General features: G+C 42.0%; 1 protein-coding gene across 1 annotated transcript; it reads right to left on the bottom strand.

Moving 5' to 3' along the window:
- Nucleotides 1-3260: 3260 nt before the first annotated feature.
- COLEC12 (collectin subfamily member 12) lies at nt 3261-108141 on the bottom strand. Its single transcript, XM_069853939.1, has 10 exons — nt 108016-108141; nt 96272-96322; nt 25199-25321; nt 17463-17561; nt 14106-15152; nt 11345-11833; nt 10763-10899; nt 9893-10002; nt 8052-8197; nt 3261-7026 (listed from the first exon to the last, which is right to left on the bottom strand). Exons 1-10 carry the CDS (start codon nt 108020-108022, stop codon nt 7007-7009), a joined length of 2229 nt encoding a protein of 742 aa, XP_069710040.1. The 5' UTR covers nt 108023-108141; the 3' UTR covers nt 3261-7006.
- Nucleotides 108142-121896: the final 13755 nt, after the last annotated feature.

The following is a 121896-nucleotide window of genomic DNA, read 5'->3' as shown; positions in this document are numbered from 1 at the left end:
CAGTAGGGTACTACAATGCTAAGGGATATTTTGTCCAATTTCCATTTCCAGGCTTTTATTCTGACATTAAAAAAAAGTGGACAAAAATACATTGTTGCCATTCAGAAAAATAATTCATCATCTGTTTTATATGAGTGTGGATAATAGAGCTGGAATTAAGGAAATGTTATCTTTGCAATATGCCCAGACTTCTGAATGAGAGGGATTCCCAAACAAACTTCTTCCGAAGTCACATTTCAGACTTGCAGATTCCACCGGGAGGACCTCTGGCAAGGCTGGCAAAAGCATGACTGCAGATGTGGGGAGTTTGGAAGCAATTCTTAGAGCCTGGAATCACACCGATATCTGAGCTGCAGATTTTGGTCGGCGAGACAGATAGATAAGAAAAAGCAGAAGTTGCATGCTAATCTCTGAACTAAAGATTTTAATCTCTTGAAGATCAAGGGCCTAACTCTGACCTGAACTTAGATTCTGCTCTGGTGTAAAGCCAGCATAAATGTGCTGAAGTTCAGACCTACAAACTAAATTCTTAAAAGCCTTGTAAAATGTGGCACTACCTTATAAAAAGCCAAGCATTTGAAACCTGCTCTAATTCCACAGGAAAACGTCTTCTATACCCATTTTCTTGCTCTAGCAGTACTAACAAGAACAGAATATGGAAACTTCTACCAGTCAGCTGGAAGGCTGGTGTGTCCTCAGATGATCCCTTATGGGGCTGGACAGTGGGACCAGAGCCAGGCTCTGTCGTCAGGGCTCCTGGGCTGGTCAGAGGGATGTGTTTGTTCTCAGCCATCCCTTACTGTGTCTCGAGATGAATGACTCCACACTGACCACTACAATTGCTTGATGGCCCCAGGAGAGCTGCCATTTAAGCTAAAGGACTGCATTGGAATGAGAATAAACATGTTTAAACTGGACATAATTGCATTCATGTTGTTTTTTAAAAGAAGGTTCCTAATAAAGTTTTGAGGAGCAGCCAAAATCATTAAAAAGACAAAGAAAACCCTAATTATTTTTAAAGAAGAACTTGGCAAATGTTTTGGAGGATTTATTGGTGTTGGGCTGCAGAGGAGTCAATAGGCTCAGCAGTCCTCTAACTGGTTTCCTCTGAGCAAAGGGTCTCCTGATAACTTCGTGCAATTTAAGTGTAAATTAACTCTTAACCACACAAGATGTTGCACTCTGCTGGGCTAGTGATGCTCTGGTTTGATCACGCTGAACTCTGCCCTCCAAAACATATGAGTGTTGATGTGGGAGAGACACCATTCTGTTTAATTTAGTGTTGAAAAGTCCACTCCCTTCACTGAGGTGTATGAAAACTAATTTGCTGTATGCCAGTGTTGGTTTCATTGGAAAAAAAATCACCTATAAAAATCACCTCCCCAACATATGAAAACAAAATCCCCCAAATTAAGGCATTTGAATGAATCAAATTCTTGAAAATCTCCTTTTACTTCCAGTCACAAAATGGGGCTGGCAATACTTACATGCCTCTGGGAAGCCCTCTGGGTAAGAAAATCCTCATGGCATGCAAGATCTTCTCTAAAAAGAGCATTGTTTGTCTAGTGATTTGCTTTTATTGTTCTGGTATTAAAAAAAAAAATCAGTACACAAATTTTGGAGTGTTACGCTGAGTTTATTTTGAAAGAGAAATCAAAGGATGATTTTTTCATCTCTGAGCCAGATGGAAAGAAAAAACAAACATATTTCAACCTAAGAAAGAAAACACATGGGAACGTAAAAAAAATTTTTAGCCAAGGTTTTTGGTTTCTTTTTCTTTTCTCTTCTCTTTTCACTAAACACCATGGAAAAAGTGAGGTGGAGATGGTGAATGAACAAATAGGCTCTGGTTTTAGGAAGGCCTGGTTTCTAGGGAACAAGGTTTTTCTCCATAAGGCACTGTGTTTTCCCATCTATAGATACCCCAACTACCTCTGAGTGAATGTGGGTGAGCACGAGTAGCCCTGCAGCTGCCTCCTCCTCCTCCTCCTGCCTGGCCCTGGGAGGAGGAGGGTGTCCCAGCATTGGGGGTCCCAGGCATAGGTGGCTGTCCTACTGCTGGTCCCTCACCAGTGTGGGCCCGCACATCACAGCACAGAGCCTGCTCGAGGGGCAGCTGGGCATTCACAGAGGAGCAAACATCTCCAGGGTGCACAGAGACATCCGCAGAAGTGAGGAGGAAAAAAGTAAAGCAAGTCTGGAGGCTGGAGCTGGAGATGTTTTGTTCCGTGTTCAGTTCTGGGCCCCTCACCATAAGAAGGATGTTGAGGCTCTGGAGAGAGTCCAGAGAAGAGCAATGAAGCTGGTGAGGGGGCTGGAGAACAGGCCTTATGAGGAATGGCTGAGAGAGCTGGGGTTGTTTAGCCTGGAGAAGAGGAGGCTGAGGGGAGACCTCATTGCTCTCTACAACTACCTGAAAGGACGTTGTAGAGAGGAGGGTGCTGGCCTCTTCTCCCAAGTGACAGGGGACAGGACAAGAGGGAATGGCCTCAAGCTCCGCCAGGGGAGGTTTAGGCTAGACGTTAGGAAAAAATTCTTTACAGAAAGGGTCATTGGGCACTGGAACAGGCTGCCCAGGGAGGTGGTTGAGTCACCTTCCCTGGAGGTGTTTAAGGCACGGGTGGATGAGGTGCTGAGGGATATGGTTTAGTGTTTGATGGGAACGGTTGGACTCGATGATCCGGTAGGTCTCTTCCAACCTGGTTATTCTGTGATTCTGTGATTCTGTGATTTGGATGCTGCATCTGTGAGCTGCTATGCTTTTAACCAAGGAAGCTGCACTGCGGAAAAGTGGTTTTGTTCTCTCACTCAGCCACCTTTCCCCTACTCACTGCAGCACATTTTCCTCTGACAGCCAGCGGCCGCCCTCCAACCACCTCCTCGCCCTGCCAGTGATCAGAGACAAGATCCTGGTACTTGCTAAAAACAGGGGAGTTACTCACCAGGAACAGAAAATTAAAAGAGATCAGCCATCTGAGAGACAGAGAGAATCAGCAAGATCAGACTAGCCATTATGAACAGCCAATTTAAGCTAGATGCAGTAATGGCTAATCTAGGGACTGCTCCTGCTCTATTTGAGTGACGGCATCATTCACTTGGAGGCCCAACTGATGTGCTTTGTGTGCTTCTGCTAGGACGGTGAACTGCAAGAGGGAATTCCTGCTCAGCTCAGGCCTTTAAAACCAAGGTTCTAGCACCTAGGTCCTGCAAGAACAATACACTAAAACTGCAATTAAGGGATAAAATAGCCACAGTCATGCTTAGAACTAGGACAGTGTAAGTGACAAGAAAGTCTTTAATGAAAATTGTTTTCATCAGTTTGACTTTAATACCTACAAACACTTCCATCTCCACATCTCTCCCATCTCCACATCTCTCTTGGTTATACAAGCACACACAGAGTAAACCACATTCACTTCCATGTCTCTGCTTAGTCCTTCCTTTATTGGAACATTGCAGGTGTTTTATATAGACATCAAAGGGGAGAAAACTTTGAGATTTATCTGCTCTAATCAGCTGAAGATGTTTCCAAATAAATTAATAAAAGAAGTCAGAAATGACATTAAGAAATCCAGCACTGGATGTAAATCACAACCTTGCACCCTCTCTGTCTTCCCTCCCTTCCTGCAATAGTCCCAGTGCTTGCCAGGGTATATAAACTTGCATTTAGTCTGATGTAAAACAAGAAAAAGGATGATGGACATGTATACTCAGTATGCCAAGTTACCATATTTGTACATGAGAGGAAAGCCAAAACTTGAGCTGGGACAAAATGATTTCCTATCTTCTAAAACTTTCCATTCAAACTGCATTATCACTCAAAACCATACAGAAAGCAGATTTAACGGGGATGTTTTCCAGACCCCATGTGGCAGCTCTGACTTTCTTGGCTCTGACAATTTCTTGGCCCTTTCTGGTGTCCTTCTTGCATCCCTGCCAATCTCTCTTTTCTCTGACAGGTTCCGGAACTGTCTTAACGCTCTCCCAATTCTCCCAATGACTTCAATCTTTGTTGGAAATTGACACCTCTGTTTCCCTCATGCACCAATACTGGATCAGAAGGATGGTCTGTTTCAGCCTCCCCGGCTGCTCAGGCCAGATTTTAAGGATGACAGAACATGCCAGGCACGCAACTGCAGCATCCCTCTCCAGCCAGTTTTTCCTAACAGCTACACTCTTTGCTTCAAACAGACAGCTTGAGCCCAGGCATGTTTCGCTTCTCAGTTAAGTGTGGATAATTAGTGTGATATTACAGATAATCAAAACCCAGCATTCAAATTCACTTTGAAATGAGTATTGAATTCATAAACAAGTTCTATCCTTAAACTGTCCTAGTTCAGTGGTCATTTCCATGCTAAAGCCACCCAACTGCCTGCAGTTTGGCATAGCTGCTCTGCTAGTTTGCAACAAGCTAAGCAGCTATTGCTAATAAACAGGCACTTCTGTAACTGTACGCAGGCATAACTGCAGCTACGGCTGTTGATCGCTCCTACACAGAAAACCTCTTTAGAGGGAGAGGAAGACACTAGATGACTCTTGGATCATCTCGTCTTGATATCCCATCACTGCCATTGCTGAAGGAAGAGAGGGATGAAATCAGAGTGAGGAAATAGTGTAGCTGGGGCTTATACAGAGGTTTCTCATGAACTTCTTTTGTGGACAGAAGTCTATCACATCAGCAAAAAGCAAGAAGAACTTCATTTAATGTGGCAGATGCTCAGAATGAGCTCACTTCACCAACATTCAAAACAAAGGTAGCAGTGCTTCTAACACAGTGTGGTTCTGCAAAGCACCACTCAGCAGGGTTTGTAAGGCTCTCTGGGCATAAAAAGTAATAGTTTTGTACCTTGTTATCCAAAAATAGCACTTTGACATTATCTTCACTGACACTGTCTAAATATACATGTAAACACTACAGTATGTATCTACACAAAACTCCCAAGTACAGCATGGCAGGATGCGTAACAGAAACATGTATTCAAAACCTGATGAAAAAGCCAAAAGGAAAGTCTCAGGAAATGCAGATTGTCTGAAGAAAAGCCCTGCCTCCAAGATGGGGACAGATGATTTCTGCAGCTGTAATACACACGTCTCACTTTTTATTAAACATATGCAATTTTCATGTTTCTTCTGTCTCCTATCTAATATGTACTACAGGACAGATTCCCAAATGTAACGTTTTGTGTATTTTCTTTAAGCAAACTATAAATAAAATCAGAAGCCTCCCTCCCTCCCTCAAAATGAACACTGGAGGAAGTGTGGGATGTAGGAAAGAAATGGTATTTAATTAGTTGGTCTTAGGAGCAATATTTGGAAATCTGAAGTACAAAATCTTGTGTCTTTCCAACAGAGCTGGAGTATTTCAAGGAACTTATCTGCATTCAGCCAAGGTAAACGGCAGGTCAGGAGGCAATGGAAAAACAACTCTTCTTCCCAAGAAGCCAAAACAAGTTCCTTCATGGTACAGCATGTGGCCATGCAGAGTATGAAAGACTGAGATCTGACACAGGCTTTCTGCTAATGAACTTGAACTAGTTGCTCATTTTTTTTTTTAATTCCTGATAAGCAGCACTGCTGCCTAGACCACAGCTCATGAGACCATGGAGGAAACTGGCTGGGTGATGATATGTTATTAGCCACACTGCTTTCTGATTTGCAGCATATTTTATTTTCTATTTTGTTTGAGAGAGAAGTACTAGTCCAGGAAAACAGACATTGATTTCCAAGTCCCTTTGGATAAATGCAAATTGATTGGACTTTTCAGAGTATGGCATATTTTTCTTACCAAATTTTGAAAAAGAAACATATTTCAGTGTGGGCAGCTCCTTCATTTCTGTTTTCATAAAATCCTTCATTTAGGCTTGACTTGCAATGTGGGTAGCGCCTGTTGAGGTAGAATTCCTCACAAGAAGGGAGAAGGAATGAAAACATTTCAAAATAATTCTAAAGATTCTGAGATTTACTTCTGTGGCATTTCTCATGAGGAGAAGGAGGGCAGGAAGACAGGGTGGCAGGAAAGCAGGCAGGATGGAAAGAAGAAAGGTAGGAAGGCAGGCAAAACAAGGCAGGCAGGAAAGAAGGCAGGCAGAAATGGCAGGCAGATAGGCTGGAAAGAAGGAAAGAAGGCAGGCAGGAAGGAAAAGCTTTTATTAATATGGTCTTTGCATAGTACCCCAGTGGAACTCTGGCTGTGATCAGAGCTATAATGAGTATTTACTCCTTAGTTAACTCAATTGTTACACATGCAGGCTAGACTGCATATAGTAAGGAAAACACTACCTAAAATCTGCTTTAAAAGTTATTGAACCAGAACAAATCATCTGGGAAAGTACAAGTATTTCTAACTGGAAAAATATTTCTCTATAGCTGAGCTAGGCCTGACAGCAAAACTTAATGAATTATTAGTACCTTTACTGTTTTCTTTGGCCCCTGTGCACTATATTTGTAAAAAAGTCAGTAAAAAAAGAGAACAATTGTAAAAAGCAATATTTTGTACAAAAATACAAAGTTTTAAAAAGCTCTTAAAAGTATATTCCATATTATTGATAAGAGTTGGACTATATATATATATTTATATAAAATCTATATATTCGTGTATTTGTATAATTTTCCTACATTTGGGATTTTAGCAAATGAAACATACTGTTTATACAGTTGGTATGTTTTTCTATACGAGTGACCAATAGTCTTTCTCAGATTGACAGAATGTCTTTTCTCAGAAGACAAAAGTTGCTTACATATATGGTTACTGGTTGGGAAGAAAATATATAACAGAATTAGTCCAACTGTATATCCTGATGCTGTGGGTCAAAAGGCCTCAAATAATTACAGGACGCTGGAGAAGAGTTGCTGCTGTATTCCTTTATGCTTTTAAACCAGTTTTCAGTGCTTGCTTTTGTTTTTTTCCCCCTCTCAATTTTGGTAGGCAATGTTGTTCTCTCTCAGGATTTTCTTCGTCTTTAAGTAAATTTCCATAATATGTAGGTATCTGTAAAGTCACAGCCTATTATGCTCCAAATATTTGCCCTACAGTAAGAGAGAAAAACAAAGAGAAAAAAAAAAAGAATGTAAAAAGCCCAGCAAGATTAAATATATTTCCAAAAAGAAAACTGACAGAGATCAAGGTATGAAAAAGATTTAGTTGGACTCATATTCCCATCCTGTAAGTTCTGGAGGATAAATATTTGCGAAGTATGAAGTTTTCCTGGAACAACAAACGCATGTAGGAAAACAAGGCCAAATTACATTGTTACTTACACACAATCCTGTGCTCTAGACACCCAAACAGAGTTGTACATTCATAAAGCTTATTCAAGACTTTGTTTTGTTTTTTAGGGGAGCATTTTTTGTGGATGGGATGTAATTTTGGCTCTAGCTGACATTTCCATCTGCCTTCACTGAAATTCAGTCTACATGTTTGCAACTGGAGCAGTCAGGCAACTCTTGGCAAAGCAATGTTTAAACAGATTGTATGGAGCAGATAAGGTCTTGGGCAGAGTTCCACCATGAACAGAAATATCACCTAGCCCTGTGCAGACAGGTCTAGGTTCTAGGTTCTAAACAGCCATGTGAACCATCTCCCCCTGCCATTGCAGAAATGCCTGTATAATCAGAATGAGATGTCCCATGGCAATCACCTGCCACATGGCCACTGAGCCTATAAAAACATCTGCCAGTGTTGCCAGGGTCTGGAGAACATGAGCTAAATCATTCTTGAAGTTTTAGGTGTGTTTGAAGTCTAGAGGTGATAATCAAGATGCAGAGTATGCTACGCCTCTGACCAGCTTGAAGGCTGTTCTTTTCTTGTAGTGAAAGAGCACAAGATTTATTGCAATAAATACTGTGTCTGTGTTGTGCAGAGTGCTAGAGAAGCCCACATTGGGCTGGATCTGAGCAGAAGTGCCCCAAATGACTCCCCTTCTTCCTCAAAAAGGCACTGCCATAGTGCCTAATCTTATGCCCGGATCTTTTCTCCTCTAGCTATCAAAAATTTACTTGAATTTGGCCTGGTAGAGGTAGGATGAAATAATCAAACCAAGCATCTTGCTTACCTTTGTCCATGTCTTTTTCGCAAATAAAATTGTTAACATCTTCACAGTAGAAGTCATTCCAGAGCCCAGCATAGATTAAGCCAGCGCAATCTTCCCCTGGCCCATGCCCATGGCTCCAGTTATCAGGTTGCCCAGTTTTCCAGTTCCTTTCAACCAAAAAGCAAGAGATATGATTGCACAACACAGCACATATGACTGTTTCTCACCACAAGAAATTAAAGAAAACATCACGAGATCTGTTTTGAAAGGGAAATACATGTTGAAACAAACAATACATGACTTGCTGAAAATGGAAAACAGATGTATTACAGAGAAGAGAATCTATTTGGCCTCAGGCTGCCAAAACTCAGACACCTAAAATTAGACTGACGAACTTTATTTCAGTTTCTGAATGTACAGGCACATATAGTGGGAGTGCTCCATGCCCCATGGGTATTATCCCAATCCTGCAAAACCTGTGCAGTGCATTCCTGGTAGCAGATGGGACTGAGAAAAGCTGGCAGGCTCACAAGTGCTACCCAGGATGGCAGCAACTTGTCATCACTCGTTGAAAAGGTGCTCAGCCCTCTAACTGCACTCAGATGGGCCTCTTGGGAAGCGCAGCCAAGACTCACCTGTTTTATGGACCCGTATTTGGATCAGAAGTGAATTTTTTGACTTGTAAGGAATATACTCCATATGTATCTTCTGAGATCATTAGCTTTGATGGTGAAACTTAATGCAGCATGTAAAAAAATTGCAGCAAGTGTTTCCTCATCCTGTTTTTGTTTAACAAGTGAGAAACACTTCCAACTTCAGGACTTAAAAGCTTCATTTTCCTGAAGAAACAGGTTGTTGAAGGGAGCTTGTGATTACTGGCTGATATGTTCCGTGTTCGGCTGAAAAACACGCCTGCCTGACACAGAGCATCTGACCAGGCACCTGGGAGGACACACGGCTTTCCAGAAGTAATGAAATACTTTGAAAATCACAAACTGTCAGCTCTGAGGTTACAACAGGGCACCTAAAACCACAGTGTGGTGGAAACCTATTGAAAGCAGTGGCTGAAGTGGGAGCCACTCACAGTGCTGCCATTAAGAGAAAGATAGTGGAAAACAGGGAGGGATTAAAAGGGAAAAATATTATGGCTGAATTTGAAACACATCTGACCTTTTCCATGTTTCTCATCAAAATGAACACCAATGAGATCACAGCTAATAATTTTGTAACATCTGACTGACTGTAGCCTGTTTTTCTGGAGCATAAACTCTTTAGTCCACTCCTCAGTATTATAAATCTGGGTGGTTGCAATCTGTTCCATTTAGGGTAAATTCAGTGTAGCCCTAGGATTCCTGGAGAGCTGCCAATTCAGTTCTCAACTGGCCAAAGCTTAGACACCTTCATTTAATGCATTTTCCTTATGTTTAATGCTTTCCACTTGGATTTGGACTTTATCTAAAGGCTGGTCACTTTTTATCAGAAAGAGCACTCTATTTTTAGCCAGTTGTAATGCAAATAAGGAAAATTCAAACCAAGACAGCAAAACTGCCTGTGCTTCCCATCTCAACTTTGTAATAAAAGTCAGAGCAAATGTTTTGGCAAGACAGACTGCGCTATGTAGTTCTGTGATTCTTTCATTCAACATTCAATTTTCTTCCTGGCAAGAAAAGAAAGCCTTGTGCATGGAGAAGAGAGAGAAAAAAAACCCAGTTCAACAGCATCTTCAATAACCGATTATTTAGTTGGCATCTACAGCCCTCTAGATCCATTGGATAATTTCTAGATGATGCTTTTAGAAGTGTCAGCAAGAGTGGTAGCATCTGCAGAAAATAAACACCATTTTTTTTTTTTTATTTACATACGTGTAAACTGGTAAGGATCCATCCAGCCATCTCCATTCATTTTCCTTCTCCGAATCTGTTAGTCCAATCCAGAAGCTGCCTTTCCCAGAAATCTGTCTTTTTATCCATTGCTGTGGAAGAAAGATCTTAGTCCATAGCAAACACACACAACTGTCTTGGAGTCAATAACATACTCTGGTTTCATGAGCATCTTTTTATCAGAATAGAAAGGGCCAGAGGAATTTTTCTAAGCTGAAGATGTTTCAGGAGTTGGCCTGGCGACCCCTTGCCCACACTAGAATCTGTCACAGTGTTTGCATGCAAGGTAGAGAGCTAGGCATGAAAATTAGGTTGACAAAGTCACAGCCAATGTTTTATAGATACAAACTGAAAAAACCCTAAGAGTAAGCAGTTGTATATTGACATCCCCCCTGTTATGTAGCCACGAAATAATTATGTTGAACAGTAGTGAATGTATAGCTAGATTTATAGCTAGATTAAAATTACTTTCTTTTTGGATACAGTAGTCTTAGGCTGCACGTTTAAATCACAGAATTTAAAATTAAATTATATTCATCACTGCAAAAAATACATTTTGGACAATATGCAAGGCAGAATGGACTCCCTCTTTAAAGGTTCAACACTCTCAGAATTTTTGCCAGCCTTTCTGCCTGCTCTGTGCCCACTGCCTTAAGGGTCAGCACAAGCTCTGCTCACACTGCTCTTCTGCACATGGAGAAGCTGCTGAGAAGGCAAAGGGTGGACAAAACACTAACTGGAGCCAATCACTGTGTCTACTTCACCACACGAATTAATCATGCTCTCAGCTCCCCATTTGCCTGCTAGTTAAATAACTTCAAACTCGCTCCTTGAAAAACAGAAAGTAATTACCTGCTCCTCTTTGTTGTTTATGATAACCAAGCGTGATGCCTTGTCTTCGCAGAATAACTTTGCCTCTTCAAAAATTTCTCTTTCAGTTGAAAAGTAGTAGCACTTTTCTGTATAGTTCTTCCAATGAGGAGAACAGCCTATGATGTGAATTTTTTTGTGTTAAACCAGTTACTGATAAGGGATCAGTGGTATCTTTCTGCATAGGGCCAATAATAAGCACAGAATCCCATACTTATCTACAGCAAGTTGCCACTTAAAGTACTTACATACAGTTTGGGAATTTACTTATTAGGATCCTAACTCTGTGAAATCAAGGCTAAACTGTGTGGTCAAGAGAATTATTTATTACTTTTACTACTGTGACCTTTTCTTTAGCCATAAACATTAAATTAAATCTGTTTCAGGCCATCAGAAGGAAGTCCAACAGGTATGGCTTCGTTTAACAAGACCCTTTGTGATAAATCCCAGAGATTTAGTCTAGGGCAGCAGAGATTATCTGAACCAGTAATTATGTGCTGAGCACCCTCCACTACATATATTTGTAGCTCAGTAAGAGATGCATGTGGTGTGTTGACAGCTTACCGTTAGCCTCAGGTACTGACGTAGGTTCACTTTGCAGTGCCATTAGCATCCCTGGACCTGGTGGACCTGGTGGACCAGGTGGGCCCTTTGGACCAGGCAGCCCAGGGATTCCAGGTAGCCCAGGTAGTCCTCGAGGTCCTGGTACCCCTGGCTCTCCCACAGTTCCTTGCAGACCTTGAAATCCTGGTGGGCCTTGAGGCCCAGGTGGCCCATCTTTGCCCTGTGGACCTGGTGGTCCTGGGTCTCCACTTGGTCCAGGCAGACCCGTCTTGCCTGGGGAACCTCTCTGACCTTTGGAGCCAGGCGATCCTCTTGAACCCTTCCCTCCTTTTTCTCCTGGTGGCCCAGCTGGCCCAGGTGGGCCCTTATCACCTGCAGGTCCTGGTGGTCCTGGTTCTCCTTTCTCTCCTTTTTGTCCTTTTAAGCCAGCAGGGCCAAGAGGACCTTGAGGGCCTCTGTCACCTTTAGGTCCCCTTGGACCAGGAGGGCCTGAAAAAATATAAGCATGTAAAGTGGGAATACGGACAGAAAACAAAACAATAAGTGTGTGCAGGGTCTTTGTTTAACATATTTCAGACCATCAATGCTGGACATTCAGCATTGTGAAAACCAGGCTTACAGTTGCTTTGAGCAGTGCTTGTAAAAGCACACCTCTGCTTCTCAGGCATTATAGACTCAGAATTATTTAGGTTGGAAGAGACCTTAAAGATCATGCAGTTCCAACTCCCCTACCATGGGCAGGGACAACTCTCACCAGACTAGGCTGTCCAAAGCCCCATCCAACCTGGCATTGAACACCTCCAGGAACGGGGCATCTTCCCTGGGCAACCTGTGCCAGTGCCTCACCACCCTCACGGTGAAAAATTTCTTCCTAATGTCTAATCTAAATCTTTCCCCCTCCAATTTAAAGCCATTCCCCTTCATCGTATCACTACGTGCCCTTGTAAAAATTCCCTCCCCAGCTTTCCTTCAGGCCTCCTTCAGGCACTGGAAGCTGCTATAAGGTATCCCCAGAGTCTTCTCTTCTCCAGGATGAACAACAGGGATTCCAGAACTGGGCACAACACTCCAGGTGGGGGTCTCACGAGAGCGGAGAGGGAGAATCACCTCCCTCAACCTGCTGGCCACTCTTCTTTTGATGTAGCCCAGGATACGGTTGGCCTTCTGGGCTGTAAGCTGACTCCTGTTGAGCTTCCCATCAACCAGCACCTCCAAGTCCTTCTCTGAAAGGCAGCCCTCAATCATGTTGTACCCCATCCTCTATTGGAACTGCGGACTGCCCTGACTGAGGTGTAGGACCTTGCACTTGGCCTTGTTGAACCTCATGAGGTCTGCACAGGCCCACTTCTGCAGCTTATCCAGGTCTCTCTGGATGACATCCAGAGACGTCCTTCTGATGTGACAACTGCACCACTCAACCTGGTGTCTTCTGCAAACTTCCTGCATGTGCACTCAGTCTTGCTGTTCATATCATCAATGAAAATATTAAACAGCACTGGTCCCAGTATGGACCAGTGGAACACTACTTGTCATGGATACCAATGCTCTTTCCTGAGCCTCCATGAAATACAGGATACAGAAGAAAATAACCTGATGCACTTTGTCTTGTGAACTGGACAGTGACACCATGAGCCAGGTGATCAGCTGAGGCTCCAGTCCCTGCAAGGCACACTTCACGCTGTTGATGCATGTGGTCCTGCATGTTGATGTTCCCATTCCCTCACTCTGCTATGATCCCTTTTCCTTCTAGTCCCATCTCTATCTACTCATGGACTACAGGAATCTCTCCTGCAATGATGCTGTTTGCTGCTCTGTCTATAAAGGATTGTCAAAAAGAGACAAAATGAAGGATACTGAACAACAGGTCAACTGTGGAAAGGCCAGAAATACTAGTCACTAACTGGCCAACTATAACAGGACAGAGAACAATACCCACGATAGGAAGTGGCAATATTGTGACAGCAATAAATAACAAAATCATTTCGGATTCTGACAATGGATGAGCAAACGCCTTGCCAATACACCCCACTCCCACCCCTAATTTAAACTCCTCCATAGATAAATTCCTAAACTGGAATAATTTTGGCCTGAATGAAATGAGAAAGGTTAAGGTTACTAACATGTAATCTTGGCTGTAATTCAGCCTTAGTTTATTTGGAGTGATGGATTTATATTTGTGATTAGAGTTTTGGGGCTGACTGGTTCACATCAGGTTGGAAATATGAGTGTTCTTTTCATTTGGGATAATACTTGGCTGGGAGAAACCTCCTAAACCTGATGCTATTTATTTCTGGAGAAAATAAAATACCCCAAGATTAAAAACTAAGCAAAGTAGGATGTTTTCTGGCAGACGAACAACTGGCTTAAAGTGAAATAGCAACTTGTTTTTCAGTAAGGGTGGACCTTTCTGGGAACAGGCCAATGTATATTTCTTAGCCATTTCCTCCTTAGCAGCGATTGGTTTCTTGAGGTCCCACACCTTCACTAGCTTATTTTAGAAACAAAATCAAAAGCAGATCAAGTTAGTCAGTCACTCAGAATAAAATTTTGCTAAGTCAGAACCTTCTTTCATAACATGTATGTAGAGGAGGCATAGGAAAAATAGTAATGAATATTCAAGCTACATGTATATTTCCGAAGTTTAGGATTAGACAATGGAAAACTCTGTATCAGCACGCACTACCTTTCACAAAACTAAAGAAATAATGCAAGCAGAAATTCAGCATAGACCATTATTGGCATCAACAGAGGAACTGCATACCTTGTAAGATAGTGAAGTTCTTGATGAGCTGGCCATGTTTGGAATCTACCAGCTTCATTTCTTCCATGATTACTGACAAATTGGCAACTTCAACATCTAACCTTGACCTCATCAAATCCTGTTGCACCTTGAGAGATGCAGAGTCTAAGCGAATATTGGCTAGTGAGCTGTTCATAAAAATCAGCTCATCTGAATGTTTACTTAAGGTGTCTGTACAAGTTGTCCTGACCTCATTGAGATTGCTAGTCAATGTCCGTAGATGATGAGCAGTGTAGCTAATGTTGCTAATGATATTGACTATATCGGTTTCGAAGACCTGGAATCTCTCTTCTAGCTGGTTGAATTTGGCAGAAGTTCTGTTTTCATATTCTTTATGCTGTTCCTGGAGATCCTTTAGGTTTTGTTCATTGGCTTGGGCAATTGTGGTGATATTCTCCATTTGCCCACTGAAGGAGCTGAGCTGATTGTTCATGTCTTCAAGTGTATCATTGTTAGCTTTTGCCAATGCCGAGTTGTTGGCGGCCAAAGTCTGTAAATTTTGTACTTTCTCCTTAAGCCAGTCAGTGTCCTTCCGAGCTTGAAGGACAACCTGCTGCAGATTTTGAAAGTCATTCTTAATTCTTAGAATAGCCAAGCTTGTATCTTCCATTGACTTCTGCAGGACACTTATAAGATTTCTTTGCTGTATTTGTGTCAGGTTTAAGTTGTTCAGGTTCATGATGACCACATTATGAGAATGCACTTGGTTTTGCAAGTCTGTTTGAATGTTACTCGTGTCTTGTTGAAGATTGTTGATATAGCCAGTATATGCCTGAAGAGTCTTATTGACACTGATGATCATGAAAGAGTTACTATCTAAGGCACTTCTTATTTGGCTCTGTCTATCATCTAATAAACTTCCAGACTCTTGCAGCTTTTCCAGTGTATCTTTGTTCCTGGTAGTTTTCTCTGCAATGTCATGGAGCTGTTGACGAAGAGCTAGAATGTCAGATCTGAAGCCAGACAGTTCAGTGTTGGTATTCATGGCTTTTTGTCCAGCTTGGTTATCTGTTGTACAGGAAAAAAATTGAAAGGCTTTAGGATGAATTTTTAAAAAAATGTGATAAAAAAGCAGAGTGTATTTTAATTGCACTCAGGTTGTCAAAACAGTCTGTCAATAGGACTTCTATGCTATCTATTCCAGAAAAGAGAAACCACTAAGGAAAGTTATGCCACTAGGCAGAAAGAGATGAAGACTTTCTGTCTTACTGAGAAGGACAAGATGCTGATTCCGTTATCATAAATAGGAAAAACTATCATTAGAAACTGATGTATATACGCAGACGTGTAGTGCCTGTGTTCTCAATGAAAACTGAACAGTAAGCAGAATTCAAAATATTAAAGAGGTATCAGTAACTTTATGTTTTGAGGTTACAACTGGCTATTGCTGAAAGCTCAGAGGTAAATTTTAGGTGTTTGTGTTTTCTTCCTCCTTTTCCTAGCAGGTGGAATATCTTAATTGTGATTTAGTACATATAGTTTCATTTTTAAAATCTTAGATTTAGTTTTAAAACAGTTCTAATATCTATTTTAAAACAATCTGGGTTAGAGGCAAGAGCTTCACCAGAAGGCTACTCCAGATATGACAGGATATGATGTATTTCTGTTTTTCTCTCTAACATACTACTATTGCTTGTAATGACATTTATTTTGCTGTTATCGTTTCCTCATGTTCTGAATTTCAGGCAAGCAAAACCTTTAATCTTAGAGGAACATGTCTGCTTTTGCTTACACTGCCTTACAGACTACTTCTGGGAGCTTGCCTGAGTATGATTATGCTTTTTGAGGCTGCAGAGCTCATCAGCCAGGATACAGAAACTGAGGAAATAAGCAGTCAACACTCAATTCCAGGGAAAAGCCCTTTTCTTGACCTCACTTTCATTTCCTACACATGGTCCATATATTTTTGTCCTCATCTAAGCATAGCTACATATATAAATTATGCAGTCTCAAGACCATATTTTCAGATGACTCCAAGAGAGGCAGAATAGTTTTCATACACTACAGTGAACACAGCTGTGGATGAAGCTTTCTTCTGTGGTGTCTGAATGAATCGTGATGGCGAACATCAAATAATGGTTTGTGAGACTTCAGTCTTAAATGTTTATGGAGTCTTTTGTGGATGGACATCTTCCCAAGCACAGCAGCTCTCCCTGCCACTTGTCTCACTCCAGGATCTTCTCAGTTCTGACTCTATGTTTACCTCTTGGTTACAGCTTAAATTGTATTGTGTTGCTCACACAGCTCTGACAACTGCCAGGTCCACATACAGCTAATCCCTGAAGGCCAGTCTTTCATTCACCACATGCTGTTATCCTTCTGGCCCTAGACTAGTTCTCTTACCTTTGTGACTCCCACACACATTGCCTCATAACTTTTCTTATTTCTGTGTATGTATCAGTAAAAGTGCATGTCACTGAGTTACCCCATGTTTTGAACTAAATGCAGTGTGCAAATACTTCAGAATCCAGCTATTTTTTGAGGGGGAGAAGTTGTAAAGACTTATGATTAAGCTGCAAGCAATTTTTTCCTAGAAATACATCTCAATATATGGTTTATGAAGCTAAACAAAATTTGTTTCAAGAAATATGTGCATGTATGTGTATATGAACATTTCTGTAAAAACTATATAAACTATAAGTCTATGTATATATAAACAGACAATAAACAGCTCTTCTTTCTTTCCAGACAAAGAAGAAAGGTAAAAATGTACAGTTAGTGGGTAGAATCCTTGTCCATGATCTTTTGCCTGCTAATCAAGAACTGTGATAGCACTTGGGAGACCTGAACTCATAACAACCTTGTGTCCTGTATTCTCTGAGATGATTAAGAAACATTTTATGGAAGTAATCAACTTGCTTCATACATAAGAGTTTGGAACAGTTCATTATTACCATACATCTTAAAATTAGTTCTGATTTTGAATCTTAATTGCTAAAACAGCATCAAACATGACTGGGTGACAGATTTTCATTTTAGAATCTCTTGTGCTGTGGAACAGCTTCTGCTACGTTTTATAGCTCTACCTCAGAGAGACTCTCTCCTGAGGACAACTTTTAAGTGTCTGTTTATTTTTGTATAAATGATTTCAGAGTGGCTTCAGTGGGAACTGTAAATATTGAAGCATGCTCAAAATGCTATCCTAAGTAAAGCTGATCTTAACTATTCTAAAGTGTCTTCCCAAGTACTTGAGAAATTGAAATCAAGTACTGTTTCTTGTCATATTCAGAGATTTTTCATACATATTTCTTGCCACTATCTGCCAAGAGAACACCCCAAAGCTGTAACACAAAGGGGCTTTGCTTGTGTGTAGATTACCTAATTTCTTCAGGTCACTCTCCACCTCTGTGAGCTTTTCTGTATATCTTCTGTGGGACGTTTCCAGGCCACCTGTCACATTGTCCATTTTTTCTACAACTAGGGGGAAGAGAACAGTATGTTACAGAAAGGAGAAAACTAAAATTACGAACAAGTCTGGTAAACTATAAAGCGAACCAAAAAAACACCACTGTCATCAAACAAACAAAAAAACCCCACTTTAAAATTTCCCTGCTTGCCACTATACTCTGCTGTTGCTCTGTAAAAGGCACTGGAACAGGTTGCCCATAGAAGTCATGGATGCTCCATTCCTGGAGGTGTTTAAGGCTAGGTTGGAAGAAGCTTTGAGCAACCTGATCTAGGGGGAGGTGTCCCTGTCCATGACAGGGGTGTTGGAGCTAGATGATCTTTAAGATTCCTTCCAATCCAAACCATTCTATAAGTCTATGAAATATTGGAAGGATGAGCTCCTATCTGCTAGTAGAATCCAGCATTCTTCCAGTTCTTCAGTCTCCCTACAGTCCCCAAACATTTCTTCACTCATGAGCAATCTTTCTCCTGAAGGAGGAAATCCCTCTTTGTGGATTTTCCTCATGAACCAAGTGCTTTTCTTTTAACAATATTTTCATGCTCCAAGCACAATGCTGTGTGGCAAAGGTAGGCTGATTGCTAAAGTCTCAGATGAAAGAGAGGAGACTTCCTTCTATTTTATTATGAGCCATTTCTCCTTAGAAATAACATTTTTTTTACCCTGTGCCTTTTAATCATTAAGAATTGCCACCTGGATAGCAAACTTCAGACTGAGATAACAGTTTGAAGACGCAATTCTAAATGTTTTGTGGATCCAATATAAACATCTTGATAATGGTGCATATCGCTCAAGATGGTCTTGAAAGTGTTCTATCTCATTAAGACTGAAAGGGTGGTCATTCAGAAAGTGCAGATCTTTGGCTGATGTACTTATTTTGTAATGTCTGAGTAATTTTCTTGTCACTGAGACAATCTGTTTATCTGATGGAATTGATACTGAAATGGAAAAAGCAGAGCAATGAATAAAGCACCTGGGGTGGCTTCCAGTGGCAAAAAAGTGAAGTGCTTGCAAGGCAAGAGGCAGCCTTCACCTTCCACCCCAAACCTTGTCTAATAGGCTTTTGCATTCAAGTAACAGCCAAAGGCAGAAAATTCTTCTAATCACAAGATTATTTAGCTCTTTTGCTACACTGGGAACAGAATGGATCTGAACCAACTCTGGGAGAGGCTTCATGAGTTATTTTGCCAGCACTCTCTTTCCCATATCTTGAGACAGTGAAGCCAATTCTGCAAACCTGTGTAGGGCGGGAGTTACTGCTAACTCTTTTTGTCTGTGAGATAAGCTGCCCCTAGGAAACAGTCTCATAGATGTTGCTGCTATGTAAAGATTTGGGTTTTTACTAGAAGTGTAAATCTAGGGTATCTTTTGCTGTTCATGAACAACCACAAAGATCTCATACCTTTAAAGTGCAGCCGATCAAGTGCTCCTTTATTAACTTTTGCCCTTGTTTTTCTCACTCAGGGTACCACAGTTACACAGCAGGCTTTTATTGCTTCCGCAAAACCAACAGAAGAAAAAGCAGACCAAGCTTATCTCTGGTACAACTGCACTGAGGTTAATGGAGTTAAAACTCAGAAAAAGTCTCAAGGTTTTCAGAGAGACCAGACACCCTTTCGTGAATTACATGCCTGCTCCTTTGTATATTGCTAATAAGCCAGTAAAATAAAGACCTGTGTGTGCAAAGGCAGAACCAGAACGTAGCTTTCTGTATTCAAGATGATGGCAGATTGCTTGCTAAATACCTTACCTAGGCTACAATAATGACTTTGCTTTTTCAGGAGGACCATTACTCATTACCTTCTGCTTTAGAAAGCATTCCCTCCCACAACATAGCACACATTTTTCACTGTTTCTTCTGCCCATTAAAGTTACTTGTCAAAATGCCATATGTCACTTTTCCTAAATGAAGCCAGAGTTGATTCTCTGTTTGTCCTGCCCAACTGCCTCCCAGGCTGGAGCCCAGGTCAACAAAGGTCCTTCAGTTGCTTCTAACACTCCACTGATGCACGTATGTACCTATGCATCACATGCAGCAAGCACGGGCACCATACTTGGCTTTTCCTTCCAGCTAGCTCTAGGCAGCTCATTGTTCAGTCTGTGGTGTTCTGCTTTGTTTCTGGACAATCACTGTAAAGGACATGGCTCACTCTGTGCACTTAAAGAGGACCTCGTGAAAGCATCTGGATTTAAAAAGCAGGTCTACTCCAAGTGTTTCTGCTGGATCTGTGCCTTGACTGGCAATGTCACATCACTTATGGGTCTTGTTAATTCAGATTTAGTGTAATATTCACCTATTTTCTCCAGTTATGCAATACACTTGGAGTCAGCAAATGAATACGTATTATCAATAATGAAAGGAAAACATAGTTATTTTCCTTTTGTTGTTCAGATGAATGCCAGTTTGTACTTCAGATCTGAAGTTTGCAAAACTGAGATTTCATACTGTCCTATAACAACAAGAATGTTTTCATAGTTGAATGAAATCTAACACTGGAAACTTGGATTAAAACATTCCCATGAAGAGTCCAAAGCAAATGAAAACAGTAGAAATTCTATCAATATGTAGTAGTCTATACTGGCAGTCAGATGAGATAGTATGGAATTAAAGATAACAATGGTGTATGGTGTTTTCATTGCAAAAAGTAAAAAAAAAAAATCCACCCCACACTAAAAAGACTGAATCTGGTCTGTAGCTATGGACATTCTTTATGTGAAACACCCCAAAAATTTGTTGAATTAGTATTTTAATCAGAAGCCTTGCTGGTATTATTGACAATTGGCCATGATATGTTGACAAGAGACTGCCTGCACTGTGTCTGAAAGATCACTAATGAGCACTGTTACAAGGTCTTTCAGTCCCCAGCATCTTGTCTCCACACAGAAAGGAAGTTTTTAATTCTAGTGTGCAACTGGATGCCACACAGCAGCCCTGGATCAGGAGCACAGACATGATGCTTGGCTGGAAGATACCATCAGATGCTGGAAAGAGAAGGTTGCTTTCAAATACACAAGGTATTGATTTTTGTCTCTTTGACACTAAACTGGTGAGGATTTACCCAGATTAACTGACACAAAGCCCAGAATAGGCTGTATCAGGCGAACTATTTCATTTGTTTTAATTGAGCTTCCCCTCAGAGAGCAAGTCAGTCCTGTTGTGTGAAGAGTAGAGGAGAGAGGCCAGAGACAAGTTTGAACCATCCAACTCCAGCAGCAGAAACAGTAGAGGTCTTTGCAAACGTGAACTGCAGTGTTAGCTTAAAGACTCCCATTGATGTGGGCTATGCTGAGTTTTATCATTCAACAGACAAATCAATGCATATATTTGACTTTCTGACAAGATCACTGTGGATAACGTAGTAAAGACCCTCCAAAAAAAGCCAAAATTTCAAGCAGTTGCTGACCAGAACAGTGAGGACCGTCTGCATCTGAGCCACTATTTCAGAGGCAGGGACAAAACGTGCCATCTCACCAGGGTGTGTTGGCTCTAGGTAATGGCAGACAAACTCTGGGAGACAGATAAAAGAAGTGGATGAAAGTCACAACGGGTATTAGTAAAGAAGCTTAAAAACAAGGACTGACCAGAGAATAAGAACTGCCAGAAATCTGAGATCATGCTAGCTTCCTTCACTGGAGTGAGTCACAAGAAGATCGTTTACCTTCAACAGGCCAATCCAACACTGGTTGGTGCCAGAAAAATTATAACTTTGTATTTTGCATTTAATTTAAGAAAGCATGCATAAAAATTGCAGATTGCTTTTTTAATGCATTTAAAAATAAGTTAACATGTCTTCCCAAAGGAAACTAATAGTAAACTCGGCTTGTTATTCCTTCATGATCTTGATGCTTAATTCGTGTTTTGGTTTCAGGTTTCTCCAACTTACTATGTAATTTTTACCACCAGTTTGGAGGTTTGTTCTGTGTTGACCTTGCCTCCCACTGAGTTATTTTTTGCCTGCCACATTTAATCCACAGATTAGTAGTTTTAACGTTTTAAATCACAAAGGATATCTAAATACCACGTAGGAAATGAAAGTTTTAAAAGTAGTTTTGAGCTTCGTAAACATAAGCGTGGGAGGCAAATTTAATTGAAACTTAGCTAAGAGACTGAAAGAATCCCTGATGCCAGCAGAATTCTTTCTTTCAGTGTAATATTGCAATAAAAAAGACAAGCCAAACTCTGATGCAGAGAGGAGAGTTCAAGAGCTCTGTAAAGTTTTAGACTTTTGTTCTTCCTTCAAGGTCTAACTCTTTCCCAATGATCAAAAATATTGCAATAATTCCTTTGAATATGTACTGTCAGCTGGGGTTTTGTTTAAGTCATGTTTTACCTGCAAACAAGTGTTTAGGCACTGTGGAGATGAAGCTCTGAAGCTGCATGTACAAAGTGCAGAGCTAATGCCTGACATATGACCATTTGCTGCCTGGATACTGCTGCATGCAGAATGGATATCTTGGAATAAACAGGACTTTTCTTCAGCATAGAACCATAGAATAGAATCACAGAATCACTAGGTTGGAAAAGACCTTTGAGATTGAGTCCAACCATTCCTACCTGCCATTAAATCATGTCCCTGAGCACCTCATCCACCCATCTTTTAAATACCTCCAGGGATGGTGACTCAACCACCTCCCTGGGAAGCCCATTCTAGTGCCCGATGACCCTTTCTGTGAAAAATTCTTTCCTGATATACAGTCTGAACCTTCCTTGGTGGAGCTTGAGGCCATTCCCCCTCACCCTGTCCCCTGTCACTTGGAAGAAGAGGCCAGCGCCCTCCTCTCCACAACCTCCTTTCAGGTAGTTGTAGACAGCAATAAGGTCTCCCCTCAGCCTCCTCTTCTCCAGGCTAAACAACCCCAGCTCTCTCAGCTGCCCCTTCACCAGCTTCGTTGCTCTTCTCTGGACATGCTCCAAAGCCTCAACATCCTTCTTGTAGCGAGGGGACCAAAATTGAGCATAGTATTCGCCTCTTTGCCTTGGCATTCAGTGGAGCAGTCACCAAGTTGGTGAGCACTCGAACAGTGGTGACCAAAATGTCTTAAGGTCTGTGAGCAAAATGTGTATTATCTATCCAACCTCCTATAATCTTACCACTTTTTCCCCCTATTTTTTCTGGTTTTTTTTTTTTTTTTTGTGGGAGAGGAAATTCTCTTGTCCTTGCCCTGGATAGATGTGGCTTGGCACTGCTAGGACAGAAAGATTAGTCCCAGGCACTAATGACTACTTAGTACAAGAAGGAGCTTTATAAATGATTCTATGAAAGCCTAGGGAAAAGACAGTGCTAGAAGCCTCCATGGAAAGAGAAGCTTGAAAACTGTGGACAGAAATGAGGAAGAGAAACTCCATTTTCCAAAGAGATCTTTTGGACGGTTTCCTTGTTGCTATTGCGTCCTAAACAAACATGAAAGAACATCTGCCAAAGCAAGATTTAGAGCACTGGTTCCTCCAGCTCTATACTCTGTTTCTGATGCCAAGTGAGCCCAAGAATCGACAGCCTTGTATAAAACTCTCTTGAGGAAAATTCTGCTAAATCCCAGGCACTTAGTGGCTGGATTATATCCCAGAAAGATCCCATTCTCATCTGCTGCAAGCTGATCTCTGCAGATTTGTATCTGAAAAAGGTCTACGTTTGTCCTCCCCTAGTCCATATAACCAAATGATTTTATCGTCATAGATCAAGAACAAGCTTTTGAATCCTGGAAAGTTCTCTTTTTTTCTTCAGTGTCTGACTTCCAGAGATCAGTAACACACTCTTCAGGAGAATGTCTGACCAATTATTTGTGTTGCATTTTTCTAAGTTTTATTTTAATTTGCCATATTACATCTGCTTTACCATGAAAAAGAAATAGCTATGTATCTCTATCTGTCCTTCACATTCTGTCATCTCCATGGCTAAATCTTCCATCTAAACCAAGCAGTTTTAATTTTCTTCCCGCTCAAAACTGTACCAAATCCTCTTAAATAAGTATTTATCTCTTTCTATTTCTACAATTTCCTTTTCTTTTGCTGGCAAAGGACCAGAGGTGATGTCAGCTCTGGTACAAGCACAGCTGTTGGCGGCACAGGATGCATGGCAGGCTAATCACATGACTATTTACTCAGCTTCTTGGAGGGGTATTGAGGCTACTCTCTGAGCGATACTCAAGCATCTAGTTTAAAGCTAGCTTGGTGTTCTCCACAACATGCTGCAATGTCCTGTTATAACATAGGGACGTTATTAATTTTCTTTTTCTTACTAGAAACTCATATATTATTTATTCAACTTATTATAGCTGAGGCTGCACAACAAGCAGTCATTCACATCAAAGCACTCATAAGAATGCATAAATGGCTACAGTTAATTAGTGCTGAAGATGTATGGGAATTTTAAGTTGTGCTTTCAAATGTGCCCTACTGATGACCTGCATTACCAGAATCTTTGAAATTATTGTTGAAAGTGTCTAAGTGTCTTTGTTCATCAAAATAACTGTAGATAATACATTGGCATTTCCTGGTTCAATCTTTCTTCCAGATATTTCAAAGTAATATTGTTCCTACACTTCACTCCTGAGATAAGTACTATTCTAGTAAGACTATTCCTGTCTCTCCTATTAAGTAGAATATTTATTCTGAAAAGTTGTGATATACGCCAAAGAGCTTAGTGAAATCAAGGTATAACATGTTAAAGAGCTTTGAGTCTTCCAGTTAGAACTCCTTCATGGTGGAAGCATGAGCATTTTCTAATTTTTTTTCTTTTCTTTCAAATGCCTAATCTAGTTTCAAAACTTCATAATTGCCTGAAATGGAAAATCTAAGGTTGCAGTTTGTTGTTACAAAGAATCATAGAATCATAGAATAACCAGGTTGGAAGAGACCCACCGGATCATCGAGTCCAACCATTCCTATCAAACACTAAACCATGCCCCTTAGCACCTCGTCCACCCCTGCCTTAAACACCTCCAGGGAAGGGGACTCAACCACCTCCCTGGGCAGCCTGTTCCAGTGCCCAATCACCCTTTCTGTGAAGAATTTTTTCCTGATGTCCAGCCTAAACCTCCCCTGGCGGAGCTTGAGGCCATTCCCTCTTGTCCTGTCCCCTGTCACTTGGGAGAAAAGGACAGCTCTCCTCTCCACAACCTCCTTTCAGGCAGTTATAGAGAGCAATGAGGTCTCCCCTCAGCCTCCTCTTCTCCAGGCTAAACAACCCCAGCTCTCTCAGCCGTTCCTCATAAGGCCTGTTCTCCAGCCCCTTCACCAGCTTCATTTCTCTTCTCTGGACTCGCTCCAGAGCCTCAACATCCTTCTTGTGGTGAGGGGCCCAGAACTGAACACAGGATTCGAGGAGCGGCCTCACCAGTGCCGAGTACAGAGGGAGAATAACCTCCCTGGACCTGCTGGTCACGCTGTTTCTGATACAAGCCAAGATGCCATTGGCCTTCTTGGCCACCTGGGCACACTGCTGGCTCATATTCATGCATATACATGGCTGGCTCATATACACGCATACACATGGCTGGCTCATATACATGCATACAAAAAGTCAGCATTGCCAAGGTATTGATGCTGAGGGTAAAAATTTCCTGTGATAAATTGTCTCTCTATCTAATATGTGGAAATGCGCTTGGAAACTTGGCTGAAAGTGAAATGTTTGGCTCAATGCATACATACCTTTGTATCCCAGAATGGCTACTGTGATCGTTAACAGGGCACATAAAATATATAAGAAGATGATGGAAAACTTCAGTGCCCAGTTACTTTTACATTTGGTACATTGAGTCCCCTCCTGAATACCTGCAAAACAAGATTTTAAGAATTTTAAAACAATGGCAAAGAATCCATTTTCTGAAGAACAAATTATTTATGTAAGCAAATGATATATGGGTGCCTATCTGCCTATTCTGCCAGGAGAGCCTCCCTGGTGGTTAAAGCATCAACTTAGAGACAGAATCACTTTGGGATTTTAGCATGTGGAAGAGAAGTACATTCTGCTTTGCTGAAAAACCTGTGACTTTCCTGAGAGTTGACAAGTTTCCAATTGTGCTAAAAGATTATGGTGAGCTTCGGAAGTCAAATGTTTATTAGCAACTCCTCTGTCAGACACCACACTGCAGTAGCTCTTTCTCAGCCTTCAGTCTCCCTACAGAAGCAAGAGCAGACAGTAAACACTCTGGCAGAAAGAAAAATACAGAAATAAAGTAGTGTTGTGAAAACCTGGGAGGAGTACTAGTCCTGCTTTATAACCATTACCAGAAATAGTTACCATGTGAACACTTTCCTTCCATAATGAGAGAGATCTTTTTCTTATATTTGGGGGGTGGGGTTTGGAGAACTCCCACAGAAGAGTAGGGCTGCTATACTAGTAAGGCTAGTGGTACATCTACACTAACAGAATAATGCTGGTGAATTTTGCCTTGTTGACAAGTTTAAGAAAAAGGGCCTCAAGCTGACGAGAGAAAACAGGCCTTTGCTTCTTTACATTTGAGCCTTTTGCAGAATGGTTTGATATCTTTGAGTCCATTAGGGAAGCAATATTCCTCATTTCTCTGTGTGCTCCTATGTGCAGCTTGAGAGTGTTGGAAGCACTGATTAAGTTACCAAGAAGTTAACTGGAAATCCAAACATGTAAAACCATGAAAACCGGACCACTGTGCTGAACGAATGTTTGGGATTTAACCCTCCTTCTGATGTGCATTAAATAGGATGGGATTAATGCAGCTTTCTGTGTCTGTCAGAAAATGCATTTCTTTGATATTTTATTCTATTTGTGTACTATTAGGGGAGTCTCACAGGAAAGCTTTAAGCTCTAATAAATTCTATGTACCAGATCAGTTAACTAATCAAAAATTGCTCCATAGCTTTTTATAAGTAACTTCTATTTCCCCCTAGGCTTAACCCACAGCTGATATTACTTTTCCTAACTCATGACCTTGCACAGAGTGTTTTTTTAATTTTTTATTTTTTAAGAGAAAATCATGGGACGCTTGCCCTGGGTTCATGGAGGACAGGTGACTGACACATCAAGTTAACTATTTCTCTCTCAAAGAACAGCATTTTCCAGTGGCTCCCTGAAGTCCAGGGTACTTAAGGAGAGATCATCATTTGGAACAACTCAGGAAGAGGATTTAAACAAAGTTTACTTGACAAGGCATTTTCCTCCATTCCCTCTGCACAAATACTCTTGTAGCTAAGACAGAAATGCTTCGCTCATATGTCAGCCCGCTTTCTACATTATGTCATCTCATGTCTTCTCTAAACTTTTCAGCTGTGACATCACATTTTATTGCCATGTGATGAAAGCAGTCATAGATTTGGGTTCCTTGGGGTTTAGGCTTAAGATCAGTTTGAAACATTTAGCCCTTTTTTCAGGAACAGGAACATTTTGGGGAAATGAAATAAAAATTTGTAAGCATAAGCCCAAGAAAAGAAACTCCAGAGTGGAAAGGCTTCTCTCCTGCCTATGTAGCTGGGAAGGAAGGGAGCGGCCACAGAGACGAGCAGTGGCATGGTCCATTTATTGGTGACTTGGATTTGGAAGGTTGATGGCTCCTGCATGACTAAAGAAAAAACGAAGGGTCTATAGTTCAATAGCCAAGTTTGCTTATGGATCCTGATGCATGTGCTGGTTTTCTTTGATTGGCTGCTGGTCTAAAGGAGTTCGCTAGTGGGGAAGCTCTGCTTGCTGATAAAGCTGCAAAGGGAAAGTGCAGTTTTCTAAAGATTTTCAGTAGGTATTTAGAGACTGAAATTATTTCACAGTGGGAATGTGTGATCTCTGGAGCACCATTTTGCTCTTTTCAGCTGGTACTAATAGGCTCATTGAGCCCAGATGCACTGAATCATAAAATCACAGAATCGTTTGTATAGGAAGAGACCTTAAAGATCATGCATTTCCAAGGCCCCTGCCATGGGCTGGGACACCTCCCACCAGACTAGGCTGCTCAAAGCCCCATCCAACATAGCCTTGAATACTTCTAGGGAGGCAGAATCCACAACTTCCCAGGGCAACCCCTTCCAGTGCCTCACCACCCTCATGGTGAAGAATTTCTTCCTAATGTCTAGTCTAAATCTTCCCCACTCCAATTTAAAGCCATCCCCCCTTGTCCTATCACTACGTGTCCTTGTAAACAGTCCCTCCCCAGCTTTCCTTTAGGCCTCCTTTAGGTACTGGAAGGCTGCAATAAGGTCTCCCAGAGCGTTCTCCTCTCTACGATGAACAACTCCAACTCTCTCAGCCTGTCCTCATAGCAGAGGTGCTCCAGTCCTCTGATCATCTTTATGGCCCTTGAATGCAAGGTTCCTCCTCTGAAAGGTTTCAGTTCAGATTCCAGTCTTTGAACATCCCACATATCAAAAAACATGAGAAGCCTGGGGCAAAAAGCACATCACATTCACCTTCCAAACACACAGATAATAGAAAGCTTGATCCTCTCTATTTTGATGTTAATGGAAGCAGGACCAGATCCGTAACTGGAAAGACTGATAGACTGCAGAGGTACAAAGCACAGAGAGAGGCAGAAATAAAACCAAAACTTTTGACAGCACTTGCACATAGAAATGTTTCACTTGATTACAGTCTCATGTTAAGATTACTCATTTTATGACATGACCTGCTTTCTGTCACCATACACCAGCTTCCTGTGTAGTGTAATGAGCTGCAACTTCACTGATGTCACTGGATGTATTGCAGTTCAGCATCTAGCATCATGTATGCTCCAGCACTTCATAAGGATCTTGTTTCACTTGTCTCAGTCCTCTCTGTTGCTGGTTCAATAAAACAGCACTTTGGCTTTTTGGAACTTTTACTTTCAGTATATTTCAAACTGACATTCGAACAGCACCCCAACAAAAGCCAGGCCTTTCCATCCTTTAACAGTTCAGTGCTGTTGGTATCAATAACATAAACACAGCATACTAAAGCAATCATACAGGCAGGACATTCCATTAACTAAGTTGGGCTGGAACTGCATACTGCATCGCCTCCTAGTGCTTTCTGCCTGTCAGCTTAAAGCTGCATCTGATGGCCATAGAATCCCCACTACCCTCATCTAACATGCCTCACGTCCAGGGCTGGAGTAAAAAAGCCAGGGACCTCTAACAGTCTCCTTTGCTTTCCTTTACCGAGAGACGGACACCGTAAGTCTTTCAGAGCTGTTAAATTTACTCTTTTTTTTGCAAATACAAAGCTTTTAATTCTGCTGCTAGTAACAGCTGACTTTCTAGTTTAGTAAACACATAAAAATTACTAAAGATAGAAGTACCTTGAAGAAAAGATCTGGAAGACTCATTTCAATGTCTTTTTGTGCAGTTAAAATAATCCACGCTATATGCAAAGGTAAAAGCCAGGATTGCAAACCTCTCTGTATAGGGATGAATTACAGTGTAACCAGGGCTCCAAAAGCTTCTTAAGCGCAGGGCCTGCCTTCAACTTATCCTATTACTCTTCCTTACTACCTTGTTTAAGGATGAAGCCCCAATAAGATGGTCTGATACAGGAGATGCATTTAGTCCAAGCTATGAGGACAGCTATTTTTATTGAAGAGTTGCTCTGAAAAGATGTGATAGTCCAAACATTGAGCAACAACAGATGGGAGACTATTGCAAGTGTTCATTATGATTAAACAAAACCCAGCAGGTTGGCCTAAAATTAGACAGGTTTATCACAAAAGTTGAGAGTCAAGGCTCATAGCAGCCCATATTTGGGCTTAATTTGCCAAAACTTCTCCACTTTTACTCACTCGACTGCTTGCTTTCAATGCTTACAAAAAAATGCAGTGTTCTTCCAGGAGACAGATAACCTCTCATCTAAAAAGCTGCAAGAAAATGTACAGGGGAAGACTCTACATATCCATTCTGCTGACAGAACATATGCAAAACCTGCAAGAGGGGTTTCTCAGCTGAAGTCAGCTCTTCTCCATTTGTTATTGCTGCTCCTAGTGCAGCACACTCCTCTCTGTGTCCTGTACACGTGTTTTCAATGTTGGTCTGCTCCCAGACATTTGTCACTAACTTCCAAACCCAGGGAGTCAGGGTCACTTCCGCATGATGTGCATTTCTCACTGCTGATTTGATCAACATTTAATAAATATCAGATGGGACACAATGTGCCCTGTTTCGCTGGACACATGCTTTTTTCCATTCCTTTCCCCAACTTATTTTAATAAGAGCTCTGGTTTTTCTATCTCACTGTTGGGAAGACATCTGGCCAAACAGAGAGCAACCTAGTACAAAGAGATCCTGCTGGCTCACATGCTTTGGGGACCCCCTTCTCTGCAAACCAAGGTGGTCACAAAAAAATATGCAAGTGAGACATCCCCCGGTTACCAGGCTTTGTAGTATTTGTTTTTATAGCGTTGCATTCCAGTGACTGAAGACTTTGTTCTCATGCAGGGGGTATACATCTGCAGATTCCTTTTGGGGTCTAGATAAGGAGGGGTTTTGCTGGGGGAGGAGCTGGGTTTTTGGTTGGTTTTTTTTGTTGTTGTTCCTTGTTTTTTAGTGGGAGACTAAATATTTTTGCTCTTTGACATGGAGTAGCCATCTTACAAAATGCCTGATTCCTCAACTGCATTGCACTTCAGGAGTACGTCTTTGAACACTTAAATATGATATGCACACTTTTTTTTTCTGAATAATTCTTTCAGAAGTATTTGCCTCTGTGTCCTTTTCTTGGCTTCTGCTGCAGGATCTTAGGTGGCCTAATAACATTTCTGCTAGCAGATCAATTTTGACAAAGATGTAGGGTTCCCTTTGGAAGCCTTACAAAAAATGTACTGGTAAGATGATTGAAGAAATGTAGTGCAGGAAATGAAAATACATACATCAGTTAGGAGGGGTTTTCCCCAGTGCCATTCATTTAAAAGAGATAACATCCCTTGAATTTTGGAAGGAAGACAGCAAGCCTAGTTTGCAGCCTTCAAATGATAAATTTCTCAAGGCTAATGCTTTCAAAACTGATGAGCATTATATCTAATAGCTATCCTTAAGGGGTTCTGAGCAAACTATGCATATTGAACACGTAGGTAGGAATCAAACACTGAGAGGTACTTAAGCCAGCAGATTTGTAACAGGCTTCCAGCGGGTGCTTATCTTACTAGCAAAAGTAGCTGATCCCATGAGGAATCCCTCTCTAGTTTTAATTAAGTAAATGACTCAAAGAAAACTGGCTATAAGTGACTAGCTTCAGGCATCCAAGTGTGAAGTGGTAGTTTCTTACTAATACACAAGACTAAGCACAAGGAAAGTAAGTCTATCTCTTAGGACAGAAAGGATTTAAAAGTTCAGGCATATAAGCATGTAAATATATGCACACATACTTACATAAACACGTTTATGTTCAAATATATAAAATCATGTATCCGTACATACTTTTTTTTAGAAGAAGCTTTTGCACTGACACAAATCCAGCACATTACATTAGCACACTCAAATCAAAAGCAAACACATCTTTGTCAACAATAAATGTTGTATAGCTTTGAAATTATTGGATCCATCCAGACACAAAATTCAAAGTGAGATTTTTGTCTTCTCTTCTGATTGGTGATACAGGTTATTAAGCCACCCTTCAAGAAAACAATTCCTGTGATCCTCCATGAATGGTTTAGATGCAAACAGCAAAACTGATGATTTGATGGCTCCACATGACCAACCTGCCTCAGAAAGCAATCCTTCTTTATAATGGTTATACATGTCAAAAACTGAGACTGGTTTGTTTTCTTTTCATAATTATTTTGAGAGAAATTTTGAAGTGCCTGGTTTGGTAGAGCCATGCTGCTATCATAATTCAAACTGTTCCTCATGCCACACCTCCCTCACATGCGCATATCCATCCCCTGGGCTTTGTTGGGAAGAGCTATCAACCAGGTAAACCAAGGCCTTTTATTGCACATCATAAAACAAGGTGATACTACTGAACTGTGCCTGCTGTCACCCGCTTCTTCACTTCATTATTTCCCCTGTGCTTGGCTCTGGGGAATACATGAGTGCCAGCCTTCCTTCCACATCCACAGTCTTTGTAATCCCTGTCTCTGCAATGGCAACAGTCCTGCTCACCCAGGTGGTGCTGTCCTGGCTTGTGGGCAGGTGGAGTGCAACAGCCTGCTTAACTTCATTGTCAGATTTTTACAATGCCATTGGAAAAAATATTTAGCACAAACATGATGTCATTTGTTCCAGAATTTACTAGTTTTGCATCTGGTTTTGTAATCAAATAGGGATAAATGCAAGCTATGCTTGTTTTGAAAAGGTTTCTGGTTATTTACTAGGAAGCAATTAAAGTAGCGAAACTTGAATTCTAAGCGGTGGGTATGTACTCTCCTAACTTGTGCCAGTTTTCCTATGCAAGGTGGAAAATCATGAAACACGGTAGCAAGACAGAGGCCAAAAGAGCCACTCTGTATTTCAAGTAAACACTGCAAGATACAGAGCTTCTTTCTTCATAAATTAATAAATAAATGGACCAACCCCTAACCACTCTATCCTCACAGGTTTCTGTGTGTCTTGCATAACCTGATCACTCTGTTACACAGCTGGTGGCTTGTACGAATAACCTCTGGAGAGGAAAAAACATACCTCAAAAGTCTGTTCTGTGAATTTATCCCTTAAAAGAGCTGTGCAGCTCCTGACAGGGCCAGTGATGTCAGTTCCTGTGATTTTATCCTGAAATTCACACTGTTGAATTTCTTTTTCACCCTGTTACCCATTTCTTTCCAACTGCAAGGTCCTACACCTAGGTCAGGGAAACCCCTCATATCAATACAGGCTGGGGGATGAAGGGATTGAGAGCAGACCCGTAGAGAAGGACATGGGGGTACTGGTGGATGAGAAGCTCAGCATGAGCTGGCAATGTGTGCTCACAGCCCAGAAAGCCAAGCGTATCCTAGGCTGCAGCAAAAGAAGCGTGGTCATCAAGTTAAGGGAGGTGATTCTCCCTCTCTACTCTTCTTTGGTGAGATCCCACCGGGAGTACTGCATCCAGCTCTGAAGTGCCGAGCACTAGAATACATGGACCTGTTGGAGAGGGTCCAGAGGAAGGCCACAAAAATGATCAGAGGGATGGAACAACTCTCCTATGAGGACAGGCTGAGAAAGCTGGGGTTGTTCAGCCTCGAGACTGAAAGACTCCAAGGAGACCTTATTGCAGCCTTTCAGTATTTTAAGGCGGATTATGAGAAAGATGGGGACAAACTTTTTATCAGAGCCTGTTGTGACAGGACAAGGGGTAGTGGTTTTAAACTAAAAGTAGATAGATTTAGACTAGATATAAGGAAGAATATTTTTACAGTGAGGGTAGTGAAACTGGAACAGGTTACCCTGAGAGGTGATAGATGCCTTATCCCTGGAAACATACAAGGCCAGATTGGACAGGGCTCTGAGTGACCTGATCTAGATGAGGACGATCCTTCTTATTGCAGGGGTGGTGGACTACATGACCTTTAAAGGTCCCTTCCAACCTAAGCCCTTCTATGATTCTATGTTTTTTACAACTATATAATTACGTTAGACTTTCAGCTTGCATTTTATAAGAACAGCATATTCCAAGACTGTTAAAAACATCAAAGTGGGGAGGAGTTGTTCATTATTGTTTAAGACAATAGAATAATCCATCATTTACAGGATTTTTCATAATCCTACCCCATAAGGAGCTGCTCTTACCACCGAGGAAGCAATGCTGGGGCTGGCAGGGTTTACTATGTCCCTCATACCCTGAAGCTGGAGCAAGACAGTTTGTCCCAAGAGCTCAGTACATTTCAGTGGAAAGGGGGGTTTTCCTTCTCTGGGATGTCTTGGAAAAAAACCACCCTTGATGATGTGCAGGTTGCAGCCTGAAGCTCTGCATGCAGGAGGGGCTGGGCAAATTTCCCTCCTTGAGATTGAGTCTGTCAGCGACAGCGGCCGCTTCCCATAAATCCAAATCCCACATCTGACATAATAAAGAGCCTCAGAGGGCCAACACTATTATCTCTGGAAAGCTTTCAGTCTAAGAAATACTTTATTCTATGCAATGTACACAAACCCTTTCATTAAATGAGGGGAGAACCCTCATTTTCAGCCTGACCATCATCTCTCACTTATTTATATAACCCAGCCAGCATTCTCTCTCTGGCTTTGTTCTTCTTCACAGTAGACCAGAGATTCACAATGAATTGTCAGAAATTCTAATTATACACTTCACCAACCATCACCATTTAATTATATAGTATTACTAAACAATGTCCTACTGTGATTAAACACTAAATATCTTAATTGAAAGGATACAAAAAGCCCAACCACAACACAGGCGAAGCAAAGACTGCTGAGTATCTGAATTGTATGTTAGGCAAATATTATGAGCAGAACTGAAGGACTACCATGGTAAATTTTAAGAAAAATCGTGGATTTGCAACAGTTTAAGGTCCAGCCATAGCAATGTGGTAAGAATATCACACCACCAGAAGGTCCAACATCCCATAGACTATTAAATTTAAAGACATGTCTGGAGCTTAACTCAAACCAGAACAAAACCCAGTAAGTGCTGGTGCTTTTAAATAACTGTCTGGAACAAGAGAGTTGTGTCTGTCCTTAGTTACTGAAAAACAAGCAAGAGATTACTCAGTTCACATCTCTGGAACTAAACCCAAAAATCTAATTAGGCTATTCAGATGATGAGAGAAAGACTAGAACAGTTAAAAGAAGATAAAAATAATGTATGAATTAAAAAGTCGTTTAACAACAGGCAAGACAGCCACAATACATCACAGCAATGAGCCTCTCTCAAACTGTATCCCAATAGAGAAGGATTTAGACTGACTTGCAAGAAGACATATAGACAGATCTATATGGAGATCAAAGCTAGATCTTTGGTTTGTGCAACAGTCTCCTAAGGCAACCTGAGGATATTCCATCCAATGAATTAATTAAAAGTAAAGTAAACAAAGCTTTAGCAAAGTCACAGAAGGGATCCGTCCTTCAAAGTGAAGGCATTTAGCCAGAGGGCAAAGTAATGACATTTCTGTCTAACTACAGGCCCTCCGTTCTTAAATAAATAAGCTTCCTAATGAAACATAGCTCCTAATTAAGATAGTATAATTTGATGACTAATGTAACATGATTTTTAGTCTTAATAATTAACTGCATTTGACTGAAAGGAGGACAAAAGTTTAACACCATCAAAGTGTATATTTCCCTTAGCATTCCCTATTTTTACAACACAGATTTAGGTGTTAGTGACACTACTAATGGTGTTATATTGACTGGTAGGTAGAAAAAATAATAACTCTGTGCTTTGTGGCTTTTGAGATACATTTCTTTAAGAGGGCAACAGGATCTCGTCTGGGGCTGTGAGTGTGGTAGGTGCTGATACCACCAGCAGTGACACCTGTACTGCAGAGCGACTGACTGGGGACATGCGAAGTTGTCCAGAGCACAGGTGGAAAAAGCATTCTCTTCACAGGAAACTTCCATCCTTTGTTTTAATAACTTCTTCTGTAACTTTTAACATTATGTTAAGGACAATGTTCAAAACATTGGATCACTGTTTTACAGACCAAAGGAAAGTTCACCCTCGCCAGATGAAGACTCCAGCCACGCACATACCTCTTTGTACTCACCGATGCTGCCAAAAAATGCTATTCCAGCTATCTACAGAAATTAAACATTTTTATGTGCCTGCACAAGTCAAACAGGAGCACTTGGAGACCATCTGTTCCATGGCTGTTTCTGTGCAGGTGCATATGTGCACATGTGCACCTCTAACACAATTGGGGCAGATTGTTCATTTAAGTCCATTATAAAGTCCCATATGACTCTGCACAATGTGCTTTCAAACTCTTGTAACTCATATAAGTCTAAAACTATTTTCACCAGGTAGTTGGAAACACACTGAATGCCCTTCTCATTTGTAATTTTTTCTTTTCTCCTCCCCTACCTCCTGCAACAGAACAAAATCAACTTTCAACCACATTCAATGGCATAAAAAGTGTATTTCTCCTTTTCCATTACAAAAAAATAGAGAGCTGCTTTTGATGGAGAGTTCAGTAGGAAAAAAAATTACCTTCAAGCTATGAATAAGCATGGCCAACTTTATGTGGAAAAGCAAAAGTCTGAGAAAGTTACAGAGACTGTGATTCGTTAGCATTAAAATGCAGATGTATCTCTACTACAGACTTTGTTACATGTTCCAGCTGGAATGCTGTGATGAAAAGCTGACATTAACAAAATTGAAAAAAATTAATCAAGATTTGATGCCTCAAATTAATATACAGAACTTTATCTATCCTTTGCTGAACTTGGTGGTAAGGTTTCTGTTGCTCTCATTAAGAAGCATTCTAACATTAAAAAATTGCCTCTTTTCCAATGGAAAAGTCTATCTGAGGACGTTATTTGGGATTTAAAACGCTTATGTGCACATAAAACAAGAGGTGAAGGTGTTTCTGTTAGCGCTGGTTACTTAACAGCAGGCACCTTATTTGGAACACAACCATGAGACTGGACCTACACCCCAAAAATGAAGAGAGCCACGAAGAAGAACACAGTAGAACTTCACACAAGAAAACACAGTATGTCTATGGAAGCTTGCTCTACTAATTTTTTAATTATGGCTGTAAGTGCTAATTGTCATTTCTGACTAGCCTTGTCCATGATGATATTGAGACTGCCTGGCTGAGATACCATCACTGAACAGAGAAGAAAGTCTGCCTGCAGGCACTGCATCAAATGTAGCTCACGGTCACAAACCCACTGGCTGTAAATTCACTCCTAATCTCCTGAGGCTACACGTTCAACTACAGGAGAGAAATTATGCCCAGGTATAAACACTGCTCCTTCGGAAGTGTGCTGCCATACTCCCTTTGGTCAAATCGAGACATGGCATTAAATCACCTCCAAAGGACAGGGGCTGGCAGGGCTTTATTTTTCACCTCACTGCCCTTCTAAAACCACTTTCTAAAGGTAGGGCTTTTTCTTCAGAAATATTGCAGGCCTGATGGCAGACACAATAAATCCTGTTTCCATCCTCCAACCAAGCCACCCTCCCCGAATCCACCTCAGTCTCTGCTTCCTTTTCCTGAATCTTTCTTTTCAAAATAAATGCTTTTCTCTGTGAGGCTGGATCTATAGGCTGAGAGGAAGGACTGTGACCCAATGCAGCTGCCATCCTCTAGTATTCTTACTCTGTTTCCTCCTTTTCTTCTCGTCCTCTCTGTATCCTGCAATATGCCCATCTCCAGCACTCTCCCAGGATCCTGGCCAGTATACACCTCACTAGTATCCAATTTCCTGGATAAAAAGCAGACTTAGAATGAATTCCTCAGGCAATCAGAACATTTTTTACACAGTTGTGACAATGTGCAATGGCTGTACATTGTAAGGAGTAAACAACCCTGATAAATGGATCTTTCCCACCTAATACCATCAAAATTTCTGTGATTTTTTTTTCCCCCATTTAATATTCACCAGTACCTAGAGAGGAAATTTTTCTTTCATAGATTACTACAAAAAGTGTTCTGTACAGAGGTGGGAGTGTGATTGATGAATGCAGTTCACGTTTTCCCTCCTAATAAAGCAATATACAAATATACATTGTCTTGACAAGCATGGAAAACTGCTGAATTAAATCTGCTTATTACAAGTGAGGAGAAGCTAAGTAGAAGGGCATCCAGAGCACCGTAGTCACAGATAACATAAACGACTAGCCAGGAGTACAATAAACACACTACCTACCTACATAGCACCTACTCGATGTCTTCCTAATGTCAATGCAATCACTGTACTAAGCAGGTGAAATCTCTGCTGCAATCATGGAAACATGTTAGTTGATAAAACCATTAAAAGCATTAACCTACTAAATCTGTATGGTGTACCTAAGCCTTGCAACAACTTGCCATTTTTTTTTCTATTGTATTTTTAACTATCTGAAGAATGTTGAAGTTCTCAAGTCACGGCTGCTAACAATTAGGTTTTCCTATGTTGGTACGATATACCACTGAAAATATGAGAAAATGGTCCTTTTCTGTACTTATTGTAAAATATGACAAATCTTAGAAAGTCAATACAATTCCATGCATTTGTGTCAAGCCTGAATTTGTTTTTTAATTTATATTTTTTGCCAAATACCAAGATTTATTGGTCCTTGAAGCAAAATAATGACTGAAGCAAATCTGAGGTCATTATTTAACTTTGAGGTCAATACATCTTGCTTTTTCACTCCCAAAGAAGTCAATATTGGCCTTTATTTATGCCATACTTTGCAGCTGCTCTTTTGAACTCCAGCAGAGAAATACATCACACCCTTGACCCACAGTCTTTCAACCTGGGAGTGGAGACACTATAATTTACTTGCTCAATACGAGTGTCAAGTGTTTTCAGCGCTTAACTGCACTAAACACTCTTGTTCCTTATCACAAATCCAGCCACACAAATGCAACCTCTCTGGCTTCTGCAGTGTTACATGCAGTTTATATCGCTGTAGGTGTATCATTCAACCAGGGAGCTGGTAAACATATTTTCTTCCACGTCAAGCTAAAAGCATAGACTAGAAGAGCAGGTGAAGCAGATAAAGTGGCAGTTTAGTGGAAACTTCAGATTTAAAAAACCCCACACATGCTATAACCTATTTAACGAAAAATCCAATAAACTTCAAAATAACTTTTTTTTGTGTCTTCAAGAGTCCACAGGCACTGAGTCCCTAAGTGTCCTCAGACTTTGAAATAACAGCCTGACAAATAATTTTCACGTATTAAGAGTAAGAACATTTTCTAAAAATGTCTGTTTCTCAGCAGTTTTATTTTACTTAGAACATTTACTTCTTGGCTGGATGCTTACATGCCAAATTTCAGCCCAGTATGAATTTTTCCATGGCTGAAATATATAATCCTGAAAAGCAAAGTTGGAAATGTTGAAAACTATAAACTACAGCTAAAGGCACACATCACAAATGGGACTGTGAAGAGCAGAGCTTTCAGTGCAAGCAGGACATCTTTAATGGAAGATAAATTTTGTTCATTAAGTGTACTTCATACATCACCTTCTGGAACTCTTACTGAATCTGACTAAAGCCTCTACAAGGAAGAAATGTTTTGACACATAAGATGTAGCCTTTTCACGTAACAGACTAATGGCTTTCAGTATTTTGCATGCTCTTTTTGTTCTTCACTTCTTGCCCAATCCAAAGGAAAAGTAGCATCCTATTTCCTCGTTTGAATGATGCATTACTCTATTTAAATGGCTTTGGTAAGACTTTCTTTAATGCTTTGAAAAAAAACACAACCTTTCAAAAAAATTTTTAGGGTGAATGAATGGATTCAGCTCCTTCATATCCTATTACATGAGCACTATTTTTACTGGCAAGATCAATGTCTGTAGAATTTTTGGTGTTGTTGCACAGTTATGCACATGATACTAATGCAACCCTAAAACAGGTTAAACCCTTTGATAAACGTCTTGGTAGCTCTTTATCAAAAGATAAGAGAGACTATGTCCCCTTGTGTTACACTCCTGCAGAAATTGTAAGGGTAGTCCATTTTGTTATGCAGGTTCTTCTCTCTTCCACTCTTTATTTTGTTAAGAGCTTTGTTAAAGAAAAGTTAAAGGCACTTATGGAAACTTTCTTTAAGTGTTCTGCCAAGGTGCATGAGCAAACTCAGGTCAAAATTTTGCTGCATGTGGACAGAAGCCAGAGGAGAGAAGAGCACTTAATTTTTAACCGTTATTTCATTAGTCATTAAACTGCTTAGCTGCTCCGTAATATTTTGGACTGTCTGAAAATGGCATCCAGCTTTGTGGGAGATCCTTCATTGGCCTCTCTCAGCCATTTACACAAAATTTGTAAGGTTTCCAAACTAACATAAAACTTAATGCACAACTAATGAAGAGTACAGGGCAGCCGTTCAAGCAAACTGAATTACAGGATAAGCTGGGACCACTTACAGAAAGTGAATATCAATGTAACTACGAGTATGGTGAGAAACAAAACCCATAAATGCTGTGCGCTGTCCTCAAAGCAGTGGCTCCAAAAAGGGTAACAGGGCAGATGACAAGCAGGCTAACTAAAGAATTTCCACCATGATGTTAGGGCCAAAAGGGCAGATCCAGCTTCCCAGCTTGCTGCAATGAGTTGACAGTTGGACAGGTCTTGGCCATCATGGCATTGATGAGCGCCTGACTCAACACAGGGACCCCAAAAGCTCAACCCACTGCCGTGGATCTCCAGCCTTCCCATAATAGCAACAGTCTTTGGAGCCTAGACAATCTTGGACAAGCTCAGCAGCTCAGGGTCAGGCTAGTCATGCAGAGATCAAGAGAAAGGATCTCCTGGGGCTGGTGACCAAGGGCAGTTCTTGGTGGGGTCAGGAGCTTCGAGGCCACTGTCCAAGGCAGCACATGTGGGAGGGAGCTGCTCTTGAGCTAACAGTCCTCACACCCATAGTGGGAAGGCTGCAAGTCTTAACAGGCATTTCCCCCACTATGAGTCTTACTAGGGGATGGGGGCTCACAGTGAGAGGCTTAAATTGAACCAAATGCTTTCCTTATTTGGAAGAAAACAACAACAACAACAAAAAAAAGAAAAACAGAAGACTTGGTTGCAGACCCTAGGCACTCTAATGGAGCACTGGCAGTAAAGGACACTTATATCGAGAGGCAGAAGGAGTAACATACGACCCTGACTATAAGTTGGAGGCAGAAAGATGCCTCTTGGAAATGAAGCAAAACTGTAACCAGTGGGAGTGTTTACAACTGGAACAAATTACCATCACAGGGGATTCCCTGTATTTTAATGTCTTTAGATCAAGCCTGACTCTTCATTTAAAAGATATGCTTTAGCCAAAATACAAAGTCATTTGACTCCGTATGGGAGTAACTGGATATAATTGTACAGCCTATCATACACAAGAGGTCAGAGTAGCTAAGCACTTTGGCTCTGATCCCTGCAAATGGAAATACGTTTCTCAGCTGTGGCCTGCTGCACAGAAAATATATGTCTTTAGGGGAAATTAATGGTGATGACAAGGCGTCTCACTGCCCTGAGGGGGACATGCCGTTCGAATCCAGCTGAGCCCAGAATTAAAATAAGGAGTGCGCAGATAACCCTCCCAGATGTTTTATGGCACTGGATGGAGACAACATATGATAAGGGTCAGCATAGTTCTGTATGCTGGAATACAAGAGAGGGTTTTTTTTCTTATAAAGGATGTAGTAAGGCTGTTTGTTAAAGGAAAAAAAAGGAATAAAGGCTGGAGGCTAATTAAAAGCCTGTTTCTACTAATACGATGGGAGAAACCACTCAGGAACAGTCCATTATGTTGAATCATGGCCCTGACAGAACAACACCTGCCAGAAAATGCTAAGAGCTTTGGTGAGTTATCTTCAGCCCTTACTAAATACATCTGCAGAGAAATCAGTCTGTGGGCTTTCCCTGAGAGCAGGTACCATATCCAGTGTTCGGGTATCCATTTGAGAGACAACAACCAAAGCAAGTGCATGTCTTTTACCTAGGGCTGAAAGGATACTTTTCTCATCTGGCCCTTCTTTTTTTTAACTTTTTTGTTCTTTAAATAAAAGTAGTGAGTAGAAGTCCTAAAGCTGTCTCTTCCAGTCTTCAGGACCTTCTCCAGAGCTGCCCACCAAATTCTAGAGAGGAGTTATTTTCGCCAAAGTGCAATTTTTAACTTGAAGAGTATACAAAGCATATGGTAAAGTATAAGGGAAGAATGTTTTAGTCAATTAATACAGATTGGGGAAAGTACTAAGCTACATGTGTCATGACTCCATTACAACGACCTAACAGGAGGTTGTAGCAAGGTGTGTGTTGGTCTCTTCTCTCACATGACAAGTAATAGGACAAGAGGAAATGGCCTCAACTTGTGCCAGGGGAGGTTTAGATTGGATATTAGGAAAAATTTATTTACTGGAAGGTTATTCAAGCATTGGAACAGGCTGCCCAGGGAAGTGGTGGAGTCTCCATCCCTGGAGGTGTTCAAAATGTGAGTAGATCACAGAATCACCAGTTTGGAAAAGACCCACCGTATCATCGAGTCCAACCATTCCTATCAATCACTAAACCAGACCCCTGAGCATCTTGTCCACCCGTCCCTTAAAAACCTCCAGGGAAGGTGACTCAACCACCTCCCTGGGCAGCCTGTTCCAGTGCCCAATGACCCTTTCCATGAAAATTTTTTTCCTAATGTCCAGCCTAAACCTCCCCTGGCGGAGCTTGAGGCCATTCCCTCTTGTCCTGTCCCCTGTCACTTGGGAGAAGAGACCAGCTCCCTCCTCTCCACAACCTCCTTTCAGGTAGTTGTAGAAAGCAATGAGGTCTCCCCTCAGACTCCTCCTCTCCAGGCTAAACAGCCCCAGCTCTCTCAGCCATTCCTCATAAGACTTGTTCTCCAGCACTTTGGGACATGGTTTAGTAGGCATGGTGGGGTTGGGCTGGTGGCTGGACTGGATGATCTTAGAGGTCTTTTCCAACCTTAATGACTCTACGATTCTACAAAAATTCATGCACATTTGCTGATAATGCTAGTGACTACTAAATAACACAGTATTGAATGTAAATATTTAGGACCAGGATGTGAAACAGAATCACTCTCTAGAAAACTGTAAAGATCTAACTTTGACAGGCTTGTGGAAGCTATTACTGACATACTATTTAAAACAGAGCTCACTTGACATTCACAGAAAACTTCTGAGATCCAACTAGTCTCTGCAGTCTGTATTCTGGACATACTTCCTGTTGTATTTGCACCCCTTACTTGTGGCAATCAAATTGAATGCTGCATTTCAGGACAATTTGGTTACAAACAGAATGACATAATGAATGATACAGTGAACCAAATACTGGAGGATTGCTAGAAGTACTGCACAACTGTGGATGAAGCCTTAAGCAATGAAGATTGTTTTCTTGCAAACTTTCTTTTATCCACATCTTCTGGGAAGGCTCCTGCAACTTGCAAGGTAACAGAGACAGAAATAGGGTTTTTTTGTCAGCTTTTCATGGCATAATGGGTAACCAGCACATCAGCCTTTTACAGCCAGGAAACCTGCTTCCCTCTGAGCTGTAACTTGAATCATACACCACATTAGTCACAGCCAGGACTGGCTATGCTCTGCTTCCAGCCATAACTCTGCCCCAGTGGGAGAAGGGGTAAGGGTGCTTTTGGGAATCTGCAGCATGGTAGTGACTCCTGTCATTGATGGGGGACAGTCACTGCAGGGAGTGTGTGGCCACCTCCACTTCAGGGTGATGTGCTTGAGGGATGTTCACACTCACACTGAGTTTTTCCGCTGCCTGTAGGTCTATTACTGCTTTTTTCATCTTCTTTCATCTAATAGGCAGCAAAATGTGGCAGGCTGAGAGCTCAGACATACTGTATTATCCACTCTGACACCTATTAACAGATAAAATACCATTGTAGTACTGAGGGTGCTTCTTAACAGTGTTGCCTTTCAGCAAGGACGCTTAATGTGCTGCAGAAAGAAAGACTAAGGGCCTGTGTCTTCTTAACTCATCTGAATAGTACCTGGCAATCTTACAAACTGAAAAGCATTGGCTTGCATTTTCATTAAGACTCAGTGTGCAGATTCAGTGCCAGTTCCCATTGACTCACTCCACCTTCAAGATAAGCTACAAATGAATCCATTTTACTTTCTGCAGTAGCGAGGTCAAATTATCCTTGTATCTGCTCCAGTGGAGCCTCACAGAGCTAATGTCACCAGACTGATAAAACTTGGACCAAAATTTGCTGTGCTGACTGCTGCCCAGTCTCTGCTTTTCCGTTCTTTTTATAAAAAGCTCATCCTTCTGTTGTGCAGCACAACTGCTAAAGCCACCACTTCTAAAATTCATATCTTTAGTTTGCTTGATCAAGACTTGCTTTGGTGAACGTACTCTTCTTTAAACAGATTGAATTTGCTTAGTAACTCTTAAAAACTGAAACTCACCCCTAAAGGTTTATCAAAGTAAATTAAGACAATTTTCTGCAGTGTGAATTCACTTCACAAATCAAGTCTGGTATTCATGTGGCCGTGCAGATGCACCGACTCAACTGCAGCTGCAGATACTTGGAAATGAGCAGAATTTGTCCCTAAATCTGCGATTGTTTGATGACACAATTAATGTACTATGACCTTCAAATGAAGAGATTACTTAAAGATACAGAGTTTCAGTACATCTAGCATAGAACACCACTGCTGGTAAAAATGTGGAGAAAGTGAAAATTAGGGTTTTTTTCTAGTTCTGCCCTCATTGCAGTTTTTCAAATGTATCTGTCTCTGACATGTTGGTCAGCAGAGCAAGCATTTCTCCAGTATTGACACACCATTCAGCTCTATGTGGAATATGAAAAAGATGCTCTTGTGCCACAAGAATGTAAAGCACTTCCAGGTTCAGGGAAGTTACTAAAATAAACAGTCTACATTTCAAAATTACCTGGCAACCCCTATTGAATTTGGGACCATTCATCAAAGAAACAGTTTAACACTAAATACATGAGTAGGAGGTTAACAGAAGTTGCTGGTGGTTCAGCTCTTTTGAAATTTGGTCTATTATCACTATTTAGCAAGTGCCCCCAGAGCCAAAGTCCCTGTTTTGAAGACTCTGGACTAACCCCACTTCCTTACTTATTTGTGTCAATCAAAAAGTGACTGGAGTTCCTGATTTTGGCAGAGGAGACAGAGTGAAATAAAAGCTCTAGAAAAAGAAACCTACATGTTTGGGACAAATACTGAATTAATGAGAAAAACATCTATGATTTGGCAACCACAAAAGAAATAAAAAGAAATTATTTTTTCCTATAATTTTGACATTTTCCAACAGAAAGTTCTTTACTTTCTTCACAAAAATTCTGACTCAAATTTAGATTATTAGCATAATCCATTTTCAGCCCTAAAATATGCCACGTTCACCAGATCTGCAGTACTCTGTTAGATTTGCTGGAGAAATTTTGACTATGCTTTTCTGTACTTACATGTTTATCCTTTAAATACAGTCCACCAGTCATTCTCACCACCTTAAACAGCACAGAAACAAAATTTAACTCCCAACAGGTAGAAATGTGAAATTTCTGGTCCCTCTACTGCTGGCATACAGTAAGCAAAGTCATAATCACAGATTTTCCATGGAATCTGCTGCCTTCCTCAGTAATGTTTTTTTCTCTGAATCAAATTTTCAAATCTTACATCAATGCAAATCTAGGACAACTCCAGCGTAGTAACTCTGAATTAAAACTGGTAGAAGTGAAAACAGAACAGCACCTGAAGCATTTAAAATATTACTTGCTGAAACAAACTTTAGAAGCCATATCCAAAAGCTCTAGCTTTTTTTCTTTTAAGATATTTTGTGGGATATCCAATGGGACTCCCAAGAGAGGTCACCAATTCAGAACTAAAATTATGTTCAAAATCAGCTTATATCTTCCCAGGATCAAACCTTGTCACAGTCCTTTCTGGTTTCCTGTCTAGGCAGTGCTTCCAGGAACATCCTCAGAGACCCTGAAAACATGCAGTATAAAGACTGGCCGGTAGGGAGTAACATCATTAGGAGAAATTAATGCACTATAGTTTTCAGTTGTTGCTAAGAAATCAAGGACTTTTTCAGATTTCCATGTTCTGCTAGTGAGAATCACAGAATCACAGAATCACCAGGTTGGAAGAGACCCACCGGATCATCGAGTCCAACCGTTCCTATCAAACACTAAAGCATATCCCTCAGCACCTCATCCACCCGTGCCTTAAACACCTCCAGGGAAGGTGACTCAACCACCTCCCTGGGCAGCCTGTTCCAGTGCCCAATCACCCTTTCTGTAAAGAATTTTTTCTTAACGTCTAGCCTAAACCTCCCCTGGCGGAGCTTGAGGCCATTCCCTCTTGTCCTGTCCCCTGTCACTTGGAAGAAGAGGCCAGCACCCTCCTCTCTACAACCTCCTTTCAGGTAGTTGTAGAGAGCACTGAGGTCTCCCCTCAGCCTCCTCTTCTCCAGGCTAAACAACCCCAGCTCTCTCAGCCGCTCCTCATAAGGCCTGTTCTCCAGCCCCTTCACCAGCTTTGTTGCTCTTCTCTGGACACAAGAAACTGGGAGGAGCACAGTCAGGCAGCTGGCCCAAGCTGGGCAAAGAGATATTCAATACCATTTAAAGTCATGCTCAATATATAAATGGGAAGTTGACTGGGGGCCAGGGTTCACTGCCTGGGGATGGTATGGGTATTGGTCATTGGGCACTGGGCAATTCATTGTGCATTACTTGCTTCGTATGTTCTACAATTATTATCCTCATCCTTGTTTTCTTTGTTGTCCTGTTAAACTGTCTTTATCCCAGCCCACAAGGCTTCTGGGGTGGGGGCAGGGGCGGGGAGAGAGAGAGAGAGATTGGCTGTGTGGTCTTAGCTGATGGCTGGGGTTAAAACCACGACAAGTCCCTCGATCCGGACCTAGCTTCCCTGCTACTTCTATTCCAGGCCTCTCTTCTAATTTAGCTAGTCAGTTTGGTAAATATCAGAGACATAGGGAGCAGGCTGGGATAAATAAGCCCTCTGAAACCAAACTTTGAATTTTAGCCAGATGAGGTAAAAATTGAGTGACTCCCATGTGGTGCAATAGCTCACAATTCAGTTATCATCAGTCTTCTTCATATGTCCCTATCTCCCTCCTCATAAACACCCTGACAGCCCTCCACCTCTGACACTTTACCTGCAGTACCTATTATACAGCTAATTTCCTCTGTACAGACACATATATAACTAGGTATTATATCCCATTTCTACTGTCATCCTGCCTGTCTGTGCAGGATGCTTCTCATCTGCTCAGCAATCCCAGCTCTCCCTGTGATACCTAAAGCCTTGTGCAATGTGAGATCAAAACTGTCAGAAATCCTTCCTTTAGGTATTTACCACTAGGTGTTAATTTTCCATGTTGTTTCAAAGGGGTGTATTCCTTGCTGGTTTATGAGTAAATCTCAGTTTTTAATTCAGGCTGAAGCTGTCATTAAGACTTACAAGTTCTTTATTTAAAGGCTTCTACAATGAGCTTTCTCCACATTCTTTCTGCTAAAATATTGGACCCTAGGTTGGCCACCCGTTGCCACCAGATTCCTTACATTTCTTGCTGACCTCCTCCAGAAGAGCCCCGAGGCAGCTGCTACCTCCTTTCTCAACCCCATCTGACTTCACAGTATTTCCTGCATGCCCTCTGCTGTCCCCTTTTCCCATCTCCACAAGACACACATGGGCCTACTGATCACTCTGAAAATCCTTTGGAGTTATCCTCCCAGTCCTAACGTCTCTCTTCTCACATCCCAGTCTTCCCCCCTCCTTTCACTTGTAAAACTTCTAATGTACAAGGGAAGCTGGGTCCACTCTCTGTCTCCCATGAGCTGAGCAGCACCCGGTCCTTGTGCACAGAGCCCCAGTCCTGCTCCATTACATTCTCCTCCCTCCAACTCCTCTGCAGAAGTCCTCAATGCCCTCAAGACTCAGCAGCTGTGCTGCACATGCGTCTGCCACCTGGTCACCTTCTGGTTTTGCTTGTGCCACGAATGTCCCCATCCTTAACCTGTTAATAATTCTGGGCAGGGAATCTACTGAAATGCTACAGTTTGAATGGTGCAACCTAAAGTATATTAGAAATGATTTAGGGAATGTAGAATTATAGCTACTCTCCTGTAGTGGAGACACCACAGAACAAAATTTGTTACCCACCTCCCAGCAACCCCCCAGCCCCCAAAAGAACAGGAAACACAGCAATACCACTTCAACAAAGACTCAGAGGCTTCCCCTGAAATCACATCACGTCATGGAAGAAGGTTGTAAAAGAAACAGATGTTGACAGTATATCAAAAGACAGTTGCCATTGTGCTGATAACTTGTTATCTGAGTGCGGCAGTTGTCAGAAAGGCTTTTGTAACAGATCTCAAGCCCACCTGGCTGTTGAAAGAGGACACATCAAAGAGGTGCTGAGACAGAAACAGTCTCCCGTGAAACCTGTATTCCTTTCAAATGGCAATATAATTGCCAACAAGATGCATGAGGATATGGAGAACATGTCCGTACAGCATAAAATATCTGGCAACGGTGGTGGGTACTTAGCAGGGTTCACCAGTCTGTGGGGTCATAGCTGAAAACATCACCATACGACATAAACTTTGGAAAAAACAGATGAGTCAGATTGTCAGAGCAGCTCGATTATGAGGCAGTTGACTTCACACAGCCAGTATTGTCTTTCTCTATTAATAAAAATATTTTTTTATTTCTTTATTTAATTTTATTTCTTTCTTTATTTAATAAAAATATTGCCAACTAAATACAAAAAGGAAGAGCCCACTCATGTAGGAGGGATAGGTGTCTATGTGAAGCAAGCAGTGAAGGCAGTGCAGGTAACCACCAGACCCTAACAGTAGGACACCCTGTAACTAAAGAGAGAGGAAATAAAATTGCTAGGTGTACACTCAAGATTAGAGATATGGTATAGCTGTGTCTTGGCATGCTGCTGGAATACTGTATGTCATTTTTGCATCTGTTCTTTAAAAAACTGAAATGTAGCCATGGCTTGGATGGTACAGATGAAAGGATGATAAAAACCTGCCTTAAAATGAGGGGCTAAAACTAAATTTTCCTGAGCTTATCAAAGATGAGGCTAGACTTATTCATGTTTTGTTCATAAATTGAGCACTTTCTGATAATGCAGGGCTTTCAAGTAAACAAAGTCATGATAAAAGCAAATGTAGTGGACAGTGAGGTTAAACATATTCCTGAAAGACATGAGCTGCTGATTTTTATTAGAGAAGATGATTAAAAGTGGGAAACAGTGGAAAAGACATTTAATGGATTTTCTGTCAAATGAAGTTTTAAAATTAAGACTGGATGTCTTTTTAAAAGATATATCTTACCTCCAGGAAAAAAAAAAGTTCATCATTCAGCAATTACTCTGTCTTGCATTATGCAAAAGGTCAGGTTACATGATCATAATGGTCCCCTCTAGTTGTAAAGTTATGAGCCTATGCATTTTTAAAGCATTCTACGCTCTTGAAAATAGTTAATTGCATCAAACTATACGATTATAAAAATGAGTCACTGCCAAGATGGATAGGCTGAAGAGGGAATTATACAACAGCTAGTAACCAGCTGCTGTGCATATAGAAATGGACTCAACTGCAAAAAGCAAATATATAGATACCACATGGATGTCTCTGCAAAAGACTCCCTGAGGGTACAGAGACTGCCTGAGGTATGCTAGATACTTCTTTAGATGGAAGACCAGAAAGGAAAATATTAATAATACAGCATATTTGTTCCCTTTGTGCATTTGAAGAGATTTTTTTATCTGAACTCAGTTTTTCTGTTGCACCAGTAGCCACCTCAGCTACCTCTCACTTGCATCTAGTCACTGTGCTTGAGCTGGGACTTGTGTTTACAAAGCCAGGCCGGTCATGTTCTGACTGGCCGGGTAAGCAGGACTTGAGGGCCGCCAGAGCCCCACTATGCCAGAGCCTCCCAGCCTCAAGACTTGGCTAGCTGCTTCCACCCTCAAACCAGAGGTGAGCTCCCACGTAGGCAGCGTTTGTCACCAGGGCATTGGGGTGGGGGGAGAATTTCAGCCTTGAAATAGGGAACTAATGTCAAAGTACAGACCAGCAGGCATTGCTCAGGTGGAATGAGTGCATTTCTGTCAGGAAATCTATGATAAAGCAGAAACTGAAGAGGCACAAGACACATATGGCAATTGATGAGCCCCATTATGGTTTGGTGATGTCTTTTCTTTTCTCTTCCACTCCGGCCTCTCAAAAAAGGATCAGAAACTTTTTTTCTTCCTTTCCTGTTTTAGGAAGAAGGTTTTTTAAGTATTGTGAGGCATCAGGGTAAGCTATTTAAAGGGGAACTTCTAAACAACATACAAAACAAATTGCTTTAAAAAAAATCCATCCCCACAACTATTCCAGCATTTCAGAGGACTTACTGTGAATAAGTGATGTCTGCAGTCCCTTTTCTTAATAAATAGTTCACTCTGTCCTTGAATACCAAAACAGCTTTCACCTTACCTTTCAGTCTTCTGGGAACTCATAATTGAGAAAAAACACTGACATGTTCTTTGGCTTTTTAATTAATGCAAACAGATGCAGTTTTTATTTTACTCCACTTGTGCAGTATTAGTGAAACTCCAAACCTCCCTGAGAAAGACCTGTTGGTAACAGCCTTCAACTTAAAAGACTAATAGATTTCTTTTGAGATCTCACAAATGCACCACTCTACAGGGTGTGCTTTTGTATCTATCCTGCAAATGTGAAACACAGAGCCCCAAGTTGACACTGATCCTGTCCCTGGACTCAAAGGACCAGTGTGGGCACATTAGCTCAACGCCTTTGTTTTGCATCCTGCTTCATGGTACAGTGAAACACATCTTTCAACACCTAGGCATCATTTAAATGTTAAAGGACTTATGCATACACAAATGTTGAGAAAGCTTTTGGAAAGATACCTGCATAATGTAAAATGTATTTTGAAATTATACAGCTTTCCTAATCTTGCAAAGTAAGGTTTTGCTTTTGTCTCAGGTTTAAACTCACAGAAAGCTTTGTCTATGGTATCTCACTAGCCCTCACAAGAACTGGTTTAAAACAGCATAAGCTTCATCAGATACAACTGAGTTCCTCCCCTGAAAAAAAAAAGCTTTAATGATCTTCAAACACCAAGCTTTCTGAGATGACCATAAGCCAAAACCTACTTGACTTTCCCCCTCAGACTCCCTGTCTTGAAAAGCAAACTTCACATCTGCTTGTTATCAGTAGTTATCTCACAGCACGCCTCTGAATCATTTAGAAAACTCAAAGCACATGTTTATCCCTGCTGAGGAACCAGTCATTATGATGCTATTTACAGGCCCTTGGTGACCCAAGCTCACTACACGGTGTAGAAAACTGCCAAAGATTTTGTCTCAGGGGTTCTGACTGCTGCTAGGTTTAATTACTTACCATCAGCTTTTCAGCCATGAGGCTACACTCCCTCCTTTCAAGCTGCATTGAGGCATGCCTGTGTAAGGACATGTGGGAAAGCTAAGATAAATCAATTAGACATATGAAGCACGTTGCCTCAGACTTAAAGCAAATTAAGCCTTCATGTGGTTATTCTTATTCAGGAGAATAAAAAAAGCTTTCACTTTCCTGTGTAGACAACTTCAAAGTTGCACCATCTTACAATTGCAGTACGTAGTGAAAAACAATGAGGGGCCAGGAAGAGATGCCAATAGTCTTGGGCAAATGCATTCACATCTAAAAATGAAATATGCTGATTGATTAGCAATGTGGAAGGACGATATATCCTCCCAACACTGAAGTATGCCTCTCACAAAACACTGTGCACATCAACTCCTTCGGGGCCTTTCTGGCCACATGAGCCTTATATTCCTCTTAGCATAAGGATGAATAACGACATTACCACAAGATGCTCAAAGTAAGTCTGCTTGTTGTGGGACAGGAAGTCTGATGTAGGACTACGCTTCCACTGACTGTACAGAGTCAGCAGCTTTGCTCAGTATTTTTGATATTCAGGAAAACCGTGTAGAGGTCTGACCTCGTAGGCAGTATCCAGCTTGCAACTGCTCATTAGTATACTATAGCAAAAATTCCCAGCATTAAATCCAAACCTTTGTCATTCTAGAGGTGAGGATATTGGTCTCTCCTTGTGCAAAAAGCGGAAATCTCTTCAGATAATTCTTCATAATCCTCTTGAAAATCTGTGCAGGGCTAGCCCCACTTTATTTTTCATGATTTTGAGTAAAAATAGAGCCCTATATTTTTGCTATCCAATGAGCACTTGCAGCAGTAATCCATCTCTTGCTTTTTTTCAACTAATTTTTTTTCAACAAGTTAAAAAGGTTTTTCTAAACTTTTAGTGAGACTTCAAGAAACAGCAAGAATCCCAAGCCTGCCTCCTTGCCTCATTTTGCTAAACAATATTTTGGAAAGGTAACAGCAACAGACAGGGGTGTTGCAGCTTTCACTGCTTTCGGAGAATGATTCTGTGAGGGGATTTACAGAGAAGGGACTTAACAATGCCAAACTCCAAGTCCTGCAGTGCGCATATGAAAACTTGCCAGAAGCTACTTACTGTAGCATGTCCGTGTGAGGTACCAATTACAAACAGAGGTACCTACTACGAATTCCATAGAGAAGTTATAAGGTGTCTGTCATCTTCTCAATTAAACTAAAACCCAAAAATAATTTTTAAAAAAGGCCCAAACCAAAATACTTCAGCAGATTGAAAACAGCTGAATGTCACTAGGATTTCCATTTCTTCATGTGGAGAAGTATGTGTAGTCGACAACTTCAACCACACGTTCTGCATGCCGCCTCTGTGGAGAGGATGTTTATATATCCACTCACAGGCATTATGTTCTTTAATAACATAATCTAGGGAACTGAAAAAGCTTAAAGAGAAAGCAATAGGCTACAGATAGTTCAAACCCAAAGCTAAGTATAACTTAACTACGCCTCAATTCTCATGTTCCTGTTTCCAAACTAGTAGAAAATTTGACTACAGTTAACATTTCTGGTTTTATCTTGAGAAAATGATGGAAACTTGGGGTTGGATTGAAAAAATGCTTCAACTGCATTGCAATGTGACACTGAAAAAGTCTAAAAGCAATAAGTATATACAAAATACCTGTTCTGCCACATAAACAGATACTAAAAGTTTAGCTGACATTCCACAGTGGCTTAACAGAATAGACTTTGAAGAAATCAAATTAGAAATGAGAAATGTGTATGCAATTTATTTTTTATCCTAGTGCCACTGGTCCAGTTCACTAAGTGCTAGGAGGCTGCTGCATTTTTTGGAGGTGAAATGTATAGTTCCAGTCTGCCTTCATTAAAGCAATGCAGTACAGCTTTTCTTTTCTCTTTTTTTACTTCTTCAGTTTCTGGCTGTCCCAGGGACTGGACTGATCCTTTTCACTGAGGTTCAGCTTGACCTGGGATGAAACTCCAGAGGTGTACATCACTGACATACAGGAGGGGAAGACAGTGATAGATTGGGAGGGGTTGTTTCTGCTGCTGTTGAAGACTGTCTTTCTCGTCTCACGCAAAAAGCTCATGATTTTGAAGAAACATCACTGTCCTGGTTAGGTCCACACATAGTATTTGCTTCACTGAAGGCTTTACAAGCTTTTCTTCACACCCAGGTCCTGCCATAGTTAACCAAGGCTTTTCACTTCCATTTAATTTTTCTTTGAGATGTAATTACTGCCATACAGTCAAGCTTGGAGTTACCCCTGAAGACCACTCGGAGGCAACAGCTGGCACATGCTGTGGCTTCCCACTTGCTAGGAATTGCTCACCACGGGTGACATGTCACAACAGCTCTTTCAACACACTACAGATTTGCATCTCTCATGTTCAAAGTTGCATTCATCTAGACTAGCTGAGACACAGGGAAGCTGGCATCTTTGCTCTAGCTTGCTGAGGCTGGAAAACCAAGGGTTTGATCCACACACTGCTAAGGCAGCATCTCGTTTTTGGATACAGTGCATTCCTAAGTCTTTCAGAGCACGACCTCACTATTTCTGCCATCTCCTTTGCTGCTTCTTTATTCCAGGATCTTCCTGGTGCCTCCTTCTGCACAGACCTCATCAGCAGGATCCTCCAGTGCCCCTCTGCCTTTCTGCTGTCTCCCCTTGCTGGCCGCCTGCCACATGAGGAGGGAATGCAAGCAACCACCCTTGAGCTGCACTCTGCTCGGTGTTGTGCCTCATTGGACTGAGCAGTAGCTGGTGATTTGTAACTCAGGCGATGTGTATTTTCTCACCTTGTGAAATCAGATTACAACTCAGAGATGGTACCAGGGTGAGCAGGGATGCAGGTGTGATTGTTTTAAGATACCACCTTAAAAAGTGGAAGGTCTGTACCAGGCGGTGGTTATCTGGGAGGTGGTGTGCTGGACACTGGAGAGTGAAAGTTGAGACACAGTTTCTCAGGGCTGTACTCTAACCTCCAGTTCACCTAACTGCAGCTTTTAACAGTAAACATCATAATGGAAAGCCTGGCCTATCTAAGCAGGGATAGGGTCTTTCAGGCAACACATCAACCTCTTTTGCATAAGAATCAAAACTATGTGAATTTAGCTAGCCCTTGTTTTGATCTGGACCAGCTTGTTTATACTGCCTAATTGTGGTCATTCCTGTGGCTTTGTTTGTTTGTTTACAACACTACTCGGGAGTTTGGGAAAATGTTGCAAAAGATTAAAAAAGAAAAACCGGCAGTAATTCTTTAACCTAATGTTTATAGTTTACAGGAGGGCTTTAACATGCTACAATATTGCAAAACTCCAGAATGTCTTTGCATAGTTTGTTAGTATAAATCAGGGACAATTTACACAGTGCTTAAGAAACAGCTATTTCTGGTAGAGTTGTGAGCTCCTGCAGTATCAGGCACACAAGATAAGTCACATATTCAAAAATGATGGAAACACAACCAAGAGATTCAATCAAGTTTACTATTAACTAACTTCTATCATCACAAAAAAAGCTGCATAAGAAGTTCTGAGATGAAGAAAAAGAGAGTGAGATGGCACTACCTTCCGGTTATGTCCCCACACAGTATTTGCATCACTGAAGGATTTACAGCAGTATTACTAATTTCCTTTCTCCCCTAGACTCAAATGGGCTTTCTGAAGATGACCTGAGCTGAGTTTGTATGCTACATTTCCTATACTTTAGTTCATATATTCCAAAATTGTCCCTTTTCCGGGAGCTGTCAATCTTACTGATACATCAAGATAAAGTATTTCAATGTTCTCATAGTCTGATTGGAGATAGTATGGTTCACCTGAAGAAGCAAAGGTAAAGTCTGGTATTTTATTTAGTGAGAATCAATGGGACAGTTCAGGAAGAGGAACTTTGAAGAGCTCTGAGACAGTTAAGAGCTGCAGTCCAGTGGACTTTAAAAAAGGGTATTTTACTTCTACATTCATTAGATATGTGCAATTGAAAATTTTCCTTGCCTTTCAATGCAGAAACCCTAAAACCTACAGTTCTGATACCATGAGACTGAAACAGTTCTGGAAGTGGGACATCAACAACCTCCTATCTTTTAAAGCAGAGGAGCTTTCTAACTAACCTCCTTGTGGACACTTCCCGGAGAAATGCTCTCTCCACATCCTTTGCTCCTCCTCCAGCCTACATTTAAATTGCCAGATGGCGACCAATGATAGGACCCAAGAAGCTATGCCAGGGGAGGTTTAGGTTTGATATTAGGAAAAAGTTCTTCAACCAGAGGGTGGTGAAGCACTGCAACAGGCTCCCCAGGAAAGCAGTCATGGTGCCAAGCCCGATAATATTCAAGAAACATTTGGACAATGCCGTCAGACAAATGGGGTGAATGTTGGGGTTGTCCTACACAGGAGACAGGAGACGGACTCAATGACCCTTGTAGGTCCCTTCCAACACAGGACATTCTATGAGTCTATGATTCTACGAACTTTTTGTTGTGACACTGATGACATGAACTTAATCATGCACAGCGTATTTTCTAGAAGTCATGAATTTAAGATGTCCGTTCTCTGTTGCCTGAATTAGAAATTTTCACTCAGAATTGCCCAGGGTTTTGCTTTGCTCCCTCTTGTCCTTTATTTTGTTGAACTTCAGTGTATTGAGATTTGCAGCTTCACGTTCCCCCTTAGTATTGAGGATTACTCTGCTTGTGGTGAAATATCCATCTTACACTTTCTTTCCTCTTTGTTCACATCTGGAGACAGGCATGATGTCATCAGTATGGTATGTCATCTGCCTCATCTCCCCTGGTAAAAATGAGGAAATTTGCTTGATGCTCAGCATTCATTCAAGAGTCCTAATGCAACATGAAGCTGCTCAGAGCAGCTTACCCGCTCTGGCTGATCTGATTTATCTGTGCCATCACACAGCAATTTGGGAGGATTTTAACAGCCATTGCCTTGCTCTCAGGAAAAAATAACTCGTCTTATTCATAAACTCTCATTTTTCTCTGCCCTTCCCCCAGCCTTGAATCCCATTTCTGTGCTTTTAAAGGTGAATTATTTTTTTGTTCCCCTTTCATTCCAGCAGAGAGATGGCCCCTTTTCTGTTTCAATGGGATCTGGGCCTTCCTGCCGCAGCTGCTCCCTCCTGGCTGGCAGCCGACTCTCTCATCCGAGTTCACTCTTAATGTAGTTTATTTTTCTCTGTCTTACTTGTTTCATTCTTTGCCTTTTTTTTTTTTTTCAGCCTGGACCTCTCTTAATCAATCTCAGTCTTAGCTCTTTTCCTTTTCAATTCAGCCTTTTCTGCTCTGCTAGGTTTAGGGGTAAAGGAAACAAGGCTTCCTTGAAGTGACTTGCCTACTCCCTTTTTTTCCCATTTCCTTACTCTTCTCTTCCTCTGCCAGGGAGGTCAGGCGAGCTCTGACCTTGGGTAACAGTGCAAACTGGAACATTTGTGGTTGCAACAGAAACAATGCTTTAATTAGCAGAATGAAGCCAGCAGAGCTCTCCTGCCCAGTGAGACCTGATGCATCGCATTTTACACCACCTTCCAGGCTGAAGCTCCCTCTCAGGGAATAAAGTCGTGACTCTAATACCATCCCTCCTTATCATTCAGAGGCAATACAAGTCGAACATATTTATGTATGTTTATTTTTACATATAAAAAAATAATCAAAATTAACCTTTAAATCTCAAGTTGTGTTGCTGTGAACCCTTATTTTGTTTCATGTGGCTTTCAGTTATGCGACTAAAGAGTCACAATGTCAATCAACTTGAAATACCTGAAGGATCCTGTAAGAATTGATGACATGAGATCTTTATTGGAAAGAAATAGTGTCTTCGCGTGCACCTATGGATGGCAGCAGGCATGTACAACTGAATCCCATAGGAACAGAATGTGGCCCTACAGTTTCCATCTGAAATGTTTTAAAACCATATTGGCCTGAATGGGGTCTGAGAATTGGTCCTAGATGTAAAAGAAATACTCTTTATGAGACCTCTTGTCTGCTTAACACGTGTTCGTAGAGAGCAAGCCACACTCTCTAGGAGTGCTGGGGTCACTGAACCAAGTAAATGATTTAGGGAAAATACCAGGCAATGTCAAAACACTGTTTTCTTCCATGGTGGAGGGTCATCTCAGCAGCTCGCAAGCATCTAAGCCAGCTCTTTTAGCAATGTCAGCAGGCATAAAATTGAAGGCTGACCATTCTGATATAAAACCATAGTGACTGGAAATCATGAATAATCCATGGAGAAACTGTCCTTAATTAATTATTACATTTCTTTGGAGCCCCAAGTTTGCCATGTAATGTTCAGTAGCCTCCTTTTATTAGTAGCCACGCTTTACTTATGCCATCTGCAGAAGAAAATGACTGCATTTAACAGAAGCCTCTTTTTATTTAGAGCTGCAGGGGGAACTAATTAAAGGTAACTGAAACCACAGCTGCTAAAATAATTATGTGGCATCTAAACTATTTTGGAAAGGTCTCATTGTTTCTTTATGTGATATATGCAGCATGTGATTGGAAACCTACCATCACCTTAAAGAACATAATTGTGGCAAATGACATACCTAGAACTCTACAGGATGCTACTTAACATAGATCTGTGTAACACTCATACATGTTTTATATGTACGTACACACAAACACACACACATTGCATACATGGACCTTTTTTTTAGTACTCTTACTAGCTGCATATAGTTTTCAAGACTTATGAGAGTGAAAGAAGCATTATAAAACTATAATAAAAATGCCCACTTTTTGGCAAAGCATTTTATAATCACGCATGGAACTGACTGTTTGGAATTAAATACATAAAACATTATTCAACCAGTCTTCAGTTAAGAAAAATTTTCTTTCAATCATTTTCATGTAACAAAAAGGCTTGCACTTAACGTACATACAAAAAAAGGGCAGTACTGAAGCTTGAATAAGAGTTCCGGATGAGGTTTGAATTATTCCAGATTCAGGTCTCAGTGGGGAGCTCAGATTTTAACATTTGCACAGGGATGCAGCTATCAAAAAGAGGTAAAATCAATTGACAAAAAGACACAGAAAACTAAACTGATTTTGTCATTTGGACCTTATTCAAAATTAGTTCTTTAAAATGAATAAGAGGAAGGATGTGCTTTTGAACTCCCTTCTACTTTAACTGTTTCTGTCCTAATGATGTTCATCATCATGGTATTTCAGTCTCTTTTAAAACTGATTAATACAATCAGGTCTGCAAAATGCAGGCATTATCACAGACTGATCCAAAGTTGGATCTGGCTTTAATTTTACAGGCACGTTCTTCTCCTTACATCCAATCCAATGTTTGTTATTATGCATATTAAATGTTTTAGGGTAACAGTGGTTCCCCAATAAAGCCACGACAAACTTGTGCAGGAGCACAGGGCACTTGCCTGAGGGCCCATACCCTCCCTAACCTGCTCAAGCCCAGCATCTTGGTTTTTTCCACAGTAATATCCTCATATTCATCTCCATTACTCAACTTGCAGTTCAGTCTCAGGGAAAGAGAAGAATGGTGGCATATAATAGTTATCACAAAGTTTACCCATAGTAAACTTGATTTTGCTGATAGTCTTTCTCTTCTAAGTGACAGCCCAGCCAACATGCAAATATCTAAGTAGCATTCAGCATCACAAACCCAAAGCTTTGCTACTTTGTTATAAAAAAAAGTAATGAGAACATTGATGATGTATCAGTACAACTATTACTTGGAAATAAGAACTAATACTAGAAATCAAATCAGTTCCGCACACTGGAAACAACATACTGTCCCTCCTGGAGATGGGAGAAAAGGAGATGAGGCCACAAACTGGCAGGATGACAGCTGCATTTACCACTTTAAGCAATATATGGTCAGCAAGCATCTATTGCTAAAAGATCAAAGAACAAATTTCCAACTCAGATATTACTTTTGTCATCATTTGTGGATGTAAAAGATTAGGCAGAGTCTGAATGCTTTTGGAAGTAAACACATGGTAAAAATACTAGGCACTAAACAGACTTCAGGGATAATACATACCAAGACATACCAGAACATCCAAAAACTCCTTATGCCTAACATAAACTAGAAAAACACCCTAATGGGCAATGACAGGCAAACGGTGAAGAAATATGTAAAGAATGAAGCTGATTTGTTTGCTATAACAGGCATTGAATAGGGCAGTGCAAAAAACCCTCAGAAGGCCTGACTAAAAGGTTTCCCTCCTTCCAGTCTGCTGGGAGGAGGAAAGAGATAGCACTTAACAACATGCTCAGCTTAAAAGCTGGAGTTCCAGTTAGTCTGGGACTGCAATGACTCTTCAGTGCCCTAGGAAATGCTTGATGGCTTAAGGAAGAATTCAGACACAGATGTGACAGTTTTCACAAAGTCATTTGCCTGATTAATTTTTTTTTGTAAATAGTTTAATTTAAATTTTCCCCATTGCCCTCTTGCACAGCCCAGGAAAACCAGCCTAGGAGCCACAATGTTGGCTTGTAATGGACCGTGTCCTTCTATTGTTTTCTACTGAGGCCAGAGCCAGTCATGCAGGCACAGTTTCTTAAAAGCACTGTATCATCTAAATATGAAGATGCAAACCTTCTGCGACTTTAAAAGGTGCCTTAACAACTAAACCCTGCTGAAATCAAAGAAGCTTTAAAAGACAATCAAAAACCATTCCTTTGCAACACTGAAAGCAGGCATGAGTTAAAAATGTAAAATTTCTTCAGGATCGTCTAGTCAATTGTCTAATAAAGCAAAATATTTTCTGTACAGTTTCTAATTTTTTTCCCCTGAAGTTGTTTCTTACTGCTGTTCTAATGGCTGCTGTATGAAACCAGGCTTAAAAGAGGTATATGGAAGCTACAGATGGGCTGCATGAGGCCTGCTCGCAATTACAGCAGAGCTGGAAGGAGTGCAAATGAAAACCAGACTGACGGTTTGGGTCTTTTATGTCCCAATGAAACCTGCACATTTAGATAGTTTCAAGAATATCACATATGAAGTTTGATTGATAAAAGGCTCAGAGACTGGATGGTCTCAGCTTCTGGCAATCTTCATTTCAACTTGATTGAAAACATCATTCCCCACCTTGGATGGTATGTGGGTCACATCAGTGGAAGGAGATAAAGTTCACCCTGTTGGTGCCCTTTCAGATCAAATGTGTTAAGAATGACCCTGACATGCCAGAAGTGTTGACTGACAGTCTCCTTCCCTCAGATGCTGGAGAGGTTATGCAAATCATGGTGTTTATGAGCTGCTACAGAAGATCCGAGCCAAGTCTGGTAGAAACCACCCCACCAATTCACTGGCTCATGAGCCCACCCAGAGAAGCTGAAAACCTCAGACAATGTTTTCTTCTTACGGAATGAGAAAATGCCACATTGAATTTGCAAAACTAAAAGTCAGATTGACTTGGACTCCTGTGCCAAGATATTTATGTTTCAATTGCCTTTTTAAAGTAACAGCAGATAGTAGTTTCCATTTTCCTTGAAGCCATTTTCAAACAGGCAAAAGGGTCTGAAGAGTGAGTTACAGCCTCTGCCAGAATGGAGGATTAAGGCTGTCAAGACACTATGATAAGAATTATGGTACTTTCACATTAGGATTTGGGATTGGAAGTATTGAAAGAAGGCCCTTACAGAGAAACTTGGAGGCTGTCCTCATTTTCCCTGCTACACACTCATAGCTGCCCCTTTTCATACTATAATAATCATTACAACAGAGAAGCTGCTGATTTTAGTTTGGAAACCAGCTTTAAGGCAAGCAAATATTGACAAAATACCAAGACATAGTTGAACACATTCTCTGAATTCCTAGATCTGGAGAAAAATTTCCAATAGAGTGATAGCACTAGAATGAACGCATGCTCCCTTCTGCATAGATAAGGGCTGATACTGCTCAGAAAATGGCTGGCAGGAGACACACATTTGTCATACAAAATAAAGTAATATTTCATCACTCAGCTCTGCACTCCCTCCACCTCCTCTCCTCTTTCCTTGTATTTCAGCTGCAGCCATACCAACGCTGATCAGTATAAAGTCTGACTCCAAGAGACAGAGTGACAGCCAACAGTCCTATTCGTATGTCCCCAAGTGAGACTGAGGCAGTTGACTACAACACTGTAGAAAAGTCTGGGCATCCTCCATGTTACATTAGCCAAGGAAGGATCAATCTCTACACCGGGCTCAGGGCAGCACACTATGAAGAGCAATGTTCTTTCTTATTCTGGAAGTTCTGACCCATGAGCTCCCATGCATCTGCTAACAAATATATAACCACAAAGAGGAGGTAAGAGGAAGACAAACCACACTTAGATTATCAGAGCTGCACGTTTACAGCAAAGAAAAATGGGCATGAATAAGACAGGCAGAACTTGCCTCCATATAAGCAGTCTGTCGGTTGCTTGTAGGCTCTACATGAAGAGTGTATTGGTCAGTACCTAGCTGGCTCCATGAACTGAGAGACTACAATGAGTTTTGGCCTCAACAGACCTCAAATTCCATGAATTACTGTAGGCAAGGATGATGCTCCAAAATTTTCATCTACATGAACAAAACAAGATTCTTGGTCTTCAGGAAATTGTCCACAAACAGAAGGATGTTCTCCTGTGGTATGTCAAACTACGAAACTTAGACCGTGCATGTGTGTGTAAATTATTAAAACAATCAAAAGAATTCAACAATTTAATTATAAAGTCAGTACTCAGCTGACTGGTTGAGTAATGAACACATTCAGAGAAAAATATTTCTGAATAAAGACCAAAAATATTGCCAATATTAAAGGAAAAAGCAAAGAATTTCTAATGACTAACTTGCCCTGCAAATTAATTCCATTTAAAAAAAAAAGTGATTTGGATAAGCTTAGATGTAAAAGAAGCATGCAAAGGTTTGGCATTTAAACAGATTTGTAAATAGAAGATGTGTCGCTGTAGATATATAAAAACTCCTTTAGCATGCCGATTTCCTAAAGACACAGTAGCTGCAGATATTTTTGATTGTTTTAGGACAGGCCACTGTGAATTACGGAATAGTTTGGGTTGGAAGGGACCTTAAAGATCATCGAGTTCTAATCCCTCACCATAGACAAGTACACCTTCCACTAGATCAAGTTGCTTAAAGCCTCATCCAACCTGGTCTTGAACACCTCCCTGCTATGGTTAGGGTCTTGATTTTTGCAATGCAAAAGAAAAGGAAGACCGTGTCTAAAAGCACAGCATTATGCAGATAAAGCAGATTTAAGAGTGAAAATTCCCCTTGCTATTGAAATTATATGTGCATATGCACTGAAGAGAGTAGTCTTGAAAAGCATAACTTCCCTGCAATGCACAAAGTCCAAAACAGCTGGCAGGATGGCCCTGGCTTATTTGCCCTGTCCTGTCTCCCCTAGGCCCCCCACCCTGCACTCTCAGCCATGGGCCCAAAGTATCAATAAGTTGAGTCCCAGGACCCCCATCATCACCAGACCTATGGCATCACCTTGCAGCCAGCCTGCACCAATGACCTACAGGCCAGCCACTCCCACCAGCTGGTTCGTAGCCACTGGCTTGCTGGAGGGCACAGAGTCAGTATATACGCTCCCCACGTGTGTGCTGCACCTCATGGGCATGAGAAAGCGGGGTCTAGAAAGGGTCTCTTGAAAAACTTGTCCCTTCCCATCTTAAATACGAATACTAAAAAAGAAAGCAACAGAGACTAATATATGATACTAATTAAAACATATTCAGATAGTGACAAATGAAAGGGATGTTGAAGGTTAGAGAAGAAGCATAGTTGTAGCTGAGCTTCCGCTTCTTACAGAAACAAGAGAGACACTATGAGGGATGCCATACTGCACTTGGCTCCTGTCCTAAAATAATTCCACATTATAAATATTTGACGCAGCACTTAAGACTATTGCCTTCACAGGATTTAAATGCAGTATAATGTAACACATCTGTTTGTTACCCACATGGTCTGAAGAATGGGTAAGATATAGAATCAGAGAATCACCAGGTTGGAAAAGACCCACCGGATCATCGAGTCCAACCATTCTGATCAATCACTAAACCATGCCCCTTAGCACCTCGTCCACCCATGCCTTAAACACCTCCAGGGAAGGTGACTCAACCACCTCCCTGGGCAGCCTGTTCCAGTGCCCAACGACCCCTTCCATGAAAAATCTTTTCCTAATGTCCAGTCTAAACCTCCCCTGGCGGAGCTTGAGGCCATTCCCTCTTGTCCTGTCCCCTGTCACTTGGGAGAAGAGGCCAGCTCTGCAAACCCATATTGTATACTGTTACTCCTGTGCTAATCATGCTGCTCTCATTTCCTATTGAATTATTATAATGCAAAATGTTTCATAATACCTGAACAGCATAATCTTGTTCATTGTTTTTTGATCTACGAGACATCAACCTTGCTCCTACCTTGACTTCCTGTACTCATGAAGAGTATCATGAGAAGTTGTGACTTGCATGGGCACTGTGTTTACTGCATTTAAGGTGAAAAGTTGAAGTACTTTATGAAAATGTAGCAGCATAAGAGAGGTACAGTCATGTACCTTAAGGAAATATGCTTACTTTTTTTTGTCTTTAATTTAAGTACTAAAAATCTATCATCACCAGCTTACACTACTTTAAAAATTGTATATTGAAGACAGACGTGTTAACCAAGTTAATAAACCTTCCCATCAACTATATTGCAGCTAAACGACATTTTCTTACTCTGCTTTGAAGAGCTGCAGCATTGCCCTACTTTGACAGTTACCTCCTATGCCAGTTCCTCTGCTCAGCATCCTTCCTGCTTGTAGGGGGAATCCTTCTTAAGGGCATCTTTCTTAAAAGAGAATCTTATTTACTTAAGAGAATCTTTCTTAAATTGTAAGTGCTATAGCCAAAGAAAAATGTTAAAAGCCACGCACAGTCTGGGAAGGGACACAACTTCATGCACCTGCATTCCAGCACTATCAGCCTGGGGCAGCCAGAAACCAGGAGGTGGCCAAGAGATACAGTTCAGCCAGGAGCTACATCTGTACCAGGCTCCTCCATCCCACCAACAATGATGGATCGTTACTGGGGGTTCTGGGAATTCATTACAACGGATGCGCTTTGGTAAGTTCAGTATCCCTGTGACAATCTTCCTGTGTCTAAACTAGAACATTTTGTTTTCTCTGAAAGCTGTCAATGAAGCAAACATTATTTTTGGGGGGAAATTGCTTTGGCATCTCTTGGAATATCAAAATTAGTAAAACTTTTAGCAGAGAAAACCAGATTTAGGCACAGTTTGTCATGCTATTATCTTGACTCTTTTACTACACAACTTTTACTACACAACTTTTCATAACTGTGCTTCATCTGGGAAAAGACACAAATCTGTCCTTTGTGGTAAGCTAGAAAATTAGTCACTTTAAATAACAACTTATGAACTCCAGCTGAAAACTAACCAGACTGGTAAACAGGAATTGCAAGACCGCGATTTTTGCTTATGCCCCCAGAATTTCACACAGATGAAATAAATGCTTCATTCAGCCCTTCTTTAGGAGCCGTTCACAAACCAGGGGTGGTTCATGAAACCACACAGCTTGCTCATGGAGCCATATTAAATCATAATATTTCTCATTTCCATTTGCCTGCACTGGTCATCCCCGCCGAAGTTGGTATTTATGGGTTCATTGGTCCACAGCTGGGAGATCTACAGATTTGAGCCAGGTTAGCCTAATGACCAGCAATGTAGCCAGTTGTTCATAAACAATTACCCACTCAAATGCACCAGAGCCTGATTTGGCAGCCCCTTAAACCAAGAGCACTCTTCCTGCAAGAGCCAGGAAACCAAGGTAACAGCATTTTGAAAGAAGTATTATTATTTTTTTTTTACACTGTACAATGTTTACATTTTTTCCTCAGCAAATAAACCATCCATATGTACTTGGTTATGGACAACTTTCTGATTTCACGCACACTGTGGGCAAACACTGTGGTCAGAGGTTCCTAGGAGTATATGTGTGTATAGCTGTTAGTCATCATGTTTTCCTGTCTTTGTAGAGAACATAATTAAGAGTATATCATTCACCTCTTTTGTTTGCATTATGGATGGACCTGGCTGAGATCAGCAGGAATGAACTTGAAACCTGGGTCATGGATGTGGACGATTACAAGAAGGATCTCAGCTAGCATATTTGATCCCTTGAGCCTGGAGGACAATTAGAGCAAAACTGAACAGTTTAAGTTTTTCTTTAATTAGCCTCCAGTCTGCAATGTATGGGAGGTTCAGAGCTTAAATCAATTCTTACATAACTCACGGTCCTCTTTTCTTTTTCCATCAATATTACTATTTCCATTGGAAAAATATTTAGTTTTTAGAAAGGAGGGAAATGTGATAGTCATTTATTGCCCCCACACTGCTAAGAAATTCCATGCTTTTATGTGCAGGAAGCATTGTGTTGATTTTGGCTTCCCCATGAGTTAAAAATCTTGTTTAAATGTTGCAGAATCTAAATGCTCTTTGAGGTTTTTCTGTGTTGTTTTATGGAAAGGCTTCTGCCTGATTATTTACAGATGCTGTCTCTGAGAAAGCCAAAAATAGTCCTTTACTAATTCAAAATTTAAACTAGCATTTTTATTATTTTATTGTGTAACCAAGAAATTCTGCTCTGGGGTCCTCAGTACAAAGAGGAAAAGAGAGCCCTTTGGCACACTCTTGGCATCACAGGGAGCAACATTCCCATTTAGCTAATAGCAGCGCCAAGCCTTGGCAGACCATAGGGTCCTTTCCAGCACAAGTGCAGCCTCCAAAGCATCTTGCAGCACAGACTCCCCTGGTTACATGACCATGAAGGACTCACATTATTTCAAAAGTTACTTCTCCCACAGTAGTGCAGGGTGTTTAAAACAATTTTAGGAATTACCACAGCCCTTCACGCCATGCTGCTTTTCTATGGTCATCTTGGCTGAGCATCAGCAAGGGATTTTTTTCAACAGTTCATGAAGTGGTAAGATATATCTTGATCTCAACAAGCAAGATAAGTCGCTCAGCCAGCAAGCTTTCAATCACATGACACACACCTCCAAAGTTTTGCTTCACTTCTCCAAAGTTAAGATACTAACTACAAGGGGGACTACCCCTGTCAAAGGGGAGCTAAAAGCTTGGATCTCATCCTTGCCAGTCGAAAGACAGATTTTATTCTCTCAGCAACCAGCAGCAGAAGAGTTGTACTTTCCTTGCTGCCTCAAGCGACTGCTTTTCTATCCTAGGCCCTATAGATACCTGGATGGGGAGACCCAGTCACTGATCTGGAAACCACGTGTTAGATCATTCCCATTCTACATATATGGCAGCTCCAGCAAACCCAAGAAGGGGCTGGGGAACAGCACAAACCAGCAAACTGGGTGGTGGGTTACTAGACATTGCTCCTGCCTCACCAGTAGATACAGTAAGTGCATGGTTCATAAAAAAACACTTTCTGACCCTGGTGAACTCATCAGCCTCTCCAAATCCCAACAATGTATCAAAAAACTCTGCATTGCAACAAACAACAGGATACATTACTGTTATTATAAAAAGTTCTGCATAAAATACTGTTGATAAAACATTTGCAAAAGTAATTTTCTGCCTGTCGACAGGTACTAATTCCAGCTGAAAGCTGTTCCTAAGTCAGCCTGCACACTTACTTGCCTACTACAATGTGGCTTGGAAACAAAACAGAAGCTGCTTGTAGACCACCAGTTGTCTTAAACCCACAAGTGAAGTAACACACAGGTACAAGACAAAGTCTGCAGGCCTACATGGTAGATCAAATTTTCTTCTCACACACTGGCCTACAATCTGGATAATATCTTTCAAACGTAGGGCTTGGAGGTTGTTTTTATGTCCTACAGTCTAACTCCTTATCTGAAAAGTCTTACAGATTTTCTGAAAGTAATAGCAAACCCCTCTCAGGCGATTTCTTCACAGATTTTAGTTGGTATAGAATTTGTAGTTGTTCTGCAGTTTAATTTGGGGGTGGGGAAGAACACTGGGCTACTTCCCACAGCTGAAAATTTCCATTACCTCAGAAGGACACTGCTACCAGAGATGATCAGAGAAGTTGCTACATTGACAAATAAATAAGGTCCTTCTTTGGATGCAACAAAACACTGTCACTTCTTTTGAATGGCAGAAACCGCGCTAGAACAGTTAGCATTTTAAAGATTTAACATTTTCAAAACTATAGATTTCTCCTATATAAGAAACCACTTGAAAACCAAGATCACAAAGACAATTTTGATCTAAAATAAGCTATGATCTTTACTTCCTGAAACACAATGGAGCTTGGATTCCTACAGGTTCTGGCTGGGTGCAACTCATCTCTATTAGCACTGGTATGACTAGCAACTGCGCCTTCTGAATGTGCCATCAGCTGAGACATGGGGCTGAGTTTACGGATTAAATACAATATGGTGGAGAGGGAAGAATTCTTAAAGGATGTAGTCCAGAGAAGCTGTTACATATTTTATTAAAATACACTGTTCTGCATGATATAATTAAAGTACAACCAAGAAATTCTGCTCTGAGGCCTAGGGCTTTCTGGGGAGTCTTACTAAGGATGATAAACTGGAAAGACCTTTATACATTTAGTCCTGTGAAGTTTCTTATCCACAGTGCAAGCTGGCCATGTAATTACCTCTCTTATTTCTTGTAACTACATTTTGAAAGATAATGTACATGAAAGAGAATTTGCACTGCTACGCCACTTTTCATCCAAGGATTTTACAAGCTTTAGAAATATCTATAAATTTCTCTCACAGAGCCATTGCTCATAATTGCTGCAATTTAAGAACCTCCCTCAGTAACACTAAACTTTCAGTCCCAAAACTCACGGCTTTTATCTCTTGGGTTACAAGTTGTAACTCTTGCTCAGCCTTGAGAAGAGAAGGCTCTGAGGAGATCTTAGAGCAGCCTTCCAGTACTTAAAGGGGGCCTGGAGGAAAGTTGAAAATGGGCTCTTTATCAAGGAGTGCAGGGATAGGACAAAGGGTAACAGTTTTAGGCTTAAAGAGTAGAGATTTAGTTTAGATATTAGGAAAAAGTTTTTTACTGTGAGGCTGGTGAGGCACTGGAATGCGTTGCCTGGAGAGGCTGTGGATGCCTCATCCCTGGAGGTGTTCAAGACCAGGTTGGATGAGACTTTAAGGGACCTGATCTAGTGGAAGGTGTCCTTGTCTATGGCGGGGGGTTGGAAACGGATCTTAAAGGTCCCTTCTAATGCAAACCATTCTGTGATTCGAAGTTCTTGCTCAATGTGCTTTGTGTTTTATTTCCATGCTGGGATCATGGATCTGAGATATATTTGGGTAAAGTTAACTGGATGCCCTCCACCAGCCTTTCTTTGTCTCCAGCTCCCTCACTTTCCCCTAAGCTCTGTGGTCTGCTGTTCTCAGAGGTGGTGAACCACGCAAACCTGTAAAGTGTGTTTTCTCCTCAATACATTTTAAGATGAACATTAAATTAATTTCCTAGAATGAGACAGTATCAGAGCTCAAATTGATTTCTAATTCCTCCCCAGGTTACTCAAGGATACCGATATGCTGTGACTGCAAGCAACTTCCATGCCTCAGCTTCAGTCTCCCCTTCAGTACCAAAAGGTTGAAAACACATATTAGCCTTGTTGAAAAGACAAGTGATCAATGTGAGACAACCAGTGAATACTGTTGTTGAGGAAAAGATTGTTATAAGAACTCTTCATCTCTCCTCAACTTGCTGATGGATATGCAGTTTATCAATGACATGACACATGAGAACCTGAAAGATTTGTCAGAGGACTGGCTAGCAAAAATTTTCTTTGGCTTCACATGTCTTTAGTAAATCAAATGGATATGCAAGATATAACTGAGCATCTTGCTTTGTAAGTATATGCTGTTAGAATGGCATTTTCTGAAATGTGACTGTGTAAAAAGAATGCCTTAATCAATTTTGAAATCCAGTTCTGAAGGTAAAATTGTAGGATAATGGCTTCTAATGAAGTTATAAAAAATTAATAATCAAGATATTTTTCTGATTCTACTAGAATTATTTGCAACATCATTGCATTCAGCACTTGTGACTGCTGGCCCTGAATCGTACGTTGTTTCACTGTGCTGGAGCATGTGGAGTATAAACTAAACTCTACAGGTACTTTGTTTCTTGCTTATAAAAAAAATCAGAAAGCTTCTTTTAACAGCCATACGGACAAGGAAACCTTGCACGATTGATTGAAATTTGTATCTTTTTTATCAATTTTATGGTAGAATAAGAACTGCAACAGCTGGCAAACGGTATTGCATGGATATCAAGACCATTAAATGGCAAATCAAGTGCTTTGCTTTTGAATGATTTTCTCCTCTAACCTTTCAACTTATACGTTTATAGGTCTCCAAGTGCTAAGAGGAAATCCACCCAACATTAAGTACTTGAGCACAATTACACTGGCAAGACTCACATCTAGCCAGAGTCTAAATCTGATCCCTTATAAGAGCACCTCAGCAGACTGCATTTATTAGCAATCTGAGCCTGGGTGCAAACAGCACATTGGATGTAAGTCAGTCAGAAAACAGGCTTGGTGCCTGGTAGGGTCGTGGATTAGCCAGCTTGCTTTGGACGTTACAGCAGAAACTGAAAGGCACTACCCTGGATGCTGCTGGTACTAATGAATGTGTAGATGTGAAGGGGAGGGGGGACAACATCAAGCTAGTCTATAACAAGCAGTGGGAGAACAGGTGTCAGGGGTCAGGTGTCAGGGAAGATACTTCTCTAAAACACCTTATAGGTAATAAAGGGTCCACTGGGAAGGTGATGCAACTGGCAGCCCATCTGCAGTGTCCTTACACAAACGCATGAAGCTTGGGTAACAAGCAGGAGGAGCTGGAAGCTACCGTGCCATTAGAAAGATATGATCTAGTTGCCATCACAGAAACGTGGTGGGACAAATCCCACCACAGCTACCCAAGCAGACTTCTGAGTGCAGTGATAGCCATCTGCATGATGAGAAGTCTCTGTTGGGGTCTGCTGACAGCAGTCTGGCTGGCTCCTACTGTTTTGTTAAATAGGGCCAGAGGACTCCTCAGGGCCTTCACACCATTCCTGACAAAGCGGAGGCACCAGCCTGAAGTATTTTCTGTCTTCTCTTATTTTGGGCATTTGCTTACTACAGATGACAAAAGTCACCATTCTCCTGTGCCAAGCCAGGTTTTTATTTGTCACCAGGCAACTCCTTTGTAACCTCACTGTTTCTGTCTCATAGCTGCAGAGAATGTTAAGCCAAAATTAGTGATTGCATGGCTAACATGCATCACGGCTAATGTGTCATCAGAACTGTATCTCTGCAAGCAGCTATCTCTGCTGAGCATCAGCCCTTGTCTTCCTGACTCTGCCGTACTCCTCTGTGTAGCTTACTAACCTGGATTACATTTAACATCTTTTGTTGTTTAACACTAATAGGATTCAGTTCAACTATGCATAATTACATCCAGGTCTCCTTCAACGGATGGCTTGTTCCCTCTGTCAATGATCTAATAAGTAAAGAGACATACCATAAAATGGAGAATGAGTAATGCACACAGAGGTGATTATTATGCTGTGGTGTTCATGCGAACAGCTGGAAGAGATCATGGATTACTGAAGCTGCATGGACTTTGGGACGGCCTCTACAAAACACACTCAAGAATCCAGAATTTCTTTCAGTGGGCAGGTTAACATATTTTCCCAGGCTGCTTTATCCTGCTTGAGAAGATTACTTCCACTGGCCTGGAGTGGCATATACTTTGCTGGGTAAAAACCTGGCTGGATGACTGGGCCCAAAGAATTGCGGTAAATGGAATTAAATCCAGCTGGAGGCCAGTCACAAGTGATGTCCCCCAGGGCTCAGTGCTGGGTCCAGCCCTGTTCAATGTCTTTATCAATGACCTGGATGAAGGCACCGAGTGCACCCTTAGTAAGTTTGCGGATGACACTAAGCTGGGTGGAAGTGTTGATCTGCTGGAGGGTAGGGAGGCTCTGCAAAGGGATCTGAACAGGCTGGACTGCTGGGCTGAGACCAATGGGATGAGGTTTAACAAGGCCAAATGCCGGGTCCTGCACTTGAGGCACAACAACCCTGTGCAGTGCTACAGACTAGGAGAAGTCTGGCTGGAAAGCTGCCTGGAGGAGAAGGACCTGGGGGTGTTGGTTGACAGATGACTGAACATGAGCCAGCAGTGTGCCCAGTGGCCAAATATGCCAATAAGATCTTGGCTTGTATCAGAAATAGCGTGGCTAGCAGGATCAGGGAAGTGATTCTGCCCTTGTACTCAGCACTTGTGAGGCTGCACCTCAAATACTGTGTTCAGTTTTGGGCCCCTCACTACAAGAAAGACATTGACATCTTGAATCGTGTCCAGAGAAGAGCAATGAAGCTGGTGAAGGGGCTGGAGACCAAGTCTTATGAGGAGCAGCTAAGGGAACTGGGGTTGTTTAGCCTAGTGAAGAGGAGACTGAAGAGAGATCTTAATCACTGTCTACAACTACCTGAAAGGATGTTGTAGAGAGGTGGGTTGTTGGTCTCTTCACCCAAGTGACAGGTGATAGGACGAGAGAGGATGGCCTCAAGCTGTGGCAGGGGAGGTTCAGATGGGACATTAGGAAAACATCTTCAACGAAAAGATTATCAAGCACTGGAACAGGCTGCCCAGGGAGGTGACTGAGTCACCTTCCCTGGAGGTGTTTAAAAGACAGGTAGATGAAGTGCTTAGGGATATGATTTAGTAGTGGACAGGTATGGTTCGGCTTGATGAACTCAAAAGTCTCTTCCAGCCTAGGGACTCTATGATTCTATTCCATGTTTCTATAACCCTTCTTCCAAATGACTGTTTCCTTCATCTCGTTTCGCACATCCTGAAGAAGGATATTCAATCTCATAATGGAGATATCCTTGCGAAAATTAGGAAGGAGAAAAGTGGAAGTAGTCTGCAGCTCACAATCATCCTTAAATAATAGCTAATGGAGGATCCAGGACACAAAATTCTCTCTCATCAACACCATCTGTGTTCAGTTAGCCACTATAAAAGTCATCAATAGGCATAAGCATCTGAGACTGGGGAAGTTAGATCAGTGAGATGGATTAAGTGGAAATTCCCCAGTTTGAGAAGGCTGGAGGTCAAACACAGGGGCAGACCCACAAGTGTGCCTCCAGGACCCCTGCTACTGACTGGACGCATGCAGAGGAAGTAAGCTGGAGGTCATCAGTTTGCCACTCACCCCGTCAGCACACTCTCCAGAGCTGGAGACGGAGGATCGAAGTAGAGGTCCATGGGCTGAATGGTGACTGGGATATACACTGTGCAAATCTTACCCCAAAGTGCTCCAAATAGAAAAGGGCACATGCCAAAACACACCCCCTCCACATGCGTAGACAATAAGGGTTCAGTTTACATGGCATTGGCCTGTGACCTAAATAAACTCACTATTACCCCTCCGAAAGAGAGGGAGCCATCACAGGAACTGGGCCACTTGAGATGCATTCGGTCAGCCACGGAAGCTAGAAAATTTTGTTTTCATGAAAAATCCTGTTGCAGCTTGGGGAGATAAGGAAAGGGAGTGAGAGGAGTGAGTCTCAAGGCTAGAGAGAGCTGTGAATGGTCATGCCCACTGGCACAAGCCTGCAGCATGTTTGCTGGCAGAAACCAAGGTGCAAAGTCTCAAGCAGCCCTGTCATCCCAGGGTATCTCTTGTCCCTTGAAGAACTCCATCCCCTCAAGTAATCCAAGGGTGAATCACTCCTCCTTTACTACCATATGGTTAGCAAAGGACAGCTATACTTCATTGGCCCTCAGCCGTGAGCACACCCTAAACTGGCTATATAAACCTTTCTTGCAATCTAATTCCTAACCCCCCTGGCCATTTCCTAGCTCCTCTGAGTCATCCAAAAACTTTTGGAAAGGAACAGAGCAGGTCAGCCAGACTCCTTCCAGACTTCACCAGAAAAAGTAAAATAATCATCCTGTTCACATTACACGTTTTGGGAGCTGGGGCACACAACATCTCAGCCGTAATGCTGCACCTCATTGAAGATTCGTAACTGGACTGGACTGCTCTGTAACATTCCATGGGAGCTCTTGATGCTGACCTCCCACTGCAGAGCTGAAGTTCACACAGCAGCCTCTCCAAGAAAGCAAATGCAGTCAGCATCCACCTACAAACATCCAGCAGGATGTGCTGCAAGTCTCAAAAAAAACTATTGAATATCAGTATAATAAATTATGTGTTCTACAGAAGCACAATGTGTCTGGCTTGCTTTACTGAACCTGGCTATATCACATTCAACCTAACCCAGAAAAAAAATCAGCAGAGCTGATGGACTCATCCGCTTGAATAATCAAAGGGAATACACCAATCAGGTTCAGATTAATGCCTCTTTGCATAGTTGCAGGATGGATTTCTGTTCAGGAAGAAGTGCATGCAGGTCAGATCTCACTTGCTGCTCTCTTAATTCATAATAAAATTAATTTTGTTTATTTCTGCTGAAAACAGGCTAACCACATGAAACTTGGTTCTTCAATGTGAACGCATACTACAGTAATAAAAAGTGGCCCATGCAATCATTTCACATGACAAACAGAATGAGAGAATAACAGAAAAGGCAGTAACTTCACAGCTGTTGTTTCATCAGAGTAAAAATGTGTTTACAGCAGGTTCCATCTTCTCTGCTTTTAGAGCCTTTCATGAAAAACACTACCTTTCTGTTCTGGACAGGACACACTCCTGCTTTGCCACAGCTGTGAGCACTGGTACCACCCCTGGAATTTGTACAACCCAAATTGGTTTATTTATATTTGCTTTTAAGGAGCCGAGTTAGGTCTCACAAACACTGATGTGGAAGTGCAGTGTTACCACAGAAGCCTCAAATTTGCCAAACCCCTGCCAGAGGCACATCAAATTAGCTGTAATACCTTCCATGATGCTACTGCAGCAAGAAGTCTATCAACAAGTTCTCCTGCAGCACACAACTCTCAGGGCAAATACAGTCACGACCTGTGTAGGCAGCTGAGCAGTTCGGTAGCCACAACCACATCACTTGATGCTAAACATTTGCTGAACTGATCAGAAGAAATGGAATGCTACATCCCTCCCTTCCTCTGTCCCCAGGCCCTGTTCTTCAAGTTTTAGAGAGTTATTGGTTCTCCAAGGTATATCTCGGATGTATCTAGAAACCGTACTGTGAGCTCTACCATGTATTCTCTGCTGATTTTCTGACTGTGCACAATAAACACACATTGTATTCTGATACTCAAACTGTCAAAATAAAGAAATTAAGTAACGTGAAACCTCTCATTAAAATGTTATTACGGAGCTTAAACGAGATAAAGACTATCAACACATAAAGAGCCTCTTTGTCCTGCACCAACAGACCTAAATGTGTTAGATGAAACAACTGAAACAAGTAAAGAAACCTTTATGAATTTGCTTGGATAATCTGTCGACTTTCCCATTATTAGCTGTTTACAAACAGGTCTAGAAGCAACTGCCTGTTAAAATACTTTTTCTGGAAAGTAATATAGATGAAAATATAAAATCATAGAATCATGGAATGGTTTAAGTTGGAAGGGACCCTAAAGATTATCTAATTCCAACCCCCCTGCCTTGGGCAGGGACATATCCCACTACATCGGTCTGCCCAAGGCCCCATCCAACCTGGCCTTGAACACCTCCGGGGATGGGGCAGCCACAGCTTCCCTGGGCAACCTGTGCCAGAGTCTCATCACCCTCATTGTGAAGAAATCTCTCCTCATGTCTCGTCTAAATTTGCCCCTCTCCAATTTATAGCCAGAACGTTTACATATGATGGCTAACAGAAATACTAATTTATTTATTGCTCATAAAGACTTGAGGACTCAGTCACTCAGTGTGGAGGCTCTTCTGGAATAATGGATGCTCCCAAAACATTACTTCAGTTTTCATTGAACTCAGCTGCTCTTTATTTCTACCACTCAGTTTATGCCTTCAGCCTTGAAGCTGGCAGAGCAGACTTGCTGACTGATACTGTCACATAATTTCCTTGGCCTACATTTTATTACCTACCCTTTGCTTGTCTCAACTGGTGAGACCACATGCTCTTTGGTACCTGCATAGTTCTTAGCATGAATTTTGGTTAGCAGCAGACGATATCGAAATAAGTACCATGCATAAGTGCAACACCCCGTCATTTAGACGCTGGAAAGGGAATAGTTGTTCACTGCAAGCATGAAACATTTTAGGGAATTCTCACCTTTTCTGCAAATTTGAAATCTACTGTTTCTATAAATGGAGGGGCAGTCTGTAATATTTTTTTAGAGCAGTGTGCTGCTGATTAAACCACAGTGAAGAACATGACACATTTTTGGAAATTAAACCCAGTGGAAGTTTTCACTACACTGTTGGGTCTATGGAATAAGGAATTTCCATTTGGAAGAGCTAATTTTACAAACATTTCAGATTTTTCTTTAAGGAAAGCTAAAATAACCTCTGGATAGCACTGAGATTCTGGGCAAAGTAATTATAATGAACAAGCATCAAAACAATCCATAAAACTGAAATATTACATTACTCAATTGAAATGCATTTATTTGAGGTAACAAACAGAGGAAACAACTGGAGAGTATTTCTAAACAAATTACTGTGTTACCCCCAGCATATCTGGCTAGAAAACCCATCCTCAAGGGTTCATACTGGGACCAATACTATTTAATATCTTCATCAATGACATAGTGGGATTGAGTGCACCCTCAACAAGTCTTTAGATGACACCAACCTGAGTGGTGTGATTGACATGCCTGAGGGATGGGACGTCATCCAGAGGTACCTGTCCAAGCTTGAGAAATGGGTCCATGTGACCCTTATGAGGTTTAGCAATGCCAAGTGCAAGGTCCTGCACATGGGTTAGGACAAGCCCTGGTATCAGTATAGGCTGGGGGAATGAAGGGATTGAGAGTAGCTCTGTGGAGAAGGACTTGGGGATACAGGTGGATGAGAAGCTCAGCATGAGCTGGCAATGGGTACTTGCAGCCCTGAAAGCCGAGCATATCCTGGGCTGCAGCAAAAGAAGCGTGGCCGGCAAGTTGAGGGAGGCGATTCTCCCCATCGACTATGCTCTCACGGGACTCCACTCGGAATACTGCATCCAGTTCTGAATGTACATTCAGTGGCCACAGTATAAAAAAACATGGACTTGTTGCCGTGGGTCCAGAGGAGGTGCACGAAAAATGATGAGAAGGCTGGAACACGTCTCCTGTTAAGAAAGGCTGAGAGAGTTGGGGTTGTTCAGCCTGGAGAAGAGAAGGCTCAGGGAGGACCTTATTTTGGTCTTCCAATACTTAACAGGGGCTTACGAGAAAGATGGAGGGAGCTTTTTTACCTGGACCTGTAGTGACAGAACAAGGGGCAATGGTTTTAAACTGAAAGAGGGAAGATTTAGACTAAGATTTTTTTATTTTATGACGAGGATGGTGAGACACTAGGACAGGCTGCAGAGAGAAGCTGTGGATGTGTTCAAAGTCAGGTTGGATGGAGTTTTGAGCAACCTGACCTTGCTGAAGATGTCGCTGCTTTTGGCATAGGTGTTAAACTATATGATCTTTAAGTTCCCTGCCAACCCAATCCATTCCGTGTTTCTTTGTTTCTATTATTTTACATACCCAGGAAGGTACCCAAGCAACAAGAGAGTGAGGATCCAGTGAGGCTCCTGTTACTTCGATGTTCTGTGCCATCATGGCTGTAGGTTTAGCTTTTGGACACAGACTTGCTATTAACCCTCAATTACTGTCCAGTTAAAGCTTTTCTCATGCATTTGATGTCAGCCAAGGTGAATTTCTCATTTTTCCAGTTTTATAGGGAGCCACAGGGTCGATTTAATCAGGCTTTGAGACACCAGACTCAGAGTATGTAATGAATGTGTACCCAAAGATGAAGGTTACTGCACAGATGACAGGAATAATGCACACCAATTTCTGTGTAAAGCAGGTGGTGCATAAGAAGGAAGATCATGACAGTTTATTATTTAAACACGAAAGCTGCATTTTGAGAAAGTATTTTCAAAGTAGTAGCTAATCAGAAGTGAAGACCTTTCATGCTATTTGCTTCCTCCAGGAGATGCGATAAGTTACATACATATTATGTTTATGAATAGACCAAGAGTATACAGACCCTCTAAAACAATACTTGAGCTGCTTGAAGGGTACCCAGTGAATACACCAGTCTACAAGCCTTTAATTGTGAAGTCTTGATGTCAAGAAAGTGTAAAATTCAAATCTTCTAGGAGAAACTGTGGTAAACTAGAAGAATTTATGAGCAGCTGCCTCCTTCCTGTATCTGAAAAATGTATGCATTTTCTAGTACAATTTCACCAATGATTTTACCCTGTGTTACGGTGCTCTCTACCACAGCTCATCACTGACCCCAAGTTATGTTAGAATGGCTTGATTGTGAAAAATGTTTGGTGTTTAAGAGGAGAACTTGGTAGAGGATCCACCATTTTAGTTCTGCTTTATGAATAGGCACCCAGTTCGTAGGTATGCATGAATATGAAGATCTGCCCACAGGTATGGTGTGGCAAGGACATCCTCAGACCAGTGGGCTCTCTGCTATGTAGGCAGCAGGATGAGCAGCTGACATGGACCCTTCTCCTTCCTCTCTCAACAACCATTTACAGTTTTTGCTCTGGGGTCCTGAATTTAGGCCAAAACAAATGGAGAGGGGGAAAAAAAAAATCCACATTTTGGGACAGTGGCATAAGAGAGAAAAAAATCTCTAGACATTTTTTCTTTTCATTGGCAGCCACCACTCCCTGGTCACAGGTTTGGTATGTTTGGTATGTATGCGACTGCCCAACATACATGCAGGTGAGGCAGCTGTTCAGCAAAGGCTGCCACCACCATAAACTTGTTTCACCTCTGCAATCTATTTGGTATTTATTTGTCCTCACAACAATACACACAGCCAACAGTATAAAACAAACAAGCAAACAAACAAACAAACATATTATTAATATGTTTTCCAAAGCCCATGATTTCTTGTGACCAGAAGTCTGTGACAAGGATCCCGTCTGGCCAGTCCTGCCTTCGCAGTTCCTTTAATTGCTGTATCATAAGAGGAAAATATATCACACTTCCTATTATCTTGACTTCTTACATAACAGAGGAAAACAAGCTTGGGCTCAAAACAATCCAAGAACCCCGTACCAAGAAAGAAAAAAATACTGAAAAATTAACATTCCACATGTTTAAAGAATGTAAACAAACATGTCATCACACAGACATGCAGAAAACCGGTATTTCTCAAACTGCATGCTGCCAATTGTCCATCTAATGAGTTGTTGAATCCCAAGACAATCAGAAACGGCTTGTGAGAGCTTAGAGAACAACAGCATTTGTTTTCCTTTCTGATTTCTCCTTATTAAAAGCTACAGGGAAATCACTGAGATAGAAAGGCTACTTCAATTACTTTTAATTGCTGTCAGTTCTGATTAGCCTAGACCATGGTGATCTTGCAGTGAGCAGCACAGGGGACAACACAGGTTCTGTCTCTCCACAGCACACTCTCTCCACTTGCCATCAAAATGCCATTGAGGAAAGGGTTGAAAGCATGAGCTCATCATTCACAGAGGCTAGCGATATTCATAACAATATTACTTGTTAGAAGAAAGAATTAGCCTTCGTGTTTTGCTCAACTATCCATGTATTTTGGTCAATGCTCCAAGTAATCTTACAAATGAAACCCCAACTCCACCATGCGGTGCTCGTGGAGAGCAAGAGGGGTGCTACTGCTCAGATGGGAGTGTGAATGCGGCCACAGCAGCTCATCTACCAAGCAGGGACATGCACTGGCTCAGCGGGCCGGCTAAATAAAAGCAGCAACAAGCTTTTTTCTAAAATAAAGACGAGGACAGAAGATTGCCTCAGGGGAACTGAGTGAACATTGATGTTTTTCTGAGCAAAACAGAGGAAGTAAAATAAGACTGGTCATTGCTATTTCTCCTTACATATATATCTGCAAGTCAGTTGAGGCATAACAAGAAGTGACTAACCATGACCAACATGGTTCCTTGACATATAGCAAGAAGCAAAGATTGTGGGAGAACAGAGCTGCAAAGTGGCAAACTCTGAATTAGGAGGCTGGTTTCTTTTAACCTTTTCTCCAATAAAGGAAACATACATAGCGGGATAATACATATATTATCAAATAGAGATAAAGTTGGTTATAGTTTCGAAGCATAAAATATAAAATAAAATTTATCTATTATCATTTTTGTTGCCCAGTCATCTAGGACCACATACAACATTGTTTTCCTTCATTAAAAATTAATAATATAGCAATGAGAATGTAAGAATTTCCACCTCTAATCATCTTTCAGTAGATATCAAATTACTAGGTAACCGAAGGGAATCAGACTCTCTTAATACTATTGCTCAGTGAGAAGATCCAGCAATAGATTTTAAGCAAAACATTATTTATTTTTATAAATCCCATACTGATGTAATGCAAAACTCCATGACAGGATTAACTTTGCTATTTCAAGATTTTTAAAGCATTCACAGTGAGATACAATAATACTTTGACACTATTGAGGTCTTAGTAATATCCTTTATATTATGCTCTTGAACTAAGGGTTGGGGAGAGAGGACCCTCCGTGACTTGCTAGATACGATAGCATAGTAATGTAAACTATCCTAACTTTTGCAATATGTAGAACAAAATACTAGGGTGCAAAATTAAAATGCCCAGGTATGGATCCACAAAGGTATTAAGATCTTAAATCATACTTTGATGCCTTAGTTTCTATAGGAGGCTCCCTGAGCTCCTCTGACGGGTGTTAATGGATGGCACCTCATGTGCGATTACAGAGAAAACTAGTCCTGAGAGCCTGGCTCCAATTCAATAAAATGGAAATAAAATATGTGTCTTACTGTGATTTAAAGCAATGTACTTATGCAGGCCTTTCAGCTGGCCGCACAAGTATTCTTTAACTCCAAGTCTTCCAACACAGAGATGACACAAATCTAGTCAAGTCAAAAATACTTCAATACCAGCAGGGAAAACGCTGCTTTAATCAGTGGAGTTGTACCTATTTACAACAGATTTGTTTGTGACCTAGGAATGTAACTGGTGAGAATAGTCAGAAATTTCTCTGCTCTCCTCAGATTTCTAAAAGCCATTTAAAATTATTATGACAAAATTATGTTATAGAGAGCTCCCGTGAATTTGAAGAGCCTGAAGCAAGAAAATCAAGGAAAAAAAATCTTAGCATACTGTAGCACAGCTGAAAGGTATAGCCAGTATTTTAAGACTTGGGAAATCAGCACGGAAAATTCCAAATCCTCATAACAAAGACTAATGTGAAGAGAATGCTGTGGGTATCTCATCTGCACCAGGCAGAGCTGCAGAAAACTTACAGATTGTCCTCCTCCCACCTCTATCTTTCACCAAAACCTTCCTCACACCACTGTTCAGATATTTCAAGGAAGCCACTGACTTAAATGTCTAGTTTACTGGAAATCTGTTGGCAACATCCTTATGAGTTGGTTGAAAAACAAGCAATGTAATTTGCGAAGCTTTAAACCAGGGCATTTGTAAATGGAGAAGATTGCTGACTGCTTTTTCTCTCTCTTAGTAGTGGTCAGCTCTGGCAGCAAAATGCTTTAAAAAACACATAAGCCATGCTAGAAAAAGATCAAAGTCAGATCAGATGGCAGGGCCAGTTCACACCAGTCTCACAAGAAAGAGTAGAAAACAAACAAAGTGAGAAGATAAGTTTTTCTTGCCATGCATCACCTCACGCTACCCATCTGTGTGTGCAGGCTCCTGGGCAGAGTGGAACATCTCTGCCATGGGGCCCAGACCCACAGTGTGAGGGGGACCACACTGTTCACCTCTGCCTCATCTCTCTCCCCAGATCAGTTAATGGGAATTATTCTGGCAGCAGCCAGGCTTTTCCTCATAGCACTCCTCCTTGCTGGGCTGCCGTTCCTGGGAAGGAGAGCAAGCCTGGGCACTGGCTGAATTGACTGTTGAACAGTGATAGGGTTCAGGCCTCCCCAGTTCAAGAAAGACAAAGAACCACCAGAGAGAGTCCAGCAGAGGGCCACAAAGAAGGTTAGGGGAATGGAGCACCTCTCTAATGCGGAGAGGCTGAGAGACCTGATTCTGTTCAGTCTGGCGAAGACACGACTAAGAAGGGATCTTATCAATGCCTATAAATATTTAAGGGACAGGTGTCAAAAGGATGGGGCCAGACTCTTCTCAATAGTGGCCTGCAACAGAACAAGGGGCAATGGGTACAAACTGGAATACAGGAGGTTCCATCTGAACATGAGGAGAAACTTCTTGACTTTGAGGGTGACACAGCACTGGAACAGGCTGTCCAGGGAGGCTGTGGGATCTCCTTCTCTGGAGATATTCACAATCCACCTGGACATGATTCTGTGCAACCTGCTCTAGGTAAACCTGCTTTAGCAGGGAGGTTGGACTAGATGATCTCCAGAGGTCTCTTCCAACCCTGATCATTCTGTGATTGCCGTCTTTCTTGCAGGTAGGTAACTGATGCACACGTAGTCTGTGGCTGTCTCCAAGGGTAGGACAAGCCATGTCAAGAGTGAGCATTGGCTGGTCACAGCACAACTCTTCCTTCTGGCTCTTGCTGCACCACATGCCACTTATTTATTTGCATTTGCAAGACTATACAGACTGTGCTGTGCTAAAAATGTGTGAAAGCATGTGGCTAATCCCCTTCTTTCTTTAAGACTGTGAAGCCTTTTAAAAGCCTTGGAGGTCAACAAAGAAAAATAGTCCCCACGCAGAGTCTTAAATGCCATACACATTTTCTGTGGGATATTCCTAAAGGGCTGTGTGGGGACCTATATAGAAAGCAACGAGTTATGTTTATTGTCCTGTATACTCTTTCTAGATAGGCACACAACTGCGGCTTCACCACCCACTTTCCTCCACGTTTTCCTGGGCACACAGCAAAGGCAGCAAGCGCCCACCAATTTTGAGGCAGACCCAGCATGACCTAACCTGCAAACTACCAAACCCGGCGGCTGGCCATGCCCACGTGAACTGCAGCAGCAGCAGTCCATGCCCTGCTGATGCAGCTGGGCTGGGCTCAGGCTGGTTCACGGGCAAGATTGGGTTACAGGGCAGAAATCATAACAAAGGCAGGAAACAGATCAGCACACCCTGGGTTTAACACCCTCTCCAGGGACCCCGCTGGTTTCCAGACTGCAGGTGTTTTTAACTCTGTTCTGAAACATGCCTGTTTGGCATGCTCCATTCTGATGAAGTCTAGGCTGGTACATAAAATAAACACAATTCAGGGCAGTGCAGGAACAGCCCCAAGAGAAGTCGGTCGGAGTACTTTGAAGGTTTTTACTTCACTTTCTATGAATGGGCTCAGAAATATGAACCCTTCTGAACAGCGTCCAGACAATACCAACCAAAGTCACAATGGAGTCCCTCAGCTGAGCTTTGGGACAACCCTCTCCCTGTTGTTCTCTGCCATCTTTGTGTGGTTTCACCGCTCTACCACTGGGGCTCAAGCCTCCCTGCAGCCGCAGAGCATCTCCTTGCAGCCTGGCTCTCCACTTTTTGCTGCCCTCAGCACTGTGCTCCCAGCACAGGGCATGAACAAAACCCCAGCCTGACTTCATGAAGATTTATTAACTCCAGTGCTAAAAGAACAGTTGCACCCTCAACCGCTTAGTTTTCATGGCTGAGTTCATGTAATGCATCCATCAGGGAGGCGATGTCTTTCATAAAGCAGATCAGCTCTGCAGGACTGGAACAGGCTGCCCAGGGAGGTGGTTGAATCACCTTCCCTGAAGGTGTTTAAAAGATGAGTGGATGAGGTGCTGAGGGGAATGGTTTAGTGATTGATAGGAATGGTTGGACTCAATGATCCTCTAGGTCTTTTCCAACCTAGTGATTCTGCGAGTATTTTGTTTAAAATAATTTGAATGAGATTGTGTGAACAATCATAAATTCCCTCAAGTACTGACCTGCTTTCAGGTGTTTGGGTTTTCACTTTGTGGCAGAATGATTTAGGAATAAGTCCTACCTGTGACATAAAGTGTTGCTCGGTGTGGGGGAGAAGGGGAGCAAGCTATGCAATCTCCAGACTTGTGTTCGGGGAAAAGAGGACATTCCTCATGAGACTATAATGAGCACAGGGCTATCCTTGGTCCCTGTTGGGAACGCTGACATTCTGGAAATAGCAGTCTCAAAAGGTGAAACAGTTACTTAGACGTTAGGAATCCATTTCATATATAAATACAGTAGCAAAAGGAGAGACAAATGCTTGCTAAAAAATCCTTGCTGTGAATTTCTCCAAGTGAGGGATCCAGAACTAGAGTGGCAATCATAGCTTTCTTCCAGCAGGACTGTCCAAAGGGTATATCTGCAAACGTGGTGATAGTCCTGTAACACATCACCCTGCAAAGCTCCCATAACTGGTGGAATAAGGAGGAGTTTCTTAATTCAGTTTCCACTGTATTAAAAACATATGAAAACCATTAAAAAAAAAAAGACATAGGAGTAGAGTACTATAAAAACCCAAACAAACCTCAAAACACACCCACCCTGGAAATGTCTTCCATTCACAGCTTCACTAAGTATTTTCTTTTCAATCACCACAAGTCTTCCCAGAAGAGCAACTGAAAAGACATTAGGCATTATTTATTTTTCTTTCTAAAATACTGTTTTAGAAACCTCCCAGAAGGGAGAAAAATAAAACAAAATTATTATAGTGCCACAACAGTGCAATCAGCAAGCTCAAAATGAAGAGGACTATAGTGATGTAAGTATTCCTTTGATGGAAGATGCTTTTCATTTCGCAGTCAGCTCTTCTGCTTCCTTTTACAAGGACACTTCTACTTAATCTCTTCTAGGCCACCTTGAACATTCACTGGACATATACAGATTCTTGGTAGCTCTTTTGGTTATTTTGTAGGTTTTTTTTTTAGTAATCTGGTTTCATGCACGTGATAATTCACTCTTTGCAGTAAATGAAAGGCTTTCATAAGGGGTCTTCTTCCCATTGGAGTCTTGCTTAGAGGCTCAGTTGCTATTCAAGCCAAGCGTAATAAAAAGGGCTTGTTGTGGAGAACACAGCTCCATTTCTCTTTATTAAAGCACAGAACCACTCACAGCAATCTCTTGCATTGATGACTGAGAATAAAAACAGCTCCATCATGCTGTATCTGACAAAGCAGCTTGCCAAGAATACGAGTTTCTCAGGAGGCAGAGTTGCAGCAGAGGAGCAGATGTGGCTCTTGCTGCAAAGGTGGGCCCCAGCCAACACCCTCTCATCCTGTGTGTCAGCATGCACAGCGGTAACACACTGCGCAAACGGGTTAAAGCTCGTGCTGTCTCTTCATCGGTTCTTGGCCCAAAGTCAAGGTTAGCTGAAGCAAGAGGTGAGCTGTGAAGTTTATGGGGTTTATGGGGTGCCAATTGCCCTCTGACAATGGCAGGCATTTCCTACAGCTACTAAACTTCCCTGATGCATCCTCTTGGTGGGCTCAGTACTGAGCCTGAGGCTGAGATCTGCTTTTTGCCTTCTGCTAGACAACTCCAGATCTAACCCATATGGACAGAGTGAATGAGTGGAATAAGGGACAGACTTCCAGCTAAACGGAAGGACAGAAGCCACCTCTACTTGGCTTCTGCTTCCTCTTGAAAACAAAAAGCAGAACATGAGGTTTCCTTACAGACCAGCATTTCCACAAAACATTGTTTTCTGCTCCTTGATGAACTAAAATTTGAACTGTGAACCCCACACAAAGCAGAGGGATCTTCCATGGATGTGGTTTAATGCACTGTTTTGGAACCTGTAGAAAGGATGTACCTGATCCAGGACCAGCAGGGATGGAACAAAGAAGGGCTGAATCTCTTAAAAATGATCTTTACTTCGGTTCAGTTTGATGACCCAAGAGATAGACAACAAAATGTTTACTCCACCTTCCGCACTATTTCAGCTAATTCAGACACACACCAAACTTATTACTTTGACACCCCAAAGTCTTCTCCTAATTCTAGCTAACCTTGACCAACTATTTCAAAAGGCACCAGTTTTAAGTTTTCAGTATTTTGGAGGGCCCTTTCAGCTTCTCTGCAATGAGCAGAAGAACCAGATGTTGGTTTGTTTACTTCCCCTTAAAACTGAGTCCTGCTCTATTTCCCAGTCCTTGCCTCTGCTGCTTGTTGCAAGGCACTTAGTAAAGAAATTTTGCATAACTCTGAAATACACATATGGTCATTTTTATAAATTTGTGAAAGAGGTTTAACATGTTGTATCGTAAATCAAGTGAAACCTATTTTCTTACAGTGACAATTAATGTTACTGAGCAATAATTAGTTGGCCTGTTTGAGGCAGCAAGAGGACTTATGAGTGGGGACTTGGAACAGAGGACAAGAACCACCTCTCAGTTTGCTGGCTTTCCACACGCAGGGAATGATACACCCAGGAACACATCTGCAGCACAAATTTCCAGATGGAACATGCATACAATCTAGTGCACGGGTCTGTTTTTTGTATATTTGAAGTCATGCTGTTAGGTACTACAACACCCTGACCCAAATCCAGATTGGATTTATACATATGAAACAGAGCATATAGGCTTAAATATAAACATCTGCAGACATAAGCAGTGCCATGCAATAACTTCTGGTGACAAGTGAATTTAGTTGTGCACAGATGCTATGTTGAAACCTTGACAGCAGGTGTTCGGATTCTGGCTTCAGGCTGTTGAAAAATGTTAATTAAGGACAACAGCTCCAAACTTGAGTCTTACAGGTCAGATTTAAAATTAAATAATCAGTTACATGGGGCATTACAGGCCATAGTTCCACCTGAAGCAATTAACTTCTAAGGAGAAGGAAGGAAAGAAGAAAAATATCCCTTGGCTCTATGTATTACTATTTTTTGCAGCCAGATTGTCCTCCATTATAGGATAAGGCAGAAAGGTACGTAATCTTTCAGTTACCCGTTGTCACTACATACACAGATGGTTTAAAATCATACCTTAATCTCTTAGCAAAATAGAAAAAACAAGCATTTTTCTGCCATTGAGTACTACTAAATGTAGGGTATATTGAGAAGTCTTGCAAATAAAAGCATCCATGCCCATTCCTGGGCTAATTCAAAATATGAAACTCATTAGATTTTTCCACGTTCCTGGCCAGGACTTTGGTAACAAGCACACAGATAAATGTTACATAAGGCAAATCAATAAGCATGTTTCAAACTTTTAAAATTTTAAGTTTTGAAAAATACGTGGTGAAACTCTTTCAGGCAGACCCTAGTGCCCAGGAATCCGTAAAAGGAAACCAGGTCTGCCCTGCATCTTCATAGCATTATGAAATGGCTGTCAGCTAAGATACTACAAAATCCTGTTACACTAGGTTTGAATGTCTGCACAAGACTTTTAAAACAAAGTCTCCTTATGAGCTTTAGCTGGGCTAAAGAGAATTTGATCCCTGTGTCTTGCACTCCATCACCTACAAAACCTCCAGCTGCCTCTGTTCACAAGCTGAACCATGAAAAAATCCATTAATGTTTTATTTATTTAAGGCATAGATCTTTCTCTCTGGATGGGTGGATATTCCAGATGCATTCCTGACCAAGCTGAAGAGTATTTGCAGGACACAAACCTCACCAAGCACCCATTGCACAACACTTGTGTGTGCCGGCTCCCAGCACTGAGCAGGACTTCTTCCCGCTCACACCTCCCACTGCTTTCCAGAATCTCAGCCCACTCACTTAACGCAAGCTGAAACAGGACAAACGGAAATGTCTTGGCTCTGGGCTGCTTCGCTTAGCTTTACTCATACACAGAAGGTTAATCACAAATGGACAAAATTTTATTCCAGTCTTCTTTTGGCTAATCTGTTGTACTGTAGCACAGTGGCGTTTGAATTGGTTTTGAATTAGCAAAGCAACATGCTGTTTCTTGTTAGTGTCTGCAACATGCAAAACCAGGTTAAAATACTCACAGAATCTTTATTTGCACTATCCCCACTACCATCATCTCTCACAGGCTTCTTTTGGCATTTATATGCTTTCCCTAGTGCTTATATAGGACATAATACAGAGATCTGGAGTTGGAGATCCCTATGTATCAACTCAAAATGACCAAGAAGAACACAATGCTTTTGATTAGCATGGAAGTCCCTATACGCAGCATTAGCCTCTCATCGTTATTGCCATTTTAAGGAAGTGTGTCTTTAAATAGGTAGATGTCTAGGCTTGCTAAAAATAGGTCAAGTGACTTCCATCCTAAGCCCTACATTCAGATTTTGTATGGAAGTCAATCTTCAGACATAAAATTTTGTCTCTGAAAATCATCGAGAAACTGAAAAGTACAACAACATGATGTACTGCATTCATGGTGTCTCCTGTCCCACAACACTGGTTGGGGGACGGCAGAGAAGACTGGGTCTAGGACAGTGTTTAGGTCTGGATCTGGGTTCGAATTTGGGCCAAGCTAGTGAGGTTTCACATTTCCCTTGCAATGGCTCCCCTGGGAGCATAGGAAACCAGGTACCAGCTACGCAGCAGCAGCAAGGAAGCTTGATGGAACAGTAAGCGACATCTTCTTTTGGTGGCACTTTCGTTCTAGTGCTTCTGAGAGATAAGCAGACAAAACACCAAACTAACCATTTAATCTGATCTTTCTCCTTCCCTGTCATACTGCTGAAGTAGGCAGCAGGAGATATGATTGCTCCTTTAGCTGTAGCATGCAGAAATGACTACAGGAGCTTTTGAGCAAGGCAACCAAAGGCAGAGAGGCTTCCTGATCCGACAGGTAGGGGCTGTATACAACAGTGCATGTGGCTGTTAACTTATCTGTCAAGCCAACTTGCACCAACCGTTTGTCTTGGCAGTCGCTAATTGAAACAGATAACTCTTCACTGTTACCATATTTGTTCATAAATTGCCGATAAAGTAAGAGCAGCATCACCATTTGACACAGACAGCATGTTTAGGGTCTGACTCAATGGGATGTTGAGCAGCATTTGCAAAGGCCTCAGTGCCCTGCAGAATCACGTGCGGGGATTGTCACTTCTGCCATGTCACTTAATGTGGGTGTTAGAGCTGTAGGACATTTTGAGGAAATTCTCAAGAAATAAAAGCAATCTAGGACACCAATTATCATGGTTTAGCCCCAGCTGACAGCTAAGTATCACATAGCTGCTCACTCACTGCCTCTGCCTCTGGTGGGATGGGGAGGAGAATGAGGAAGTAAAGTAAAATTTGTGAGTTGAGATAAAGGCAATTTAACAGGACAACAAAGGAAGAAAGAATACTACTACAGAATATACACAACCAGCAATACTCAATTCAATGCAATATCTCACCAGATGATGACCAGATGACTGACTGGAGCCACTCCCGAGCAGCGATCGTGGAACAGCCAGCTCTGGCCCCTGACCAACTTCCTGTTTATAGACCGAGCATGATGTTGTATGGTACCAAATATCTCTTTGGACAGCTTGGGTCACCTGCCTGGCTATGCTCCTCCCAGCTTCTTGTGCACCTGTAAACTTGTAAAATATGGGAAGCTGAAAAAGTCCTTGATTTCTTGGTAACAACTAAATGCATCAGTTTATTACTAACATTCTTCTCATACTAAATCCAAAACACAGCAGTGACTGGGAATAAAATTAACTTTATCTCAGCCAAAACCAGGACACCAATGCAAGCAACACCTGATCGGTATGTGTTTTGTTTGCACGTGCTATTAGATATAGCTAACAACATATTCTTGAGGGAAAATAGTACAACCCTTCTCACGAGACACCAGTGTGTCTGTGTTTCTGGCAATAAGCGCAGCATGTTTGTGATGGACAATAACTCTGAAGTAGGTACAGAAAAGCCAAAGATCAATTAGATGCATTTGAGCACTTGTAACCTCATAGTTAACAGCATCCAGTAAAAAGCACGGCATAGTATCAGCTGGCTACAGATGCAGACTTGTATTTTGAATAAACCTTAAGACGAGCTCAGGAGTAATGCTGGCATGTGCTATAATCCCACAGCAATGCTGGGAGAGTCCACTAACAGGTATTTCCAACTATTTTTTCTTCCTTCTTTTGATGGCTTCCTATCTGAAATTTTCATTTCTCCCACAGTTTTCCTGTGTTACCACTTTGCATGGAAAGGGGTAACACAGGAAATCTGTGGGAGAAATGAAAATTCAACATGAGCTGGCAATGCGCATTTGCAGCCCAGAAAGCCAACAGTATCCTGGGCTGAATCAAAAGAAGTGTGACCGGCAGGTCGAGGGAGGGGATTCTGCCCATTTACCCAGCTCTCGTGACACCTCACCTGGAGTCCTGCAGGAAATGCATGGATCCAGAAAAGGGCTGTGAAGATGATCAGAGGGCTGGAGCATCTCCCATATGACGGCAGGATGAGAGAGTTGGGCTTTTTCAGCCTAGAGAAGAGAAGGCTCTGGGGAGACTTTTATCAGGGAGTAAAGAGATAGGACGAGGGGTAAGAGTTTTAAGCTGTAGGAGTGGAGCTTTAGGTTAGATGTTATTAGATGTTATCTTCACAGATAGTTTTGTTATGAAGTTGAACAGCCAATAATGCAGCCTGGGTGTTTTGGCAGCAAGCGGATGTTACCAAACACCATTAGTTGTCCAGCTACTTATCAGGGAAAGAAATACAAAATCCCCCAGGTGTTGCTTAACAGTGTATCCAATTTTTTTCATTCCATTCATAAAAACAACATGCTGTTCTGCCCACACCTATTTTATAGCTTGGATGAAAAATAGAGAGCAAAATTCACACATAATGGTGACCACACTGCCTTTCAACGCACCTGTGTAAAAGACAGAGGCTGATCAAACAGGTATTTCTCCAAGCATGCAAATGCAATATATGAAGAAACATGTCAGGAATTCTAATTGTACTAGATAGGAAAAACCCATAACTAAGAGAAAATAGACTGCCTACATAAGAGACACAGCTGGAATGACTTTAGTCCCCACAGCACTGTTAAGAGGCCTCTTTACGGGTTTGGATTAGGAGAAATGCCTTTAGCCAGGCACAGCAGAACAGGTTGGAGAAGAGCAGCTCCAAACACATAGACATGAGTGGCTCTTACAGCTGCTGAGTAAGTTAGCACAGGACACAAAGATCAGATAACTTTTTACATCTCACTATTACTGCCTGACACTGATGGATTTATCAGGGTGCACCAACTATTTTCCATCTTTAGGGAGGCTGGAGATTTTAAATTCATTGTTTGGCTATATCAGCAATAACCCAGTTCTCACCCATGGCTTTTACATTGCAAGAGACAGAAGGTACTGATGGAGGTGAGACACGTCTGCAGCACGCAGGCATCTTGACAGCTCATGAGCACCTTGGTGTTCCTCTCCAATGGCAATCCTGCACACATCAGTGTTTATTTATTTATTTATTGAGACATCAATACCCTGCCAACTATTCCAGTACTCTGAGTACATACTGGAAAAGAAAAGAACGGCAAAAGGATCCTTACACAGGTGGTCTCTCTGCATGCCCCTGATGCAAGGAGCGAAGCCGCAACACAAACCCAGGACCCCTGAGGGTGCCGAGCTCTCTCCAGCACTGAGGATTCGTCAGAAGAGAGGGCAGACTCAGCCCCCTTCAACCTTATTGCTCATTGCAATTAAAAAGGTCACTTCAAATGAAATTTCTTGGCCTGAAATGAACAGCCACATGGGCACCACCATTCAGTGGAGATTTAATTACCCCACGACACATGCAGGCAAAATCCTCATCTGATAAATACGGTCAGAGCAGTGAACTGGAAGCAATGTGCACAACTTTCCTCTGGCTTTGTGAGTATTGGTGACCCTGTGACTTTTTATTAAGCCATATGATTACATGCTGCAGGCATGCATGTGAAAGAATGCCCAGGGAGGGCAGTGGCTTGTGGCACCTGAAATCCCTCACTAGTCATTTACAAACCATAAAGAAAAGCTGACAAATTCCTAAAGCTTAGAATTTTTTTTTTTTCTTGTTAGGGGCTTAAGGTTTGTGTGGATATAGCACATCCCCAGACTGATGCCTGACATTTTTTTTTTCTACATTACTTTAGATATGAACAATGGCCTGGATTTCTCCAGAGATAAGGACTAACATTCCATTTGTACAGTGTTAACAAGTAAATGCTGTTCCTGAACTATCACAAAATTCCAAGCCATGAGTTTTGCTTATCACAACCATGTTTGAACTGTTATTTATAGGCAGAAAAACTTGGTATTTTTAAAACCCTTTTCTTAAAAAGTTTTCTATTAGAAAGTTTTCATTTTTTTGCTGTAAACCATTCATAAGGCTTTTAGCAACTGTTGCACTGCTAAAACTCCCCAGTTGTATCCTTTCAAAGGTGGATAAATAATATCTAGCTTCTCACTGTATAAAATGCTATAAACAATATGTACTGAGAAAAGAGTTATTAAATGGATCTAGGTCAGTTGCTCCCACGCTATTCATAAGGGGAAAAAAATCTTATTCTGCAATAAACCAGAGATTAATTTCTTCTTACCTCTTTTTCGTATAGCAGATTTCATCACTGTGTGGCAGGAAGATTCACTCATTTCTGGTCCAAAAATTACTAGATTTAAGTCTTATACCAGGAATGATGCCCAGGAGCTAGGCTGTCATAAGTGCACAGAAGGGATATCCTGAATCAGTCGTCTCTTGCATACCCCATGGAAGGTACCTAAAAACGTACCTAACTTACTCGAGGGGACCCTGAAGTACTTTTTATCCCTTCCCTCCTGTCAGCTGTTGACCTACAAAGGGTGGAGAAGGACAGAGAAACAGTGCCTTGGGCACACACTGGAGATAACCTGGGGATATGATGGACTGTCCCCTAACATTGGCTCAGCCCCGTGGCCAGGGAGTGGGAATGTGAAGGTGGAGGGGAACCTGACTCAAGATCCAGAGCATGTGGGTGACCATGATGGGTCCTACTACGGAGGACAGGCTTACAGCCTCCAATTCTGGCTGGGTTTGCCAAGGGTAAAGAGTAATTATCTTACACAAGCTGTTTAGTCTTCTACTTATCTATAGTGTACTGGCTCTATCTTTTGATTCCTTAGGAGGTTTCTCTCTATCAGCAGGGTTCGCAGCTAATTTCTTTGAAGCTTGTTTTCTAAAGCATTAAAAATGTGCTTCACAGCAGTTCACACACCACCTCCTCTGCTTTCAGCTGTTCCATATTGTGTTATAGCATCAAACTACGCAATAAATAACTTCATACTGAAATTTCTCTCTATTCAATAAAGTACAGGTTTAAGTTCTAAAACATTAAAACAAAGAAACAAAATTCCCAATGATCTCTATATCTATTATGTGGGAAAGCTGCAAGTTAGGAAGATGAGATCTGCCACTTCGGAATCTATTATTTCCCTTCAATTTCCTTGCCTGTGGCTACGCCCAGAGCCCAAACCTCAGAGGAAAAGATCAAAACACATTGTAAAGAGATCTCATCCTGTATCTACCATCTAAAACTAGTATGAGCTCTCAAGCCTAAGATTTAGCATCCCTGAAGTGTAGAATATTGAAAAGTAAGTTTAGCCCTTTCCTCATTCTTTCCCAAAGCAGGGTGTTGGAGAGGGGTACAAATGAATGACACCGACTGGCAACTTATTTAACATTGGTGGCAATAGGGTAGCGGAAAACCAGTGGAGAGCTTGTTATCTGGAGCACATAACTGCAATGCAGCCTGAACGGTGACTGATGATGAAGCAATGGTGATGATAAAAATGCTTCCTAATGTGCTTTCCCCCTGTAGAAATCTAGAAGCATTGCAGCTGAGCATTGCGCTTCTGGCAGCATCCCTGCACGTCTGTAGCATCCATTGAGAAGAAGCAGCATCAGTCAGACGGAAAGAGCACGTTCCTCAACTTTCCTGATCCCCTGCAGCAAATTTGTTGAAAAATACTGATGTGCATTTTCCTACCATCTTGGACTAGTCTGCATCTGTATTCATTGTCATTTAACATGTTAGTGTGTTATGCTAAGTATGTCTGGCTTAATATCATCAGATAGTGTTCTGCTGACTTAAAAATGAAGTAGCATGATAGATTCTCTAAAATTAACTTATTTGAGAAGGAGGGACAGAAAGATTCAGAAAAACAGGAAGCAGTGCAGGATAGTGTGCATTCAGTCCTCCTTTCAAAAGCTTCTTCCCCAAAATGAGAATTGTCAGAGAATGCCTCTCTGTCTCTCTCCCTTCACAGATCTCTTCCTTCCTTGAACCAAACTACAGGCTCCACTAACAAGGCAGCTAATAATAAACTGTTCAGCTGAACTCTAGGAAAGCAGTTTGGTCAAGGCTTTGCCTGCCAACACGTGTTCCCAGCTGCCAGCAGTGACTCGCTGCAAGCTGTTTTTTACAAACTAGTCATGCTTTAGCCATCTCCCACTCGGAGCACGTTTTGCTCCAAACAAGGCCTCGCACTTCCAAACGATGGAGTCAAAAGCACCGGAGTCATGTTCTTCCTCCCATACCTCACGTCAACAGGGTATACAGGGACTAATCGGGTCACCGTATATTAGAATCATAGAATTATTTACATTGGAAAAGACCTTTAAAATCATCAGGTCCAACCATAAACCTAACACTGCCAAGTCCACCACTAAACCATGTCCCTAAGTGCTACATCTACACATCTTTATATACCTCCAGGGATGGTGACTCAACCACTTCCCTGGGCAACTTTGACAACCCATTTGATGAAGAAATTTTTCCTAATATTCAATCCAAACCTCCCTCGGTGCAACTTGAGGCCACTTCCTCTTGTCCTGTTGCTTTTTATTTGGGAAAAGAGACCAATGCCCACCTCGCTACAAGCTCTTTTGGGTAGTTGTAGAGGGTGATAAGGTCTCTCCTTGGCCTCGTTTTCTCCAGATCAGACAATTCCAGTTTACCCAGCTTCTCATAAGGCTTGTGCTCTAGATCCTTCAACAGTTTCATTGCCCTCCTCTGGAAACGCTCCAGCACATCAATGTCTTTCTTTTAGGGAGGCATCCCAAACTGAACACTATTCAAGCTGCGCCCCCACTAGCACTTCATCAGTAGGGATGATCACTTCCCTACTCCCGCTGGCCACATTATTTCTGATACAAACTGGGATACTATTGGCTTTCTTGGCCACCTGGGCACACTGCTGGCCTATATTCATCCAGCTATTGACCAACATGCCCAGGTCCTTTTCTGCTGAGCAGCTTTTATTAGCACAACTGCTCTTACACCATGGCTCCTGAAACAAAAAAATCCACTGCTGCTTTTATTGCTGCCCACTACAGCAAGCTGTACGTGAACAGTGTTGGGATTTCTACAGCTCCAGCCAGCAGACAGGACAGGACTTCTTTCAAAATTACCTTTTATCAAGTATCTGTATATCAAATCTTGGTCCTTGCTGTGGCCTTTCCGCATATTGCCTTCTCTTACCAACAAGGGCACAGTCGAGACAGCAGGCATAACATTTCCTACTGGTCAGGCAGGAGCTTGAACTATTCAGCTGCACTTCAACTGCAAGAGCAACCTCTGGTGCTCCACAGCTAACCTAGCTGGCCAGTGGATTCAAAGTTTTAAAAAGATGTGTATGTCACTTTCTGGAGAAGTCTGGTGTCAGCTGAAGCAGGTAGCACTGCTGAAGGGACATGACTCCCACTCCCTCCAGATGTTGCCCAGAGGCTGCTTGAAAATGCAGCAAGAACTGTAGAATTGGGAACACACCAGTTTTATGAAGGAGAAGAAATAACCCCTTTTGGAGGCCACAAAAGCATAAAAGTTTGCAGGCAAAACCCACGCATGCTGGTGCAGGGGCGTATGGACACCAGGTCAGCCTAGCTCCTCCCTGTGCTGCCCCATGATGCTGGGAAAGATGATGAAGGGAGTATGGGAGGAAGTTTGGGCTCAAAAATAGTATGCACTAAGAAGGCTTCTTGGATCAGGACATCGCTGAATTACACACCTCTCACCAGTGTCATTACAATAGCCTCATAATCCTATCCTCCCTTTAGTCAGAGCTCTTCTGTGCTGCAGACACCTTGGGACACCTCTCTAACCACAGTGATTTTGTTTTCGTGAAGGGGATTACAGACGTTCCCCAAGAGTGGAGCTACCCTGTACCCTTCTTTAGTGGCGAAATCCCCTCCTCCTGCTAGCACTAGACTCTTGGTCCTCTCCTCCCTCCCTGCTGCCCCACCAAGCACAACAACACAAGAATTTCTGGAAATGCTCAGATAAAACTTGCATTTCTAAGGGGAGAAATAACTCACACTGGTAGTAACACACTACTGGGAGAAAGAAAGAAATGAAAGCAAGTTAACATACAAAAATCCCACCATGTCACAACAGTGCAGTTACTATTGGGATAGTAAGGATAGTGGGGTACACACTCCTTGCTAAAACCCTTGCAGTTCACTGTAAAAGCATGCTGACCAGGGACAGCTAGGTAGTGGGCAATGTGGAGTGAAATTATTTTTACAGGTATTAATGAATCCTAGTATTTTTTTTACTTGCTGGAGTTGACAGAAAAGAACAGTTAACATTTCTTCCCATTTCTCAAGATTTTTTCTTTTTTTTGCCATTCCAGGGAACTAATCCAGAAAAAAAAAAAAGGGGGGGGTGTAGGAAAAAACCCTGTGTGCAGCCTTGTGGCAGGACTTTCCAAGCCACAGATGCCGGCTCTGTGGTTGGCTGACCTATCCAAAATAAAGCACAACAGCAGGGAGCAGTGGAGTAGTTCAGGGGGTAGAAGAGGTCATGTGAATGTGATCCCCACCTCCTGAATGCTGCATCTCCCTACGCTGCCTCCTGCTCCTTTTGGGATGGAGGGTATTGTTGACTTATTTTTTATTTTTTATTTTCAGCCTGCTTTTCTTATCCATTTGCCAAGTAGAGTAAATGAAAACAACTCTTTGCAGCCACTTTCCCACAAGAGGAAAAGTAAGGTGAACTTTTATCCTGATGGCTTACAGTTGAAAAGGTGGCTAGCAACTTGGACGATGAGCCCCTCTAGCTGCTCTAAGTTGGAATTGATGCTCTAGGAGCTCAGAGTCCACCATGTCATCTCCCAGCAATCAGCCTGCTCCAGGTGAAGCTGATGGCTGCAGAGACTGAAACTTTTCCACAAGCAAAAGAGAGCACAAGAGCATTGAAAAGAGAAGACTCAGAGACTGCTGACCCTTGCACAGAGACGCATGGCACTGCCTTCTTCACACGAGAAGACCATTTTCAGTGAATAAACACCAAAAAATGGAAAGAAAGTGGAAAAAGAATGAAAGTGATCAATGTAATTTTAATAATTTTTGATATCTGAATGCATTCATACCACATACTTCTTCTTTGAGAGCAGTGCATAGCACATGTCCTAGCTCTGCTGGCAGTACCACTTCTGTGAGACTACAGGAGGTCCCACGCTGCTGCTCTTGGGAACTACAATTCCTGCTGCACCTTGGTCTTTGGGCTGAAGGAAAGCCAAGCTGGGCAGAGGACATGTAAGAGGCAGACCTTTTTTTGGAGCACATTCATTTTTGTTACCTAATGCTAATGATCAAATAATGAAACCATCCTCTTCTTGTTTCTGATCAAGGCTGTTTCTCAGGCATATTTTACCAAGTAAATAAAACAAGTCTAAAAATCATGGCTTGTTCTGGGCAAATACTAGGCTGAAGTGAATAACGGGACTGTACCTGAATGTTTTGATGCCGCCAGCAAGGGAAGTTTTCATAGCAAGTGTTTGACTTACCCTAAGCACCATGCAAGAATGAGCTGAAAGGCCTCCTGCCACTTACCAAACCTCTTGTAGCCAAAGGACTGCACCTCCTCCTCCTCTGCAAAATCGTCTAGAGAAAGAAAGACACAGCAACAGATTATTTCTACTACCACTGGAAAAAGATGGGAAGAAGTTTTTACAGCTGCATGTTTGTAAATCCATGTACTTGAAAGTATGATCAACTTGTAAGGTGTGTTACCAATCTTCCCCCCATTGCTCATATCCCACCTCTGTTGCTAGGTAGAAAAGGCAGTTCAGAGCCTTTCCCCCAAACCAGTACCATCAGCAGAAATCCAGACTACAAATGCTTTATCAGCTGGCAGCTAACCTGACACCTGTTCAGCCACTTAAGTGTAGACCAGAGCAGACATGTCCCTCATCACGATGACAGCCACAATTGCCACCAACGAACCACCTAGGCCAGCTCACCCAGACCACGCAGTCCAGCCTTCTGCCTGTGCCGTCCAGGCAATTGGTCTCAGATTATACATGCACCAGCTAGGCCATTTGCACAAAGTGCTACATGTACCTGTGCCAAGTAATAAGAGAGGAGTCAGAGGGGATGGCTGTCCATTTGTCCACTCACCACCTCACACAGGCACTAGCTAGCCCTGAAGGGGCAAGATTCAAGAAAAAAATGGGAAACAGAACTGACAAATTCAAACAGATCAGAAAAATAAAACCCATTCAAGCCGTTTTGTTCTCAACTTCACCAGCTAGTGAGCAGCAAAATGCTAATAATCAGAATTTTATTTTGTCAGAAGCTTAATTTCTCTCCACTTCCTTCCAGCAGCAAAGGAAAAGTCAGGCATCAGCAGAAGAAATACACCCACGACTTCTTTAAAAAAAAAGTCATATGTTTTTGTTCATGTGTTCAGCCTCCTTTTACCAACACAACACCTCTTTCTGCTGAGTTAGAAAGGCAAGAGCCCTGCCTCACCACCAGCACCAGACTCTGCACCAGGCAACCAACTGCCAGGAAGGGCAGCACAGCCCAGGCTTCTCATTTCCCACTTCCCTGTTTCTAGTGGGGAGCAGAGTAGATCCATTTCCCCTCACACAGGCACCATTTAACATGAGAGGAAGCCTGCATGGGGCTTTCTTTAAAGAGGACCTAGGGCACAGCTTTCCAAGTGATGGCTAGCAGTTCACAGCCCACCGCTGGGCTGGGGAAACACTGCTGTTGCCACATTTCCGAGCAGAATCGTGGAGGCAAGTCTTCTTCCGTGCTGTGAAAAACATGGCCAAGGATTGATGGCAATCCCCAGTCTCCAAAACCTGGGTAGTCCAGGACTTTCACGAACAAAACAGTGGTTGGGGAGGCAGACTGAGCACCCTGGTGAGTTTCAGCAGCTGCTTACACCACTTTGTGCCACCCCTCCAGCACAGGAACCTGAGGAACCCTACTCACTTGCTACCTCTCCATCCAGACCCTTCTCTGACATGAGGTGAGAAGGAAATGGAAGCTCCAAGGCCAGTCAAGGAATTCACAAGAAGGGAACATTTAATGAGTGGCAGTGGAAAAGTAGGCTCAAAGATGTGATGGAGTAAGAGATCTGTGCATGGTTAGGCCGTTGCTGTCCACAGACTTGCTGCACACAAACAGGCTGCTCTGCATCATGAGACTGGGCTAACTGGTGTCACAACTAACTCGGGCCACGACAGAGCGTTGAGAGGATGAATTCAAAGCTGAAGTAAAGACATGGTCTACATACAGGCTCAATAAACTGTAAATCGTTTGAGTGTACATCCAGCAATAAATGTGACCTTCCTTTCCTTGCAACCTGAAAGGTGCCATTGAAGTCTGAAGGCAATGTTGCCTGCAGCAGCAAAAGAGTCCGTGAAATGTACTACTTTGCAGAGCATCACCCTTTACTCAGACAGCACTTTGATAAAATAGCTCAAAACTCATATTCCTCATGAGGTGACACATATTTTGTTCCCTGCCAGAGATGCTACTGTCTGTATCTCAGGCTAGACTCCCAATTCAGAGGAGCATTTAAGAAATGGAAGAACCAGTAGACACTCCTTAGGCAAAACAAACACATCTTGGTTTTGAAAGCAGAAAGAATCCTTTAAAAAAACAAACTCAGCAAACCCTCACAATTGTACCAAATGTTATCTAAAAACGAGGTCAGCTGACAAAACATGACAAATACTAATAAAGCACAAACAGTTGACAACCAGGCTTCTCATCTCAGCAGAGAACTACTCAGGAAAAATCTTCCCCTCTTGCACAACAGATAAATGCTACATGAAAAAAAAACTATCAGCTCCAGAGACCCTAGCTTCCTGCCCTCTCCTGCTATCAGGGCTGTAACACAATCACCTCCTTTGTTTTTCAGAAGTGTAACCTGACTTACCCGATCCATATCTGATGTATGCAGCCAGGCTGTCTTTAGAATCCTGCGGCTTTATCCTACACCACATAACCAAGTCCTTCCTCCTGGGTTGCTAGCCTCTTCCCTAGTTGTTTCATTTTTCATGCTTAGCCCAACGGCATTGCCTCTGTCCATGCATTTATAATCATATTTTTGTTTCTCTGGACTTCTTTATATTTGCAACATATGTGTTTTATATACATATATTGGAGATCTATAAAACACATAATACACATCTATATACATTTAAAATGTATTTATTTTCAATATTTGCAACACTGCATGCTGTGCTTGCCACTAATGATTATTTTTTTCAAGCTTTGAATACTTTGTAATTATTCATTAATCTCCTCATTTTGAAGAGCATTTGAAAAAAAAAGAAGTGGACACAGGCAAGGACAGTTTTGTCAACAGGTGACTTGGTTCCCTGCTTACTGAAATCTAAAACATCAGATGAAACTTCTTTAAACTCCTGTAAGCCGATCTAGAGACAGGCAGCAATGTATTTTAGGTGAAGTCTATTAAAATTCTTTAATGGACTAAGCTCAGTGGTCTTTCAGTCACAACTGCCACTAGGCACTTTGCCCAAATCATGTGAAAATATAATATTTTACAATATTAAGTGTACTATAGCAAGGTCAGAGAAAATAAAGATAGGAGGGATAAATGAATAAAACAAAGTTAGACTAAATGTTCAGAAAGGAACAGCACCGCATCCTTTGGAAAAACAGACTAGGATGGGTTGAACGACCTACTTCAAAAGAAATCTAAGTTTGTAATATTAAACATGAAGTTGACAAACAAGCCTATAAATTTAAGTCCCGAGGCAAAGCCATGTGTCCCAGCTTGCTCCCCCCGTGCCTTTGGGGCAGTATTGCACTCACTGGAGGTGGCAGAAACTCAGCCCTCGCATCCTTGTTCCACTGCTGAAAACGTTAAAGTTTTGTCACAAGTTTTACAAAAATCTTAAAGCTTCATGGTGTTTTTTTGAATCAGGGAAATAGAAGAGAACTCAAGTTTTCACTGAAAAGGCAATAGCTTTTCTAGAGAAAGCTATGAAAATGTGATCTGTGATGAATTACAGAGGTTAAGAAAACACACGCCAAGTAGGAAAGCAAATAGTAAGAAAACTTCCAGCATGGTTTTGTGCCTTAAGCTTTTAAAGGCAGTTACCAGAAACTGGAGTAGAAGAAATTCATGTGTTTTGAGCACTGATGGCTGATACTATGAAAGGAAATTTTGTGTTTTTACATCACTGGTGCCAATGTACTTAACTGGGGCTACACCTGGTGTAAAAAGGTTTTATTTGACATCGTGAAAGACATAAGTTTAAAATATTTTACTTCAGTTTAAATCCAACCCTTCTCAGTTACATAGAGGACTAGAATGAACGCAACATTTCTGCTACATACATATACATTCTTATATAGGCAAAGCTTATTTTCCTGGGTGAAAAATATGAATGACATACTTCTCCTTGAAGCTGACGATAAAGCAGATTCCATTGTTATGTCCCAGCCAGAAGAATTAACTCTTTAGTGCCAGAAAGACCGGCCATAATTTAGTTATGAGCTCTCAGCTGTGAGCTGAAGGAGAGGGAATCTAGTCTAGAATAAGAAAGGTAAAGAAACACAAAAAGCTGGGGAAAGGTGATTTCTTATTCCACTGATTTCTACTGAGCTCTGGCAGAGGGAAAGTCAATAAAAAAAAAGGTGAACTTTGGGCAGAACAGAAACACACGTGAGCAACTAATTATATTTAACCATGTAGGGGAAGGACCACCGCAGAGCTCCTGTTTCATCAGGGTTACAAGTGTCTCCTTGGACCCTACAACAGACTGTCCCTTGGAGCTTGCAACAAACCGCTCAGTATAAGTGGCTCACTGTAGCTGAGCAGCATTACATCAAATATTTTAGGGAGACAGTACAAAACGAGAGCTCTGGCCTAAATTAAAAAGAGGCTTTGAGATATTTTGGCAATATCCACACCTCACTGTGTACCGATGCCAAATTCTGCTTGCCTTCCAGCTACAAATTATTACTACAACACCTCTAATAAATACAGTTGTAGAGTTAAATAAGTTACAGTATAATGCTTCAAGGGAGTGGAAACTATAAAAAGGGAGTTCAGCTGGGGATTAACACAGCAAACAGAGGGAATTCATTTAATCTAAAACAAATTAGACTCTCATTTGATTAATTTGCTAGAGGCAAAGCAAAAATCTGTGGAGTAGAACTGTGTAATTTCTAGTTCTTGTTCTTAAATCTTAAATAAATTAATTATGGACCACTTACAAGTCACTTTGAGGTCAAGAAAGAAAGAGCTGGCCTGGAGCCAAAAAGGATGCCAAATCTGCCCTGGGACTATACAGGGCCTGTAACCACTGCACTGCTCAGTCCCTTTGCTGGAACAGGACCAGGTCTGAGAAGCCTTTGGTGCAAGGTGATTTTAAGAAAATTGTTTCCATTTTCTCCCCTTCCTTTTGTAGGTGCCATTGTTGGCATATGGAAAGTGTCACAGAAAGCTGCTAATGTACAGGTCTAGCTTTCAACTTTTAACAGTATGATCTATTCAGGCATTTAAATGTAATTAACTAATGATGCAAACTAGACCTCAGACGCTGGGTTGTATGGTGGCTGCAGACATGTGGTATCCAATCGTTTCTAGAACTTTAAGGTGCAATAAACATGGGTTTAAACAAAGTCTTGAAGTAAGCAAACATATCAATATCCTATGCTGCGCTTCAAAATCCAGGGAAATCTATTTCAGGAGAGAATGAGGTATCTGGGCTGAAAATTGTCATGCTGACTTTGAACTCTGATTTTAGAAGCTACTTTATAATCCCATGAAAACTGAATTTATGGCACTTGAGAATTTACCCCTAAAGCACCACACCAGCAACTAAGGACTATAAGACTAATTGTAGTAACCGTGACATCCAGGGTAAGAGTTTCCTTTAAAATAAATCTCTCAAAGAACTTTAAAGGTTAGGGCTCTGCCTTTCCCACTGACTTTATGGGAACTGTATAGTTACATCCCAGAGCAACATTGTAAAGTTCATTTTCATATTATCAAGACGACTTTTTTTTTGGTACCATTTGGAAGGATGCTGTGTCCGTTAGTTGAAAATGATTATACTCCTCTATTATATTCCTCTCCTTAACCCATAAACCAGCATGGAAGCAGAACTCTGCTCAGAGCCATGTAACAAGTGTACTCAGGATCAGGCCAGAGGGATCACCTGCAGTGTCAAAAAGCTCCTTCTGCCCGCTCTCTCCATCCCAGCCTTCTCAGGGTAAGGCAATACTTGTCCACTTGTGAGGTTTCTGTAATATTAACAACTGTTCAGACAGATGAGAACAGTGAACACCAATATATTTCTTATATCGCATTTCAAAAGCTTTTTGAGCAGCCATCAGATTTATATGCATTTCTGGTCACTGTTAACCAGATCTACATTCAAAGTGCTGACCTAGAGGTGAAACTGAGCCAGCAGAAGCACAGCCAGCAGCTGCAGTCTTCAGATGTCGATGACTTCATCAGTCTCTAATTGGTTTCCACTGGATTTCATAGCTTTCATTCTGGACAGTCTCCTGCTTGTGCTAACGGGCTTCTCATTCTCCTCTCTCTTCACAGATGCTTCGTTTCACTTTGCCTCTTCTGCCTTTCTCCACTAGTTTCTAGCCCCTTTTCATATTCAAGTCTTTCTCTCTTTGCTTCTACTTTGGTAAGACCTCCCTCATAAAAACCTATCCCACACTTAAACCCCTCCCCTACTGACAAGGTCCCAAACTGACCTGGCACGTTCACGATGTCACTGTTATCATTTCCGCATGTATCATGCCCATCTTTTTGACCTGGTCCTTTGTTCAACTTGTCATGCAGTGAGCTCCTTCAGACAGGGATTACACAGATTCTGCATTTGTAGAGTACCTGGTCTCTACCTGGCAGAGGTTCAGCTGAGGCAGTCCTGGAAGTGAGCCCACCTTCCTGCATCCCAAAACATCCTTTGGCATGTTGTTTGAGCCTGGATTCTGGCAATGAGATTGAGGCTTTTCCCCACCTTCAGGCTGCCAATTGGCAAATTCATCTACTTTCAGTATTGCAAGAAACCAAGAGGCAAGGTCCCAGACCACAGATTCTCTCTTGACACTTATAATCTAAGACTAGGATTGCATCAAAAACAGAACAAAAGAAAGAAACATGACAAATGGGTGCATTTTAATGTTCCGGTCTCAATCAACTCTTGCACTGCTATGCCCCAAAAATGTGAGCTCACATTAAGAATGCAGAAAAGGACAAGAGATTAAGAAATCCAGAGGTGTAAGAATGATGGCTCTAGTTTTCAGACACAAAATGAAGACAGTAAATAGGAATGTTTCTTGAACAAAACTCATTAGCCTGCAAATGCCACAGAGTGCTGCTACAGTACCGGGGTCAGGACCAGCTGCACGGTGCGGAGGGTTGACCTTAGAAGTTAAAAGTTTAAATTATATCGTATTTCAGCATAATGATTTAAGAGCAAACAGACCTGTTCTCATTAGTACACTGAAATATTGTGCCTTCCTGTCTATATGTTAAAGGAGGCAATTAACAACAGCATTAAAATGGCATACACATTCCTAACAACACACATTTCCATTACCTCCCATAATTCATCCACTTTGTTTCCAAGCAATGTCCCAGTCTTCACCTCAAATTTATGCACCAAAAGGGATTGCAGTTTTAGGTGGAAGCAGTCAAACTCCCAAGACAATTCATCTTAGGTTGATCCTTCCCTTGTACAGACCACGTTCACATTATTAGGAGGATCAGGTTCACTTTCTGTGTCTGGTAAAAGGCATCTTTATTTTGCTTTCCAAAAGGGAGGGCTGAAAGAGGGGAATCTCTGTTCTGACACACAGGACCTCAGGATAAGGAACGTTTTGTGAAGCTGAAGATAACTGGGCACACATCCTTCGCAACACTGAATTGCCTTCAGCCTTGACGTTTCTTCTGGATCTCTTTATTTTACTGTGGTTCTACTCTGCAAGGCCTGATCAGCTCTATCTTTCTGCAAGATTATCTTTCCCTCCTTATCCTAGCAGGCAAAGGTCTTTGAACCTCTGGGCTCAACGGTCTTTGAGTGTGGATCTAAGCAAACTGTTCAATGGTCGTGACAAAAAAGGGCTCTGTTCAGCTCTCAGCTGTAGCAAAATCAGCCTAGAATACATTTATGTTATCCAAAGTAGAAGAAGACACAAGAGATTTTAAACAACTTCTTTCTTCACAGAGATAGGCTCACTGGAACTACTTGTAGTCCTATGTGGTTGGGAAAAGTGCAATATGGAAAGCGAAGATGAACAACTACAACCATTTACTGAAAATACTCCTACCATTTATAGCTTCTAACACTCTGCCTTCTTCTATAACATTAATAAGAATATTCTCTGACACATGCATACATGACCATCTTTCTCATCTATAGGTTTAAAATCCTCAGTGCTACCAACCCATACACACTGATTATACAGTACTATACACACTCATTGTATAGTAGCGTTGCTCAGGATTTGTTCTGCATTGTATCACTGCCCATGCCTTTGAACTTCTGCGGTAGCGTCCTGTGACATGTCCAACACACACCACCCAGAGCTCCTGTATGTTTCATGTTTACGTCACTATATTCACATAAGCTCTGTTATAAGTGGACTAAGTAAAGCCTACTACATCACTCCATTTCTAATCCTTGGTTTTCAGATACCTTCTGGTTTCTGCAGAATGCTCTGGAGTGGATTTTTTTTAAATTTGCAGTTTGAAGTCTCTATCCAAGAAAGACCTATTTGCAGATGACTATTAATTTGATTTTGTGCACATGAAGATTAAAGAGAGCACTACATACTTATCCAATATTAGAAAATTAAAACACATACCTTTATTCTTTAAAAACAGTGGTGGCATCAAAACAGTTAAAGAGAAAGACAAAATCTGTCAAGAAGGCATAAATCATATAAATACAGTATTTATGTTAAGACTTGTCAATGCAGCCAAGAAAGGGCAACTGAATATGCACGCAGGCTCAGCTGTTGCATATGAAGACTTTACCTGCACACTACATCCAGGCTCCAAGTTAAAACACAGAAGGGATGACTTCATCAATATGGGCTGGAAAGTTGTTGTCTGTTACAGTGCGCACTGTATAAGGGAAACTATAAATGGAACTAGCATATCCCATGAAAGCTCAATGTACTCTATATACAGAAAATTCTGTTCATGAAGCACATAGAGCTTCCTTTGAGGCAAACTGGTCAATGTCAAGAAAGCTGGACATTCAGACTAGACCAATTCTGAGGCAGTGCCGGCTTCACTGATTTCAGTAGAGCACATCAAGGATGAACCTGTCCTGCCATTTCACTCCATGTACCTTTTTTTTTTTTTTTTTTTTTTCAAATGAGAGGAGCTGCATGGGACATGGCATTTGGTCTCACTGGAGTTCCCAAGTACAAGACAACAGACATTTCGTTCTCCATCACCATCACTTTACAAGTGGTAGATCGCAAGGTGCCTCTGACAGCAGAAAGAAAGGAGAAGGAGGGGGATCAGTAGAAAGAAGCAGCTGAACTACCTTGGGTATCATGATGCAGAGCTCCTCATTCACCCTGGAGCAAAAGTCCCAAAGTGACCATCTTGGCTTTCTCATAGCCTGATTTAGTGCATTATTATTAGTTGTTATCAAAACAACACCCACATTTCTGGCAAAAAAAACCTTTGCACCAAAACTGACATGACGGTAGTGATTACAGACAGAGTTTAAGGTAATAACTACAAAATATAACACAGATACATTGAAAGAAGTTCTTAGTTTCAACAACACTTGTCCCTGTCTTAAGTTAGGGCCAATGTTTTTGAACATGTGGTGGTGTTTGACTATGAGGAAGCTATTTTCATTTGTTTCCTAGGCAACAAACACTCCTTCATACCCCAATAAATAACTACAACTTAGACATATCATTTGATAAAGATACATCTGACCCTAAAACAGCCAAGTCCTTTTATAAATCACATGAATTATTACTAAAAAGTACCACCAAAGTTTGTGAACTCACTGTAGTTTACTGGAAATAAAACTGCCCGCATCTTAAATATAAACTTCAATTTGTTTTACTGATTTAAAACATAACACATTACAAATACCAGCAATGGAAAATATAATTTATTCCTTACAGATTTAGTGATGTAATTATTTAGATATTTCTCCATTCTCCAGAGAGGGTAGATACAAGAGACAGCTGCAATCAACAGATCGTTTTGTTGCTATTGAGAAAAATGCTTAAATACGCTGAGTTCTAAAGTCCTACAATCATCACCATCATCAAATTTAAAGATAAAATATGAAAAAGCAAGTCTGCACCCAAAAAAGGAGATCACAGAGTCAAAATTTGGTTTGGCTTTCTGACTTCCACAACACTGGCAACGGCACTCGATGTGATGATTTCTTTGAAGTTTCTCTTTTCCCCTGCTATTAGCACAGCCATTTAAGTGTTCTTTCTGTGTTTTATTACTGATTTCCAAAATAAGAGGGCTGTGATTGCTCTTAGGGAAACTGAATGGTTAGGACTAGCAACCAGAGTGAAGCATCTCCCAATCAGTGGAGCATAGGGCAACAGCAGGTGCTCCCAGCAGGAATAACATCTTCCCTCCAAATGCCACTTCTCTGCTTTGCAAAGAGCAGCAACAGAAGGAGAGAGAAGCTGAATTATATGTATTGCCATTCTCATTCCTTTGCGTCCAGCCTCCTCCCAAAAGCAGTGCAGCCTCAGGCCCCCAAAAATTGGGCATAAGGCTTTCAGTGATAACAGGCATGGGTTTATATTACCGCATTCCCATTGTTTAGGCTTGTTCCTGCCATTACACTTACGCTGATAATGACAAACTGATGACAAAACTTTTGGCACAAGCACCCTATAAATGAAAAACACAATGCAAATACATTATTTTTAATACATTGCACAGCCCTATAGAGACATCATGTCACAGTGCCGCAAGTGACTTAAACAGAGTGTGTGGGCTTGCAAAAACAAAATCCCCCAAAAGCTTCTTCTCCCTTCAGGCAGCTACTCCGGCAAGTGAGTAAATCATCACATCATTTGGTGCCCCAGACTCTGGAAACTAAGTGTAACTACCAATCATGTTTACTGGCCTCCTGGCATCTGGAATCAAACTCTGCAATCCAAGCACAGGCACTGGTGCCCAAAAGCAATTTTCTTATACGTATGTTTTTTTTCCTTCCACCCTTCAAGTTTATTTTTGCCACTGAAGAAAAAGAACTAGATCCAACTCTCACAAACACCCAACAACTTCCAAAACTTTCCATAATGTCCTTTGATGTCTTCATTTTAAGCGTTCCCCAGCGTGTAAAGTCTCTGTGTTTCGCTGCAAGGCTATCAATTTCCATAAACAGCAGGCTTCCTTGCACACCTCCCCTACATCTTTACTAGGTTACGGTGTGGCAATGTGGCAATCTGGTTCTCTGTTTGATTTAAAAGCGTATTATCTAATATCTCTCAGTCACAACTTTGTAGGATGGGGTCAGCCGGTAGAAGTGGCGTGTTTTACCCATTTAAAACAAAAAAAAAGGGGGGGGGGGGGAGAAAAAGAAGGGAAAGGGAAAAGAAACAAAGTTTCAGTTTTAACAGATGCAAAGCAAAGACCAAATATTTTCCAGTCGGTGGATGTTGAGGAGAAATATGCCAAATACATTTCACAAGCCAGTTAAGCCTCTACTGGCACCTAATCGCTGCCAGATGTTTAGAAGCAACACCAAGAACGTCGCGAAACGCTGGCAGGAAAAAATAAACAAATAAATCGGGGAGAAACAGAAGTCGGTCTTCTCGGGACGCCGGGGAAAAGGGGAGAGAAGCCGGGTGCCGAGAGAAAACGTGCCGGGGAGAGCTCACACGACGGGGACAGGACAGGAGGCGGCGGGGACGGGACAGGAGGCGGCGAGGACGGGACAGGAGGCGGCGGGACACGGCCACCACGCTCCGCGACAGCCCCGCACGAACCGAACCGAGACCCGAGCGCGGGGCTGCGGGCAGAACCAGGCTCCGCTCCGCCCGGCACCGCCGGCAGCGCCCGGAGCCTGCCCTGCCTGCACCCCGCCTGCCTGCACCGTGTCCGTGTCCTGCCGGCACCCTGCCCGTGTCCCCTCGCTGCGCCCCGTTCACACAGCGTCCCGCCCGCGATCTCCCCCTGACGCAGCCCGTCTGCACGCTGCCCTCCCCGCGCCCTGCCTGCCGCCTCCCCTCGCCGCAACCTGTCCTCACCTGCGCGCTGCCCGCTCCCTCCCCGCGCCCCACAGCCCCTGCCTGCCCGCTGCCCGCTCCCCTGGCTCCCGCCGTACCTTTCATCTTGTCGCCGGGGCGGGTCGCGCGGGACGGTGGGGGCGCTCCCTGCCTGGAGCCGGGCCCTGCCGGGGGGCCGGGCGCGCCCCCGCCGCTGCCCCTGCCGCGCAGCCCCGGCCGCTGCCGCCGCCGCTCGCCCCCGCTCCTCGCTCCGCCCCCGGCTGCGGGGCGGGCTCGGGGGGAGCAGCCTGGGACGGGGCTCGAGGGGGCCGAGCGGCCTCCCCCTGCCCTCCCCAGGCGCGGGGCAGGGGACCCGGGGCTTGGCCGACGCAGGCCTCCTGGCTGCCGTGGAATCACAGAATGGGTTGGGATGGAAGGGACCTTAAAGACCAGCCGGTTCCGACCCCCCTGCCACGGGCAGGGACACCTCCCTGCAGACCGGGCTGCCCAAAGCCCCACCCAACCTGGCCTTGGGCACCTCCAGGGACGGGGCATCTTCCCTGGGCAACCTGTGCCAGGTCCTCACCACTCTCACCGTGAAGAATGTCTTCCTTTTGTCTAGTCTAAATCTGCCCCTCTCCCGTTCATACCCATTGCTCCATGTACTATCACTACAAGCTTTTGTAAACAGTCTCTCCCCTTTGTAAACAGTCCCTCACACCACCCAGGGTGGCTCTCCGCTGTGCACCAAAGTGGACATTCCGGAGCTGTGGGTATGCATTGGTCAGCTGGCAAGAGCCAGCGGGATGCGGGAAGTTCACCCTGATGCTGAACGAAGCATCGCAACAAGTCCCGTTGGATCCAGTGGGGATGCACCCTGTGCACGTGCTTAAGAATGTGCGTAAACACTTGCGGTATTAGGGATATGCAGCCCAGTCGTCTTTTTTTTCTTCTAGTTCTGGATGTTGCCAGCAAGAATGAGTTCTTTCCAGGCTCCCATTTTCTAGATGGGTGCACTTTGATTTTCTGCAAACCTATCCATTTTCACAGAATCACAGAATCACAGAATCACAGAACCACTAGGTTGGAAAAGACCCACTGGATCATTGAGTCCAACCATTCCTATCAAACACTAAACCATGCCCCTCAGCACCTCATCCACCTGTCTTTTAAACACTCCCAGGGAAAGTGACTCAACCACCTCCCTGGGCAGCCTGTTCCAGTGCCCAATGACCCTTTCAGTGAAAATTTTTTTCCTAATGTTCAGCCTGAACCTCCCCTGGTGGAGTTTGAGGCCATTCCCTCTTGTCCTGTCCCCTGTCACTTGGGAGAAGAGGTCAGCTCCCTGCTCTCCACAACCTCCTTTCAGGTAGTTGTAGACAGCAATGAGGTCTTCCCTTAGCCTTGTCTTCTCAAGGCTAAACAACTCCAGCTCTCTCAGCTGCTCCTCGTAAGACCTGTTCTCCAGCCCCTTCACCAGCTTGGTTGCTCTTCTCTGGACTCGCTCCAGAGCCTCAACATCCTTCTTGTGGTGAAGGGCCGAGAACTGAACACAGTATTCAAGGAGCGGTCTCACCAGTGCCGAGCACAGAGGGAGAATAACCTCCCTGGACCTGCTGGTCACGCCGTTTCTGATACAAGTCAAGATGCCATTGGCCTTCTTGGCCACCTGGGCACACTGCTGGCTCATGTTCAGTCACTGTCAACCAACACCCCCAGGTCCTTCTCCTCCAGGCAGCTTTCTAGACAGACTTCTCCTAGTCTGTAGCACTGCACAGGGTTGTTGTGCCCCAAGTGCAGGACCCGGCATTTGGCCTTGATAAACTTCATCCCATTGATCTCAACCCAGTGGTCCAGCCTGTTCAGATCCCTTTGCAGAGCCTCCCTACCCTCCAGCAGATCGACACTTCCACCCAGCTTAGTGTCATCTGCAAACTTGCTAAGGGTGCACTCGATACCTTCATCCAGGTCATTGATAAAGACATTGAACAGGGCTGGACCCAGCACTGAGCCCTGGAGAACCCCACTTGTAACTGGCCTCCATTTTTAGACCATTGATGATGGCAGTAGGTGTTTATGATCCGCTTTGACTGTTGCTGTCAGTGCTTATGAACCAGAGCTAGTGCAACGTACACCTGCTCATTCTGGGGACAAACAAAGCAGCGGAGGCACCAGAAAGTTTTTCCCATCGCAGAGAGGAGATGCACACTGCTTTGCCTTTGCAGTTTGAGGTATCACAGTCTGTTGAATGTGGAGATGTCCAAAGAAGTTATTATACTGCATGATATTTTCAGGGGGCCTGCAGCTCCCCTAATGACTGTGGAGTGCCAGAAAGGGCATGGCATAGTATCATAGCATTAAACACCAGGTCGAAAAGCATTGGAAACCTATAAGGTACAATCACGCCTAAGCAAGCAATGCAGGATTAAATCCACAAAAAGTAACCATCCTAGAGCAAAAATTAAAGAGCAGATTTCTGAATTCCTTCAGCTGATCTAATGGCTTGACATTTCCTTGAGTTCTTTTGCTGACTTCGAGGCAGTACCTTCCATTTGGGATCGCCAAAAATACTTGATGACCATCTGTAGCCACAGTAGCCATTTGCTGCTCTAAAGCAGGGATCATATATCAAAGACAGTTGACTCAGCTTTTAGTTTATGTGCTGGTAGTTGACTGGAATATCTATTTTTGGTACAAAACACTTAAATCTGAATACAGTCATCAGGTAATGACTGATGTCCTGTAGCATTGTGTTGGATTAGGACAACTGGTCTTGCAGGGTTTATGAGACCAATTAACATTTGCTCAGTTATGTGATTTATTTTGGATCCTAAGTTAACTGACAATTTTTGTTTTGAAGAATCAGTATCATTGAGTTTCCCAAACTAGAAACTATTTTGCTGTGATCCAAAGCCCAGGAGTACTTTTTCCTAGAAGAAATCTTTCTGTTACTTTTCATAGACAGGATGAAACCAGTAATGAAGTTCCGTTTCTCCAAAGAAAAAGTATTTCTGTTTGAAAATACAGTTCTGAAGGAATGCTATAAAAAGAAGACAACGTAAGAATATTAATTTATACCTGTGTTGTTACAGAAGGTGTAAGGAACAGAACTGTGCAGGAATTTAGGAAACTCCTCAAAAGCAATAACTAATAATGATTTCCTAATTCTTTAGACGTTAACTTTAATGAACTGAAGGATAACAATCAAAAACTGCAGAGGCTGCTGAGTCTGAGGAAAACATGTTCCTTACTAATTGGAAGAAAGTTAATTAGTGTTTTGAATTCATACAAAGTTTATGACTGATTCATTAGACCTGAGATCTGCCTGCGACTTTAAAATATGTATTAATTTGTGGATGTAGTAGGACACTTCATATTTCTGAAGTCTCTATGTTACTCAGTAGGACCTCCTGGGATGTGATCCTCAGGAACAAGGCAGCAGAACAGAACTGGCAAATATCTAAGGATGCTTTCTATGAGGCACAAGAGCGCTCAGTCCCCAGATGTAGGAAATCAGGCAGGAAAGGGAAGAGACCAGCGTGGATGAGTCAAGACCTGCTGGTCAAACTCAAGAACAAGAGAGAACTGCACAGGCAGTGCAAGCAGGGACAGGGAACCTGGGACACATGTAGGGATGTTGCCCAGTTGTGTAGGGATGAGGTCAGGAAGGCCAAGGTGCAGCTGGAGCTGAACTTGGCAAGGGAAGTAAAGACTAATAAGAAGGGCTTCTACAGGTACATCAATCAGAAGAGGAAGGTTAAAGAGAACATACCCCCACTGATGGTTGGAAACGGTGACCTTGTGTCTACAGATGAGGAGAAGGCTGTGGTACTTAACAACTTTTTTGCCTCCATCTTCACTGACAACTGCTCTCCTCACCCCTCCCAGGTCATGGGACAGCAAGATGGTGTCCAGGGGGGTAAACCCTCTCCCACAGTAGAGGAGGATCAGGTTTGTGACCACCTGAGGAACCTGAACATATATAAGTCTATGGGACCTGATGAGATGCATCCCAGAGTCCTGAGGGAATTGGCAGATATGGTTGCCAAGCCACTCTCCATGGTATCTGAAAAGTCATGGCAACCAGGAGAAATCCCTGGTGACTGGAAGTAGGGTAATGTTGTGCCAATTTTTAAAAAGGGTAGAAAAAATGACCCTGAGAACTACTGACCTGTCAGCCTCACCTCTGTGCCTGGGAAGAACATGGAACAGATCTTACTAGAAGAAACGCTAAAGCACATAGACGACAGCAATATAATTAATGGCACCCAGCATGGCCTTACCAGGGGCAAATCCTGTATAACCAACTTAGTGGCTTTGTATGATGGGATAACTGCAGCAGTGGACTCAGGTACACTGATGGATGTGATCTATCTAGACTTCTGTAAAGCCTTTGACATGGTCCCCCACAACATTCTTCTCTCTAAATTGGAGAGATATGGATTTGATGGGGGAACAGTTTGGTGGATAAGAAACTGATTGGGTGATCGTATTCAAAGAATAGTTGTCAATGGCTCAAAGTCCAGGTGAAGATCCATGACAAGTGGTGTCCCTCAGGGGTCTGTACTGGGACCTGCGCTGTTTAATATCTTTGTCAATGATATTGACAGTGAGATCGAGTGCAGCCTCAGCAAGTTTGCAGATGACACCAAGCTGAGTGGTGTAGTTGCCACAACGGGAGGATGAGATGTCATCCAGAGGGACCTGGACAGGCTGGAGAAGTGGGACTCTGAGAACGTTATGAGGTTCCACAAGGTCAAGTGAAATGTCCTACACCTGGGTCGGGGCAATCCCCACTTTTAGTACACGATGGGGGATGACGTGATTGAGAGCTGCCCTGCAGAGAAGGACTTGGGGTTGCTGGTTGATGAGAAGATCGACATGAGCCAGCAATGTGCTCTTGCAGTCTAGAAGGCCAATCGTATCCTGGGCTGCATCAAAAGAAGCGTGGTCAGCAGGGCGAGGGAGGTGAATGTGCCCCTCTATTCCTTTCTTGTGAGACCTCATCTGGAGTATTGTGTCCAGTTCTGGAATCCTCAACATAAGAAGGATATGGAACTGTTGGAATGGGTCCATAGGAGGGCTACAAAGATGATCAGAGGGCTGGAGCACCTCCCATATGAGGACAGGCTGAGAGAGTTGGGGTTGTTCAGCCTGGAGAAGAGAAGGCTTGGAGGAGACCTTCTTGTGACCTTCCAGTACCTGAAAGGAGCCTACAAGAAAGCTGGGGAGGGACTGTTCACAAAGTCTTGTAGTGACAGGACGAGGGGCAATGGGTATAAACTGGAGAAGGGCAGGTTTAGGCCAGACATAAGGAAGAATTTCTTCACAATGAGAGTGGTGAGACACTGGCACAGGTTGCCCAGGGAAGATGTGGATGCCCCATCCCTGGAGGTTTCCGAGGCCAGTTTGGATGGGGCTTTGGGCAGCCTAATCTAGTGGGAGGTGTCCCTGCCCATGGCAGGGGGGTTGGAACTAGATAATCTCTAAGGTCCCTTCCAATCCAAACTATTCTATGATTCTATGATTATCTTTTATTTGTTTAAGTTGTATTCCTCATTAGATTTCTTATAAATATGTTATATTTACATATGTATGTTCCAAGGTTTGAACTGTTTCTTGTTTTGCACGAAACTGGATCACTTAACTGGGGCTGCTCAGAGCTGGACATTGTGCTTGTACTGTAGTTTGGGCACCTTTCCTTTTTTCTTCCCATGCCCTGTGAGCTCTGTCCACGCAGGCACAAGAACATTGGAAATTACCTAGAGACACAGTCTGTGACCTGACAAGAAATTGAGCTCATTTCTCTCAAATTTCATCTCCAGCTACCATGCAGGTATCACAGCATACTTGATTTCAGGTAGTCCTCCTACTATTTCTACTTAGATGCATGCTCCCCTTGAGGTTGGACCTTCCAGACCTTAAACTTTATCTCTAGGTCTTACTGTGTGGGGATGAAAAGATACCCCTACTATCTAGGTAGACCACTGAATATATACGTATTTAGGGTACAATACAGCACATAAGAAAGGGTGCAATATATAACTAGCTTTACCCGATCCTGAGCCTTCACAAGCTTGAACTTTTCGTGCAGTCTTTTATATTTTTCAAATTTCATTTAAAGATATGGACAAATTTGCCAAACATGATTACAATGCCTCTCTGGTTAAAACCACTTAATTCAGAAAAAGTTTCAAGCGTATTTTCATATTCTTTTATTTTTAGGAAACCTTAGACTGCATTCTAGGGAAGTTTAATTTACCAGAAATACTTCATTTTAGGGAATTTTTCATTACTCTAGTTCAGGATATAAATTATGAGGCTTGATTTTTCATCCAATAATAATAATAATATAACAATGGCTTATTACTGTGACAGGCTGCTTGCCACAAAGTCATCCTGCGTTGCAGCCAGATTCAAACTCAGTGATGGTCTAAAGGATGTAAAAAAAGTCATCCTTGTTTAGAAATGTTTACATATTGGCTTAATACGGCTTGCTTACATGAAACTATTACAGTTTATTCATCAAATGCTGAAATAAGGTACCCAAGTGAGTACTTTGCAGTTGTTGTGGCGGAGTGTGACTTCAAGTACTTACTAACCATGTGTGCGTTGTTCATTTTTTCCTTGCTACAGTCTTCTCTTGAATACCAAGGCATTTAATTTATAATAGTTCACTCTCACTTTTACTCCACAAAATGTGTTCAAATTCGGCTCCAAAAGAAAAAGATGTAACTTTAATCTCCCTGTACGCACTTTAGAATAAATTGTGAAGACTTTGTTCAAGTGATCTAAACCCAGAGGTAAAATGCTTAATCCCTGTTCACTTTGATTCCACTTCACAATGGTCCATTACCCTCACCTGACTCTTTCCCATAGCCTAACCTACAACATTATTTTCAGCATCGCTCCTGTCTTTTCCAACCACAAGCTCTTTGGCTGTTCAGCAAGTCTTGGAGATGCTGTAAGCCTTGGTCCATGCACATGGAGGTATATGTGGCATTCTATTTTGATTAGCAGCCTTCTCATTGCCTGAAATCATGTGCAATACAAAGGGCAATAAATAAAAAAAAAAACTGAAAAAGAATCGCATGCATAATTGAGGAGAACTGTTTGTGACACGGGAACCATATGTGGGAGATCATTTGTCTGAAGTACATACCATTTGGGTTCAGTACAAAATGTGCATTTGAGAAGTAAGAGTTGAGTATTATAACATATTTTAATGATAGATCTTTTTCTCCACAACAATTTCATATTGTTGTTAATGACCATTTTGGATCAGTGCCCAGAGTGAAGACGTTATCCTTGGATCTGGGTAATGAGTTTGTAAATGATCCTGAACAAATGGTGAAGTTATTTACTAATAATTTTCTTAAATGCACATATTTTCTTACTCTGGGTGTTTAGCATCATAATTTGAAAGTATTTAATTATCTAAACTTGTGAGACTGGTTTTTGTTCTTTCCTATTTTTTAAATGGGAAACCGAAGGAGATTCTGAAGACAGCAAAACAGCTGACTATCTTTTCAAGATGCCAGAGTTACTTATTCTAACTAAGGTTTGAATGTTGATCATGCAAAAGCCCATGCACCAGTTCTCTTGTCTTTCAATTGTTGTCACCTTTTCTTTTGAGAACCTGGATTTCTTGGTTGGTTAACATGAGACAGCTCTGGAACAGCCCTAAATTTAAAGAAAAGCAAAATGCTGGAATACAATCAGAAGTACAGCAATTATGATTACCTGCAGATAATAGTTGGGGACCACTTTTATATATTTGATATATGATGAAACATATCATTACGGGGTTTATTCGTATTCTGAATGAAGAGCGATTATTCTGGTTCAGAAAATCAGGGAACTTTTATTCTGGCAATTTTGTTGCTCAATATTTTGTGAAAATTAATGAAAACAACCGTAGCTGTCATGTCTGCTGACTAAAGTATTCAACTATTGTGCACCTAAATTTCACATCATGAAAAGTAATTCCATTAGTGCTAGAGTCCTTAAATGCTGAAGACAGCAAAACCAAGACCAAATAATTAGTGCCAGATTTTGTTAGACGTTTGCAGCAGTAGACTTTTATATATTAATAATAACATTTTGTTTGTTCACAGTGCATTTCTTTCAACACACAGAGTAAAATAATTCTGATTTCCTCAGAAATAATTTCTGGTTGCCTGAGGTCTATCCAGGTCATCTTTTTGCCTGGAGCATATCAAAACCACACCAGCCAGGGTCTGGGTCACGTTGATGAGGGGAGGTAAAGATCTTGCCATGTTTTGAGACTGTCCATATGCCAATGGTGTTCACTTTCTCGTTATCTTCACTGGAAACTGGCAAGCAGGAACCCAGAACTGGGCTCTGTCAGTCTGGAGGAGTGTCCCGCAGCTGTTTTTACATGATAAGCATTCCTTCTAGGGTTCAGGTACAACTGGGTGTGCTCTACAGTCTCCTGTATAGCTGTACAGCTTCTCCCAGAGATAGGGTGATGCATAGAGGTGCCTCTGTAAAGCCATCTGGCACTAGAGGGAGTGGAAGCTGGTGTATTCTACTTCCAGACACCACAAAGCCTGATTCAGGTGCATCTGCTCCCCAGATTTGCTTTCTGTGGCAGTTTAAGTCCACGTGGAATGTCCAAGTGCATCATATGTGGTCGTCCTGACCTCTTGCCTTGCAGTGCAGACCTAAGAGTCAAACACAGGCTAAGTGAGTATGGGTTATATACTGCTTGGCCACATGCGAGGAGCACAGCAAGAAAAGCTAATAAAAATGTAGTGAATCCTCCCTACATTAAGTTAACATTATTGCAATGTATTTTGGCTCTTCAGCCTGTGAGTTACACCCACCAGGACTCCCTGACGCTTCAACACGTGGGTGTAAGTAGGTCCAGGGGAATATTAAATTACAATCCTTCAGCTCTGTATTTGGTGCAAGAAGTGCAGTAAAAAAACTTCGAAAATCAGGGAACAACATGATTGCAATTGCAAAGTATTTTGCTCACTATGTAGAACACATCTGTAATTTATGTAAATTACCAGTTATGAAGAAAGTTGAACTTCTGAAGTTTTGCTTGTTGAGGCATAATGACAATAAAAGATAGTTGCTCGAAAAAGGATTTTTAGTTGTATTTACAAGGTTTACATTGGTCTTACTTTTTAGAGCAAACAGATTTCAAAGGAACAAAGGAACCCAAAAATAGTAGTGGTAAATAGTTCCTTGTATGTTGCTGCTTAGATCATATTATCAACAGTTGCTTCTGATGATGTATTTCTATCTTCTTTCAGTACATTACAGGGCACTGGATAGTCACTGAAAATATTAATGAAAGTTTTGGAGAAATCTCATCTCTTTCATTTTGTCAAGGAACATTACTGAGGTGGTGAAATCAAGCACTTACAATCTAGGAAGTCCCAGAAGAATTATTTTTCATGGGACCTTAACTTACTTGCATATGTTTGGAATCATTAATAAGGCATATTTATTCCTACTGATAAAAATTACTGATATAGATGTTACTTTATAATAGTGTATTCATCTTGCTCAAGTAACTCCATTTATTCGGTATAGAGAAGGGACTGAACCAATTTAGTGAGCACTCATTCAGTATTTTACCTTCTCTTCATTTTTCCTTTAGGTTCCACTCACTGCAACCTTCACACTGTGCTCTGAAGATAAAATTATTGGTTTTCTCTGTGTCTGTCATCAGGGTGGCATTTATATACTTCACAAATGTTAATTAAACTTTACAAGTGATCGGGAGTGTTATTACCTCAATTTCATAGGACCAAGCCACAGTAAGATTCAAGTTAAAAGTTATCTTTTAACTAGGGGCTAGATGACATTGACTTCCGTAGTGGGGGTGAGTACTCAGCCCCTCTGCAAATTATACCATGGGTTTCCTATCAGGACAGTTGAGAAAAACACGGGTAGTGATAAACCAGGAAGAGTGTGTTATCAGCACGGTTTCGATCACCAATCTAAACCACAGCACGGTACACAGTCCTGTGAAGAAAATGAACTGCACCTCAAACAGATCCAGCTCAGTTGCTTATATCACACAGGCACTGTCTGACAGAGTCAGAGTCTTGTCTCTAGTACTGAAGTCACCAGCTTTGAAAATAAGAATTTCTTTTTCTCCCCTGCCTCTTCTCTGACCTTTATAACAAGCGAGGCAGAATTCTTTTTAAAAGACTTTAAGTTTTCTTTACCATACAGTTCTGTGGTTGACATCTTGCTTCTACGTTGTGCAGATTTCCACTGGGAAAGAGAAAAGGCTGTTCCAGGCGCAAAGATCATCTACCCACCAGATCTCAGTGCTGTGCTCCAAAGCCTGGGAAATGAGAGTTTCTTAAAGAAAGTGTCTACAAGTTTTTTGACATGGACAACATTATATACATTTTCCCCTAGGTTCTTTCTTGGAAATTACTGAAAATTTTCCAAAAAAATTATCATAAGAATTCCAAACAAAATCAGCCAGAGGCACCCAGCCAGCAGGGGAAATTACAGCTAAAATGACTGAACTTTGGCAAAGCTGTAAGGTCATGGTAAGCTAATGGAAAATGTTGGGTAACTTTAGTGAAAGGCCAAAACCAGTTCAGGAATGAAGAAAGAATAACCATGGTGGCCAGTGATTTTAATCTTCCATCTATCATGCAGCCCTGTGAAGGGAAGATACAACTCAAAATGTATTTCGAGATATCTAAGGAGATGATGCAAGGGAACCAGCTGATTTTGACCTCTCTTTTGTCACTCCAGGCTGTCAGGTGCTCTAAAAGCCCTACAAAGCTTTCTCTCCCAACAGAAAACTCAGTTTCCTCTACTTGAAAAAATTCTGAGAAATGAGACATATGCATCCATATCTTTCTGAGATCCACATTAAATCACCTGCAAGCCTACTTGAGCATTTCGGCCTTCACCTGGTGCTTCTAGGCTCAGCATTAGCCACTAAGACCTTCCCAGGGAGAATATACCCCATCCTTTTCTCTGCTTGGAAGATGACAGCTCGGTGTGCAGCTGGCTTAAGGAGTCTTCTGTAAAAGATACACCAGGCATTTCAGTTTAAAGTTCAGCAAACAAGCAATGTTACTAGCCCAGTTCAACACAGGTGCTACAGCAGAGTATTGGGATTGAAAAAATCTCCCTCGTGCTCTGACAACAACACATCTGCTGCTGCTGACAGAGCACAGTGAGGCCGCCAGCTCTTTACATCCCAAAGAGGCAAAAGCACAGAGACCAAGAGCAAAGCTGCATATTACTCACAGAATCTGTTGTTACTTCAGGGACAGTTGGGATGGAAGGGATTCCACTACACATTTATAAGATAACTCTTTGAAGTGCAGCGTTTTCATGCTGTCATTTGTAATGCTGTTTTATGGAAAGAGACCAGGTATACTTGATGACAGAGCAATTTTTGGTCAAAACCTGTCAAAATCACCATGAACTACAGAACAAGTAACTGAACACCTGTTCATTCAAAAATTTCCCTTGTGATCTGGAGAACTCTGGGGTTTCCTGGGCAACTAGAAAAGCAGGGAGGAGTGTGAAGCCAGGAGCAGCTGTAGACACCATGTTCAGCTCATGTGCCATATGCAATGCAAGCTAGAAACATTTCCCAGGGGAAGGAAAAACAAGACTAGGCACCCAAAACACCACCTGACCACTGTTCCTGAGGGAGGTTTATAGGTTTAAGTATGGAAGGGTTTGTTTTTTCTGTTGCCATTTATTTTTCTGAGTTTAGAAAGGTTACTGGTTTTGCATTGCAATAAACTTTACAAAGTATACTTTAAAATTGTTAACAGGCATCTGGTCTGCTCATAATATTCTTTCCCCCCCTTGAGATACTTGCCTGTGTAATAAAATTCTATTTTTCTATCTATTAAATGGATGTTGTTAAAGTACTTGCATAGAAACAAATATCCAAATATATGTAGAAGTATCAGAGAACAGAAATAACTTGGATAGCAAAATTATAACATAGAGTCATTTATGTTGGAAGGAAACACAGGAGGTCTCTGGTCTATCCTCTTGTTCCAAGTAGGGTCAGCTGTGAGTGGAGACGAGGTTGCTCATTGCTTTGCCCAGCTGGGTCTTAAAAACCTGAAAGGGCAGAGACTAATCCGCCTTCCTAGACAACCTGTGCCCCTGTACTCAGGATGAAATGTTTCTTTGTATCCTGTCTGAACCTATCTTTTTTTCAACTCATGCCTGTTGTCTTTTGTCCTTCCACCATGGACCACTGTGAAGAGCCCAGCTCCATCTTCTCCCTGACTTCCCTGTAGGAAGCTGCTATCATCTGCCAAGCTAACAAGGTGCACTGCTTTGAGCCTGATGATCCAGCCAGTTCTCCACTCATCTAATAGTTCACTTATCTTGGCTATAATAACCCATTCTGAATACAAATATACTGTGGGACACTGTATCAAAAGCATTCCTAAAATTGAGGTGACATCCAGTGCTGCCTTCTCATCCTCAGGTCCAGTTGCTTCATCACAAGGCACTGAGGTTGGTCAGGCATGATTTACCCTTGATTTCCAGTCACCACCTTCTGCTTCATCTGCCCAGAAGTTAAAACTTCCTTAAGGGTTTTGCTGGAGACCAAAATGAGGCTTACTGGCCTGTGGTTTCCTACATTGTCCTTCTTGCCCTTTTTGAAGATGGGTGCAGCAGTTGTCTTTCTCCAGTCACTGGTGACCTCTCCCAATCTCCATGACCTTTCTGAAATTATGAAGATAACTTGCAATGATATGTTGCAATGACATAAACCAGCTTTTTTGTAATCCATGGACTTGTATGCATCAAGGTTTCCCAAGAAGCTGCTGACTCAATTCTTTCCCCTTCAGTTTCCCTTCTCCCTGACTATTGTTGCTAGGCCTTGTTGGTGAAGACCAAGGCAAAGTTTTCAGCCTTGCATCTGCTGGCACTGCTACCACTGCTATGTTCAGCAGTGGGTCCATCTTAGAGACTATGAGGTGCTCCTGACAGTGGACTTGTCTCCCTTGACCTACCCAGACAAGTCCTAAGTAGAAGCTGCTAGAGATATGCCCAGGTTGAAGTACATTAGGTGTGGGGTGTTTGTGGCAATCCAGGAAGATCTGTTCACCCCTGCAAGCCACCATCAATGCAGCCAAAAAGCTTAACTTTATGTTATTGCGTTTTATTTTACATACTGATAATATCTATATTGCCAGTCAAAGAAAGCTGAAACTTGTAAGCCATTTTCATGTCCTGTTGGCCCAGATGCTACTTCTTTCACAGAACTAAAACACAGAATACGACATTTTGCTGGTGGTTGCTGTAGCCCCTTGGTCTCACAGGAAAGGGAAGGGAAAAGTTTTGAGTTATTCAGCAATAACCACGAAGAAATATAGCCCCATCCGCATTCATTTCCAGAGAGGAATTTGAGGTCTGGATGATACAGAAGAGGAATTCCTGGTGCACTGGGGGGGACGGACTTCCCAGTCTCTGCTGACAGAAGGACCTTCCAAAGAAATAGGTTTTATCATTTCTGTAATTCTTCTAACTCTGTGTTTCTTATTTTATGAGTGTGAGCTGTCTCCGCTTCCCTGCCCCTTCCCATTGGGCTTATTCATCTTTGTGTAACCCTGATTCAGCAGCAGCTTGGTGCCTCACGGGATGAGGGTGAGAACTGGCCGTATTTGCTGGCAACAGGAACAAACATTATCTTGACTGAGAGGAACTCAGCTGCTGCCAGCAAATAATCAGCTAGCAGAGCCTTGGCCATAACTGCATCCACCTCTCATTTCCCCCTCCTGCAGGGAGTGAGCTCCTTTGGATTAGCAATGCTTTCTGGTAACTCTTCATGATGCCTCAAACCCTTTTTTTCAGCCTTGGGGTGAAGGAAAGGGGCATGGAAGTGCAACCTCCAGTTTCAGAAAAAGTGTCCAGCATCTTCCAGAAGTGACGACTGTGATAAATTGATGGATGGCCCAGCTCTAAACATGTATAAGCATTACAAGAGGGGTACATACCTGTCTTGA

Source organism: Phaenicophaeus curvirostris, chromosome 3 (genome assembly GCF_032191515.1).
Source record: "Phaenicophaeus curvirostris isolate KB17595 chromosome 3, BPBGC_Pcur_1.0, whole genome shotgun sequence".
NCBI lineage: Eukaryota > Metazoa > Chordata > Aves > Cuculiformes > Cuculidae > Phaenicophaeus > Phaenicophaeus curvirostris.
This window is presented reverse-complemented; position numbering and strand designations above follow the sequence as displayed.

What these genes read in the sequence shown, in the direction of transcription:
- COLEC12 (XM_069853939.1), bottom strand. An exon ending in CTTTGGCTACAAGAGGTTTG is followed by an intron (nt 25,322 to 96,271) that starts GTAAGTGGCAGG and finishes CTTGTTTTGCAG; the next exon opens with GTATTCAGGAGGGGACTCAA. An exon ending in CGAAAAAGACATGGACAAAG is followed by an intron (nt 7,027 to 8,051) that starts GTAAGCAAGATG and finishes CTCTTACTGTAG; the next exon opens with GGCAAATATTTGGAGCATAA.